This window comes from Ranitomeya variabilis, chromosome 4 (genome assembly GCF_051348905.1).
Source record: "Ranitomeya variabilis isolate aRanVar5 chromosome 4, aRanVar5.hap1, whole genome shotgun sequence".
Taxonomy (NCBI): Eukaryota; Metazoa; Chordata; class Amphibia; order Anura; family Dendrobatidae; genus Ranitomeya; species Ranitomeya variabilis.
In genome coordinates this window covers 110,297,433-110,419,328 of record NC_135235.1, presented here as the reverse complement: position 1 = coordinate 110,419,328, position 121,896 = coordinate 110,297,433, and the positions used below count along the sequence as shown (strand labels likewise).

Here is a 121,896-nt window from a genome sequence, read left to right as displayed (position 1 = left end):
TAATATTACAACCTCGTCTTATCAGCCGACCTCCATATAGGTGAGGGCAGAGCAGGACACCGGCCCAATTCTTCAGACACCTGACCATGGGAAACTATATAGATGTAATGCCTAGCTCAAAAAGGGAGAGCCACGTCCCTGCTTCTACGAAGTGCAAGAAACTACAGCAAAAAATAAAAAAAATTAGCTCAAAATGTGTTTGTAGTGAAATGACTACAGTGTAAACGTGCTCCTACACATTGCATGTATACCAACTTATACTCCAGCTGACTTGATTGGTGTCGAAATGTATTTTTATGTATTTTTTTTCTTTGTTTTTTGTTTTTTAACTGCACAGTACAGACCAAAAGTTTGGACACACCTTCTCATTTAAAGATTTTTCTGTATTTTCATGACTATGAAAATTATACATTCACAGTGAAGGCATCAAAACTATGAATGAACACATGTGGAATTATATACTTAACAAAAAAGTGTGAAACAACTGAAAATATGTCTTATATTCTAGGTTCTTCAAAGTAGCCACCTTTTGCTTTGATGACTGCTTTACGCACTCTTAACTTGCGGTCCTGAATAAGGCGCACCTTACGTCAGCGGTCCCGTTCATTATCTCACTTCGGTAAGTGATTGGATTACATTTCTGGCATACTTTACAAATGGTGGAAATTGTGATGAATTTGTCAAGGTGGCTTTGCCAGACCACGGCTTTACCCATTTTGGCAAAGCTGGCCAGGACTGGAGTAAAAACGCCAAAAGTTGCTAAAACATTTGCTGCATTACGTGTTTCACGCCAGAATTCTGGTGAAAACACCTTCCTGAATTTGGCCCTTCGTGTCCCTCATATGCCCAAACTCCAATGCGCATGTCTAGATTTATTTTTTTTATTATTATTCATTAATGTTATTGAATTACACAGCACATTTCAGACCCCATTCTTGCATTTGGTTGCTTTTAAAAACTTTTTGGCCAAAAGAAATTACGTAAATTATTTCAGGGAATACTCATTTTAGCCTTCAAATTTTAGGTCCAATGCTCACTCCATGATGTCAAAAAGTCCTTGGGCCGTAGTCCAATAAATCATTACAAAATGCAGGTGGTTTTCTTCACCTGGGATCAATAGTGCCCCATTTCAGCTCCATCGTTTAAGTCTTTTCCAAAACCTGCTGAATAAACTAACCATATGCAATAAAAGGGATGGCCTGAGAACTATAAAATGAGCATCAGAACAAGGGGGCCCGTCTTCTGAGAGGGAAAATAAGGATCTAGTATATAGTGTTCCAGTCAGGTGTGTAACTGACTTGGTTCAGTGGCATCATATGTGGAAGACCGTCTCCTCCACCTTTCCCATAGCTGGCAGGTGGACAGCAATCTTTAACCAAGGATCGAGCATTGACATTCCTTCTACACCTGGATAAACTGGAAGTAGATTCTGGTCTAGCGTCATATTGGGTTTGTCTACCACGTCACCTGGTATTTTCAGAACTCACGGTCATCACCATGGGACCAAGAACTTCTTTTTAGATACATATAGTTTCATGGTTAAGAATTAAAAAAGACACCCATCCACCAAGTTCAACCAATAATCCTAATGTGCTCTTTCAAAGGAAGCCAAAATCTGAGGTAGATGGCCCATATTAGAGAACAAAAATCCTTCTCCAATTATAGCAGTCAGAATAAGGCGATGAACTTAAGTTTGCCATAATTAAAGCTTGCTTAGGAAAATACGAGAAAAAAAAAATTACCGAGACCTTGACTTACTGATACCAAAACACACTTTTGCCGAACCTCTACTCCAGTTGTAGCTATTCCAGGTCTTCCCCTTTTCCCTTTTTTTTTTTTCTTTATACTTCTGTTACCTATTGTAGTTTGGTTATGATAGCGGCACGACAATGTTATGTATAATACATGTCCTAAATAGTGTTGATAATGCCTCGACTACGTATTTCATCTGTTTCGAGTTCTCTAATTTTGATATCTTGTTTACCTATACCCATTACCCAATTACCACTCTATCCATCCCTTTCCCCTTTACCCTATTTCCCCATTATATTAAAATCAATAAATATATTTGAAAAAGAATAAGGCGATGGCTACAAGGCGACGAGTATTGTGCAACACTGAAATCACGGTAACATATTGCTACATTGGATGTATTGATTTCCAAATGGTGTCGCATGTTTCGAAATGTGTTGGATTCGCACACAACTCATTTGCCACAGAATTCAATGTAAGTCATATGCAACTTAGCAGTTTTATTTATGGCAAAGTCAGCAAGTTGCACAAATGTTTTTGATCACACAACTTATTTCACAACTTCAGTCGCATGACACAATTCGCCAACCAGCCCCAGCCTAAATCTCTGGATCAACATCCCATGTGCAGAAATCTAGTACCCATAACCTAGAATTTATTTTTCAGGAAAGGTATTCAAAGGCAACCTGTATGGAAACATATAAACTTTCCATACAAATGTGACCAAAAGTGTTTCAGCCTGCAGCATAATCTGTATATTCCTGTAATACACAATTCATAGTTGTAATCCTATATACACAGCTGTGCAGGTCTTTACACGACTTTGGTCCCAACTTGATTTCAAAAGCCTTTAATTGCAGCCATATTTCCATAGACAGAATGTATATGAAGGAATTAAGGAATATGGTCCAGTTGCAAAACTACTTCAATTTCTGTAGAGAATTTGTAGGCCTTAAAAGGTTTTAATTCTGACCAGAATTAATTTGTTGTAGGCCATTTTGGTTGTTGGGTTTATTTTTTTTTTTATTTATTTTACTATGCTAAAGTTGAATATTTAATTATTTAATAATGAGTTGGACTGGTTCCTTCTCCCATGGAGCAAAACATTGTAACGCTCTTCTTACAACATTAGAGACATATAATTTATCACCCTTTATGGGCATTCCTTGTCCACGCTGCAGCTTCTTACTATGGCAGTAAGGTATCTCGAATACTGTCCCAAATACTTAGAAAGAGAAGAAAAGGTCATAAAGTCAACAAGTTTTGGCAATATATAATTGTCTATGATTATTATATTGATAGCCTATCCTTAGAATAGGTTATCAATATCTGATTGGTGGGTGTGCCAGGTGTTGCAACCCTGCCAATCAGTTGTTTCTGCTTCCAGCAGTGACTAGATGCAATTAAGGCCCCGTCACACATAGCGATTTACCAACGATCACGACCAGCGATACGACCTGGCCGTGATCGTTGGTAAGTCGCTGTGTGGTCGCTGGAGAGCTGTCACACAGACAGCTCTCTTCAGTGACCAACGATCAGGGGAACGACTTCGGCATCGTTGAAACTGTCTTCAACTATGCCGAAGTCCCCCTGCAGCACCCGGGTAACCAGGGTAAACATCGGGTTACTAAGCGCAGGGCCGCGCTTAGTAACCCGATGTTTACCCTGGTTACCAAAAAAAACAAACAGTACATACTCACCATCTGATGTCCGTCAGGTCCCCTGCCGTCTGCTTCCCGCTCTGACTGAGTGCCGCCGTACAGTGAGAGCAGAGCGCAGCGGTGACGTCACTGCTGTGCTGTACTTTCACTTTCACTTTGCGGCGCTCAGTCAGTGTGGGAAGCAGACGGCAAGGGACCTGACGGACATCAGATGGTGAGTATGTACTGTTTATTTTTTTTTTACATTTACGCTGGTAACCAGGGTAAACATCGGGTTACTAAGCGCGGCCCTGCGCTTAGTAACCCGATGTTTACCCTGGTTACCAGTGAAGACATCGCTGGATCGGTGTCACACACACCGATTCAGCGATGTCAGCGGGACCTCAACGACCAAAAAACGGCCCAGGCCATTCCGACACGACCAGCGATCTCACAGCAGGGGCCCGGTCGCTGGTACGTGTCACACATAGCGAGATCGCTACTGAGGTCGCTGTTGCGTCACAAAACTTGTGACTCAGCAGCGATCTCGCTAGCGATCTCACTATGTGAGACGGGGCCTTTAGTTGCAGAGCACAGCTCTGTCACCAATACAGTGGCCACAGCTGGGTACAACACATCACATCTCACCATGGGAAACAATAAGGGGCAGATCTGCTGTTCACTGAGTTGTGTAGTTCCACTCTGCAACTGAGCACATGCAACCAGCACTAGGAACAGTTGATCGGCAGAAGTGTCGGGTATAGCACTCAAACCAATCAGATATTGATGATGAATCCTAAGGATGGGCTATCAATATAAAAGTCATGGACAACCACTTTAAGCACAAACTTTAGTGACTTGCCTTTCTATAAGGCTAGGTTCACATTGCGTTAGTGCAGTCCGTTCAACTAATACGTTAAACGGACTGCGCTAACGCAAGTGTCAACTTTGGCACAGCGCTAGCGCAGATGGAGCATCTGCTAGCTCCATCTGCGCTAGCAGTGACGGACCCGGAAACGCTGCAGCCCGCGTCTCGGGTCCATCACTCAATGACTGCACATCGCTAGCGCACGCCCATTGTGGGCGTGTGCTAGCGATGCGTCCAACATTGCATTCAATGGTGGCGTTAACGGACTACGTTACACCGCGTTATGCCGCGGTGTAACGTAGTCCGTTTAACGGAGTCACTGAACGCAATGTGAACCTAGCCTAAGTTATGGCCTGGAAAAATTGTTGGCATCTTTCCAAAATAGTGAATAAACAACTTTGTTTTAAGCATGTGATGCTCATTCAAACTCAAAATCGCACCTGAAAACAGATAAAAAGGGTAGAAGTTGACTCAATATTTGCATTGTTTGCCTGTGTCTGCCACACTAAGCATTGATAACAGAAAGAGAAGACCGAGGTTACAAGTCCTTCTCCAGAGATCTTGACGTTCCTTTGTTCATGGTGCCAAACATAATCAAAAAGTTTACAACCAATGGCACTGTAGCTAACCTCCCTGGATGCGAATGACAGAAAAAATATGATGAAAGGTTGCAACGTAGTATAGACCGGATGGTGGATAAGCAGCCCCAATCAAGTTCCAAAGAAATTCAAGCTTTCCTGCAGACTCAGGGTGCATCAGTATCAGAGCGAACTATCTGTTAACATTTGAATGAAATGAAACGCTATAGCAGGAGACTCAGGAGGACCCCACTGCTGACACAGAGACCTAAAAAGGCCAGACTGCAGTTTGCCGAAATGTACATGAGTAAGTCAAAATGTTTCTGGGAAAGCGTTTTGTGGGCAGATGAGAATAAGATAGAGCTTTTTGGTAAAGCACATCATTCTGTTTACCGAAAACGGAACGAAGCCTACATAGAAAATAACACAGTCCCTACAGTCAAATACGGTGGAGGTTCAAAGATGTTTTAGGGTTGCTTTGCTGCCTCTGGCACTGGATGTCTGGACTGTGTGCAAGGCATCATGAAATCTGAATATTACCAAAGGATGTTGGGTTGCAATATAGTGCCCAGTGTCAGAAAACTGGATTTGCCTCCTAGGTCATTGGTTTTCCAGCAGAACAATGACCCCAAGCATACTTCAAGAAGCACCTAGAATTGGATGGAAATAAAGCGCTAGAGAGTTCTGAAGTGGCCAGCAATGAGTCCAAAACTTAATCCCATTGAACACCTATGAAAAGATCTAGAAATTATTGTTGGGAAAAGACACCCTTCAGCCTTCAAATCTGATAGATATGGAGCAGTTTCCAAAGAAAGAGTGGTCCAAAATTTGTTGAGAGGTGTAAAAAACTTGTTAATAGTTGTAGGAAGCGTCTGTAGTTATTTATTCCAGAGGGTGTGCAACCAACTATTAAGTTGAGGGTGCCAACAATCTTGTACTACCCATTTTTGTTTTTTTGTGAAATTATGTCCAATTTTTGCAATTTTTTCCTCTGTTTTTTTTTTTTAGTTGTTTCAATGCACACAAAGGAAATAAACGTGTAGCAAAACATGTGCAATTGCAATAATTTTCTCTGAGAAATACTTCATTTTCTGGAACAATTTGAAGGGTAAAAACACTTTCATCCATGACTGTATATACATATATCCAAGAAGTATTGTTTCTCCTTGTGGAGATTGACATGCTAAGCATGTCGAGATAAGGAGACTTAAAGCTGCAATGCTATTCTGGGAAATATGCTAATTATGCACATTGTATCTTTAGAGAGGAAGAGAACTAGAACTCTAGTGCCACCTATTGGAAGGTACCAATCCCACAAGTTGGACATCGCTCACACAGCCAAAGTAGATCCCCACTTTGCACTGACATGTGGCAGTACCCCGAAACAGTGTCTGCAAATTGAGATTATGGTTTGGCTATTATCCTAAATCATGTGACAAGGCTCATAAAAGGGTCGACATTGACTTGTAGGATTGCTACCTTCCAATAGGTGGCACGAGCGTTCTAGTTCTCTTCCTCTCTGAAGAGACAATTTGTATAATTTGTATATACATATATAACATTCATTATCACTGAATACTTTCTAAAATGCAAATACTTTGGTATTGGTGGGTTTCCATTGTCATTTATAAGATGCACAGATACATTCTGCGAGATATTCTCTGTACACCGAAGGCCATCTTTAATATTTATGGCATATTACGTGTACTATAATGATAATTGAAAATTCCATAACTTTTGGTTTTAAATTCTTCTATGAAAGTATATGGATAGCTACTATTCTAGGCATATAGGAAGAAAGAATGAAAAGCATGTGACTTAGGGCAGGACTAACAGAAGGGCTGACTTCAGCTGATGACCTGTCTCCTGAGTGCCTTTCCTCAGGGTTCTCTTGGGGGTAACAATGCATCATTTTGAGAATTCCAGTATGTGAAGACAATGGGAGGATGAGACATCCGGATCAATTAGTAAAAATATCCTTGTTTACAAGGCAGATCTCTGCTGGAAGGGTCAGAGGTTTGGCTCATTTCATCCTCTTCCTTCTGATAATGTGTCCACTGAAAATGATAAGGTAGAGGTCATAGTGATAAATAAAGGAAAACAAGATCCTCTGTTCCTCAGAGGCAGAGAAGGCAGAGATCATTTGACAAGGCTCCTTACCTTACTAAGGGCACCAAGTCTAGTTCTCAGGTTTATACTTGGATTTTAAAAATGCTTTTTTACATGATCCTCTGTTTCTACCTTAATGAAGTCACCCCATTGGGTAAGTTGCAATAATTTTATAAAACAAAAGGAATACTGCATATGTTTCCAATGCCAAATTGTACATTCTGGAGTACAATTATACAACTCATTGTATGGCTCCAAAACCATATATGCTTGTATGTAATACAGAAAGCTTATTACATTGCATTGTATACATACACTCAACACTGTTTTTAAGTCTTTTGGAAGTTACTGGATGCAAAATATATATGTATGTTTACGCGAGTGTATGTATGTATGTGTGTATATGTGTGTGCGTGTGTATATATATATATATATATATATGTGTGTGTGTGTATATATATATATATAATATATATATATATATAATATATATATATATATATATATATATATATATATATATATATATATATAATTTTTTATTTTTTTTTAATTTAATGTGGCTTTAATTGCCTTAATGTGTTAGCATTTTTGCCATTCTCAGGGCACAGTATGTCATATTTTTTCCATTAGTTGTTTCAACAAAACTTTAACTTAGGAGAAAAAAAACCCTTCCAGAAAATGTAAAAAAAAGTGTGAACCAAAAAAGGCTTATAAATATTAAATTCATGGATGGCACAAAAAGGTATGCAATGTGTTTGTGAAGGGCGGCCTAATAAGTACAACATAGGTGCTTCAAAAATGTATTAATTGAGGAGAGGCAGATCATAATGCACAATATTTAATAGGTACCAAACAACATTTTTGGATTTAGCTAAAATAGGAAGATGTTGATGATTAAATTGCATGCATTGCCAAACTAAACTGCAAATTCCACCCTGCACCTTATTCTTGGACTGGATGCATTGTGAGCCATTTCTGCTGGGTTTGTGTATGTAGAGTTGTGTATGTCCAGTGTGCCACAGCATTATGGTATAAGCCAACATTAAGGGTATGTGTACATCTTGAGTAACCTTTCTGTACCATTTCTGCATCTCTTGGCAGGAAAGATGCAGCTGCAAAAACGCTTGTTTTTGCAGAATTTTTTCCCTGCGTTTTTGATTGATTTGAGTGAAGTCAATGGTGAAAAACGCCGGCAAAAATGCACCGAGAATTGACTTGCTGTAGATTATTTTCTGCACCAAATCTAAAAAGTGAAAAATTCTCAATGTGTGCATGACACTTCAGGTGTTCTCATTCTCTTCTGGCATCAGGATTGCTTCAGGTTTTGTCACAAACCTGTGCAGAAAATAACAACAAAAACACACCAAATCTGCAACGTGTGCACACAGCCTAAATGTGAGACATGCAAAAATTCTAATAACTGCACTGGACACATTAATTGACTTCCAATTAACATTTGTAATGTGAACCTAATGACATGTTAGTTTCACTTTCAGCAAATGACTTAAATACTGAACACATTAGATTTTTAACAAAAGAAGACCTCGCTCATCACAGTAATCGAACATTTAGTCCTCATTGATATTAGGATAAAGCAGAGGCAAGAGATACGTTATTCTTTTTTTTTAGACTGTTTTCATGTTTATACCAAATATTTTGAGAACCCATTCCTATCATAGTCATTGCATTACCAGGGGTCCTGTGACTTTCTATAATACTGTGTGTTACAATTCTTTATCATTACCACGATTTCTGCTTGGTTTCAGTGGAGGAAAATCCAGAGGCTAACAACAATACATACCTAGTTCTGCTGTCAGCTACAATCTTGTCCAGTCTAGATAATCTTCTCTGAAGCTCAGTACATCAGTAGCAGTTGTCCAGATCATTTCCAGGTCAGGACTAGGTCGATATCTTGAAAATAGTGAGTCATTGAAATATACAAGAGCAGATTTATTGATACTGTTTAGACCACATAGAAGTAGACTAGATATTCCAAATTGTTCAAATTAACTGTCTCTTTACGAAAAAATTATTGGTTTATATTTAGATACTTTTTTTTTTACTTTATGCCACCACTTGATTTCGCAGAAGCTATACAGTAGAAGCTGCGCTCTTACACTCCGCAACTGACCACATCTGACTGGTGCCCCACTGATCTGATATTGATGACCTATCCTAAGAATAGGCCATCAATATAAACTACTGGACAACGCATTTAAACCAGTATGTGCGATTGTAGCTTTACTCTTTAAGTTCAGACATAGTAAGTAAATGGTGTTCTTTGAAATAGGACTGTCCTCAAACCTCAGTGTAGTATCACAACACGCATTGTGGCCTCAAAGAACTGTATGATAAATTCAGGTCTGCACATTTTTTTCCTTTATTCTTTCCATAACACAGAAATTTGTGTATATCTGTGTACGTAGTTCACAACTGACCTCATACAGTAGACACTTCTTAACATCTTATATTATGAATCTCTTCTCTACTTCAAGCCTTGGATCCATGTTCTGCTTATATAAGTCTGAATGAGCCTTGGAGAAACACAGACCACTTACTTAATGAATCAGAAGACAAACCGATGTGCGACAACCATCTGAGTGGCGAGTGGTATCGGTTCACAGGCATGGCTGGAGATGCTATGCCAACATTTTGTATCCCTGAAAACCACTGTGGCACACATGCCCCAATCTGGCTCAATGGGAGCCACCCAAGTGAACCAGAGGGCATTGTGCAAAGACAAGCCTGTGCCAGTTTCAGTAACAACTGCTGCCAATGGAATACAACTGTGGAAATCAAAGCCTGCCCAGGAGGGTATTATGTGTATCGATTAACAAAGCCAAATGTTTGCTTCCATGTCTATTGTGGTCGTAAGTACTCAATGTTTTTTTCTTTTCAGTTATAAATTAAGTTTAACTCTAAAAATGTATGGCACAATATGAGATCAAGGTTTATTTGAGGGTGGGGAAGGCACTAACGAGGCATAACTAGAAGTTGTTGGCCCACAATGAAAAATATGTAACTGCATCATCATCATTCCCCCATCCAAGACCCTTCAACCTTGTCATTTATACTATTCGTATTGTCTTATGGGGCACAGAGGGTGTTGTGTTCCATGGGCTGTGTATGGCTACTATAACCTCTCAGCCTAACTGCTGTGTCAGCTGAGACACCACCATACCACTTACTTTCAGATCTGCTTAGATTTTTCATTTTGACCAAATATATGTTTGCAAGATAACCAGTTATTAGACCCCTACTGAGCAGAATTTTTGTCATGAGATCAGGTACATGTTTGCCTCTTAGTGATATTGGTATAATTTCAAAAAGAGCATAGGTTATACCAGTCAAATAATTATCCGTTGGGTCAGTAGAAGTATTTTGGAAAATTTGGTGTTGTGCCACTTGCCCAATACTATACTACAATATAAAAAAGAGCCTTTAGGTGAGTTCAGACTTGGCGAATTTGTTCCGCTATGGACATTACCACAATGCCTTGTTATGGTGGCCTTACTCATTTATATTGGGAAAACTGGTCAATTAACTACTATGTTTGGAGTGCACAATCTTTACCCTTATGGCAAATGTCAGGCGAAAGAATGATCTAGCAGTTTCTGTATGTCCAATCTTTTTGTACTGGGAGAAAGGTAAGTGACTTACTGTCAGTGATGTTGTTTTGGTACAGTTTTTTTGAGCCAGAGCTAGGAGTAGATTTAAAATAAATGGGAAAATAAGAGAAGGGCATCAATCTTTTATTTTTGTTGTATCTACTAATGGTTTTAGTTCCAAAAACTACCACTTATGCTTTCCAACATAGCCGCCTGTAACAAACTGCAATTTCTTAAAGGTTTCAGTGCAGAATGTGACTTTAGGATTTCCAGTTGTTACAATCGGAAACCGTAATTTTTCACAATATCGGCATATAAATTATATAGATAGAATTTGTTATTTGAAGGTGGAATTCTACAGTTTTTATCTATTCTAGTAAGACATAGTGGTTTAGTTAAATCTCCTCTAATAAACTGAAAGTAGCATTCTCAATTGTGCAGGTTGGGGTTGCCGTATTCCTGTTTTCCTATAGCTTTACAACAGTAAAGAGGAAATGTTTCCAATGATATACCGTAAGACACTGCTCTGCATAGCAAAGCACTAAAAAAAAACGCTTTTCCCTATTCACTACAGCGACAAGAAGTAGTGTAAAGCCGTCACGTTAAAAACATCACAATACAGATTGTGGTTCAAAATATGATTGCTAGAGTTTTTTCTTTAATATTTTATGTGTTATTTAGACTTCTATGATATTTGCGATCTGATGGAGTGTGGAGGAACGTGTCTGGACACTGGAGATTGTATATGCAGTTCTGGGACAGTTCTAGGCCCTGATGGGCAAACATGTCTGGGTAAGATCAGCCTGTTTCTTCATATCACACTGAAGCAAAAGTTCTATAGCTTTGTAAAATACTTTGTGTTTAAAATTCTATTACTTTTGAAAGCTCTAAAAAAAATTTAAAGTGCAAAAATATATAACTTTCTAATGTACTTATATTAACAAAGCTGCATGCCAGAGAGAAAACAACGCCAGCTCTCTTCCCAGCTTTTTTTCTCCTCCATAGAAGAGAGCATCCTATGTTGGCATGTCACCACTGAGGTGTGTGAATGGGTTTGGCTCACTGCTCACTACTTTCAGTAGCTAAGCCCCAGTCTTGAGTATGTGCACACGTTAAAGATCTGGTCTGATTTCACACCAATGCACGTGTAAGCAGGTGACCGAATGCAACGCACAGAAAGGACAAGGTTGGGACAGTCAAACGATTTACTTCTTAAATGGTGGGAATGTACAGTGGTCAGGGAACAGTTAATAATATGAAACAGTGTGAACATCAGTAAACCATATGATGGTAAACATACAATGGATTTTAGAATACAATGTGAATAATGGAAAAGTCTCTCAGGGATTACACTTGTGTCCTTCCTACAAGGATAGTGCACCCATTCCTGGGGAGCTAATACGTTAGCTCTTCCTGCAGCAATGTCCCTAGTGGGGGTTACTGGGATTTCCCGCTAGGCCACAAGTCCTTCTAACAGTCTATCAAGGAACGTTGAGCTTCTTGTGTTACAGCTGGTCCCCACCCCATCTGTTGTCCTACCCCAGGCTGACCCCTTTACTTTACGTTATTGCTGAAAGTAACGGCCTGGCTCACTCATGTTGTCCTCTAGTCGATGTCTCCTCGTGGATCTTTGGTGCTTGCAGGTATATCCTAGGCCTGAGGAAGAGAGGGCTGGGTCCTGGCTCTCGATGAGCGTCGTCTGGGATCTGGGTCTCGACTGGCGTAGGTTGGGTTCTTGATCGACATAGTAGGGTCAACAGGGCGTTGTCTGGGCTCTGTCTGACAGCAGCCATCACCCTACTGGTGCACGCTCTCCACTGATGCTAGTCACACTGAATTCAGCGTTTTCTCTGGCACATGTCCACATCACTCCTCTCCTTGGCGCCAAAATCCCGATTTGGAGCAGGATTTCTATATCTGGGAACTCCATCATCCAAGGCACCTGACCGTGTCCTGCACATGAACTCGCTTCTCCAGCAACTCTTCTGATGCCGGTTGATTCCACGTGGTTTCATTCAGCCAGCAAATAGCAGTCTTTCCTCACTAATGCCACATCACGCAGGGGCTCTTCAGGAGAACCATTTCCTCCTCTTACTTTCACAGTGCACGCTATGTGACGATTCACAAATCTGCAGTCACATAGACTTGTTGTTGTGGACCAGCAATCTGTTTAAATAACTGCTGCATTTTTGTCTCGTTTCAAATCTGCAGCATGTCAATTCTTTCAGTGTTTTTGGACCGTATTTTACCTATTCTAATAAATTTAGAAAAAAGCGCATAAAAAATGCAGGATTAAAGGCATAAAAACCGTGCATATTTTATGCTGTGTTTTTCCTGCCAACACTTCAGTATTTGCAGCAGAAATGTCTGCAGCGAATACTTAACGTGTGCACATACCCTCATTGTCAAGGCTGTTAAATTAGGGAGCTGGCTTGGCTATTAAGAACGAGCCAGTAAGCCTTCCCTCTTTATACTTACACTGATAACTGCCAATCATAAAATTCACATTTCATCCCTTGATTACATTAGCGGATGATTCTGATGTCTGAGTAATTGCCAGCAACAAACAAGCATTCTATCTTTTATTGTTACATCGCTAAATTTGTTTACACTGGGCAATGAGCAAGAATTAATGTCTGTACAAATGGTTTTTAGGCAGATCTTTGGTTATATGAAATTAAAATAAAACCGAGGACCAGAGTATTAAGATAGACCATCAATATTTGATCAGCGGAGGTCAGAAGCTTAACACCCTTTTTAGATCATCAGTTTGAAGTGTCCTTTTATTTGCATCCCTCCATCCACCTACAAGGTGCTGCAACGTAATCCCCCAAAAAACTCTCTTAAATATTAATGGACACTTTATTTTGGAGTATTACCCTATACAGCTAGAGTCAATAAACCCCTACCTTACGTATGATATATAAGGCTAATCAGCAATACCATTCTATCATTACAAAATGAGCAGGCTAGAACAGAACAAGATAGGAAGGGGCGAGAATATTTTTAGCTCTCATCTGCCAAAAAAGTAAACTCTGAATATTGTCTGATTTATAGCACCCCTGACTTAATACACGATGGAAAAATCATCTGCCAGCGGCTATTACCGATCCATTCATTTATTCCTGCAGAATGATATTAGAAATATGGCAATTGTAAGAGAAATAGGACAGTGTAGAGTTATTAATATCGCTTGTAAAGGACATACTGAACAAAAAAAAATTCGGAAAGGGACAGAGGATGGAAGGAGAGATCCCACGTTCAGTAATATCAGTGATGCAGCAAACACTGCTGATTCAGTGTCCTCTTGATAGAATCCATCTAGAATAATATTCAAACTCTTAGGCTATGTGCACACGATGCGGATTTGCTGCGGATCCGCAGCGGATTTTTCCGCGCAGGAACACTGCAGATCCGCACTGTGATGTACAGTATAATGTTATTCTATGGGACAAAAAAAGCTGTGCAGAAAAATCAGTGCGGAATTGCTGCGGATTTCAAAGAAGTGCATGTCACTTCTTTTGTGCGGATCTGCAGCGTTTCTGCACCCCTCCATGTTAAAATTCCGCAGTGGCAAAAACCGCTGAAAATCCGCATCAATTCCGCACAAAATCCGCATAAAAAACGCGGCAAATCCGCGGCTGCGGATTCTGCCAGGAGATGCGGATTTTGTGCAGAAAATTCTGCACCTTTTTTCCTACGTGTGCACATACCCTTAAAACGAACAGCTGTCAATCACTAGTAGGACTGCCCACTGGACAAACCAAGGATTTCAATGAACATGCTGAGTTTTTCCCCACAAACCTATATATCATTCTGCTCAGTTTCTCCTTCTCTGTACTGTGCTGTCCACAGATCGAACTGCATGTACAATGAGACAAGTTTCAACCAACTTTATTATGTATTGCAGATGAAAATGAATGTGAGCAAGATAATGGTGGCTGTAGTGAGGTCTGCATTAATCTGAAGAACTCCCATCGCTGTGCTTGTGGGAAAGGGCGAGTACTGGCCATAGATGAGAAAACATGTGAAGGTGAATTCATTTTTATTGCCATACATATTCACTTCCTTTAAGAATAAAATTCAGGCTTCAGATTTGAATGAACATTAAAAGTTGAGAAGTTTTTCAAACTTTTTTTTCTTTGTATTTTTGGTAATCTTGAGTTGAGTTATGTCATCTATTTCTCCATTTATACACTGTACATGGCTACAATCAAATGTTCTTGGAAGCAAACCGCAGTTCTTAACTCTACCGTCAGATAAGTGCACAGCTTGCTTTTATGCCCTTACCACAGTAGCCAATATTGTCCTTTATGATACAAAGATGTTTTCATTTTTTTCATCTGGCCTCTGTGAATAATAACTTTTATATTTTTCCCATCAGTACAAAGAAATCATTTTTATGTAAAAAAAAACTATTAGCTTTTTGGAGTGACTGGAAAAAAATGCAATTTCATATTTGTGGGTTTGTTTTTTAGTGTTAGTATACAGTATAAATTTTAACTTTATTTTGTGAATCAATGTGATCAAAACCATGCTAAACTTATGCAGTCATGGCTGAAAGTGTTGACACCCTTGAATTTTCCCAGAAAATTAAGTATTTCTCGCATAAAATTATTTCAGTTACACATCTTTTGTCATACACATGTTTATTTCCTTTTGTGTGTATTGGAACAATACAAAAATACTGAGGAAAAAAGGCAAATTGGACATAATTTTACACAAAAAAACCCAAATGGGCTGGACAAAATTGTTGGCACCTTTCCAAAAATGTGGTTAAACAACTTTGTTTCAAGCACGTGATGCTCGTTCAAACTAACCTCTGGCAATTAACATATAGATATGGGCAATATGAAAATCGCACCTGAAACCAGAAAAAAAAAGTAGAAGTTGACTCAATCTTTGAATTGTGTGTCTGAGTGTTCCACACTAAGAATAGAGAACAGAAAGATGAGAAGAGAACTGTCTAAGGACTTGAGAACCAAAATCTTTGAACAATATCAACAATCTCAAAGTTACAAGTCCATCTCCAGAGAGCTTGATGTTCTATGGTCCATGGTGCGCAACATAATCAAGACGTTTATAACCCATAGCACTGTAGCTAATCTTCCTGGACGGCAGAGAAAAATTGATCAAAGGTTGCAATGCAGGATAGTCTCGATGGTAGATAAGTAGCCCCAATCAATATCCAAAGAAATTCACTGGGTGCCTTGACTGTGTACAAGGCATCACGAATCTGAAGATTACCAAAGGATTATGACTCTCAATGTAGTGCCCAGTGTTAGAAAGCCGGATTTGTGTCCTAGGTCATGGGTGTTCCAGCAGGGCAATGACCCCAAACGTACTTCAAGAAGCACACAGAAATGGATGGAATCAAAGCGCTGGAGAGTTCTGAAGTAGCCAGCAATGTATCTTGACCTAATTTCCATTGAACCTGTGAAGATATCTTAAAATTGCTGTTGGGAGATGGTGCCTTCAAATATGAGAGACCTGGAGCAGTTTGCCAAAGAAGAGTGATCCAAAATTCCAGCTGAGAGGTGTAAGATGCTTGCTGATGGTTATAGGAAGTGATTGCAGTTACTTATTCCAAAGGGTGTGCAACCAAATATTAAGTTGAGGGTGCCAATAATTTTGTCTGGCCCATTTTTGGAGTTTTGTGTGAAATTGTGTCAAATTTGCCTTTTTTCAGTGTTTTTTTTGTTGTTGTTGTTCCAGTATACACAAAGGAAATATACATGTGTATAACAAAACATGTGTAATTGCAATAATTTTCTTGAGAAATACTTCATTTTCTGGAACAATTTCAAGGGTGCCAACACTTCCGCCCATGCCTGCATAGTTTTTTTTTTTTTTTTTTTAAATCTTATAACTTTTGCTTAAATAGGTTGTCCAGACTGAAATGGACTCTGTGTGACTACAGACTGCCAATCATGATCATGGGGAAAACAATGGGAGGTATCACTTATGTGCTGCTGAGTTGAAAATCCTTAAAATCAAATAATTTATTAGAACAGGTTTAAAAGTTGACTCGTTTCGATGTCATGCAGGACCTCTTCATCAGGACAAACATGATGAAGAGGTCCTGCGTGATCTCGAAACGCGTCGACTTGTAAATCTGTTCTAATAAATGATTTGATTTTAAGGATTTCATCTCAGAAGTGCATAAATGATACCTCCCGTCTTTTTGCTCATACCAGTGGTCGTCCTCTCGACCGGTATCTGTGCAGCAACTGTTACATGCCCTTCATGTGTTGCCATTAAGAAACTCAGAAAGGTGAGTGTATCTTACTTTTTCCCCCCGACACCCTATTGTCATTGGATAAGACCCTATTGCACTTTTATTCTTCCCAGTTTTATTTGTATTGTAATCATGATAATGCAAACACAATAAAGTAGAACCCGGCACTCAACTTAGGGTAAATCTCATGGGATTTAATAAAGAAACGTTTCGGCCAATCTGGCCTTCTTCAATCAACGTATGCCTGTAAGGCTTGTAGTAAATAGGGCAATGTAAATTGCCAATGGTGATGATCATGGAATATCACTATGGGTAAGCTCGCTGTGTCCGGCTCAGGAAGGCAAGAATGGGTTAACAGTGACCTGTGAGGAGAAGCTGCCGTACATGAGCGTGTCCAGGCGACGCGGTCTCCACCGCTTGACAAGCGGTGATATTCCATGATCATCACCATTGGCAATTTACATTGCCCTATTTACTACAAGCCTTACAGGCATACGTTGATTGAAGAAGGCCAGATTGGCCGAAACGTTTCTTTATTAAATCCCCCATGAGATTTACCCTAAGTTGAGTGCCGGGTTCTACTTTATTGTTACATGGTGTGGGACCCTACCCGTGCACCTTCACTTGATAGTGCATACGGTTCTTTATTACACACGATAATGCAAACACAGTCACGATTCCCCTGTAATCCCTACGTAGATGGGCGGTCACGTGAGAAAATGTTTGCATACATGCGGTCAAGTGCTTACCACTCTCACCCCACCTCTTTCCATTCTCTTCTATTGAGAGAAGTTGGATAAGCCTAATTGAAATATGAACACAAGTATGTAAATCATCACAATTTGGCAGTCTGCAGTCAGTCAGACTTTTCATTTACAAACCCGTTAATAAATGCTAAATGGACATGGGAGGCAAAATTAAATTGGAGGCAGCTTGCTGTCCACAAGTCAGACTGCATGTACAAAGTGGCAAGTTCCCATTAAGCATTGTTTTCCATTTTCTTTTAGTCCGTATTGATTAACCTATTTCCACCCCATCAAATACAATTCTATCATGGTAAGTGGGTTGTTCCCTCAAAACCCCTTTAAAGTCCTAATGCAACCTCATTCACTTCAACAGCTGGAATAATTGGCTCCTACAAGAAAATGTTCTAAATGTTAATGGGGCTGCATATTGAAGTACAAAATAGTCTAAACCAGTGTTCCCCAACTCCAGTCCTCAAGAGCCACCAACAGATCATGTTTTTATGATTTCCTTAGTATTGCTCAGATGATTATTGCATCACCTGGAAAGGCAAGAATTTCATCACCTGTGCATTACTAAGGAAATCTTGAATACATGACCTGTTGGTGGCTCTTGAGGACTTGAGTTGGGGAACACTGGTCTAGCTATCTTACATACTAATTTTACTTTTTCTCCAGCTTTTTGTCTATTTTGATCATTGAGCTATTTTTTATATATATTCCTGAATGTTATGTCTACATTAGATATTCAGGGATGTCAGAACAACAATGGAGGCTGCAGTCATACCTGTGCTCCACTCGGTGATTCATACCAGTGTCTGTGCCCAAGGGGTCTTATCATGTCTGAGGATAACCACACTTGTCAAGGTATGGTAGAAGAAAGAAAGGTTCTATTTCCAATCATGTTGATATTTATGTGCTTCTTGCATTGGTGATACTTAGTTTTCTATCAAAACATTTTTACCAAAGGTTTTAAACTACAGTTTGTAAAACTAGTTCCTAAGGACAAGTAAGACATACAAAGATGTATAACTATGCACAAGTTTTATTAGCCTTAGCGAAAAGATACAGCCGAGTTTATGTAGTTGCTGCACTTAGTACTGCATCTTTATTGGTGCCTACAGCGCAGGTCAAGGCCCATGCTCTACCAGTTCTATATATATTTGTGTCCATTTTATAATTATTCACAAACTTCACACAATTCATGTTGGGGCTAATAGTAATTTGTGAACCAACCCATAAGAAACAGCCCATAATGGTGATTGTCTCCAAACAAGGTTTCTTCTATTGTGGAGCTTTTGGACCCATTATTACGTCAAAGTGTGAGCTCACCAGAGAATCCTGTGGCACTCTGCTGAACCTGTCTAACCCTGTTGCAGATACGCCTTACACAGTAATACTATTAGCATATATTTCTACTAACATCTGTTTACATAAAATACCATAATTTAGATCCTCATTAGACGGATCATGGATGTCAGAAGGATGGAACACCTTACAGCCTTACTAAATGACTCGGTGGTGCGCTTCCAGGCAATATGGTCCCCGTGGGATTATTATGCAGCGGGATCCGACCTGTAGTGCGGCTGAGTTCGGATTTGATTAGTCGATTTAACTGAGGTTTTTCCCTTTTTTTTTTTTTCCCCTCCCCTCCTTCTACTCCTTACTGTCTTGTCTTGTCTTTGTCATTTACGTCTTTGTAAAATTAAGGTCGTTTATAGCCTTACATCATTTATATCGTTTATTATTCATAGACACTATACAGAAACTAAATACTTGTACGACCCTGTTTTGTTATACCATGTTTAATAAAATAAAAATTTTATGGTTAAAAAAAAAAAAATACCATAATTTTAGGTGGTTGTTTAGAGCGGGCAACATTGCTGTGTATTGCTTGTAAAATGCTGGATGTTTTCTTTCCCAATGAAGACCCCCAATCCTTCACATCTTGGATTCAAACACGGACTTTGTTAAAAACACTTATTATTCTGTGTGAAAGTCATAGGAGATCATTGACCTGTGGCAGAGAGTCAATGTTCTGCTTTGTTACTTATTTCTGTGTGGGATTGAACATTTAATTCCATCACTAATAACCACTAGGGATTCTCATACTAGAGAGTGATCATCGCAAATTGCATTTTCTCACTGTGTGACCTAATTCTTTCTGTACAGAATAAAATGTTGGACTTCAGAGTGAAGGTTATAAGCTTCTCGATTATTTTCTACTATTTTTTTTTTTTTCAGTACCAGTTTTATGCAAGCCAAGTTCCATCGAGGTGTCTGTCCCTAAGGATCTGGTTGGTGGACTTGAACTGTCACTTACTAATTCCTCCTGCAAAGGTGTATCCAATGGCACCCATGTCAATATCAACTTCAATCTCAAGACTTGTGGCACCGCTATCAATGTATGTAACTGCTATAGAGAAAACTTGGTGATGCTACTATATCTATTCTTAATCTCTACATATGGCTGTGACCTTGGCTTACTTCAGATATAATGTAGTTTTTTCTGTATTTTTCCATCTCTCACTAGATACAACCTTTTACTTCTTAAAAAAAAAATGGATATAGCTTAGCCGCGAGGGATACATAGCCAAGAGCAGAGGTGTCAAACTGCATTCCTCGAGGGCACCCAACAGGTCATGTTTTCAGGATTTCCTTGTATTGCACAGGTGATAATTTAATCACCTGCACAGAATGATTCCAGCACCTTGTGGAATGCTAAGGAAATCCTGAAAACATGACCTGTTGGCGGCCCTCGAGGAATTCAGTTTGACACCTCTGGCCAAGAGCGTGCCAGCTGCATGTTTGGCCAAATTTCTTAAGAGACACAAGCCTCTTAATAAATTTGCAGCCTCTTATTCCAGTGTACCCTTAATCAAAACTGATGTGAAAAAACACCAGTCTTGATGAATTGGGGTCTACTGTATGATAGTATAAGGAGGACTGGAATCTTAACCAGAGCCTCCATTGTGAATATCACCTTCCAGTTCTGAGTTCTAATATTTGGTAACATACAGCAGTTTCTGAAACTAGAGGTTAGAGTATATCAAATTTAATTTTACATGTTAGCTTAATTTAACAAATGTGTTTACTGCGTTCCCTGACCTTTTATTGTCTCCAACTTTTGTAGGTAGTAAGTGATAAGATTATTGCTACCAACCTAGTCACTGGCATGCCCAAGCAGACCCCAGGAAGCAATGGAGACATTATAATTCGTACAAGCAAGATTTTGATTCCGATTACATGTGAGTTTCCTAGACTTTACACCATCATAGAAGGATATGTACCTAATCTTAAGAACTCACCACTGGAAATCATGGGTCGCAACAGAGGTACCTTTCCCTTCACCCTGGAAATATTTAAGGATAAGGATTTTGATGAGCCTTACAGAGAAACTTTGCCAATTCTTAAGCTCAGAGACTCGCTATATTTTGGCATTGAACCCCTGATGCGTGTCAATGGACTGGAAACCCTAGTGGAGAGTTGTTTTGCAACACCAACTTCCAAAAATGATGAAATCCTGAAATACGACCTAATTAAAGATGGGCAAGTATTAAAATGCTATATTATGATATTTAAGTAATAGATAAGTGTAATCCTTGGATGCAGCAAAGGTATCAAAGGAGCTACAAAGTTTTACAGGTAATTCACCAAAATATTATTTATCAGATTTATTGCTATTCACGTGGCTAAAATTTACTAAACAAAAAGTCCTCTGGAGTTTTGTGCAAAAATATTCCTATAAGTGAGTGTAGCAAAGTGCAAACGCAGATCTGGATTCTTTTCATCTTAGTGTCCCTAAAATAAACTCTTACAGTTAGGGACATGGATCATTCACATGTCCAATTTTTTTATGTACTAGAAAACGGTCCTAGTTTCATCAGTGATTTTGTTCAGAGCGTTAAATGTCATCCTAGTTTAGTACTAGTTTTATGTACAGGAAAGATATTTAGCCATGTTAGCCAGTAGATAGAAAAATATTTAGAATTGAGAGTCCTCGGTGGTTGATACCTTTTAATGGCTAACTGAAAAGATGGTAACAAATTGCAATCTTTCAACACTACTCAGGTCTCTTCATCAGGCACAGACTAAAGCAAATTCTGAAGAATCACATATTTATACACAACACAGCACAGAATTGTCATTATGGGAGAGGGGTCTAAGGGGTATCATTTCTCCTTATGGAGAGTGACATACCATCTCTGGCTTGTCAAGGTAAGGAGGCTTATTTGCCGTGCAATGCTCCTCTGGGAAATTAAATATGCAAATTGCCTCTTCTGAGAAAAAGAGGACTTAACTCTATAGCGCCACCTGTTGGAAGTAGCGATCCTACAAGTCACAATCAACCCTCTAACGAGTCGTGCAATATGACAACAGGTGGCGCTATAGAGTTAAGTCCTCTTTTTCTCAGAAGAGGCAATTTGCACATTATGGGAGAGTGATAAGTGATAAACAGTTGTCCATAAATATTGGAAAGTTCCTAGATTATGAGTGAATGTTTTGTTGTCCTCTGATTGGGGTCTGGTTCTGTTATGATGACCCCACATGGTCTGAAGTGCAATTCCTTAATTGATGTAAAAAGACATAAATCCATGTGACACATTCATTCCTGCACTAAGTGTGTCAAAGGGTGCCATAAATTTATACTCCCAAATTCTCCTGTCTCTCTTAGATTTGAAGTTACCCTTCAATACAAGTAATTTTATGTCCAGAATGTCATGACTGGGGAGACAAAAATGCTTGGCCACAGGAACTCCGCCCCCGCCTCCCCGGACATCACAATGGGGCAGCGGATGCGTTGTAAAACTACAAGCAAGAAAAACAAAACAAAAAAAAGCAAATTAACAAACGCAAGCATATGCGTCTCTTATCATTCCGCTAGATCCAGTGGAGGCCGCTCTATTGCTTGCGTTATCTCAAGAGGCTATAAGTGCACCATCTGGATGTCACAGGACCACTGAAACTGGTAATTGGCAGCAGTGGTCAACTGACTGGAACAGCATGTCATCAGAGAAACCAGTTCCAGCCGATTGACCGATGTAGCCATTCACAGGATTCAGCAGCCCGGTAACATTCGGACTACACAATTATCTGGAGCAGATGCCAACCCCCGGAGCAGCCTGCGCTGGATTCACAAGGGTGACAGGTGACAAGTATGCTTTCATTCATTATTTTATAATATAGTCTACCTACAGGAAAAAAAAAATACGCCAGATAACCTCTTTAAGGCCATGTACAAACGTTGAGTGTTTAGTGAATTTTTTACCTCCGTATTTGTAAGCCAAAACCAGGACAGGAACAATCAGAAGAAAAGTATAATAGAAACACGTCACCACTTCTACATTTTTCATTCACTCCTGGTTTTGGCTTACAAATGCTGAGATTAAAAAACTCACCAAATACTCAATATGTGAATGTGGCCTAATGGGCATAAGCACAAAGGAAAAACTATTTGAAGTTCTTGGTGTTTACATGCATTACGTGCCAAGACCTATGACAACACAACATGCCTAATTGGGCAAATCATTGGCTGAATCTGACAGTCTTCTAAAATTGTAATTTCTTATTTTTTCCCAGTTGTGTCTCTGATGAAGCTGTAAAACAATATACATCAAAAGATCATCTTGCCAAACACTTTCAGGTCCCAGTGTTTAAATTTGTGGGAAAAGACAATAAGGTAAATGAGTTTTCACACAAATTTCATAATTTGAATAAAAGATTATTTTCTTGCAAAAATAAGAGGTATATGAATACAATGTGAATGTATTTATCATCCATAAATATAAAGCACACATACATTCTGTATTACACTGGTGATTTAGCATATTACAAAAGTACTGAGAAGGTTATTTAGCTGTAACTTTGGTCGTAAGAGAATACATTAAGCGTGAGATATTGGGATAAAATTGTACAACCAGGTTTTGCATTATATTCCATAGATATATGAATGTGAGCCATATTAGCTAGCCGCCATGCCCTTCACTAGGACTGAGAACGGTAGGTCTCCCTTCAATCATTATAATCCTATTAAACTGGAAATAATTATAATCATTATCACATTTATAGGAATTCAGTTCCCAGGAGTAGGACAGTCATCGCTATTTCTAATTCTAGTTCATAGACTGACCTCTATATATCAGCAGGAGAACTCTTGGCTTTCAGGTCTAGTGTACGACGACCCCATTAATTTAGCATACAGAACTGGTATTTACGGCATCATTCAGTTATAAGTGGAGAAGATTCTGCATGCAAGATGATTTCACAAATTATACTTTCACATTTAGATCAGTGCATTATAAAAGAAAAGCTGTTTTATGTAACTGGCCTATAACTTGGGTAATTTCCTTCTGCCCCTGAGACAGGATGGATACTTAGCACCAGTAATATAAACAGAATCAACTGATGTTATTTTTTCTATGGAAAAAAGTCGTTTGATATTTAAAGGAAATCTGTAAGCAAGTTTTTGCTATGTAATATGAGGGCAGTATGATGTAGGGGCTGAGACATTGATTTCAGCAATATGTCACTTATTAGGCTGTTGTTTCAATACAATTAGTGTTTTATCAGCAGGAGATTATTCTTGCCAGACTAGGTGCCCTTGTTCATCCTGGTCCAATCATGCCCTCAGCACTGATTAGCAGCTTACTGTCAAAATACAATATATACAGAAAGATATGATGTGGTGCTGGCGGGGTTAGCTGTGGTATGGGCGGCGTTAGCTTTCTCAGCTCTGCTTCATGCTCTGAAACCTTTGTTTTCCAACTACTGCACCCAGTAGGCTAAGTGATACATCACTGGCATCAGGGTCTCTTTCTGTAGATTATGCTGCTCTCACAAGAGGTAGCAAAAACCTGCTGACAGATTCCCTTTATAGGGATAATGTTGTATCAGTTAACCTCTTAAAGGGAAGCTGTCAATTCTAGAAACACTATATACTTGCAAATATAAGGTTAACCTGTAAGTCTATATTGTTAAATTCATGTTGGGCTGCTTTACTGGAGCAACAGTTACAGGGAAAAAAGATCTTCCATCCTCCATCTCCAGCAGCTTGCTTCCAGTCATCAGGGCCGTGCAGGCGGTGATTAGTCACTGCTCATTATACTGTCAGCATGGCTATATTCAGTTCACAGTACTTTGATTTTTAGCCTGCATTGCCAGTGCACGCTGTAAAGCTAGTCGTCAATCAAAGGACTGGGGAGTGGTTACAGCCTTGCTCACAATATATTGAGCATTGACTGTAATAGTTCTCTGCAGAGACCCTAATGAATAGAAGCAGGGCCGGACTGGCCATCTGGCAAATGCCGGAAGGGCCTGTCTGGTCGTGGGCTGCCTTGTCTGTTACATTAAGAGAATCGGTGTTCTCAAGATACCCATACGGTTAGAATTTGTTATGGAGCACAAAGTCGCTGACTCCATCACATACCCCATCAGGCCGTAGATATCATTAGAAACATTGGTCTTGTATTAAATCTTCCTTTCCTCCATCCAGGGTAATATTAGTAATATATCCCATCTGGTTCTTGGGGACGGGAACAACATGGGCGTGTGTGATGTCAAATGCCAGGACTGAATTTCAGCCCCAGTCCGTACCTGAATAGAAGTGAGGGGGCTATAGCAAGGAGGATAGAATCATAGAATGGTAACGTTGGAAGGGACCTCCTGGGTCATCTGTTCAAAGCAGGATTCACTAAATCATCCCAGACAGATGTCTGTCCAGCCTCTGTTTGAAGACTTCCATGGAAGGAGAACTCACCACCTCTCGTGGCAGCCTGTTCTACTCATTGATAGTGTTGAGCATTCCGATGCTGCAAGTATCGGGTATCGGCCGATACTTGCTGTATCGGAATTTCCGATACCGAGATCCGATATTTTTGTAATATCGGATATCGGTATCGAAACAACATTAATGTAAAAAGGTGTAAAAGAAAGAATTAAAATAAAAAAAATCGCTATACTCACCTGTCCGACGCAGCCGGGACCTCGGCGATTGTAAGCGGCAGCGTTGTTTCTTTAAAATTCGCGCTTTTACTTGCTTACGTGAATTCCCGGCTTCTGATTGGTCAGGGCGGCCATGTTGCCGGGACTCGGACCAATCACAGCAAGCCGTGACGAAATTACGTCACGGCTTGCTGTGATTGGTCCGCGTCCCGGCAACATGGCCGCCATTAACCAATCACAAGCCGTGACGTCACGGGAGGCTGGACACGCGCTTATTTTGAAAAGCGCGCGTGTCCAGCCTCCCGTGACGTCACGGCTTGTGATTGGTCACGGCGCCATATTGCCGGGATGCGGACCAATCACAGCAAGCCGTGACGAAATTACGTCACGGCTTGCTGTGATTGGTCCGCGTCCCAGGAACATGGCCGCCATTAACCAATCACAAGCCGTGACGTCACGGGAGGCTGGACACGCGCTTATTTTGAAAAGCGCGCGTGTCCAGCCTCCCGTGACGTCACGGCTTGTGATTGGTCACGGCGCCATATTGCCGGGACGCGGACCAATCACAGCAAGCCGTGACGTAATTTCGTCACGGCTTGCTGTGATTGGTCCGAGTCCCGGCAACATGGCCGCCCTGACCAATCAGAAGCCGGGAATTCACGTAAGCAAGTAAAAGCGCGAATTTTAAAGAAACAACGCTGCCGCTTACAATCGCCGAGGTCCCGGCTGCGTCGGACAGGTGAGTATAGCGATATTTTTTATTTTAATTCTTTATTTTACACATTTATATGGTTCCCAGGGCCTGAAGGAGAGTTTCCTCTCCTTCAGACCCTGGGAACCATCAGGAATACCGTCCGATACCTGAGTCCCATTGACTTGTATTGGTATCGGGTATCGGTATCGGATTGGATCCGATATTTTGCCGGTATCGGCCGATACTTTCCGATACCGATACTTTCAAGTATCGGACGGTATCGCTCAACACTACTCATTGATCACCCTGTCAAAAAAATTTTTTCTAATATCTAATCTGTGTCTCCTCCCATTCAGTTTCATCCCATTGCTTCTAGTCTTTCCTTGTGCAAATGGGAATAAAGATGATCCTTCTACAATGTGACAGCCCTTAAGATATTTGTAGACAGCTATTAAGTCCCCTCTCAGTCTTCTTTTTTGTCAAGCTAAGCATTCCCAAATCCTGCAACTGTTCCTCATAGGACATGGTTTGCAGACCTGTCACCATTCTGGTCGCTCTTCTCTGCACTTGCTCCAGTTTGTTAATGTCTTTTTTAATATGTGGTGCCCAAAACTGGACACAGTATTCCAGATGAGGTCTGACCAAAGAGTAGAGAGCAATAATGACTTTGCATGATCTAGACTGTATGCTTCTGTTGATACATCCCAGAATTGCATTTGCCTTTTTTTGCTGCTGCATCACACTGTTGACTCATGTTCAGTTTATGATCTATGTAAGTTCATATTCTTTCTATAGCTGCTGCTCCAGTAAAGCAGCGTAACATATTTCAACACTATAAACCACATATCTGTAGTTAAATCACATTTCTGGACATAACTGGTTCCCCTTGAGGGAATATATCTCATACAGCAGAATTCCTCTTCCCTATCTAGCTGATTCCTAATGGGTGAAGCATTCACAGGGATAATGGTGTCATTAACGTGGCTCTACTCAAGTTACAGGCTCCTTCGGGGGTCACTGTTTTTTTCCCGTAGGCCGCAAGTCTTTCTAATAAAGTCAATTAAAGCTTTCTGGGCTTTTCTCACACTGTCCGTCCCATCTGCTGCACCACCCTGGATCAAACCATTTACCGTACATCAGCATTGGAAGTGACTACCTGGCTCACTCTCAATTCCCGATCACCGCAGTGTGCATCCTCTTCCGGATGGAAATCCGCACACTGTGTTCAGTGCTTGACCTGAGACATTCATCTGTTGGGTCAGGACAGATGAGGGATGGGACCTTGGGTCTTGACAGGCGTAGTTTGGGTCGGCAGCAATGTCCCTCTCTGCACACATCCTGTTGATCTCACTCATTGATGCCAAACTTCTACCCGCCTTGCTATTGTGGTGTTTTATATCGGGGAGCGGCGTCACATATGTCACCTGACCCGGTGCTCTTTTTTTAAACCGGTCCTTCCGTCAACACTTCAGCTTTCTTCTGGTTCTGCAGTGTTCCGTTAGAGCAGTAGGTGGGAGTCTCTGGTCACAAACGGTGCACAACACTGGGGAATTTCATCTTCCACTGTACACTCTCTTACATGGCTACAGTCACTGCTCACTACCCTCAGTGTTGGCTGTAAACACGCCCCAACACTTTGACTGACAGCTCGTTCTGCAGTGCACGTGTGCAGAGTGCGCGGCCAATCAAAATGCCCTGACGTACTTACAGACATCACTCACTGTGTACGGAGCAGTGACTATAACTGTTGTAAGCACACCTCTATGACTGAAAACCATCGGCTTCTGGGAGGAATAAAATTAATTTTCTCCCAATAGCCAAGCTCTCAGTAACGTGGCTGGACAGTATTGTAATGCCATTAACCTGAAGATTAACCCCTCAAACTGGTTTTATGCACATGTAGGCCTTCAAATAGAATAGACCAAAGTAGTAAAAGTATTTTTATAAAAAATAGCTTTTATTATTCTAAATAAAATAAAGATAAATGTACTGTCCGCCATTAGACCTCCTCCATATGATATAGACCAACATGTTTCAGCTAAGATCCTTAATCATGGTGTATAACAAAATAAACTAAAGAGGGTTCTGATATATCCTGCTTATTTTTTACATAGATGTAAGAGTGGATAATTAGTGATCACCTGGGAATTTAACCCTAAGGTCAAAAGCAAGCATGATGTATGAGACCCATTAAACAGACGGAAAAAATAGCTTATAAAACACAACAAATTGACAAACCACATTCAGAGAAGTAAATAAAATCAATTGATTAATTATATTGCATGAACAAATCTCGTCTCGAGTTCATACTAAAAGAGACTCTGGTTTGTAACTTAAGGCTATGTGAGCACATTGCGTATTTGCTTGCAGAAATTTCTGCAAGGTTTCTGCATCTCTTGGCATAAAAATGCAGCTCAAAATATGCGCGTTTTTTATGCGTTTTTTGGGCGGTTTTTTAGCTCCATAGAGCTAAATAAAGACATATTATTAATAAAAAAAGAGTTGTGATGTCATTTCCTTTTTCAACCTCTTCAGCCAGATACCCTCATTAATATTAAATAAAGAAACAAACACACACGCACAGTCACCAGCCTATGTAGGAGCATAACATAATTAACCTACACAAAACAGCAACTGTTAGGCTACGTCCTCACGGTCAGTAATTGGCAGCGCTTTGGATGCAGCACATGTCCGCTCCATCCAAAGCTCTGCCAGCTATTGAATGCAGGTGAATCCGAATGTTCATTGAACCATGCAGAATCACCATGCCCTATACATTGGAGGGTGATATTTTTTGTTGCAGAGACTGAGCGTCTCCGCAAGATAAATAGACATGCTGCGGTCTGGAAAGACATGCTGCGGTCTGGAAAGACATGCTGTGGTCTGAAAAGACATGCTGCAGTCTGGAAAGACATGCTGCGGTCTGGAAAGACATGCTGCGGTCTGGAAAGACATGCTGCGGTCTGGAAAGACATGCTGCGGTCTGGAAAGACATGCTGCGGTCTGGAAAGACATGCTGCGGTCTGGAAAGACATGCTGCGGTCTGGAAAGACATGCTGCGGTCTGGAAAGACATGCTGCGGTCTGGAAAGACATGCTGCGGTCTGGAAAGACATGCTGCGGTCTGGAAAGACATGCTGCGGTCTGGAAAGACACGCCACGGGTGCCAATGCACTCATAGTGGACATGGGATTTCTTGAAATCCCATCCACTATGCTGTAACATCTGGCCACTGCGGGTTGGATGCTGTGGATGTACGCAGGGTCCCACCCGCAGCATTTACTGACCGTGGGAGCAGACCCTCAGAAATCTGCGTTAAATGCAATATCTGTTTACTTTTCACAAAATTGCATGGGCTCCATTTTAATAACCAGCAGAGGGAAAGCTGAGGGCTGATGTTAATATTCTGGGAGGGAGCCAATAGCCATAAAGGTTCCCAGACTATTAATATCAGCTCACATCTGTTTGCTTAGCCTTTAGGCAGACAGCTGCAGGCTGATATTATTAGCCTGCGGAGGGGCCATGGATATTGGCACCCCTCAGGATAAAAACATCAGCTCTCAGCCGCCCCAGAAAATGGTGCATCTTATAGATGCGCCAATTCTGGCACTTGAACTCGCTGCTCCCACTTGCCCTGTAGCAGTGGCAAGTGTGGTTCATTTTTGTGGGGTTGATATCACCTTTGTATTGTCAGGTGACATCAAGCCCACAGGTTAGTATTGGAGAGGCATCTATAAGACACCTATCCATTACTAACCCCATAGTAATACACAGACACCCAGAATAAAGTCCTTTATTTGAAATAATCATACAGACTCCTTTAATGAATCTAAATTAACCATACTTACTGAACATCTAGTCCCGATGCCCTTGTCTCCTGCAAACAATAAAAAATAATAAACCAACATATAATACTATCCTGTCCGACAGTCCATTTAATACTGAGTGTCCCACGTTGATTTGATCTCATGTGTAGAACAGTCACATCAGGAGATACACTGACACTCCCGCAGTGTATCACTGAGCTGCCATGATAGGTCACCGGAGTTCATCAGCTTCGGTGCTCTCACTTTCCCATGATACACTGCAGGAGCGATTACCTCCTGTCAGTGTATCACTGGTGGCCGGGTGAGATCAATTTGGGACACTCGGTATTAAATGGGCTACGGCGGAAAGGTGAGTATATGTTGGTTTATTATTTTTGATTGTTTGCAGGAGACGCAGGTGTCGGGGATTAGGTGTTCAGTGACTATGTATTGTGTATGTGAATATGTAAATTATGTAAATGTTTTGACTGAACACAGGCAGCGGATGATGAGACTATTCTCCCATCATCGGCTCATGCTGTCTCTGTCATATGTGACCAAAGACGTAGCCGGATGGGAGTAGTAGTCCCATCAGATGATGCCTGGGTACACACAGACAGACAGACAGACACACACACACACACACACAGACACAAGCACATAATCTCCGTCCACACACAGAGACGCACACACAAAATCTCTGCCCACACAAACTTCCTCCATCTCACATCATTTCCCTTTGACAATTCGCAGTGTTTTTGGCAGCTAATCTGCAGCAAATACGCAAACCTTTTTACACTTGCTTTTTTGCTGCAGATTTGACTGACTCAATTGAAGTCAGTGAATCAAAAACGCTGCAGAACCGCAAAAAGAATTGACATGCTGCGGAAAATAAAACGCTGCAAATACGGACGGAAATGTACGCATCATGTGCACAACACTTCAGGATTGTCATTGCATTACCTTGCTTTAGTATTCCATTTTGGAGCATTTCCGCTTGTAAAAAAAATGGTTTTGTTCGTTTTTCTAATTGTAGGGTAATCCTTTAAGCTTTTATTAAGTTTGTATACTGTAGTCTAGGTAATAGCGGTTAGCTATGGGTATAAAGATCGGTCTCTAGTAGAACTGAGCACATTTTTCAAAATTCGGTTCCAATTCTGATCGCCGCTGAATATTGTTTTTTCAATATTTGCCGAACACAACTGAACGTCATTGGAGTCAATGGAAGTAGAAATGAACGTATATGTTAGGAACTGATCAAACATAAATTCTGCACAAATTTCTTACAAATATGGCACATTCAGATTTGGCGATCGTTTTCCAAACATATATTCGCTCATCTCTAGTCACAAGACAAGATAATTAGATGCATTATCATCACTAATATTTGAGGAGTATCTACATTTCTACACTGGTCATGTCGGTGCAATCAATTAAAATTGAGCCTGAATTCTGTGGCAAATGTATCTTGTGCAAATGGTGATAATTGTACTACGATGAAAGTTTGTTGTCCACTTAAACGACCTCACTTCACTGAATAAAAGGTTTCGGAGAAACTTTTTTAGTATCTCCTTTGTAGAAATGTGGAAAAAGTAATACGATTACAGGAGGCTGGTATGTCTCATCTATTTTGCTACTATATGGTGAGAGCAGATGCAGAGAAACTGGAATGTTAACAAATAATAGGGTAGAAAATTTGCCCAAAATTCATGAAACGAACCAATAGGGGAAATAAACACTAGTCCTTTCTTCTCTGGGCTGCCCATTTTGATTTTTACTTTGGACTCCTTTCTCCTATTGTGGTATGTTTACACATAGCGTTTATGCTGGGTTTTTTAACCCCTTAGTGACAGAGCCAATTTGGTACTTAATGACCAAGCCAATTTTTACAATTCTGACCACTGTCACTTTATGAGGTTATAACTCTGGAACGCTTTATCGGATCCCGCTGATTCTGAGAATGTTTTTTCGTGACATATTGTACTTCAAGTTAGTGGTAACATTTCTTCGATATTACTTGCGATTATTTATGAAAAAAACGGAAATATGGCGAAAATTTTTAAAATTTTGCAATTTTCAAACTTTGTATTTGTATGCCCTTAAATCAGAGAGATATGTCATGAAAAATAGTTAATAAATAACATTTCCCACATGTCCACTTTACATCAGCACAATTTTGGAACCAAATTTTTTTTTTGTTAGGGAGTTATAAGGGTGAAAAGTTGACCAGCAATTTCTCATTTTTACAACACCATGTTTTTTTTAGGGACCACATCACCTTTGAAGTCATTTTGAGGGGTCTATATGATAGCAAATAACCAAGTGTGACACCATTCTAAAAACTGCACCCCTCAAGCTGCTCAAAACCACATTCAAGAAGTTTATTAACCCTTTACGTACTTCACAGGAACTGAAACAATGTGGAAGAAAAAAATGAACATTTAACTTTTTTTTGCAAACATTTTACTTCAGAACCATTTTTTTTAATTTTCACAAGTGTAAAAACAGAAATTTAACCACAAATTTTGTTGTGCAATTTCTCCTGAGTACGCCGATACCCCATATGTGGAGGTAAACCACTGTTTGGGCGCACCGCAGAGCTTGGAAGTGAAGGAGCGCCGTTTGACTGTTTCAATGCAGAATTGGCTGGAATTGAGATCGGACGCCATGTCGCGTTTGGAGAGCCCCTAATGTGCCTAAACAGTGGAAACCCCCCACAAGTGACACCATTTTGGAAACTAGACCCCTTAAGGAACTTATCTAGATGTGTGGTGAGCACTTTGAACCCCAAAGTGCTTCACAGAAGTTTATAACGTAGAGCCGTGAAAATAGAAAATCGCATTTGTTTTCACAAAAATGATTTTTTCGCCCACAAATTCTTATTTTCACAAGGGTAACAGGAGAAATTAGACCACAAAAGTTGTTGTGCAATTTCTCCTGAGTACGTCGATACCCAATATGTGGGGGTAAACCACTGTTTGGGCGCACCGCAGAGCTTGGAAGAGAAGGAGTGTCGTTTTACTTTTTCAATGTAGAATTGGCTGGAATTGAGATAGGACGCCATGTCACATTTGGAGAGCCCCTGATGTGCCTAAACAGTGGAAACCCCCCACAAGTGACACCATTTTGGAAACTAGACCCCTTAAGGAACTTATCTAGATGTGTGGTGAGCACTTTAAACCCCCAGGTGCTTCACAGAAGTTTATAACGTAGAGCCGTGAAAATAAATAAATCGCATTTTTTCTACAAAAATGATCTTTTTGCCTCCAAATTTTTATTTTACCAAGGGTAACAGGAGAAAATGGACCCCAGAAGTTGTTGTACAATTTGTCCTGAGTACGCCGACACCCCATATGTGGGGGTAAACCACTGTTTGGGCGCATGGCTGAGCTCAGAAGCAAAGGAGCGCCATTTGACTGGAATTGAAATCGGACGCCATGTCGCGTTTGGAGAGCCCCTGATGTGCCTAAACAGTAGAAACCCCCAAAAGTGACCCCATTTTGGAAACTAGACCCCCCATGGAACTTATCTAGATGTGTAGTGAGAGCTTTGAATGCCCAAGTGCATCACAGAAATTTATAATGCAGAGTCGTGAAAATAAAAAAATATTTTTTTTTTTAACAAAAAAGATTTTTTAGCCCCCAAGTTTTTATTTTCACAAGGGTAACAAGAGAAATTGGACCCCAAAAGTTGTTGTCCAATTTGTTCTGAGTATGCTGGTACCCCATATGTGGGGGTAAACCACTGTTTGGGCGCATGGCTGAGTTCGGAAGGGAAGGAGCGCCGTTTTGGAATGCAGACTTTGATAGAATTGTCTGCTGGCATTATGTTGCATTTGCAGACCCCTAATGTACCTAAACAGTAGAAACCCCCAACAAGTGACCCCATTTTGGAAAATAGACCCCCAAGGAATTTATCTAGATATGTGGTGAGAACTTTGAATGCCCATGTGCTTCACAGAAGTTTATAATGCAGAGTAGTGAAAATAAAAAATGTATTTTTTTCCCACAAAAAAGATTTTTTAGCCCCCAAATTTTTATTTTCACAAGGGAAACAAAAGAAATTGGACCCCAAAAGTTGTTGTCCAATTTGTCCTGAGTATGCTGGTACCCAATATGTGGGGGTAAACCACTGTTTGGGCACACGGCAGAGCTCAGAAGAGAAGGAGCGCCATTTTGGAATTCAGACTTTGATAGAATTGTCTGTGGGTGTTATGTTGCGTTTGCAGAGCCCCTGATGTACCTAAACAGTAGAAACCCCCCACAAGTGACCAAATTTTGGAAACTAGACCCCCTAAGGAACTTATCTAGATATGTGGTGAGAACTTTGAATGCTCAAGTGCTTCACAGAAGTTTATAATGCAGAGTAGTGAAAATAAAAAATATTTTTTTTCCCACATTAAAGATTTTTAGCCCCCAAGTTTTTATTTTCACAAGGGTAACAGGAGAAATTGGACCCCAAAAGTTGTTGTCCAATTTATTCCGAGTACGCTGATGACCCATATGTGGGGGTAAACCACTGTTTGGGCACACGGCAGAGCTCAGAAGGGAGGGAGCACCATTTTACTTTTTTAGCGCAAAATTGTCTGTCGTGTTTGGAGACCCCCTGATGTACCTAAACAGTGGAAACCCCCCAATTCTAACTCCAACCCTAACTCCAACACACCCCTAACCCTAATCTCAACCTGGTCCATAATCCTAATCACAACCCTAACGATAATCACAACCCTAACCCCAAAACAGCCCTAATCTCAACTCTAACCATAACCCTAATCAAAACCCTAAATCCAACACACCCCTAACCCTAATCTCAACCCTAACCTCAAACCTAACCCTAATCCCAATACACCCCTAACCCTAATCCCAACCCTAACCTTAACCCTAATCCCAACCCTAACCCTAATCCCAACCCTAATCCCAAACGTAACCCTAATACCAACCCTAATCCAAACCCTAACCCTAATCCCAACTCTATCCCTAACTTTAGCCCCAACCCTAACCCTAATTTTAGCCCCAACCCTAGCCCCAACCCTAACTTTAGCCCCAATCCTAACCCTAAATTTAACCCTAACCCTATCCCTAACTTTAGCCCCAACCCTAACCTTAAGGCTACTTTCACACTTGCGTCGTTTTGGACAAAAAACGGATCCTGAAAATGTGCCCACAGGATGCCTTTTTTGCCCATAGACTTGTATTACCGATGGATGGCCACACGTCGCGTCCATCGTGCACTGGATCCGTTGTATTTTGGCGGACCGTCGTCACAAAAAAAGTTCAATGTAACCTTTTTTTTGTACGTCGCGTCCGCCATTTCCGGTCATGCGTGGCCGTAACTCTGCCCCCTCCTCCCCAAGACATAGACTGGGCAGCGGATGCGTTGAAAAACTGCATCCACTGCCCACGTTGTGCACAATTTTCACAACGTGCGTCGGTACGTCGGGCTGACGCATTGCGACCGCCCCGTACCGATGCAAGTGTGAAAGAAGCCTAAGGCTTCTTTCAATGCGTTTTTTCAACGCATCCGCTGCCCCATTGTGAGGTGCGGGGAGGTGGGGGCGGAGTTCCGGCCGCGCATGCGTGGTCGGAAATGGCGGACACGTCGCACAAAAAAAGTTACATGTAGCGGTTTTTTGTGCCGACGGTCCGCCAAAGCACGACGCATCCGTCGCACGACGGATGCGACGTGTGGCAATCCGTCGCAATGTGTCGCTAATGCAAGTCAATGGAGAAAAAAACGCATCCTGCAAGCACTTTTGCAGGATGCGTTTTTTCTCCAATGACGCATTGCGACGGAAGCCAAAAAAACACTAGTGTGAAAGTAGCCTAACCCTAACCCTAGCCCTAACCCTAAATTTAGCCCCAACCCTAGCCCTAACCCTAGCCCTAACCCTAGCTCTAGCCCTAACCCTAGCTCTAGCCCCAACTCGTCTCTCCTGCCAGCCGGCAGATGGCAGCAGATGGCGGGCGCACTGCGCATGCGCCCGCCATTTTCTTTGCAGAGGAAGAAGCCGGCCGGCAAGAGGAGACGCAGGAGGACTCGGGGACACCGGGTGAGTATGATAGGGTCCCCGAATCCCCCTATTTCTCTGTCCTCTGATGTGCGATCACATCAGAGGACAGAGAATTACAGGTCGCTTTTTTTTTTTTTGCGGTCGCCGGTAAACAGTTAATTACCGGCGATCGCAAAGCAGGGGTCGGTAAAAACCGACCCCGATCATGTTCTTTGGGGTCTCGGCTACCCCCGGCAGCCGAGACCCCAAAGATCTTCCGGGTGCCGGGCGGCGGGCGCACTGTGCATGCGCCCGCCATTTTTTCCCGGAAAAAAGATGGCGGCGCCCATCGGGAGCCACGAGGAGCACCGGGGGAGATAGGTGAGTATTGGGGGGCTATTGGGGGCCATCGGGGACACTATTTCTCTGTCCTCCGATGTGCGATCACATCGGAGGACAGAGAAATTAAATGGCAAATCGCGTTTTTTTTGTTGTTGCGACCGCCGGTAAACGGTTAATTACCGGCGATCGCAACTCGGGGGTCGGTAAAAACCCCCCGAATCATGTTCTCTGGGGTCTCGGCTACCCTCGGCAACCGAGCCCCAGAGAAAATCCGACTCTGGGGGGCGCTATTCACTTTTTCCACAGCGCCGTTAATTAACGGCGCTGTGGTTTAAGTACCCTTAACTGCCGCCGTTAAAAGGCGTATCGGCGGTCGTTAAGGGGTTAAGCAGCACATTTGGTACGTAAAATACACAACACTGTTCAATACAAGCACATACAATACAAACGAGATTCCCGAAATCTCATGCACATGTTGTTTTTTTCATGCGTATTTAGAGCCCTGCTGCATTCTTGAGAAGCAACACAACAATTCAACGTTTTTGCAGTGATTTTCACCCATTCAAATGAGTAAGTGAAAAATGCAAGTAAAAATGCTTAAAAAAAATGACAGAAATGTGCATTTTGTAAGCAGCATTTCTCCTGCCTCAACTCTGATTTTTGGTGCAGAAAAAGATATTGCAAATATGAAATGTGTGAGCATATCTTTGATGTTATTCATCATGAATACATAACAAGTTATTTTGCCTGACAAAACAAAAGACTATATATTTATCCTTGTTCTAATTTATTTTTATATGGTGAAAACCACCATCAACTTAATAAAATCATAAATTTATGCATCCCCGTAACAAATGTCAAGCTTACCTTACTTAATGGTATAGTGTAGTAGGTATATACATCCACATTTTCTATATTTGTAGCCTGTTCACACACCTTGCTGGATACATGCATTCATACATTAAATACGTTGGGGTATTTTGTGCTTTATTGTAATTGTTTTTTTAATTACATTTAGCTGCTTTGTTGTACTAACACGCAACAGATTTACAGATAAACCCTTATACTAGCCCTTTAGTGACCGCCGATACACATCAAATTGGCGGCCTCTAAGGGTACTTATTCCCTCATCGCCGATTTAAAACAGCCATTGGAAATAAGGCTGTAGTGCCCCTCGATTGGAAATTCTCTGGGGTCTCGGCTATGGGGGGGCAGCTGAGACTCCGGAGAACATGATCAGGGCCAGATTTTCTGGTGTCCAATGACAAAAAAAAAGTGTCTGTTGTTTCGATGATTTCTCTCTCTCTTCTGACATGGTATACATGATGCAACCCCCCCCCCCCCCCCCGAGAAACCCAGGAACCTACACCATCCCTCGGTCTCTCCTGATCAGTCCCCCGCCCGGCATCATCTTCTTGGAAAAAAAATGGCGGGCGCATGCGCAGTGTGTCCGCTGAGATCTGTCGGCCAGTACCCAGCAACAATATTACATTCGTCCTACTGGTTCCTTTTGATCACTGTGATAGAACATATCACAGTGATCAAAATAAAAAAAAGTATGGTAAATCAAACGACCCTTTGTCACGCCTTAGTTAGATAATAATGCTAAAATTTTTAATGTTTTCCATTCTTTGCGGTTGGTGTTAGAAAAGTTTTTTTTATTTTTTTTTTAAAGTAAAAAAAAAATAACGATATGATGGCTAGTTCTGAGCGCAAGCACTCACTACTCGAGTTTGCATCAAGTGGTCAGGTATGCACGGAGTATCGCAGATCCCCGCATGATTTTGTTTGAGTGTCTAACAGCCGCAAAACATGTGGGGCAGGGACTCGAGCATGCTACTTGATATTTGGTGAATATCTGAGCACCCGATGCAAACTGGAGTAGCGAGCACTTATGCTCAACATTAATCACGACATATTCAATATGATAACCTACTGTTTTCAAATTCTGTGTCTTACCTGTGGATTCAAAATGCTCACTATACCCCTGGATAGATCCTTGAGGAGTGTTGTTTTCAAAATGGGGTTACTTGTGGGGGTTTTCACTGTTTAGGCACATCAGGGGCTCTCTGAATGCGACATGGCATCCGCTAATTATTCCAGCAAATTTTACTTTGAAAAAGTCAAATGGCACTCCTTCCCTTCCACGCTATGCCGTGCGCCCAAACAGTAGATTTCCCCCACAAATAAGTTGACACATTCAGGAGAAATTGTACAACAAATTTTAAATTAAATGTTAATTTTTTCCTTCCACATTGCTTCAGTTCTTGTGAAGCACCTGAAGAGTTAATAAACTTCTTGAAAGTGATTTTGAGCACCTTGAGGGGTGCAGTTTTTAGAATGGTGTCACGTTTGGGTATTTTCTGTTATATAGACCCCCTCAGAGTCAATTCAACTGTGATGTGGTCCCTAAAATATGGTTTTGTAAATTTTGTTGGAAAAATGAGAAATCACTGGTCAACTTTTAACCCTTATAACTTACTAACAAAAAAATTATGTTTCTAAAATTGTACTGATGTAAAGTAGACATGTGGAAAAATGTTACTTATTAACTATTTTCTTTGACCTGACTCTGATTTAAGGGCATAATATTTAAGTTTGAAAATTGTGAAATTTTAAAAATTTTCACCAAATTTCCATTTTTCACAAATAATCGCAAGTCATATCAAAGAAATGTTATCACTATCATAAAGGACAATCTGTAACAAAAAAAGTCTCAGAATCAGTGAGATTCATTGAAGCGTTCCAGAGTAATAATAACCTCAAAGTGAGAGTGGTCAGAATTGTAAAATTTGGCTTCGTCCTTAAGGTCAAAATTGGCTGTGTCACTAAGGGGCTAGATTCTAGACTTTTGTTCTTAATGGGTTTTATAATTTATGGTTGTTCATTTTTTTTCAGCATAAAAGTAATTTTTTTTTTATTTGAGCTTTTAAATACCATATTAATTAATTTTTAGTAAAGGTTAATACAGTATACCATGTTAAAAATGGGATCTCCACTTCTTTTCTTCAGGAGCACACTGTTTCCAGCCCCAGCTTCCTGCTTTGCAGGGACTGTGCTCTCCTGAAGGATGATAGTTCAGACCAGTGGTATGGTTGCTCCAAATTAAAAACTCTACCTGGTCTCTATCAGAGGCAGTTTTGCGACTGTAGCATTGGAGGTGAAGCTAGTCAGATCCAGCAGTCAGGCCAGCTTCAGAGCTTCACAAGCAGGATATAAAGCCTAGAGCCAACTAGCGGTAAAAGTCCTTACCTAAGTAATAGTGATGAGCGAACATGCTCGGGTGTTAACCGAGTGACTTCGGCGTGCTCGGATAATATGTGTGAGTCCCCTTCAATGCATGTCTCGCAGTCGTTTGATAGCATGCATGGATTGCTTGTTTGTTAGGCATCTCTTCATGTGTTGCAGCTGTCTAACAGCCACGAGACATGCATTCAAGGGGACTCGCACATATTATCCGAGCATGCCAGAGAGACTCGGTTAGCACCCAAGCATGCACTGATAACATCTTATCCAAACATGTTCACTCATTACTACTAAGTAATAGTGATGAGCGAGTATACTGGCCTCCGAGTATTTGTGAGTGCTCAGAAATTTAGTTTTTGTTGTTGCAGCTGCATGATTTACAGCTGCTAGACAGCTTGAATACATGTGGGGATTAATTAGCAACCAGGCAACCGCCACATGTACTCAGGCTGGCTGGCAGAAGTAAATCATGTGGCTGTATCAACAAAAACTAAATCTCCGAGCACTCAAATACTCGGAGGCCACCCGAGCATGCTTGGGAAAACCTGAGCAACGAGTATACTCGCTCATCACTAGTAAGTAACTATGCACTCAGAGGACTGCAGGGAGTCTGGAATACTTGGCAATGAGCTGTACATTCTAAAAAAATTAAAGCCACTGGAGTGATGCCACTAATCTAAGTTCCTTGCCTCTAGTAATATACGCTACTTACCAGCCACCATCTTTATCTGCTATCAGCTCTGTTCCAGTCCGTCTTCTGCAGGTTGTGACCTGCCAGAGCACTTCAGTGTTTGCTGGGTAATCTAGAAGTCACAGTTTAATATAAGTCTGAGGGCCAGAACGAAGCTCTCATAGACTTGCAATGAGAGCTTGTGACAGTTACTTCTGACTTTTGGTCAGTCAGAAATTGTGGTCACAAGATGGCAGCAAGGGACCACAGCGGCGCAGGAACAGTAGACGACAGCGGCTGGTAAGTATATTACTAGGAACAGAACTTAGATTACTAGCACTACTACGGCGCTGACATAATAAAAAAAGTTGGAGTGGTGCTTTAACATTCCTCTGTTCTTGAGAATGGAGAGGAGTTTTAAGTAAATGTTTTTGTAAGCATGTTGCAATTCTAGCTACATAAGAACTTGCGACAACCCCTTTAGTTGCAGGAGTTGATCTTTAGAAACTGTCTTACAACTAATACTTGTTTTGCATCATACAGGAGGTGTTCTTGCATTGTCAAGTTTTGGTCTGTGGAGCCACAGATGAGCGATCACGATGTGCTCAAGGTTGTCGACGCCGAATGCGTAGATCAGCAAATATTGAAGAAGAAACAAGTCACCTCTCAAACCATCTTCTCACTGGAGGTCCCATAATAATAGACATGGAAGAGTAGTTTTTCTTCCATTCATCTTGCTGTATATAATGTGCTTCTTCTATTGCTCCATATTTCCATTACTTATATTTTCTATTGTATTTATGTTTGATTGTTTTACTTCTAGCACCATGATCAGGTCTGCTATACAGTTAAATGATCAGGCTCTTGATTAAAAACCATAGTGTTGATTCACCATTTAATTTGTGCGGCCTTTTTTTCTGTAGTAAAAATAATTCTAATGGTGTTTTTTTTTTATTTGCGCCTTATTCATTTTTTAAGGTGCAGCTATTTAAAGCTAACTTTACTTGGTTTTCAAAATCAAAATTTTTGCACAGTTATACTTCATTACCCTAGTAAAGGACAAAATCTGGCAAATTCTCTTTGGTAACAGTTAAACACTAGCCTATATAACTTGACACTGTAAAGCTTATTAAAAGGATTGTGCTACTTTTTACTCAAAACAAGCACACAAAAATTTAAAAGACTGAAGAAGTAGGTATATTTGAGTTTATGCCACTTCATCAAACCTTGTGTACTCATTTAGATGAATTTGGCACAAAATCTGCTAGGTAAGAGGCCGTTCACTCTGTTGCCAACTTTGTCTACACAATATCAAGGTTTCTGAGGTAAGACGAGGCTGCTCACATTGCTGTCCTCCCTGTCTATATGAACTAATACTGGAGATATTAGAAGTGCTGAGATAAGAAGAGGCTGCTCACATTGCTGTTCTCCCTGTATGAACTAATACTGGAGATATTAGTAGTGCTGAGGTAAGAAGAGGCTGCTCACACTGCTGTGCTCCCTGTCTATATGAACTAATACTGGAGATATTAGAAGTGCTGAGGTAAGAAGAGGCTGCACACACTGCTGTCCTCCCTGTATAGCTGATCTAATACTGGAGATATTAGAAGTGCTGAGATAAGAAGAGGCTGCTCACATTGCTGTACTCCCTGTATGTACTAATACTGGAGATATCAGGGGTGCTGAGGTAAGAAGAGGCTGCTCACACTGCTGTCCTCCCTGTCTATATGAACTAATACTGGAGATATTAGAAGTGCTGAGGTAAGAAGAGGCTGCACACATTGCTGTCCTCCCTGTATAGCTGATCTAAAACTGGAGATATTAGAAGTGCTGAGATAAGAAGAGGCTGCTCACATTGCTGTTCTCCCTGTGTGAACTAATACTGGAGATATTAGTAGTGCTGAGGTAAGAAGAGGCTGCTCACACTGCTGTCCTCCATGTCTATATGAACTAATACTGGAGATATTATAAGTGCTGAGGTAAGAAGAGGCTGCTCACACTGCTGTCCTCCCTGTATAGCTGATCTAATACTGGAGATATTAGAAGTGCTGAGGTAAGAAGAGGCTGCTCACATTGCTGTCCTCCCTGACTATATGAACTAATACTGGAGATATCAGGGGTGCTGAGGTAAGAAGAGGCTGCTCACACTGCTGTCCTCCCTGTCTATATGAACGAATACTGGAGATATTAGAAGTCCTGAGATAAGAGGAGGCTGCAATTACTGTTGTCCATCATGTATATCTGATCTGATACTAGAAATATCCAGAGGGCTGAGGTAAGAAGAGGCTGCTCGCACTGCTGTCTAAGATTTTTAAATGAATATGTAGCAGCTACTGTGACCTGGAAATAACATATGCCACATGCTATCAACCACTCAGCAGTCAAAATGACATGGTGGACAGCAGTGTGAGCAGCCTCTTCTTAAATCATCACCCCAGTACTAGATCAGAATGCACAGTAAGAGCTCATCTTCTTAAACGTGCAACAGAGAAGCTTCCTACCCCACATGCTCACAGGTTATTGTCTGATTAACATTCTACGACAGGTGTTTTTCAATGTAACAAGACAGTGGTTATTTTGACATACTAGCTCCATATACATAACAAGTATGATTACCTAAATGAAGGTATTTATGAATTTATTTATAAATACATTTTTTCCTACTTTTTCATCTCTGGAGAATATCTTTAAAAGGTTGTATCGCAAAGACAAGATCTGTGCATGCCCTGTTAGAGCACATGTACGTCATAAAGCAGAGTATTCTGCTTGAATTACACATAAAGGTTCTCACTCTGGCAGACTTGAGTCATCTGTGTAATTCATGGCCTCTATAGGGAGATGTATAGCCAATGGAAATGTTTCTTGGGCAAAATCAGCTTTGTCCCTGAAAGTGTGATGAGCGAGCTAATCTCCACAACAGCTTTCATCTGAACAGCAGTTATCTCTGGTACACAACCTCTATAAACATTATATTGTGTTTGTCTAATAAAAATATAGAAGGAATATAAAAACATATTTTATAATATTTTTATTGAGTCAGCCAGGTGCGTTAAAATGAAATCAAACTGTACAATCACACTGCAAATCATAAAATAACTGAATGGATGAAGAGAGGCCATTGACCACATTTACAAGTAGGAGATGGAAGTGCCTCAGTTTCAAAAAGTCGCTGTAGCTGGTATTCATCAGCGAACATCATATGGCTGAGCTTTTTATGGGTATAAGGGGGGGGGGTCTGAGTTACAAAATATTAGCTGAAAATTACTAATCATGGTAAAACTTGCTATTATTCCTGCCTCCACTCCTTGACGAGACATTGTGTTGGGACATGAACCTGGTACTGCCTACTAGAGATCATCATGTCCCTAGCTGTCTAAATCGTACCAACTTTTTTTCTTTTTTAAATATTCTGCATAGTTCCTTGGGATATCCAGCATAAAATGTCACAATAAATAGATTTACAGAAGGAAATTAGGTAAATGGGTGTCTTGTCATGACCAGTAAGGAAAGCAGAATGGCAAATCCATTAAGCCATCCTAGAATCTGGAATTAGCTGGCCTTCAAGGTTTTCTCTTTGCAGCCTGATGACTAGATGCGACTTAACCTACAAATAAGCTGAGTAACTTCTCTTAGCGGTGGTATAATGTTCCACAGAGAATACCGACACAGAGTTGTGATGTCTCTCCTTTGTCCACAAATCCTTGAACCACGTAACCTTCTATGATTGAAGCTGCTAATGTTCTTATAGTTCTTCTCTTTCCTCCTCATTGCAGATACAGGCTGATCGTTGACTATTCATGAAAGGTCTACATCCCAAGGTCCAGACAGTGTTAAATACTGTGTCAGCCATTGACTCACAGGCTACATGGAAAAAAATACGGTTAATTTACACATACTATTGGTTATTTATTATATCCAAGCTTTTCTTGATTATTTTTGCAAATGTATTGGATAGTTCTTTGGGTGCTTTTTAGTCCTAAAACTGGATCAATAATGCAATGCAATTACAAAGTAAATCAACTTTTTGCAGGTAAATCTGTGATATATTTGTAAAATAGTGTGAATCAAGGCGCACTTGCACTGCATGATTATTACACAACTATTGACGTTTCTTTTATGGGGGTAATTTAATGAGACATTGTGCATTGTAAATGTACTTTTAAAGATGTCTACTCAAGAACGCCATTTTATTTTTTCTAAGTTCATATAAATAGGTTTAAACAAATGTTTCATTTTCTGATACAGAGCTCCAATTTCCTAGTTAACATGTTTAATGATTACAGATAGTTAAATGATGCAGTTCAAACACCAGTACCTGCTACTATGGGTTGTTTAGGCACTTACTGAATGCAGTCATAAAACAATAGAGCAAAACTATCTAAAAGTGGCTTCAAGTAGTCAAAATTCAGTATACCTGTATTCAGGGTCACCTAAAAAAATTTCTGATCCTCCTTTCTGTAGTTAGGAATGTATTCATACATTTATCCTATCCCAAGGGACACAAGCCAAGAGGAAGAAAGCACTTATGCATCTTCTAAAAACTTGTCCCCACTCTAATACCAGAATATTTTGATGATCACGTTAAAACAAACCCCTAAGCTATTTTTGTATTTCACAACACCTGGAGTGGGTCAAAGGGGTTCTGCTACTATGAACTATCTTCATGATTGGTGGGGGTCCAACATGTGGTAATCTCACTAATCAGCTGTTATCACCTCCATTGGTGACCAGACGTAAACCATGTACAGAGCAGAATACCACGGCCATGTACACTGTTCAATGCCCGCATCAGATCTTTACTTCACCTCTTATTAGGAATAAATGATCGGTGTAGAGGTGTCAGGTGTCGTATTCCCAATTATATTATATCCATGACTTTTCATAGGAAATGGTCATCAGCATAGAAGTGGTGGATAGAGATGAGCGAATTTGCTCGGGTACCCTCTTATTCGGCAAGCTGCAGAGGGAACCCGGCTGCCTGTATCGCGCTGGCCGATCAGCTGATCGGTGTCACAGCTGTGTCACAGTCACGACACATAAATGGAGAGCCCAACACACAGGTTCTCCATGTATGGCACCCCAGGAGTCCGGTTGCCAAAGTGGCATTGCCTCCCTCACAGGGGGTGATGCCATGCCTGAAAGAAAGAAGGGATTCCCTTTGCAGGTACGCTGGCATACAACACCTTTCCTGACTCCAGACCAGAAGGGGGAGCGCTAAACCCGGTTTCAGGGTAGATTCCCCATAAGTTCTGCCCTGGAGGTGGGGTTAGTGAGTTTAGTGTGAGAGTGAAGGGAGAGCCTGGGAGTCGAGCTGCGACTGAGCTCACCCCAGGATTGAGCGCAACAGAGCGGACATCAGAGTCCGTGGTTGTGGTGGAAACTATATGTCCCGCAGCCAAATCCAGAGGACAGGAGATTGCAGGTCTCCTGGCCACAACTGACACCCGAAGGCACAGCCGCATATCAGCCCAGAGTCACCATGAGGGAGTGACACCTCGAAAAGGCTCAAGCTGCCTGCCATGTGGGTAGCGTTTCACTAAGTTAACAGACAGAGAGGGACTGGAGGAGAACTACAAGCATCAGGAACCCAAAGAGTAGCACAGTAGGGAGGCTTCCAACCCCACCTGGCTAGGGGAATTCTGAACTGCTTCCAGGCTGCCCAGATCTCCAATACCACCTGTTACCTGTACTCTGGATTGCACCTGCAATTAAAGGTAAAGAAACTACAGTCCCTGTGTCCTCCAATTATTCTTGCACCCCAACATCCACAACCCCTCATAGACCGTTCTGGTAGCCCTGGTGCCTGCTCAACATGTGGGGAGTCAAACCATCTCAGCTGCAACACCACCGGCCTCAGCGGTCCTCTTACGCAGCATCGGCAATCTCTAGCCGAACACCACAGGTGGCGTCACGAATAATCCCCTACAAACATTTCCCTCATCCCTTTTATTGCGCACCAGGGGCCATGGACCGGGTCATTGCTGCCGTGACCACCCCTTTAAGAGCTGTCAGACCCAGTTCTGAGTACCCCACGGCCCTAGCGGGTGTTGCACATGCATGTGCTGTGACTGAGACACAAGCAGCTGTGGCACTGATCGGCCAGCGCGATCCAGGAAGCCGGGTTCCCTCTGCAGCTGGCCGAATAAGAGGGAACCTGAGCAAATTCTCTCATCTCTAGTGATGGACAGCTCCTTTGTAATTGAATTGTAATAGATGTATGGGATAACTAATAGGCATTAATAATATTCATGGTTGCCCAAGGTGGCTTGTTGGTTAATAAACACCCCCTAGACTAAAATCTAGACGTTAAAGAAGTTAAGATATCGGTATTAAGATTTGAGTAATACATTTAATGATTGTCAATTGTGACACATTTTATGCTGCAAACTACGGTCACACCACATATAAAGTTGCCCTTAAGGGCTTCAATTTCAGTTACCTGTAACTTGCATATGACATGTTGGCTATTCAGCTGTTTTTGCAGCCAAATTACGGTATATCTCCAGAACATTAACATGGCAGCAAGAAACTGTCAACTTTTAGGTGCGCAGCTCAACATTCCGGCTCAAGAAGTGTCTCCATCTATCTCCCCTAGCCTTAATGTTTGCAGCCAAAGTGTATTTTACCATACTTCCAGCAAAATACATCTATTTGCAGTAATTAAACAAATTGCTGCAAAAATGTTGCCATCTCAGCTGACACTCCCATGCACAGGAGCGTTCGCTGCGAAATTGGACATGTCCGATCAATACCTCTCTCGACCGTTAGACGACTGGCACCTCCATCCATATTAAACATCATCTGAACCGATCGATATCTGTGAATTCAGCCAACATTAGTCTAATGTTTATGGAGGTCTAAAGGATTTTTTTCTTATTGCTCCCAATGGTAAAGACACTCTGCATTGTAGCAATATGTGTATGCATATGTATATCTCAGCAAACCAATAGGGCAGAGTAGCGATAGTCTTGTCTTTTCATGTCATCTCTTCCCTTTCTACACCTCCATAAGCAATACAATCTAGCCATGACTTAGATTGTGTACACTCAAACACTCCCACGGGCTGTTATCAGCCAGAACAATTATACTCCTCAATATTGAAATTGCAACACCAAGAAAGAAAATTTGTGGAATTATGGAAATCATAAGATCGCTGCACATGTTAATGATATGCAAATAATGAAAACATGTAAACAAATTTTTAAAAACATTTTCATTTATCCAGTATCAAGTGTGCACTTACACACTTTGGCTGCTATCAGTGAGGTTATTAATGATTGTATGAGGAATGTTCTTGCCACGCTGAATGCACTTGGGCAAGTCATCAAGATCCACTACTGGCAGCTCCCTTTCCAGTGACATCCCTGAAGTGCTCAATGTCACATCAATGTCCGGAGATGCTGCATGGTTGCATGTCTATGCCAAGCAGGCTGCTCACAGTAGCACCGGCAACATGAGGCCTGGCATTGTGTTGAAAAATGGCTCCTGGGATGTTTTGTAGAAATGGACATACCACTGGTTCCAGAACCAAAGTAATGTACCTTGTGTGCCTTGATTTAAGATATGGAATTTATGATGAATTGATAGGGGGCATGTAACTATAAAGAACTTGGAGAACGGGGGAGCACACTGAGCGTAGGGGGTTGAGTACGCAGGAGAGTGACTGGTAATGAATTGGTGGCAAGAATACAGCTGAAAATGAATTTAATTTTTTATTGGGAGAGGGAAAAGTGGCTAATTTAGTTCAATAAGTTCATTGATGGCTTGCCAAGGAAGTGTGTGTATTTCTGCACATGGCACTCATACTGGATACTGAAAAAAATCAAGAAAATTTAGTTTCCATTTGGTCATCATTTGCATATCATTTACATGTCTATCGGTCCTGCGATTTCCATAATTCCATGACTTTTCCTTTTTGGTATTGGAATTTGAATGTTGAGTGTAATTGTAATCACCAGACTTCTATATTCTGTTATTATGGCCATTGGAAGCACAGATAATAATAGCCTGACCGTGGTTTGTTGGTGCATGATGAGTTTCTAATGGATCATTATTTAGTATTATTATTAGAAACTATTAGTATTCTTAACAAAAATGACAACTGGTTTATTATAGGAAATATGAGAGAAATTACCATTTGAGTTTAATTAACAAAACATGGTACATTTAAAATTAAAAAAACTGCTGTATGTTTAATTAAAAATGTATTGCTTGGAAATAACAAAAGTAATAAAGTAACTCTTACCTTCAACTTTGGATACAAACCCCAGACTTTTCTTCAGGTCTGAACAGATGGAGTGTAGACACCAGCGGAACTTTGCATCACAGCGGTACTTGTTTGCCCCACAGGTATCATAACAGATATCCAGCTGGTTACAGCACTTTGTCATAGCTGGGATGCCCATATCCAACTGTATAGAGCAAGAAACAGATCTTTAAAGGCCTTTCCGGCTAACATTTTTGTTGTTGTTTCAAATACCCTGTTAGGGAGTTCTAAGTTAATAAAGAATTTCCCTATCTGCTAACCAGAGTGGAGACCTGAAGGATCTGTGAGGTCCATTTGCTGGAGGAATATCCTATTTACTTTCAAGGGGCATCATGTAATGCCCAATTCACCCTGAGGTTGCGCTGCAGGAAAATAAAACTTGCTTTTGGGCTTTTTTGCAGATGGCAGGGTGGAAACCATGCTATTAGTAGATAAATTATACTGATGTAACATTATAAATACACTGATAAATATGCTGCGTTGCTCTCAGTAATATGATTTGCAATATCATTGTTGCTTGTAATCAATAAGTTAATAATGTCATTAGTGATTAATCAATTACTGGAACAAGTCTTTTTAATTATATAATCCTCTGTATTATAGGCACAGATATAGTCACCTTTACTAATGAAGTGATATCATATGACATACAAGCGAGGTAAATTCTTTTATGTCTGTTGATTTTGTGACTATTCACATTATACCATGAGTATTGCTAAGTATAACAAATGGAAAGAGGGGGGCATACTTAAAGAAGAATATAATGCTGTTTGCAGGGAATGTAGAGCAAGAATTAGAAGAGCTAAAGCCAGTAATGAAGTAAGGCTTGCAAGGGAGACCAAAAGCAGCAAAAAAGGACTTTGGGTGTATGTCAAAAGCAAACAAAAAGTCAAAGATGCTATAGGATTTTTACAGGATGAAAAGGGTGAAGTGGTAAAAATGATGTTGAGAAGACTGAACTTTTAAATTCCTATTTTGCATCTGTGTTATCTAAGAAAGCAAATGTAGCATCAACCGAACTTCACGGTGGCAGCGAAGGAATAAAAGAATCCACTCAATAAATAGCTAAGTGTTCCTTCACCATCTAATTTAAATGAATTTAAATCTCCAGATGCAGATTAATTATCTCCCAGAGTACTGAAAGAGTTAGCAGAGGAAATTGCAGAACCCTTAGCCAGAATCTTTGAAAATCCTGGAAAACAGGAGAAGTCCCAGAAGATTGGAGAAGGGCAAATGTTGTCCCTATCTTCAAAAAAGGAAAGAAGACCGAGCAAGGAAATTAGAGGCCAGTGAGCCTTACTTCTATAACAGAAAAGATATTTGAACAAATTAATAAACAGCATGTACAGTTAGGTCCATATATATTTGGACAGAGACAACATTTTTCTAATTTTGGTTATAGACATTACCACAATGAATTTTAAACAAAACAATTCAGATGCAGTTGAAGTTCAGACTTTGAGCTTTCATTTAAGGGTATCCACATTAAAATTGGATGAAGGGTTTAGGAGTTTCAGCTCCTTAACATGCGCCACCCTGTTTTTAAAGGGACCAAAAGTAATTGGACAATTGACTCCAAGGCTATTTTATGGACAGGTGTGGGCAATCCCTTCGTTATGTCATTCTCAATTAAGCAGATAAAAGGCCTGGAGTTGATTTGAGGTGTGGTGCTTGCATTTGGAAGGTTTGGCTGTGAAGTAAACATGCGGTCAAAGGAGCTCTCCATGCAGGTGAAACAAGCCATCCTTAAGCTGCAAAAACAGAAAAAACCTATCTGAGAAATTGCTACAATATTAGCAGTGGCAAAATCTACAGTTTGATACATCTTGAGAAAGAAAGAAAGCACTGGTGAACTCATCAATGCAAAAAGACCTGGGCTCCCACGGAAGACAACAGTGGTGGATGATCGCAGAATAATCTCCATGGTGAAGAGAAACCCCTTCACAACAGCCAACCAAGTGACCAACACTCTCCAGGAGGTCGGCGTATCAATATCCAAATCTACCATAAATAGAAGACTGCATGAAAGTAAATACAGAGGGTTCATTGCACGGTGCAAGCCACTCATAAGCATCAAGAATGAAAAGGCTAGACTGGACTTTGCTAAAAAAACATCTAAAAAAGCCAGCACTGTTCTGGAAGATCATTCTTTGGAGAGATGAAACCAAGTTCAACCTCTTCCAGAATGATGGAAAGAGAAAAGTATGGTGAAGGCGTGGTACAGCTCATGATCCAAAGCATACCACATCATCTGTAAAACACGGCGGAGGCAGTGTGATGGCTTGGGCATGCATGGCTGCCAGTGGCACTGGGTAACTAGTGTTTGTTGATGATGTGACACAGGACAGAAGCAGTCAAATGAATTCTGAGGTATTCAGAGCCATACTATGTGCTCAGATCCAGCCAAACGCAGCCAAACTGATTGGTCGTCGTTTCATACTACAGATGGAGAATGACCCAAAACATAAAGCCAAAGCAACCCAGGAGTTTATTAAAGCAAAGAAGTGGAATCTTTTTGAATGGCCAAGTCAGTCACCTGATCTCAACCCAATTGAGCATGCATTTCACATGTTAAAGGCTAAACTTCAGACAGAAAGGCCCACAAACAAACAGCAACTGAAAACCACTACAGTGAAGGCCTGGCAGAGCATCAAAAAGGAGGAAACACAGCGTCTGGTGATGTCCATGAGTTCAAGACTTCAGGCAGTCATTGCCAACAAAGGGTTTTCAACCAAGTACTAAAAATGAACATTTTATTTAAAATTATTGAATCTGTCCAATTACTTTTGGTCCCTTTAAAAACAGGGTGGCACATGTTAAGGAGCTGAAACTCCTAATCCCTTCATCCAATTTTAATGTGGATACCCTCAAATGAAAGCTGAAAGTCTGAACTTCAACTGCATCTGAATTGTTTTGTTTAAAATTCATTGTGGTAATGTCTATAACCAAAATTAGAAAAATGTTGTCTCTGTCCAAATATATATGGACTTAACTGTATATGAGCACTTGGATAATAATACAGTAATTCACCAGAGCCAGCATGGATTTGTAGCAAACATGTCATGCCAGACTAAGCGAATTTCCATCTATGATGGAATCACTGACTGGGTGGATCAGGGAAATGTGGTAGATCTAGTATATATTGACTTCAGCAAAGCATTTGATTAAGTATCTCAAACTATCCTTATTGAATAAAATGTATGTAAAAAGTATGGGATTGACAAGGCTATGGTTAGGTGGATTTATAACTGGCTCAAAGAGTGGTGATAAATGGTTGCTCATCCGATTGGAAAAGGGTTTTAAGTGGGGTACCACAAGGCTCTGTCTTGAACAATGGGCAGTGACTAATAGAATGGTATTTAACAGTGAGAAATGCAAGATTCTACATCTGGGCAAGAAAAACAAAACTTACATCTATAGAATGAGAGGAATAGAACTAAGCAACAGCACATGTGAAAAAGACTTGGGTATACTAATAGATTACAGACTGCACATGAGTCAACAGTGTGATGCAAGCAGCAATTAAAGCAAATGCAGTTCTAGGATGTATTAAAAGAAGCATAAAGTCTAGACCACGTGAAGTAATTATCCCCCTCCACTCCTCCTTGGTCAGGCTTCATCTGGAATACCGTATCCAGTTCTGGGCATCACATTTTAAAAAAGAAATCGAAAAACTGGAGCAAGTTCAGAGAAGAGTTACCAGGATGGTGAGCGGACTGTAATCTATTTCCTACGAGGAACGGTTAAGGATTTGGGAATCTTTAGCTTGCAAAAAAAGAAGGCTAAGAGGAGACTTAATAGCTGTCTGCAAATATCTGAAGGGATGTCACAGTGTAGAAGGATCATCATTATTCTCATTTTTACAAGAAAACATGAGAAGCAATGGAATAAAACTGAAAGGGAGAAGAATCAGATTAGATATTAGAAAAACCTTTTTGACAGTGAGGGTAATCAATGAGTGGAACAGGCTGCCACGAGAGGTGGTGAGCTCTGCTTCAATGGAAGTCTTCAAACAGAGGCTGGACAGACACCTGTTTGAGATGGTTTAGTGAATCCTGCATTGAGCAGGGGGTTGGACACGATTACCTCGGATTACCTCCCTTCCAACTCTAACATTCTATGATATATACAGTTGTGCTCAAAAGTTTACATACCCCGGCAGAATTTTTCCTTTCTTGGCCTTTTTCAGAGAATATGAATGATAACCCCAAAACTTTTTCTCCACTCATGGTTAGTGGTTGGGTTATTGTCATACTAATTACTGTGTTTTCTCTATTTAAATCAAAAACATCCAAATGACCCTGATCAAAAGTTCACATACCCTGGTGATTTGGGCCTGATAACATGCACAGAAGTTGACACAAATGGGTTTGAATGGCTACTAAAGGTAACATCTTCACCTGTGACCTGTTTGCTTGTTATCAGTTTGTGCATAAAAGCGGAGTAAGTTTCTGGGATCCAGACAGACTCTTGCATCTTTCATCCAGCCACTGACGTTTCTGGATTGTGAGTCATGGAGAAAGCAAAAGAATTGTCAATGGATCTATGGGAAAAAGTAGTTGAACTGTATAAAACAGGAAAGGGATACAAAAAGATATCCAAGAAATTGATAATGCCAGTCAGAAGCGTTCAAACTGTGATTAACAAATGGAAAATTAGGGGCTCTGTAAAAACAAAACTACGGTCAGGTAGACCAACAAAAATGTCATCTACAACTGCCAGAGAAATTGTTCGGGATGCAAAAAAAAGCCCACGAATAACATCAGCTGAAATACAGGACTCTCTGAAAACTAGCGGTGTGGCTGTTTCGAGATGCACAATAAGGAGGCACTTGAAGAAAAATGGACTGCATGGTCGAGTCGCCAGAAGAAAGCCATTATTGCACAAGTGCCACAAAGTAGCTCACCTACAAAACGCAAAACAGCACAGAGACACACCTCAAAACTTCTGGAACAAGGTAATTTGGAGCGATGAGCCCAAAATTGAACTTTTTGGCCGCAACCATAAACATTACATTTGGAGAGAGGTCAACAAGGCCTATGATGAAAGGAATACCATTCCTACTGTAAAGCACAGAGGTGGATCGCTGATGTTTTGTGGATGTGTGAGCTACAAAGGCACAGGAAACTTAGTCAAAGTTGATGGAAAAGTGAATGCAGCACATTATCAGCAAATACTGGAGGCAAATTGGCACTCATCAGCCCAGAAGCTGCGCATGGGACGTACTTGGACGTTCCAACATGACAGCGATCCAAAACACAAAGCCAAGTCAACCTGTTATTGGCTACAGCAGAACAAAGTGAATGTTCTGGAGTGGCCATCTCAGTCTCCTGACCTCAATATCATTGAGCCACTCTGGGGAGAGCTCAAGCACGCAGTTTATGCTAGACAGCCCAGGAATTTACAGGAACTGGAGGCTTTTTGTCAAGAAGAGTGGGCAGCTTTACCATCTGAGAAAATAAAGAACCTCATCCACAAATACCACAAAAGACTTCAAGCTGTCATTGATGTTAGAGGGGGCAACACACGGTATTAAGAAATGGGGTATGTAAACTTTTGATCAGGGTCATTTGGATGTTTGCGGTTGTCACTATGATTTAAAAAGAGATAACACAGTAGTTTGACAATAAATGGCTTCACCCAACCATTAACCATGAGTGGAGAAAAAGTTTTGGTGTTGTCATTCATATTCTCTGAAAAAAGGCCAGGAAAGCAAAAATTCTGCTGGGGAATGTAAACTTTTGAACACAACTGTATATATATTCACATATTCAATATTTGGTCAGTATTTTCCATGAGTATGTGTACGCCAAAACCAGGAGTGGGTGAAAAATGCAGAAGTGGTGATGTGTTTCTATTATACTTTTCCTCCGACTGTTCTAATTCTGTTTCTTCTCTTTCTTATGTGATGAACACATTAAACTATTGCTGCTTCTTTTCACACGGGGAAATCTCCTTTTGACCTTAGGTGTCAAATATGATATATTTATGACTCTATTCTTCCCATCTATTTGTTACTTTTGCCACACAAAGTGCTGTATTCGATAATTCATTCATCAGTGAAGTTTAACAGGCCTCCTATCTTAATAATGACTTATACTTTTCCCACTTCAGTCCTGCAATATTTCTGCAAAATCAATTCAAAGCTTACAGATCTTCTATCTGGGTGATGAAGCATCATTAATCAATGCTTATTTATGACCTCTTTACAGGATTCCTCTACTCATAACATCTTCAGGTGAAGAAAGGACCATACGCCATGATAAATGTTTCACAATGTAAGAGAATTGTGAAAAAAAAAAAAACGGATAAAATCTGCAACCAGCTGTTTTCTTTTTAATAAGCAGTGAAAGCATACCAAAAGGATGCTTCATTTTGACCCAATGCCTTTTAAAGCATGTAAATGGGGTTCCTACAATGCCTTTATACCCTTATAGATGCCCCTGCATAGCTGCAAAAAAGTATTTTATTCATGTCCCGTGCTGCATGAAAACTGCACCGCTCTAGTCCCTTCAAACGCTGCCTCTTCTATCTTGATGGATGTGGATGACGTCTCCTATGTCATCCACACACTGCTCATAGTTTCACACTTGCACAGTTGAATCAGAAGCCTTAGCAGGCGCACTTCACTCTAGCTTAGGGCAGAGCAAATTCATGTTATGTGCTGGTGCCAGCTTCACTTCTACGTCACCATCTCGCTGGCTGTTCAATAGGGTAGAGTGAAGAACGTTGGTTCAGGTCTCTGATTCCACTGTACAGGCTCAAGGCTTTGAGCACTGTGTGGATGACGTAGGACATGTCATCCACTTCCATCCAGATAGAATAGGCGGCTTTTGAAGGGACTGGGGCTGCACTGAGAGCAATTTGGAGACATCCATAGGACCTGCCCACGCAATATGCATGCAGCGCGGGACATGAATAAAAGACTTTTTCAGAGGTATGCAGGGGTATCTATCTGGGCATAAAGGGTTTCTAGGAACTCCATTTACATACTTTAAGAGGTGATGGTTTATACGTTATAAAACTGGTGAAAGGTTCCATTTAAAACCATGGCCTTTATTGGTTATATATATATATATATATATATATATATATATATATATATATATATATATATATATATATATATATATATATATATATATATATATATATATATATACACACACACACACACACACACACACACACACACACACACACACACACACACACACACACACACACACACACACACACACACGGACCCGTACAGCCACACAGGGGACCAAGAGGTGAGGGGACCACTACCACCTAAAAAGCTGGTAGAATTTGACATTATGGTGAGATATTTGACTGCAAAGCGCCGCTATATTGTCCTTACCCAGGGACCCTCTTCTGCCTGTCTGCTCGTCTATATAATGAGTTCGTGCCCCCCAATGCTGGAAGCACTTTCTAATGCTCAGCTTAGCTACTGTAAACATTTGCATATTAAATTAGTTTTATTAAATGATGCTGCAGAAAACACGATTCATAGCTGCTAATAAACAGTTGTGTGCTGTCAGTAGAGTGGCACAATATTGCCGGCACACTGTTTGATGTCTGGGGTGATTTGGCGTGACTAGTGATTTCAGTGTTCCCATAGCCAATATTTATGCCGCCTGACTGGTTGACCCCAGTGCACGGCGCCTTAATGGGCTGTTTCTGTTAAGCATTATGACTGTTTTTAATCAAATAAAAACGTAGAGTTCACACAGCAGAGCAGAGAGTGCTGAGGGATCTCATATTTCCATGATGAATATTCATGAGTATTTACATGCAATTTAAGAGAAAGGAATTATAATTATCTAATGCTGAGAATGCAAAGGTGACTTTGTGAAAGAGAAGCATAAATTGGGCCGTTTATTAAAAATGACAGTCTTGATGCTCCATTTTCAGATTATTTATTAATGGAACCGTACCTGCATAATTGACTGGTAACTATTGCTAAGACTGTAAGACAGAAATTATCCGCTGGCAGATCTTTTTATCATTCAGTTTTGATTATAGTCTACATTCACTCATGTAGCTAGCAACACAGTAAGAGTGCACATGATTTTCTTGCAATTTTGCTGTGATTGCTATGAAAAAAATGCATTGACAGATCATGTGTAAAAATTAGTGTATTCTCTAAATTCAACACAAAATGCCACTCTTAATGACTACTGCAGTCTCAGAGTTTTTCAACCTCTGCCTGACAAACACCTTTACAATGGTTCCCCAGTTAACTAATATTCTTTGGTTTGCATGCTGCAACCTCCTTCTTGAAATCCCCCAAAAGATTGTCTACGGGGTCTCAAGTCAAGCAACTGAGTCCCCCGCCAGGGCCGTGGGGTACTCGGTACCGGGTCCTGCTGTTCACAGGGGGGATGTCACGGTGGCTGGGACCCGGTCCGTGGCCCAGGGCGCCCATGAAAAAGGGAAAGGTCTTTAAAGGGAATAAAGTTTTATGTTTGTAACGCCACCTGTGGAATTCGGTCAGGGTGACCGACTCTGCTTTAAGGGGTCCGCTGGGGTGATGTTATGGCAGCTAGATGGTATACCTTCCCACAGGTGAAGTATATCCCCAGGGATTCCCGGTGTGTAGATGGTAGAATGGTGAGAGATGCAGTGAAGAACGAGGACACAGGATTGCAGTCTCTTTACCTTGTTTACTGTCGGTTTCAGCAGCCACAGTCCAGGGCACCAGATCACAGGGCAGGTAGGGTCCGGCCGGTTTGGAGGCAAGTCCAGAGTCCCCTTGTCCAGGTGGAAATCAATAGCCTTCCCTTGCGCTGAAGTGGTGTAGTCCCTTACTGGTAAGCCTCTCGTAAGGTCCTCACAGATGTGGTGTTTCTCTCTTTCTGGACAACTACTAGGACAAAACCCATATGACTGGTGACTTGAGCCTGTTTATAGGGTCTCTTAGATAACCTGGCTCTGTGGGGTGTCACTGTGCCTCTTGGGTGTAGGTGCGGACAGGTAACGTGCAATTAGCTGTCCTGCCGGTCTCTGAAGTAAGGCTTAGAGGTCCTTACTACCTTGGTGTTCCGGCTACCGGTTATCTGCGCCACAGAAGGAGGCAGCCTGCTTGAGGCTGGTCCCTTTCTGGTATCCTCTCCCGTGCTTTACTTTCCTGCACGCTCACTGCAATGTATTCGGCTTTCTATGTATCTCTTTCTGGCAGCTGAAGCTCTTAGGGCATGCACAGCTCTGTGAACCCTCTATCCTCCTCAGATGGCTGTCTGGAACTTTCTGCACTGATGTTATTTCCTTCTCACTTTCCTCTTGCTGCCAGGAGCTGCAGACCCCCATGTCTGCTCAGCTATTCTATCGTACCAGCTCCGCCCCAGCTGATGTTCCACGACGAGCTCACTTCTGACAATCTCTCTCTAGCACATCTTTCTGTTTCCTTCCTCTCTGTTTCTCTGACAGGAACTGAACTGACTTTCCCTACAGACTACCAGTTATATATACTGTATATGGGGAGTCACCTAGTAAATAGGATCAAAAGCTCCCCCTTGTGGCCTGGAGTGTGAATATGTTGCATGCTTGTGGTACCTGGCGAGTTATCCTTCCTTGCCTCCAAACGTAACATCACTCTCCCCGTGAGAAAAGCAACATTACTGTGACGACCAGGACCCTGGGGTGCCACACAACCTTGACGGGAACTCCAAATTCTTCTAGGACTTCAAAGGCTAAGGCCGGCATGACACTTAGCGTAGGGAAATACGGTCCGTTTTTTACAGGCGTAATACGCAGAAAAGTTCCTGAGCAGTGATCCGTAGTCAACGCGAGGATGCAAATTTTTTTTTCTCCAAAAATTACCAGTGTGTCATCCGTATGGCATCCGTACGGCGAGATTTTCTCACCGGCTTGCAAAATGGACATAGAATGGATCCATGTGCTCAAATATTCGTGAAAACATATATATACAGTATATATATATATATATATATATATATATATATATATATATATATATATATATATATATATATATATATATATATATATATATATAAATTGAAAAAGGAAGGCAGCACTCCAGTATTTGCAAAAGTGAAAAAGCTGTGACGTTTATTTCAGACCCACATCTTCATACGACGTTTCGGCTCACACTGAGCCTTTCTCAAGCCTTGAGAAAGGCTCAGTGTGAGCCGAAACGTCGTATGAAGATGTGGGTCTGAAATAAAAGTCACAGCTTTTTCACTTTTGCAAATACTGGAGTGCTGCCTTCCTTTTTCAATTTCTATGATATTTGGGTGGATGAGTGGACTGTCCTGCCTGGGAGGCCTGGCACCTGTCGGTGAGCTTGTGCTGTTTTCATCTTTTTTTTTTTTGTATATATATATATATATATATATATATATATATATATATATATATATATACACACACACATGTCAGTGAGACACACATATAGATATATTTGTATTTAAAGGGAACCTGTCACCCCCAAAATCGAAGGTGAGGTAAGCCCACTGGCCTCAGGGGGTTATCTACAGCATTCTGGAATGCTGTAGGTAAGTCTCCAATGTATCCTTAAAGATGAAAAAAGAGGTTACATTATACTCACCCAGGGGCTGTCCTGCTGCGGTCCGGATCCGATGGGTGTCGCGGTCCGGGTCCAATGGATGTCCCGGTCCGGGGCCTCCCATCTTCTTACGATGACGTCCTCTTCTTGTCTTCACACTGCAGCTCCGGCGCAGGCGTACTTTGTCTGCCCTGTTGAGGGCAGAGCAAAGTACTGCAGTGCGCAGGCGCCGGGAAAGGTCAGAGAGGCCCGGCGCCTGCACTGCAGTATTTTACATGTCTATGTCTATGTGTAGACATTTATTTTAGCTATTCTATTCTAACCTGTCAGTGTGATTTTACTGTACACCTCACTGAATTGCCGGCTTTTCCATAGAACACAGCTGCGTATTTCTCGCAAGTCACGCACATGGTCCGTGTGTAATTCTTTTTTTTTTTTTGCCCCCATAGACTTTCATTGGCGGATTTTTTTGCGCAATACACTGACAAACACAGCATGCTGCGATTTTCTCAGCCCGTAAAATACGGGTGCAATGCGTTTTTTTTGCGCCTCTCATACATCCGTAAAACTCTCTAGTGTGACCCCGGCCTAACACCAAGCTGGTGTCAGGGCGTGCATCATGTTTGCAGCAGGTAATAACCAAGAAAGGTTGTTCCACTAAGTACTAAGGATGCCTATCATAAAGGGAATGAATAATTCTGAGACTGCAGTAGTTAATAAAAGTGGCATGTTATGTTACACTAGTTGTATTTAGCAATTTAAATAGTTCTTGTTTCGTTGGTTTATTGCAAACAGCAGAAGACATGTAAATGAACCTATTTTGCAATGGGGGTGAATAGTTCTGATTTCAACTGTATTACAAGAGAATAATTGGTTTACAAAAAGTGGTACCACAGCATACTTACATACTGTAAAATAACATTTGACTAAACACTCATTTGGTCAACAACTATTTGCCCCAGATCCACCATTTTATTATTTCAATGGGAAGGTGGAGAGAAAATAGGCTGATAGCAAGCAAAAAAAAAAAAAAAAAGGCTGAGAATCTTGGATCCTGCTTTCCCCTGAAATCTACCATAGGTTTGCCCCATATGAGATACGGCCACCACCTTTCATCCCTCATATACAGCATACTAATATGTTGTGTATATGCCCCCGATCCGACCTGCAACAAAAGAAAAACATCTTTTATTATACTCACCTGGGGGGGCGGTTGGATTCGAGGGATGCCACTGATCTTGGCCCAGTGCCTCACTTCTTCTTTCAATGCCATCCTCCTTCTGTGCTTGTGTGGATGACGCGTCCCTACTTCCCCCACACAATGTTCCCCGGCATTGTGCTCCTACGCAGGCGTATTTCTCTGATCTGACCATGGCAGAGTAAAATACTGCAGTTCACATGCACCGGGGATCTTTGACCTTTGCTGGCACATACACACTGCAGGTCTTGGCTCTGCCCTCAACAGGGAAGAGAAGTACGCCTGCATAGGAGTGCGATGCTAGGGACCCTGTGGGGATGAAGGTATTTCTCTTTTATTGCAGGCCGGATCGGGGGCATATACACAGCATATTAGTATGCTGTATATCAGTGTTTCCCAAACTCCAGTCCTCCCGGACCCCAACAGGTCATGTTTTCAGGGTTTCCTTAGCATTACACAGGTGATGGAAGTATCAGGAGTTCTCCCACCTGTGCAGCACTATGGAAATCCTGAAAACATGACCTGTTGGGGTCTGGGAGGACTGGAGTTTGGGAAACACTGCTGTATATGAAAGGTAAATAGGTGGTGGCCGTATCTCATATGGGGAAAACCTGCTGACAGTCATTTGCAAGTATACCATAAAGCTAGCAATGTCCCTTTAATAAAAACCGGTCACTTGCACACAAAAATATTGAGTTAAATAACTTGTATTAATCTCCATTGATTCTGCCGCTCTTTTCTTCTTGCGCTGCCTTGCTCCATTGCAAAGATATTCACATTGATTTCTTCTGTAGCAGACTATGTGAAATCTCTGCTGGTTTTTTAGGCAAGTAATACAGTAGTTTCACTTTAAAGGGATTGTACATTATTTAGTTGGATATACTTGATCTGCAGTATCAGACTTAGCGACAGGAGTGCCACAGTTTCTGCAAAAAGCGGCCACATTTTTGTAATCATCCACAGCCGACTTAATATTTAATTATGTTAATTGTTGTTTGTGCCTAGAATACCAAAGATGTTAGTGGTACATACACTCTCTGGTACCTTGAGACCAAGGAAGTAGGAGCTGCAGCCATTGGGTTCTGAAGCCTTGTACTCTGGTCGAGGAAGCGGGGCTTTACCTTTAAGAGATTCCAAAGAAACATTGCATTAACAATGGACATTTATAATAGTATTATCTTGTTAACTTCTAACAAATGGTCTGTTAACAAGATTCTACAGAATTGTCTGACCTTTAATTTCTGTAGCTGGCCAGAGATATTTTCAAAGATGTAATCATTGGTAACGGTCTATATGTTCTAACAGGAAAAGATATGTTTGATGATAGATGAAAAAGAATGACCTTTACAGCAGAAGAGAGATGCATTGTTCATTGTTAGATCTGTCATATGTCTTTGTCAGTTTTACATTCTATTATCCGTAGACATGGCTTTCAGTTATTTTATTATGTGTTTTTGTAATTCCTCACCATTTTACTATGGAGGAAACCTAGACAAAAATGTGCCCCTTTTAGGGAACCCTTAGAAATAAAAAGAGACTACTTTTAGGCTCTTGCTGGTGCAGATATTTAGGGGACTTGTAAACTAGTAATGAGCGAACGTGCTCCCGTGCTAAGAGTATCTTCTCCGTGCTTGAAAATTATCTTGGGTTATCCCTGCATGTGTTGCAGCTGTCGAACAGCCTAGAGACATGCAGGCGCTGGGACCCCAACGTATAATTTAAGCACCCTGAAGACACTCAGCACCCGAGCGTGCTCTGAGAACACCTTATTGAAGAACGTTCATTCATCTCTATTGTAAACACCTCCCAAGGAGTCACTGGTTCAGAACATTGCAGTGTACTTTACAGAACTGAATATACAGGCTCTGGTGGATTGATATTTGTTCCAATGGTATATCCTCTATAGGTCACTAAGGGACCAAATAGCTTCCTCTGTGGTAGGCACCAACTTAAATAACTGATAGCAAAAAGTCCAACATTTTTTATGCATAACACTAGGTCTTATCACCATTTTGTTGCTGTATTCCTGTTATGACCAAAGTTAGAGCTGGAGAATCATTTATTTTTAATCACCTATAGTTATTCTGGCGGCAGCCATATAGTCTTCAAAAATTAAAATAGAATACTGTTATGATCTGGTGACCTTGGAGCCGCATGAAACTTTCTCTGGAGTCGGTGGAACCTGTACTGACCGCAAATCCTGAACTAACACCGCAACTAGAAGTAGCCGTGGGGTGTGCCTAACATACCCTAGACACCTCGACACAGCCGGAGGACTAAATACCCCTATAGATGGAAATAGGAATGCTACCTTGCCTCAGAGCAGACCCCCAAAGGATAGGCAGCCCCCCACGAATAATGACTGTGAGTAGGAGAAGAATAGACACACGCAGGTAGAAAACAGGATTTAGCAAAAGAGGCCACTCTAGCTAAATAGGAAAGGATAGGACAGATTACTAGGCGGTCAGTATTAAAACCCTTCCAAAAATATCCACAGCAGATAATACAAAAAGTTCCACAATCTAACTAAAGACATGGAATGTATATCTGCCACTCCAGAGAATCCAACAAGACTGAGAAAATACTGACACAATCTAAGCTGGACAAGAAAACACAAAGAATAGCACTGAATTGTGAAGCACATAGCATGTGTGCCACAGGAAAAAAAAAACAGACACTTATCTTTGCTGATTTGGCAGAAAGGCAGGAGGAACCAAGCAGAGGTCCAACACCTCCCAACAACAATTGAGAACTGGCAAGGACTAATGAATCCTGCACGCCTAAATACCCCAGTCAGAACTGCAATCAGCAGATACACCTGAGCAGGACTGCAACTCAGGGGCAACTGCATTACCACCTACAACCACCGGAGGGAGCCCAAAAGCAGAATTCACAACAGTACCCCCCCCCTTGAGGAGGGGTCACCGAACCCTCACCAGAGCCCCCAGGCCGATCAGGACGAGCCACATGAAAAGCATGAACCAAATCAGCAGCATGGACATCAGAAGCAAAAACCCAAGGATTATCCTCCTGGCCATAACCCTTCCATTTGACAAGGTACTGAAGCCTCCGCCTCGAAAAACGAGAATCCAAAATCTTCTCAACCACATACTTCAACTCCCCATCAACCAAAACAGGGGCCGGAGGATCAACAGAGGGAACAACGGGCACCACATATTTCCGCAATAAAGATCTATGGAAGACATTATGGATAGCAAAAGAGGCCGGAAGCGCCAATCGAAAAGACACCAGATTAACAATCTCAGAAATCCTATAAGGACCAATAAACCGAGGCTTAAACTTAGGGGAAGAGACCTTCATAGGAACATGACGGGAAGACAACCAAACCAAATCCCCAACCCGAAACCGGGAACCAACACACCGACGACGGTTAGCAAAACGTTGAGCCTCCTCCTGAGACAACACCAAATTGTCCACCACATGAGCCCAAATCTGCTGCAACCTGTCACAGAATCCACACCAGGACAGTCAGAAGGCTCAACCTGCCCAGAAGAAAAACGAGGATGAAAACCAAAATTACAAAAAAAAAGGCGAAACCAAAGTAGCCGAACTAGCCCGATTATTAAGGGCGAACTCGGCCAATGGCAAAAAGGCCCACCCAATCATCCTGATCGGCAGACACAAAGCATCTCAAATAAGTCTCCAAAGTCTGATTAGTTCGCTCGGTCTGGCCATTTGTCTGAGGATGAAATGCAGAAGAAAAAGACAAATCAATGCCCAGCCTAGCACAAAAGGCCTGCCAAAACCTAGAAACAAACTGGGAACCTCTGTCGGACACAATATTCTCCGGAATACCATGCAAACGAACCACATGCTGAAAAAACAACGGAACCAACTCTGAAGAGGAAGGCAATTTAGGCAAAGGCACCAAATGAACTATCTTAGAAAACCGGTCACAAACAACCCAGATAACCGACATCCTCTGGGAAACGGGAAGATCAGAAATAAAATCCATAGAAATATGCGTCCAGGGCCTCTCAGGGACCGGCAATAGCAAAAGTAACCCACTAGCACGGGAACAACAAGGCTTGGCCCGCGCACAAGTCCCACAGGACTGCACAAAAGAACGCACATCACGTGACAACAAAGGCCACCAAAAGGACCCACCAACTAAATCTCTGGTACCAAAAATACCAGGATGACCAGCCAACACAGAACAGTGAACCTCAGATATCACTCTACTAGTCCATCTGTCAGGAACAAACAATTTCCCCACAGGACAGCGTTCAGGTCTATCAGCCTGAAATTCCTGAAGAACCCGCCGTAAATCAGGGGAAATGGCAGAAAGGACCACCCCTTCTTTAAGAATGCCGACCAGTTCAAGGACCTCAGGAGAATCAGGCAAAAAACCCCTAGAAAGGGCATCAGCCTTAATATTCTTAGAACCCGGAAGATACGAAACCACGAAATCAAAACGGGAAAAAAACAAGGACCATCGAGCCTGTCTAGGACTCAGCCGTTTGGCAGACTCGAGGTAAATCAAATTCTTATGATCGGTCAGGACCACAATACAGTGCTTAGCTCCCTCAAGCCAATGTCGCCACTCCTCAAACGCCCACTTCATAGCCAACAACTCCCAATTGCCGACATCATAATTGCGTTCAGCAGGTGAAAACTTGCGGGAGAAGAAGGCACACGGTTTCATCAAAGAACCAACAGAATCCCTCTGAGACAAAATGGCCCCTGCCCCAATCTCAGAAGCATCAATCTCAACCTGAAACGGAAGAGAAACATCTGGTTGGCGCAACACCGGAGCAGAAGTAAATCGGCGTTTAAGCTCCTGAAAGGCAGAGACAGCCGCAGAGGACCAATTCGCCACATCAGCGCCTTTTTTCGTCAAATCAGTCAAGGGTTTAACCACGCTGGAGAAGTTGGCAATGAAACGGCGATAAAAATTTGCAAAACCCAAAAATTTCAGAAGGCTCTTCACGGATGTGGGTTGAATCCAATCAAGAATGGCCTGAACCTTAACCGGATCCATTTCCATAGATGAGGGAGAAAAAATAAAGCCCAAAAAAGAAACCTTCTGCACCCAAAAGAGACACTTAGACCCCTTCACAAACAAGGCATTGTCACGAAGGATCTGAAATACCATCCTGACCTGTTCCACATGAGACTTCCAATCATCGGAAAAAGTCAAAATATCGTCCAAATATACAATCAAGAATTTATCAATATAAGTCCGGAAGATATCATGCATGAAGGATTGAAAAACAGATGGAGCGTTAGTAAGCCCGAATGGCATCACAAGGTATTCAAAATGGCCTTCGGGCGTATTAAACGCAGTTTTCCATTCATCACCCTGCTTAATACGAACAAGATTATATGCCCCCCGAAGGTCAATCTTCGTAAACCAACTAGCCCCCTTAATCCTAGCAAACAAATCGGAAAGCAAAGGTAAAGGGTATTGAAACTTGACCGTGATCTTATTCAAGAGGCGATAATCAATACAAGGTCTCAAGGAGCCATACTTCTTAGCAACAAAAAAACCTGCTCCCAACGGTGAAGAAGATGGCCGAATATGCCCTTTTTCCAAAGACTCCTTAACATAACTCCGCATGGTGGTATGTTCAGGCACAGACAGGTTGAAAAGTCGGCCCTTAGGAAACTTACTGCCTGGAATCAAGTCAATCGCACAATCACAGTCCCTATGCGGTGGAAGGGAACTGGACTTGGGTTCATCGAATACATCCTGAAAATCAGACAAAAACTCTGGAATTTCAGAAGAGGAAGAAGAGGAGATTGACATCAAAGGAACATCATTATGAACCCCCTGACAACCCCAACTAGTCACAGACATAGATTTCCAATCCAATACAGGATTATGTACCTGCAACCACGGGAAACCCAGCACGATAACATCATGCAAAGTATGCAACACCAGAAATCGACAATCTTCCTGATGGGCTGGCGCCATGTGCATGGTCACCTGTGTCCAAAACTGGGGCTTATTTTTAGCCAAAGGTGTAGCATCAATCCCCCTTAAAGGAATAGGGTTCTGCAAAGGCTGCAAGGGAAAACCACAACGCCTGGCAAACTCAAAATCCATTAAGTTCAAGGCGGCGCCTGAATCCACAAATGCCATGACAGAAAATGATGACAATGAGCAGATCAAGGACACCGATAACAGAAATTTAGGTTGTACAGTACTGATAGTAAATGAACTAACGATCCTTTTTGTCCGCTTAGGGCAGACTGAAATGACATGAGAAGCGTCGCCACAATGACTTTGCTCTAAGGACGACGCCACAGCGCGCACAGTTTGACGCTCCCGCAAGCGCCGATCAATCTGAATGGCCAGAGACATAGAATCACTCAGACCGGAAGGCGTGGGAAACCCCACCATAACATCTTTAACGGATTCAGAAAGACCCTTTCTGAAAATTGCCGCCAAAGCATCATCATTCCATTTAGTCAACACAGACCATTTTCTAAATTTCTGACAATACAATTCTGCCGCCTCTTGACCCTGAGACAGGGCCAACAAGGTTTTCTCCGCTTGATCCACAGAATTCGGTTCATCATATAATAATCCTAAAGCCTGAAAAAAGGAATCTACATTAAGCAAGGCCGGATTCCCAGATTCCAGGGAAAATGCCCAATCCTGTGGATCGCCACGCAGCAGGGAGATGACAATTTTAACCTGCTGAATGGAAACACCGGAGGATCGCTGTCTCAGAGCAAAAAACAGTTTACAATTGTTTTTAAAACCCAAAAATTTGGACCTATCACCAAAAAACAAATCAGGAGTAGGAATCTTCGGCTCTAAAGCAGGATTCTGAACAATATAATCAGAAATACCCTGTACCCTAGCAGCAAGCTGGTCTACACGAGAAGCTAATTCCTGGACATCCATGCTGGCACAAGACTCCTCAGCCACCCATAAATAAAGAGGGAAGAAAAGACAAAACAGACTACAGAAAAAAAATGGCTCAACACCTTTCTTCCCTTCTTCTGAGATGCATTTAACTCATTATGGGCCAGTTGTACTGTTATGATCTGGTGACCTTGGAGCCGCATGAAACTTTCTCTGGAGTCGGTGGAACCTGTACTGACCGCAAATCCTGAACTAACACCGCAACTAGAAGTAGCCGTGGGGTGTGCCTAACATACCCTAGACACCTCGACACAGCCGGAGGACTAAATACCCCTATAGATGGAAATAGGAATGCTACCTTGCCTCAGAGCAGACCCCCAGAGGATAGGCAGCCCCCCACGAATAATGACTGTGAGTAGGAGAAGAATAGACACACGCAGGTAGAAAACAGGATTTAGCAAAAGAGGCCACTCTAGCTAAATAGGAAAGGATAGGACAGATTACTAGGTGGTCAGTATTAAAACCCTTCCAAAAATATCCACAGCAGATAATACAAAAAGTTCCACAATCTAACTAAAGACATGGAATGTATATCTGCCACTCCAGAGAATCCAACAAGACTGAGAAAATACTGACACAATCTAAGCTGGACAAGAAAACACAAAGAATATCACTGAATTGTGAAGCACATAGCATGTGTGCCACAGGAAAAAAAACCAGACACTTATCTTTGCTGATTTGGCAGAAAGGCAGGAGGAACCAGGCAGAGGTCCAACACTTCCCAACAACAATTGACAACTGGCAAGGACTAATGAATCCTGCATGCCTAAATACCCCAGTCAGAACTGCAATCAGCAGATACACCTGACCAGGACTGCAACTCAGGGGCAACTGCATTACCACCTACAACCACCGGAGGGAGCCCAAAAGCAGAATTCACAACAGAATACATTTAAAGGGATTCTGTTAGAAGCATAAACACTCCAAAGCCATCTATATGGGCACACAGGTCATAGAAAGTTGATTACAATGAAACCTCAATAACTTCAATTCGATCTTTTATTTCAGAGGAATCCACATTTTCTTAATAAAAACAAATGAACTATTATGATCTGTGGGCTGGACATAGATCTATCCAAGAATCTGCCTACAGAGCTTATTTTACATAAAAGGGGGCGTTACCAGTGTGAGACATGTAATGACTGAGAGTTTACTTTCCTGATCTCACTGCAGAGTTGTGTGTAATTATAATGAACACAGTACAGGAGAGCTGAACTTCGTCTCATTACAAAGTAATGCTGTTGGATCATAATAACATAGTTAGCAAGGCCGAAAAAAAGACATTTGTCCATCCAGTTCAGCCTATATTCCGTCAGAATAAATCCCCAGATCTACGTCCTCTTTAAGAACCTAATAACTGTAAGATACAATATTGTTACGCTCCAGGAAGACATCCAGGCCTCTCTTGAACCCCTCGACTGAGTTCGCCATCACCACCTCCTCAGGCAAGGAATTCCAGATTCTCACTGCCCTAACAGTAAAGAATCCTCTTCTTTGTTGGTGGAAAAACCTTCTCTCCTCCAGACGCAGAGAATGCCCCTTTGTGACTGCCACCTTCTTAGGTATATCAGATCCGTGGAGAGATATTTGTATTGTCCCCTTATATACTTATACATGATTATTAGATCGCCCCTCAGTCATCTTTTTTTCAAGACTAAATAATTCTAATTTTGCTAATCTCTCTGGGTATTGTAGTTCCCATCCCCTTTATTAATTTTGTTGCCCTCCTTTGTACTCGCTCTAGTTCCATTATATCCTCCTTGAGCACCGGTGCCCACAACTGTACACAATACTCCATGTGTGGACTAACCAGGGATTTGTACAGAGGCAGTATAATGCTCTCATCATGTGTATCCAGACCTCTTTCAATGCACCCCATGATCTTGGTTGCCTTGGCAGCCGCTGCTTGGCACTGGCTGCTCCAAGTAATTTTATCATTAACTAGGATCCCCAAGTCCTTCTCCTTGTCAGATTTACCCAGTGGTTTCCCGTTCAGTGCGTAATGGTGATATTGATTCCTTCTTCCCATATATATAACCTTACATTTATCATTGTGAAACCGCATCTGCCAACTCTCGGCCCAAGTTTCCAACTCATCCAGATCCATCTGTAGCAGAATACTATCTTCTCTTGTATTGACTGTTTTACATAGTTTTGTATCATCTGTAGTGTTGAGCATTCCGATACCGCAAGTTTTGGGTATCGGCCGATACTTAGCGGTATCGGAATTCCGATACCGAGATCCGATACTTGCCGCCTATCGGATACCGGAATCGGAAGTTCCCAGATTCAAACTGCATGAATTCAGCCAATGAGAATGATTCCAAGTGTGGGCACATCCTGTTCAGCATGGAGGGCATGAAACTACTGGCATGGCTGTGATTGGCTGCTGAAATGATGTCATGATGCAGTTTAAAAGTCGCTGGCGCCATTTTGCGCTCACTCTGCTGTGAATTCAGTTAGTGACAGGACGCTGTTTGCTGACTGAGGGCCAGTTTAGAGATAGCGATTTGCTTCTTTGTGCTTTTCAAAGGCTAATTTAGCAACCGCTGTGTTCACCTACTAATCACCTTGCTTTTGCCTTGTAGCGCTGTTTTCACAGCGATCTGCAAGGTCTGTGTGTGTGTGTGTGTGTGTGTGTGTGTGTGTGTGTGTGTGAGTGCAGCCCACTCTCTAGTCTGAGTGCAGCCATAGGCCATCCATAGCTGGTTGTATTCAGTTCAGGGAGGGTGGTTCATTGCCTCATACTGTTTTTTTTTTTTTTTTTCAAGTAGTGTAGTCTGCTGCTCATTTTTTCAAAAAAATCCTATTAGTGTCTTTCCACCCGTCTCCAGCTAACTTGTGGAAAAACACTACATAGGATAACGTAGAGGAGGGTTTTTGGGCCTTGCAGCGCCGTTTACGGCTGTCTGCACGGTCTCCGTGTGACTGCAGCTCGCCCTGTAGTCTGTGAGCAGCCATAGCCTGGTTGTCTCCAGCTCAGGGTTCTTCACTGCGTCATACCGTCAAATCAATTTTCCTTTTGTTTTAAGTAGTGCAGGCTGCTGCACATTTTTTCAAAAAATTCCTATTAGTGTCTTTCCACCCGTCTCCAGCTAACTTGTGGAAAAACACTACATAGGATAACGTAGAGGAGGGTTTTTGGGCCTTGCAGCGCCGTTTACGGCTGTCTGCACGGTCTCCGTGTGACTGCAGCTCGCCCTGTAGTCTGTGAGCAGCCATAGCCTGGTTGTCTCCAGCTCAGGGTTCTTCACTGCGTCATACCGTCAAATCAATTTTCCTTTTGTTTTAAGTAGTGCAGGCTGCTGCACATTTTTTCAAAGAATTCCTATTAGTGTCTTTCCACCCGTCTCCAGCTAACTTGTGGAAAAACACTACATAGGATTAACGTAGAGAAGGGTTTTTGGGCCTTGCAGCGCCGTTTACGGCTGTCTGCACGGTCTCCGTGTGACTGCAGCTCGCCCTGTAGTCTGTGAGCAGCCATAGCCTGGTTGTCTCCAGCTCAGGGTTCTTCACTGCGTCATACCGTCAAATCAATTTTCCTTTTGTTTTAAGTAGTGCAGGCTGCTGCACATTTTTTCAAAAAATTCCTATTAGTGTCTTTCCACCTGTCTCCAGCTAACTTGTGGAAAAACACTACATAGGATAACGTAGAGGAGGGTTTTTTGGCCTTGCAGCGCCGTTTACGGCTGTCTGCACGGTCTCCGTGTGACTGCAGCTCTCTCTGTTGTCAGTTCAGCCCCCAAAAAATAAATAAATAATAAAGTTCACCAAACACACCAGTGACACCACTTTACATTTGTGTAGGCCACATTAGCTCATATTAAAGTCTAGTCCACACTTTAGAAAATTAGTGTTTCTTAGGCTAGGTTCACATTGCGTTAGTGGGTGATCGCTAACGGACAGCGTTGCACGGCGAAAATGTTGCAATTAACGCCGTGCAACGGGTCCGTTAGCGCACCCATTGACAGCAATGTAAATTTCGCCTGCTGCGCATCACTAGCGCGTGCCTTTTTCGGCTCGCGCTAGTGATGTGCCGTTCTTCTGTGACGCGCCTCGGACGCTGCTTGCAGCGTCCGCGGCGCGCCCGAGGTCCGTTCCCCGCTCTCGCAGATCGGGGATCTGCGAGAGCGGGGACGTTAACGCGACCCCTGAATGCGGCCCCTAAATAAACATTGCGTTAGCGCAATCCGCTAGCGCTAAACGGATTGCCCTAACGCAATGTGAACCTAGCCTTATACCTGTTAGGAGTTGTTCAGGAATAAGCACACAAAGCCGTTAGTACTTTTCTGCTTATCTTTATCAGTCAACCAAGATGAAGAAGGCAGTGAGTAAGGCACATGGGCGTGGGCACGGAGCAGGGAGAGGACGTGGGGATTCTGTGCCTGCTGCGGGCACCGGTGACTCATCAGCACCCACTTTCACCAGGGAACAGTCCTTCATGCGCAGCTTTGTCGCAGAGCGCCGTACACCGCTGCTGCGTGAAGAACAAATTGAAGCCGTTGTCGGATGGATGGCAGCTAATGCATCAACTTCAATTAGTGCCACATCCTCTCAGACACAGAGCACTGGAGAGCAGCCATCTGTCTCTTCACCACCTGCCAAATTGCCCAGGCAGACAGAGATCCCAGGACAGGAGCCGTCTCTACTTCTGTTCTCTGAATCTCTTGGCTTGGAAACAGGGGGCCAGCCAAGCAGCATTGGAGAAATGGAAGAAGAGGCAGGGTGCAGTGATGCCCAACCGCTTTTTCTCTCTTCCTCTGAAGAGGCGGGTGGGCCAGTGCCTCCGGTCACCACATCGCAGGATGCATCCGCTGATGACACTCAGGTGCCACTTTCTGGTGCGTGCTCTGCTGCTGAGACTACCCAGGAGGAGCAGTTGGGGGCAGAGGGTAGTGTAGATGATGAGGTCCTTGACCCATCTTGGTGTGAGGGACAGGAAGGTGGTGGGAGCAGCTCTGAGGAAGAGATTCCCCGTACGGCCCAAAGAGGGAGAGGGAGGGGGAAGACTGCAGATCCTGCAGCCTCCGCTTTGGCACCCGTTAGGAGCATGTCTCTTCCAAAAGCCAAAAAGGGCGCTCCCAAGACTTGCAGTGCCTGGTCCTTTTTTGACACAGTTGCAGATGACATTTGCTATGTCAAATGCAAGGTGTGTCATCACAAAGTCAAAAGAGGTCGAAATGTCAGCAACCTCAATACCTCCAACATGTGGAAACATGTGTGCACCAGGCACGCGGCGGAGTTAGAAAGACACACTGAAGAGCTAGGCCAACCAACAGCGGCAGCTACCACCACTTCAGCTCGTGTTGCCTCTTCCTCCAGCTCACATGCAGCTGGTTCGGCTTCCTCCCAGGATCGCCGTGGAAGAACCTCTGGCCCTGTTGTCCAGAGACCCGCTGTAATTCCACCCGCAGCACCACTTTCCCAGTCATCCACACACTCCCAGCCCAGTGTACAGCCATCTGTAGTACAGGCATGGGAGAAAAGGCGGCCTTTCTCGTCAAACCACCCACGGGCACAGGCTCTGACTGCAGGCATTGCCAAACTTCTGTCACTGGAAATGCTGTCATTCAGGCTGGTGGAGACTGACAGCTTCCGTGACTTGATGTCATTGGCAGTCCCACAGTACAATGTGCCCAGCCGCTTTTACTTCAGCAGGCAAGCCGTCCCTGCCCTGCACAAGCATGTGGAGGGACACATAAAACACGCGCTACTGAATGCCGTCAGTAGCAAGGTCCACCTCACCACCGATGCGTGGACCAGTCAACATGGACAGGGGCGATACCTTTCCCTCACTGCCCATTGGGTTAATGTCGTTGAGCCGGGTACAGATCGTGTGAGTGGCGCAGGACGTGTCCTGCCCACTCCAAGGATTGCAGGAATCCATTCTGTACGCATTGACTCCTCCTCTTACACCAGTTCCTCAGAATCATCGCTGCAGGAGCCGTCACAGTCCACCTCCACATGGACCCGTGATGAACGTTTACCTGTTATGACCGACATGAGCACAGCCGTGGCCAAACGTCAACAGGCCGTCTTGAAATTAATTTCTTTGGGGAATCGAAGCCACACAGCGCAGGAGCTCTGGAATGCCATCAAGCAGGAGAGCGATGTGTGGTTTGTGCCAGCGAATCTCCAGCCAGGCATGGTAGTGTGTGATAATGGCCGAAATCTGGTGGCAGCTCTGGGCCTCGGCAACCTCACTCACATCCCATGTCTGGCACATGTGCTCAATTTGGTCGTGCAGAGTTTTTTGAGGGACTATCCGGATCTTGATGCACTGCTGCACAAGGTCCGCCTAGAGTGTGCTCACTTGCGGCGTTCCAGCACGGCAAAAGCGCGCATTGCGGCTCTGCAGCGCCGACACCGCCTGCCGGAACATCGCATCATATGTGACCTACCTACCAGGTGGAATTCCACGTTACATATGTTGGAGCGGTTGTGTGAGCAGTAGCAAGCTGTAATGGAGTACCAGCTGCATCAGGCGCAAAGAAGTCGCACTCAGCGCCGTTCAGACTTCACAACCACAGAGTGGGCCACTATGAATGACGTCTGCCAGGTTTTGCGTCCCTTCGATTATTCCACGCGGATGGCGAGTGAAGATGATGCACTAGTCAGCATGACTGTCCCCCTTATCTGCCTGCTTGAAAAATCACTGCAAGCGCTAAGGGATGATGTTGTGGAAGAGGTGGAGGATGAGGATTCACCATTTCCATCATCTTCTGGACAGTCAGCGCCACGTGGTTCCTCACAAACGCGTAGGCAGGGGACAGTTTGTGAGGAGGATGAGGAGGAGTCAATGAAGGAGGAAGACATCCGTCCAGAGGAGGGAGTTACACAATTGTCCAGTAGTCAGTGTGTACAGCGAGGGTGGGGTGATGACGAGCGGGCAGAGATCACGCCTCCAGCAGGGGACAGCGTTTCTTGGGCAGTTGGCAGTCTGCAGCACATGGTGGATTACATGCTGCAGTGCCTGAGAAACGACCGCCACATCGCCCACATTCTCAACATGTCTGATTATTGGGTGTTCACCCTCCTCGATCCTCGCTACCGGGACAACGTAGAAAGCCTCATCACACCGTTGAACCGGGAGCGAAAAATGCGGGAGTACCAAGACACACTGGTGAATTCCATCATCTTCTCCAGTCCAACTGAGAGAAGTGCTGCTAGTGCATTACAAAGCAGCTCAGTGCGTCCAGGCAGTGGTGGAGGCTCTGCACAAAGAGGGAGCAGAAGCAGTGCCTCTGCCCAAGGCAAGACCAGTATGGCCCAACTGTGGCACAGTTTTCTGTGCCCGCCACAAAAGTCTACACCATCACAGACGGCTCCAGTCAGCAGGAGGCAACGGTTCCGTCAGATAGTGACAGACTACATGTCTTGCCCTCTTGCTGTACTCCCAGACGGCTCTTCACCTTTCAAGTTTTGGGTCTCAAAGCTGGATACATGGCCAGAGCTAAGCCAGTATGCATTGGAGGTGCTGGCTTGCCCTGCGGCTAGTGTATTATCGGAACGCGTCTTTAGTGCTGCAGGTGGTGTACTAACTGACCGTCGCATGCGACTATCCTCCGATAACGTTGACCGGCTTACTTTCCTGAAAATGAACAAGGCCTGGATCTCGCAGGAATTTGCCACTCCTCTTCCTGATTAAATAATTAGGTGACTGTCTACGTTATCCAGGTCTCCTGTTGGGTTCATCTTTCTACCACCTGAACTTAAATTCCTGGGCTCCAACACCGCCAGTTGAGGCTCTGAAGTGCCGTCTGCACAGTCAAAACATACGACCCAGTGTTATTGGGTTTCAGTAACATCAGCTGATCCCCAGCTGTGTAGCCGGCAATGTGTCCTGCGACCGCCACGCTGACACAACAACTGAAATGTAAGGGAACCTGTCCCCCTCCCCCCCCCCTAAGGCGTTTGTTACTGAAAGAGCCACCTTGTGCAGCAGTAATGCTGCACAAGGAAAAGGTAGCTATTTTTGTTTAGCTCCTTGCACACGCAGAACTTAACACTTATAAAATGTGTCCACTGATACCGTAAAACCGTCCCGGAGGTGGGACTTTCCTTCGTAATATGACGCAGCACAGCTGTCATTCCTACCCCCTTGGCACCGTGCCCCGGCTCCTCAGCGTTGTTTGATTCCGTCCCGGAGCCTGCACTGTTATGTTATCCCTTGGCCAGGCACACTTAGCGCTGCCCATCTTCTGACATCATTTGATGTCAGGCTGGCTGCGCCTGTACGGCCGCGCTGGCCGAGAGCCCGCCTCGCATTGTCTTCTGATTTAATCCCACTGGGGGCCTGAGATCCATGGACATGCGCAGTGCATATCTGAACCTCCGCCTCTCACTCATCTCCCTACGCCTTCTTCAGACTGTGCGCCGTCAGCTGATCCCTAATAGCATGCCACGGCCGTGACGCCGCACAGTCTGAAGAAGCCGTAGGGAGGGGAGTGAGAGGCGAGGATATGCACTGCGCATGGCCACGGATCCCAGGCCCGAGGTGGGATTACATTAGACGACACTGGGAGGCGGGATCTCGGCCAGCGCGGCCACACAGGCGCAGCCAGCCTGACACCAAATGATGTCAGAAGATGGGCAGCGCTAAGTGTGCCTGGCCAAGGGATAACATAACAGCGCAGGCTCCAGGACAGATTCAAACAACGCTGAGGAGCCGGGGCACGGTGCCAAAGGGGTAGGAATGACAGCTGTGCTGCGTCATATTACGAAGGAAAGTCCCACCTCCGGGACGGTCTCACGGTTTCAGGGGACACATTTTATAAGTGTTTAGTTCTGTGTTTGCAAGGAGCATAATGAAAAGAGCCACCTTTTCCTTTTGCATCTTTTGTGCTGCACAAGCTGGCTCTTTCAGCTACAAACGCCTTGGGGGGGGGGGGGGTTAAAGGTTCCCTTTCGACTTTCTACAATCAGGCTTCAGCCTACATTGTGTTCCTCTGTTTCTCCTGCTGTCCCTGGGCTCCAACACCGCTAGTTGTTGCCTGGTAGTGCTGTACGCACAGTCAACAGTCGCTCCTCTGTTCTTGGGGTTCAGTAACGTCAGCTGTTCCCCTGCTGTGTGTGTGGCATTCCCTCCTATCTCCTCCACCTCCTCCTCCTCCTGTCCCTGGGCTCCAACACCGCTAGTTGCCGTCCAGAAGTGCTGTCCGCACAGTCCCAACAGTCCCTCCTCTGTTATTGGGGTTCAGTAACGTCAGCTGTTCCCCTGCTGTGTGTGTGGCAATCCCTCCTATCTCCTCCACCTCCTCCTCCTCCTGTCCCTGGGCTCCAACACCGCTAGTTGCCGTCCAGAAGTGCTGTCCGCACAGTCCCAACAGTCCCTCCTCTGTTATTGGGGTTCAGTAACGTCAGCTGTTCCCCTGCTGTGTGTGTGGCAATCCCTCCTATCTCCTCCACCTCCTCCTCCTCCTGTCCCTGGGCTCCAACACCGCTAGTTGCCATCCAGAAGTGCTGTCCGCACAGTCCCAACAGTCCCTCCTCTGTTATTGGGGTTCAGTAACGTCAGCTGTTCCCCTGCTGTGTGTGTGGCAATCCCTCCTATCTCCTCCACCTCCTCCTCCTCCTGTCCCTGGGCTCCAACACCGCTAGTTGCCGTCCAGAAGTGCTGTCCGCACAGTCCCAACAGTCCCTCCTCTGTTATTGGGGTTCAGTAACGTCAGCTGTTCCCCTGCTGTGTGTGTGGCAATCCCTCCTATCTCCTCCACCTCCTCCTCCTGCTGTCCCTGGGCTCCAACACCGCTAGTTGCTGTCCAGAAGTGCTGTCCGCACAGAGCCAAACACCTCGCCAATGTGTTAGTGGAGTTCAGTAATGCCTGCTGCTCCCCTGCTGTGTATACGGCAACGTGTCCTGCGACCGCCACGCAGGCACAACAAGTTAAATTTAAGGGAACCTGTCCCCCCCCCCAGGCGTTTGTTACTGAAGGAGACACCTTGTGCAGCAGTAATGATGCAAAGGGAAAAAGTGCCTCTTTTCGTGGTGCTCCTTGCACATGCTGAACCTAACACTTATGAAATGTGTCCCCTCACACGGTTAAACCGTCCGGTCGGTGGAACTTTCCTTTGTCATGTGACGCAGCACAGCCGTCATTCTTACCCCCTTGTCGCCGTGCGCCTCCTCCTCAGCGTTGTTTGAATCTGTCCTGGAGTCTGTGCTGTTATGTTATCCCTTGGCCAGGCACACTTAGCGCTGCCCGTCTTCTGACATCATTTGGTGTCAGGATGGCTGCGCCTGTGCGGCCGCGCTGGACGAGATCCCGCCTCGTAGTGTCTTCTGATTTAATCCCACTGCGGACCTGTGATCCATGGACATGAGCAGTGCATATCTTAACCTTCGCCTCTCACTCATCTCCCTACGCCTTCTTCAGACTGTGCGCTGTCAGCTGATCCCTAATAGCATGCCACGGCCGTGACGCCGCACAGTCTGAAGAAGCCGTAGGGAGGGGAGTGAGAGGCGAGGATATGCACTGCTCATGCCCATGGATCACAGGTCCGCAGAGTGATTACATTAGATGACACAGCGAGGCGGGATCTTGCCCAGCGCGGCCGCACAGGCGCAGCCAGCCTGACACCAAATGATGTCAGAAGACGGGCAGCGCTAAGTGTGCCTGGCCAAGGGATAACATAACAGCGCAGACTCCGGGACAGATTCAAACAACGCTGAGGAGGAGGCGCACGGCGACAAGGGGGTAAGAATGATGGCTGTGCTGCGTCACATGACAAAGGAAAGTTCCACCGACCAGACGGTTTAACCGTGTGAGGGGACACATTTCAAAAGTGTTAGGTTCAGCATGTGCAAGGACCATAATTAAAAGAGCTAAGTTTACCTTTTCCAGCATTAGTGCTGTACAAGATGGCTCTTTCAGCTACAAACGCCTGGGGGGGGGGGGGGGGGTGTGTTAAAGTTTCCCTTTCAACTTGCTCCAGTGCAGGCTGCGGCCTACACTCTGCTCCACCTGCAGAGCCCGGGCTCCAACACCGCTAGTTGCTGTCCGGAAGTGCTGGCTGCACAGAGCCAAACACCTCGCCAATGTGTCAGTGGGGTTCAGCACCGCCAGCTGTTCCCCTGCTGTGTAGCCGGCAACGTGTCCTGCAACAGCCACGCAGACACAACAGACCCAAAGCTGCCGCCAGTGCAGGCTTCGGCCTACACTCCGCTCCCCCTGCTCCTCCTGCTGACCCTGGGCTCTAACACCGCCAGTTGGGACCCAGATGTGCTAGCTGCACAGAGAAAAACACCAGCCAATGTGTCAGTGGGGTTCAGCACCGCCAGCTGTTCCCCTGCTGTGTAGCCGGCAACGTGTCCTGCAACAGCCACGCAGACACAAGAACTGAAATTGAAGGGAACCTGTCCCCCCTCCCCCAGGCGTTTGTATGTTTTACAGCCACCTTGTACAGCGGTAATGCTGCATGTGTGCAAGGTGGCTCATAAACTTATTCTCCTCGCACATGTGGAACTGAACACGTCAAAAATGTGTCCTCTGTGACCATTTAACCGTCCCGGAGGTGTGACTTTCCTTTGTAATGACACGCTGCAACCCCCTTGGTAGCGCTGCCCGTCTTCTGGCATCATTGTTTGGCTGGCTGCGCCTCTGCGGCCGCCCTGGCCCACACAACGCCCCTCGGTGTCTTATTTATTTAGACTGCGAGGGTGTGATTGATGGGCATCAGCAGTGCATATGTTCGCCTGTCCTTCATCTCCTTCCGCCTTCTTCAGACTGTGCGGCTTCATGGCCGTGGCGTGCGACAAGGGATCAGCTGACGCCGCACAGTCTGAAGCAGGTGTAAGGACCCGAGTGTGAGAGGCGAACATATGTACTGCGCCAGGCCAGGAATCCCAGCCCCGCAGTGTTTTAACTATGTAAAGACACTGCGGGGCTGGGATTCATGGTCAACGTGAACCGCACCGCCCGACATGAAATGATGTCAGAAGACGGGCAGCGCTAACAGCGCAAGGCCAAGGGATAACACGACAGCACAAGACTCCTGTACAGCAAATAACGACGCTCAGGAGGCCGCGCCAAGCACCAAGGTGGGATTTTTGCCAGCTGTGCTGCGTCTCATTACGAAGGGAACTCACGCCTCCAAAACAGTTTGACTGCTTAAGGGCCTAAATGTTAGACGTGTTTCTTTCTGCGTGTGCAAGGAGCTAAATTAAAAGAGCAACCTTAGACTTGTGCAGCATTACTGCTGCCCAAGCTGTGGCTCTTGTAGTTTGTAACCCCTGAGGGGGGGTTAAAGGTTACCTTTGAAATCGGTTCAATTAGGCTTCGGCCAACACTCTGCTCCACCTGCAGAGCCCGGGCTCCAACACCGCTAGTTGCTGTCTGGAAGTGCTGGCTGCACAGACAAACACCTCGCCAATGTGTCAGTGGGGTTCAGCACCGCCAGCTGTTCCCCTGCTGTGTAGCCGGCAACGTGTCCTGCAACAGCCACGCAGACACAAAGCTGCCGCCAGTGCAGGCTTCGGCCTACACTCTGCTCCCCCTGCTGACCCTTTGCTCCAACACTGCTAGTTGGGGCTCTAGGAAGACAAGCTTGAATAGGTCCCCATCCTGTTTCCAGCACCGTCAGCTGGTTCCGGGCAGAGCCTTTGGCTTAGGTGCCTCCCTCTGGGTATCCGAGTTCCACCAACGTCAGGTGGTCCTTGGTAGTGCTTTCAGGCACGGGTACCTCCTGCTTAGTAACCGGGTTCCAGTAACGTCAGCTGGTCCTCGGTAGTTCCATTGGCTCTTGGACCTTCGGCTACCCATCCGGGTTCCAGTACCATCAGCTGGTTCTCGGCAGTGTCTTTTGCTCTTGTACCTTCTGCTCCCCATCCTGGTTCCAGTACCGTCAGCTGGTTCCGGGCAGAGCATTTGGCTTAGGTGCCTCCCTCTGGGTATCCGAGTTCCACCAACGTCAGGTGGTCCTTGGTAGTGCTTTCAGGCACGGGTACCTCCTGCTTAGTAACCGGGTTCCAGTAACGTCAGCTGGTCCTCGGTAGTTCCATTGGCTCTTGGACCTTCGGGTAGCCATCCGAGTTCCAGTTCCATCAGCTGTTTCTCGGCATTTTCTCAGCCTTCTTGTACCTTCTGCTACATTTCCAAGTTCAAGAGACTAAAGACTATGACCCGGAAGACCACCCCTAAGATGACGACGACACCAGAGACGACAACCCTGGAGACGACGACGAACTGGAAGACCGAGAAGCAGAAGAACAAGAGGCTGCAGAACAAAGAGCAGAAGAACATTAAGCATAAGACTAAATATCAGAGCAAAAGATATTATCTAAATTATAAGCAGAAGAAGACTAAGCAGTGTATGGGGGTGAGTCCGTTCCTCCTCGTGGTGCCCCTGGATAAAGCCTGATGCTGCAGGCCAAACTGAACGCGGACAAATGTAACTCTTTTGTGACAGGCAGAACGGAAGGTGTAATCTTCAAACTTTTATAGATAACAACTACGGGAATGCCTGTCACAAATAAGAATATGATGAAGAAGTTGAATATGAAGAAGATAATAGTAAAATAAAAAGAATATGAACAATGTAACAAAAAAAATAATAGGTAGAAGATGAAGAAGAAGATGAATAAGGTGAAGAAGTTGATGTCAAAGAAGCTGATGATGAGGATAATGAAGAAGAAAGTGTGGGAGAAGTAAAAAAGAAGGTGAAGGGCGTGGAAGTAGTGAAACATCAATATCTGACAAAATAAAAAAAAATTAACATAGTCAAAATCTTTCTAATGCCGAACGTCATAAAAAAAAATAAAATTCCTGCTATTCTATTTGATTGGGCTAAACCTCTGTGACTTTCATGTCTCCGCCACGTCCCCCAATACATCCTACATTATTCTTAGTTGTTTTCCTTCATGTAGAATGAACCTACAAGGAAAGAAAGGGTTTATCTTAATTCCGATATTTTCGTCCCATTGACTTGCATTGGGATCGGGTATCGGTATCGGATTAGATCCGATACTTTGACGGTATCGGCCGATACTTTCCGATACCGATACTTTCCGATATCGGAAGGTATCGCTCAACACTAATCATCTGCAAATATTGATATTTTACTGTGTAAACCTTCTACCAGATCGTTAATAAATATGTTGAAGAGAATAGGTTCCAACACTGACCCCTGCGGTACCCCACTGGTCACAGCGACCCAGTTATAGAATATACCATTTATAACCACCCTCTGCTTTCTATCACTAAGCCAGTTACTTACCCATTTACACATATTTTCCTCTAGACCCAGCATTCTCATTTTGTGTACCAACCTCTTGTGTGGCACGGTATCAAATGCTTTGGAAAAATCAAGATATACCACGTCCAATGACTCACCGTGGTCCAGTCTATAGCTTACCTCTTCATAAAAGCTGAAATGATGATATGGAGTTACACAGTTATTCTCATTGAGATAATACAGAATAACATCCCTCAGAAACCCTTCAAATATTTTACCAACAATAGAGGTTAGACTTACTTGCCTATAATTTCCAGGTTCACTTTTAGAGCCCTTTTTGAATATTGGTACCACATTTGCTATGCGCCAGTCCTGTGGAACAGACCCTGTCGCTATAGAGTCCCTAAAAAGATGATCGCAGCTATCAAGTTATCAGTTTATTCCATTTTCTAAGACCTACATGCCCATATAGACAGTTTAGGAAGGTTGATCCTACTGATAGATCTGCAGCGCCCCAGAGTCCTGGTCGTTGCAGTAATGTCGCTCTTCCACAAGGGGGAGTGATGTTACGTCTGATGGCACTAAAGGAGTTCACCACCAGGTATCACAGTCACACACTACACTTCACAATCCAACCACCAGGGGGAGCAAAGGGTTCTATGTATTAGGCCACTCCTCACACTCGGGTAAAACTGGGAGTTGGATAGGAAGTTAGAGGAGAACGCTACTGGGTGAGACCCAGGAAAGACCTGTCAGGCAGACAGGGGAAGAAGGAGGAACATCTGAGCTGCAGACAGAGGTCCCTGTCAGGGGTGGGATCCTGGCAGAGACTTAGCAAGAGATAGAACGTTACGGAGCTGCGCCTGCATCCCATTGCAGCAGCATCCTAAGAAAGGACAAGAAGTGGAGTATATTGTGGAGAAGTGAGAAACGAGATCACAGCACAAGTAGATAATACCGGGAGGAGTTCTGCCTTAAGATCAGCAACATCCTTCTGAGGCGCGTAGCCGGTGGCCGGAACACCGAGGGTGTAATAGGCTCTACGCATTACTTCAAACTACGGTCGGACAGTTAATTCCAAGTTGGCTGCCCAACCTTAATATCTAATGAAGACAACGGAGGCAAATTGTGGGAGAGGGGCGTCTCTAGGGTCCCTATAAAATAGCTCCAGGCCTACCCTGTCATACGGGTCGTCCGATCCATACCATCTGGGGGACGGAGAGAGAGAATATAGAAACATACACGACAGTTGTGAGGACTATCCCGTGGTGCTCAGCAGGGAGGTACTACAACACACAGGTGCAAGTAGGAAGGCTACTGATTTCCACCTGCAAAGGGAACTCTGGATGTGCCTTCGGACCGGCCGGACTTAGCCAGCCCTGTTAGCAGTGCTCTGGATTGTGGATGCTGAAGTCTTCAGTAAAAGTTAAAGAGACTGCAACCCTGTGTCCTCATTATTTACTGCGACCTACACCATCATCATCTACCTTACTGGGAAGCCCTGGGGACATACTTCATCTGTGGGAAGGTATACCATCTAGCTGCCATTCCATCACCCCAGTGGACCCCTGGCAGCGTCGGTCACCCTGACCGAATACCACAGGTGGCGTCACGAACATCGTACAAACAACTAACTACACCTTTAATTGGGCGCCCCTTAGCAGGGCCACAGACCAGGTCGGGCCACCGTGACATTCCCAGAACCAAGACAGAAGGGACCCGGTACCGAGTACCCCACTGCCCTGTGCCTGGGGGCAATCCAACTTCCCTGTAAAGAGGATCTATTACCAGATTCCAGAAGACAAAATGGACTAAATACTTCTCGCTAATGGATCCCCTGTTATCCTGCTGAGGCATGTTTCCTTATGCAGATGACCTGTTACCTTCATGATAGAGCAGGCTTGGAGGACACACATATAAATTACTCCTTATTAAAGAAAAAAATGGTATGGTTTTTATTTTTTCCCTGGTGTCTAGTGTTGAGCGATACCGTCCGATACTTGAAAGTATCGGTATCGGAAAGTATCGGCCGATACCGGCAAAGTATCGGATCTAATCCGATACCGATACCCGATACCAATACAAGTCAATGGGACTCAAGTATCGGACGGTATCCCTGATGGTTCCCAGGGTCTGAAGGAGAGGAAACTCTCCTTCAGGCCCTGGGAACCATATTAATGTGTAAAATATATTAAAATAAAAAATAAAATAAAAAATATTGCTATACTCACCTCACCGAGGGAACCGGCAGCGTTGTTTGCTTAAAATGCGCGCTTTTCCTTCCTTCCGTGACGTCACGGCTTCTGATTGGTCGCGTGCCGCCCATGTGGCCGCGACGCGACCAATCACAGCAAGCCGTGACGTAATTTTCAGGTCCTTCTAGGCATTCAGTATTTTAAAATTACGTTCCGGCTTTGTGATTGGTCGCGTCGCGGTCACATGGGCGACGCGACCAATCACAAGCCGTGACGTCACGGGAGGCAGGAGACGCGCGCATTTTAAAATGCGTGCGTGTCCAGCCTCCCGTGACGTCACGGCTTGTGATTGGTCGCGTCGCCCATGTGGCCGCGACGCAACCAATCACAGCAAGCCGTGACGTAATTTCAGGTCCTTCAGGATTTTAAAATTACGTTCTGGCTTGTGATTGGTCGCGTCGCGGTCACATGGGCGACGCGACCAATCACAAGCCGTGACGTCACGGGAGGCTGGACACGCGCGCATTTTAAAATGCGCGCGTCTCCTGCCTCCCGTGACGTCACGGCTTGTGATTGGTCGCGTCGCCCATGTGACCGCGACGCGACCAATCACAAGGCCGGGACGTAATTTTAAAATACTGAATGCCTAGAAGGACCTGAAAATTACGTCACGGCTTGCTGTGATTGGTCGCGTCGCGGCCACATGGGCGGCACGCGACCAATCAGAAGCCGTGACGTCACGGAAGGAAGGAAAAGCGCGCATTTTAAGCAAACAACGCTGCCGGTTCCCTCGGTGAGGTCCAGGCTGCGTCGGAGAGGTGAGTATAGCAATATTTTTTATTTTAATTCTTTCTTTTACACATTAATGTTGTTTCGATACCGATACCCGATACCACAAAAGTATCGGATCTCGGTATCGGAATTCCGATACAGCAAATATCGGCCGATACCCGATACTTGCGGTATCGGAATGCTCAACACTACTGGTGTCACAATTTGAGGGTCACAAAATACTATAGTGAATAGAAACATAATGAAAATAAATCTCCATGAAATGGAACTTGTTTAGCACAGGAAAGGGTGTTCAGAAATCAGGACTCTGAACAGCAGCCCAGTGTCTGCAACCTTTGGATCTCTCTCACCACAGACAACCTAATTACAGCCTCTTGCATCAGACTGTTGTTCAGGCTTACATGTTCAATACAATCAGACTTTTTTTGCCTTACACAACTGGGTTTAAGTGTTCTCCTTCCCTTTAAAAGTCTTTTCATAAAATGAAACCGTTCAGCAGAAAATGTCCCATTTTTGCCCTGTATATCCATCCTTTTTCTCAAACACTTTAGGTCAGTCCCACAGAAAAAAAATAATTCAGATAATAACATTATGGTGGGGAATTACCATGAACACAATTGCCTAATAGCATTCTTTAACGCAGGTTGAAGGTGAACCTACTTAAGTCTAAGGAAAAGACAAATGTCTCAGCAAATACCAATCATTTATTAACTTTCTTGAACTGGTGACTCGGTGAGTATTCCCTTCAAATACCTCTGTCTTTTGTAGATCCATGTTTGATAGCTAGATACTGCAACTCGTACAACTTTACCTATTACAGTATGCTCATGATTTACATTTTTGTTTCATTAAAATGATGCTATTAATGCCATGGTGCCTGGATTGGCCATTAGACGCTCATCCAATGAGCTCCATGTAACACAGAATATACACTCACCGGCCACTTTATTAGGTACACCTGTCCAACTTCTTGTTAACACTTAATTTCTAATCAGCCAATCACATGGCGGCAACTCAGTGCATTTAGGCATGTAGACATGGTCAAGACAATCTCCTGCAGTTCAAACCGAGCATCAGTATGGGGAAGAAAGGTGATTTGAGTGCCTTTGAACGTGGCATGGTTGTTGGTGCCAGAAGGGCTGGTCTGAGTATTTCAGAAACTGCTGATCTACTGGGATTTTCACGCACAACCATCTCTAGGGTTTACAGAGAATGGTCTGAAAAAGAAAAAAAATCCAGTGAGCGGCAGTTCTGTGGGCGGAAATGCCTTGTTGATGCCAGAGGTCAGAGGAGAATGGGCAGACTGGTTCGAGCTGATAGAAAGGCAACAGTGACTCAAATCGCCACCTGTTACAACCAAGGTAGGCCTAAGAGCATCTCTGAATGCACAGTGCGTCGAACTTTGAGGCAGATGGGCTACAGCAGCAGAAGACCACACCGGGTACCACTCCTTTCAGCTAAGAACAGGAAACTGAGGCTACAATTTGTACAAGCTCATCGAAATTGGACAGTAGAAGATTGGAAAAACGTTGCTTGGTCTGATGAGTCTCGATTTCTGCTGCGACATTCGGATGGTAGGGTCAGAATTTGGCGTAAACAACATGAAAGCATGGATCCATCCTGCCTTGTATGGAGCATCTTTGGGATGTGCAGCCGACAAATCTGCGGCAACTGTGTGATGCCATCATGTCAATATGGACCAAAATCTCTGAGGAATGCTTCCAGCACCTTGTTGAATCTATGCCACGAAGAATTGAGGCAGTTCTGAAGGCAAAAGGGGGTCCAACCCGTTACTAGCATGGTGTACCTAATAAAGTGGCCGGTGAGTGTATGTTCTGGCAGCTTACAACGCTTTCTGAAGTGAAATGAATGATTTGTCATTTTTTGGGGATTAAGCTCCTGATTGTTGAAAGTTTTTCAAACCCGCTGATTTTAGCAGACCTGGTAGACGATCTTATGTGTGATGGTCCTCCCAATTCTCTCGAAGCAGATGATGTTTGAAGAAAGAAGGATCAGCTAGATGGAACTTCAACGCTTGATGTATTAATTTTTAAGGAAAATAAGCCACTGCCAGAGGTGTCTGGGAGCAGCTATCTTCACCCTGACCATCGAAAACATGTGAGCACTCATGTGCACAGGAAAGTCGGGAGAGACAGATGTTAGGCCGACAGTTAGAGTTCATACCGCCTGTGTGTGAAATCATAAAATAATGGGTGGTAATGACCCTTCTACAATTCTCTTCTGCCATCTTGAACCTTTGATGGACACCTGGGGATAAACCATTGACTTTTCAGCAACAACAAAAAAATATCATACACTGTGGTCAATAACTCTCATAATCCCTGGGCCCATGTGGGAGTATAGTATAAGAAAATTATTGTCTAGCCTTCCTTTTGATTTTCCACATATTTAGTGGTCCCTCAGAGGAAGTAGATAATATACCAGGACAACTCAAGTGAAATACATAATATTTATTCCCATATATTATTTCCTTTTTAAATGAGTCTTGTTCATTTACTATAGGAGACACTGTGACTAGTAATAGTTGGGAAAGATTTGACAGGTTTGCCCAGTTTGTGGGTCACCCAGTAACACCTGTACTGCCTTGATGGCACTGAAAGCAGAATTATTTTATGCAAGTGGATTTGCATATTGTATTGCTGACAGATCAGCATTACATCCATCAATATAATAAGCAATTAATACATGGAGCATTAACCTAATTATAAAGTTTAAAGACTTCTTCAAAAAATGTGATTTTAAAAAGTGATATAAATTATATTACAATATAAATAATCCCCAACCCATTACATAATGTGCAATAAGCATGTTCTGTTTTGTTCTAGAGACAGGCCACACTTCGTTTCTACAGATTGTAGGGATTAGGTAATTTGTAATAAACAGTAAACAAAGCTAATTTTATTGGTGATCCACAGTGAATTCATTTTTAAGGACCATTACATACCTCAAGTGATACATTTACTGGGATTTAGGTCATCTTTGAGTCCTTAAACAGAAGCTCATAACAAAACATGTTTTCCAATTTCATTACAAGAGCTTGTCTATTTTAGATAATGCCTTATTGTTAATTAATAAGCTAATCACAGGAAGCCAGCTGTAATCTGTAGCGCCACCACAGGAGAAATGATGCATTGCATGATGCCAAATAAACTTGTTATTATAATTATTATTATTTTTTATTTTAGCGCATCGCTGATTCCATGGTGCTTTACATGTGAAAAGAGGTTACATACAAAATATAAATTACAATGATCAAACTAATAATGACAGACAGGTACAGGAAGGAGAGGACCCTGCCTTTGTGGGTTTAGTCTACGGGATCACGGGAAAAGGGACAGTGGGTTGGGGGATTTTGTCAGCTCCGGTGGTGGTGAGGTGGCAGGGAGTCACTGCAGGCTGTAACCTTTCTTTAAGAGATGGGTTTTCAAGTTCCATATGAAGGTTCTGAATGTGGTAGATAATCGGACATGTTGGGCATGTAATTCCAGAGAATGGGGAATACTTGGGATATGTTTTGGAGGTGATTGGGTGAGGAACGTAAATGTGTGGAGCAGAGAAGGTGGTCTTGGGAGGATCGGAGATTACGTGTGGGAAGATATCGGGAGATTAGTTAGGAGATATGCGGAGGAGACAGATTATGGACAGCTTTGTAGGTTAATGTTAGTAGTTTGAACTGGATACGTTGGGGATCAACTGCTGTATGTGTACCACAAAGCCATGTCAGGTCCTTCATAGAGTGAGCTGTTAGGAGCAGCTCAAATCTAGTGCATGGTAAGAAAAGGTATTTAAAATAGTTGTAAATTAGACACCCCATTTAAAGTGTTCTGGTGCCCTATTCTGATTCCTAGGTGGTGTTTAAGTAGCCTAAATATAGCTAATTGATGTCAAAAGATGCCTTTTAGTTATTTACCTAGGGACTCTTATAGAACACATGGTAATGCACAGATAAAATAATGCCACAAACCCGCTATCTGACACGTTTTATTGACTATCCTTTGAGTATGGGCACCTCCTGACTTTCCCTCAATAAATGAGGTTCTGGGAAAGAAGGATCAGACATGTTGAATTTTAGTTCCTAATTCTTCTGTGTTTCCTATAGATAAATGCCAGATGTGTCTAAAAATCGTATTACCAACTCACCCCATTGATAACACAAGCATGTATGTGGTGATAGAGGTAATAGGAGTGGCTGAATGGCAACCTCAACAGGGTTGAAAGTTGTCTGTTGACCCTTGATGCTGAGTTTATAAAAATAGCTATACACTTGAGATTTAATCCACCTCCTCCATAAACATGCACAGTCAAATCAGGAGAGTATGCATATTCATTTCACTAGAGAGAGGGGAATAACTTGCTGTCTTTCACCTACAATATGTCAGCTTGTCTTCTAGGGAAGATAAAATTGTTGTTGACATATGTTGGATTTCAACATGCTGTTGTGCTGCCTGTGAGATAGAGCTACCTGAGTGGGTTGGGGGACACTCGCTTGGCAACGGGATTAAAGCATTCAGGCCTGTTTTCTCACAAAAACAGTCTATCCAGTTTATTAAACATCATAAACCGCATCGCGAACAGTTCATTATTTACATCAACGGAACATCCTAAGCACTGCCCGTAACCCCCTTTATCTGGAGTTACCTTACAGGAGCTCCTACTCCACACACTGACTCCAGTCAGACTTGGTTCCCAGGGAAGCTGCCAAACTGGGATCACTGTCCTTGTGACCAGGGCACTTCAGATAGTCCAGACCCGCAGACGGAACTGTAGCTTCCCCAACACAGTAGCCATGCGCTATTCAGGAAGTCCATTCCCAAGCACTTCCAACACACAGGTCTTCAGTCCATAGCCTCACCACGTGCTTCCAGGAATCCAGTCCACTCCAGGACATTCCAACACACAGACTATCAGTCCATGGCCTCACCATGTGCTTCCAGGAATCCAGTCCACTCCAGGACATTCCAACAAACAGTTCATTCACAGGACCTCACACACTGACCATTCAGGTCCATACACTCTGAACGATGTGACCAGACTCTGGTCACATTATGTAGCTGTAACCACCCCCATAGGTGGGAGGTGCGTGTGGTTAGCCAGTCCCGCCCAGCTCTCCGACTAACCCTGCAAGCCTCTCTTTTAACTATACAAATACTTGTGGGACTACAGGTCCCAGAACAACAATACTACAGGCTTACAGCACAGACTCCCTCTGCGACACATACCGGACATTTACAATCATGCCGGACACTGTTTCATTGTCACCATTATAGATACGCCTCCATGCGTATCCTGAGGAGCACATACAGTGCCCCCTGGCTGTAACATAGGTCACTGCATCACATACCCCATACCCCACACACATTAGATCACGTGCCCATGCCCAATTCAAAATGTGCATGCCCAGTTTAAAGGTGCTGTTCAGGGCTGACACAATAATGACTAATCCAGGGGTATATGGCCTGCAGCCCAGAGGCCACATGCGGCATCAAATACCATTTTGTGCAGCCCCCAACCATATAGACTGAAAAATACTTGACTACTGGATTGAATATATTTGGACAGCCAGACACTGAAGAGTAATGGCGTACAGCTGAGGAGCAAGGACTGGCAACTACTAATGGTACATTGTGTAAACAACTCTGGAGTAGGGTTGAGCGAAACGGATCGGTCATTTTCAGAAATCGCCGACTTTTAGGTAAAGTCGGGTTTCATGAAATCCGAACCGATCCTAGTGTGGGATCGGCCATGCGGTACACGATCAGAGCGCCAAAGTCGCGTTTCTTATGACGCTGTTACCGCCGTTTTTCATCCAATGAAGGAGGACGCAGAGTGTGGGCAGCGTGATGACATAGGTCTCTGTCCCCACCATCTTAGACAAGGGCATGGCAGTGATTGGCTTGCTGTCTGCGGCGTCACAGGAGCTATAAAGGGGCGTGCATGCCGACCGCCATCTTACTTCTGCCGATCTGAGCATAGGGAGAGTTTGCTGTTAGTCAGAAGCAGGGACAGAGTTAGGGAGGAAATATAAACCCCCAAACCGCTTGTGCTGGAGCGATTTTCACTGTCCCACACCACCTTTTTGTGCAGGGACAGTGGAGGTCATATTTTGGTGCAGCAGCTGCATAGCTGTGTGCACGGTGCTGTGCAAACCAACTGCTTTTTTCAAAGCAAAAATCCTGTTGCTCCTTTCTGCACAGTTACCTGTCTTGTTTATTTGTCTACCAATTTTTTTGTTTAGCAGTCCTTTTTATTGCTGCCAAACTTGCCCTGAGATCATTGTAGGAAGCTTGTTATTGCATTTTTTTTTTTTTTTTTTTTTAATAATAATTACAGCCACTTTCTGCCACATTCATAGTGTTGTGTTATACCACTGGGCCAGAGTTGGGTTCAGTGTCTCCCCCCAAAAGTGAGATAGTATTTCTCACACAGTTTATATTCTGCTGTACTGCTAGTGCGTCATATATCAGGCAGCCACTTTCTGCCACGTTCATAGTGTTGTGTTATACCACTGGGACAGTGTTGTGGTTCAGTGTCTCCCCCCAAAAGTGAGATAGTATTTCTCACACAGTTTATATTCTGCTGTACTGCTAGTGTGTCATATATCAGGCAGCCACTTTCTGCCACGTTCATAGTGTTGTGTTATACCACTGGGCCAGAGTTGTGGTTCAGTGTCTCCCCCAAAAGTGAGATAGTAATTCTCACACAGTTTATATTCTGCTGTACTGCTAGTGTGTCATATTATTCAGGCAGCCACTTTCTGCCACGTTCATAGTGTTGTGTTATACCACTGGGCCAGAGTTGTGGTTCAGTGTCTCCCCACCAAAAATGAGGAAGTCTGGTGGAAGAGGCCGTGGGCGGGGGTTGCCAGCTAGTACTGATGGTGGTGGTGGTGCTGCATCTGGTGGTAGTGGCAAAAGCACAGTAGCACCTAAGGCTGGAGGTGTTGAGCCTGCGTCATCGTCTGGCTACACAAGGCCTCGAAGGCTCCCTTACCTGGGAGTAGGAAAACAGATTTTAAAGCCGGAGCAGCAGGAAAAAGTTTTGTCTTTCCTTGCTGACTCAGCCTCTAGCTCGTTCGCCTCCTCTTCCCAAAGTTCAAAATCTAAGAGCAGCCAGTCATCAGTGGATGCTTCCGGTCTGGAAAAAGACGTTTCCTTGTGTCCTTCTCCCAAACCAAAAGTGAAGCATGCGTCAGGCGACACTACAGGTTACTCCATGGAGCTCTTTACCCATACCGTGCCAGGGTTAGAAAGGGAAATTGTACACTGCCCAGTACAAGAAGAATCGGACATGGAGTGCACTGATGCACAGCCACAGCTAGATTATGATGCTGTTCCATTGACTCAGATCACTACATTGACCTCGCAGTTTCCTGAGCCAGAATCTGACCCTGATGAGACTATGGTGCCCTGTCCCGAACGCTATAGCACCGGCTTACACGGTGACACTGAGGAAGGTGCACATGACATTGTGGAGGAGGAGGTGATAGATGACCCAGTTCTTGACCCAGATTGGCAGCCATTGGGGGAAGAGGGTGCCGCTGGCACTAGCTCACAAGCGGAGGAGGGTTATCCGCAGCAACACCAATCTACATCGCAACAGCTGTCATCAGCCAGGCCCGTATCAGGCGCAAAACGTGTGACAAAAACAGTTTTAGGACAGCGTGGCCAACCGCTGAAAGTTGCACAGCGTGCAATGCCTGAAAAGGAATTCCATAGTAGGAAGAGTGCAGTGTGGCATTTTTTTGACCAAGATCCCAATGATCAGTCTAAAGTGATCTGTAAGAAATGCTCAAAGACCTTTAGCAGAGGGAAGATTCTTCAAAATTTAAATACAACGTGCATGCGTAGACATTTAAACAGCATGCACTTGCAAGCCTGGACTAATTACCAAACGTCCTGTACCGTTGGTGCACCTGGTCAGAATGAAAGTAGTCAGCAACACTACATTGCTTCCTTTACTGTAAGCCCACCGGTTCGGACACCACCAGCAGCAAAGGTGGAGGGATCGTCGCAAGGCCAAAGCAGGCAGGGAATCAGAAGGTTATTTGTAGGAAGCACTGTATGTAGGCCAACATCACCAACTGTCTCTTAATCCGCCATGTCCACCCCTGCCACCACCGCTAGTTCCACCATCTGCAGGTCTCCTGTCCAGCTGACCCTAGAAGAGACTCTCGTGAGGAAAAGAAAGTACTCATCCTCTCATCCGCGTACACAGGGTTTGAACGCCCACATTGCCAGATTAATCTCGTTAGAGATGATGCCCTACCGGTTGGTCGAAAGCAAAGCTTTCAAAGACCTGATGGCCTACGCAGTACCACGCTATGACCTACCCAGTCGCCACTTCTTTGTGAGAAAAGCCATCCCAGCCCTCCACCAGCATGTCAAAGACCGCATTGTCCATGCACTGAGGCAGTCTGTCAGTGGAAAGGTGCACCTCACCACAGATGCATGGACCAGTAGGCATGGCCAGGGACGTTACGTGTCCATCACGGCGCACTGGGTTAATGTGGTGGATGCAGGGTCCACAGGGGACAGCCATAGTAGGACAGTTCTGCCTAGCCCACGGTCTAGGAAACAGTTGGCAGTAGGCGTTCGACACCCCTCCTCCTCCTCCTCCTCCAGAAGCGACAGCTCGTCCACAGTGCGCAGTCGCCTGGCAACTCCATCCGCAGCTGCCAGTGTTGCACACGAGGTGTCTCATTATGGAACAGCTAGTGGTAAGCGTCAGCAGGCTGTGTTGGAAATGAAGTGTTTGGGCGACAACAGACACACTGCAGAAGTACTGGCCGAGTTCTTGCGGCAAGAAAGTGAGTCATGGCTGGGCAGTGTACATCTTGAGGCAGGCAAGGTAGTCAGTGATAACGGAAGGAATTTTATGGCTGCCATAGCCCTTTCACAACTTAAACACATACTTTGCTTGGCTCACACTTTGAACCTGGTGGTGCAGTGCTTCCTGAAAAATTATCCTGAGTTACCAGCCCTGCTCCTGAAGGTGCGAAAACTTTGTTTGCACATCCGCCGGTCGCCCGTACACTCCAGCCGTATGCTGAACCATCAGCGATCGCAAAATCTTCCCCAGCAACGCCTAATTATAGATGTTCCAACAAGGTGGAACTCCACACTGCACATGGTTCAGAGGCTGTGTGAACAGAGGCGTGCTGTCATTTATTTGTGGGAGGATACGCATACACGGGCAGGCAGTTGGATGGCAGACATGGAGTTGTCTGGTGTGCAGTGGTCGAAGCTACAAGACCTCTGTCAAGTCCTTCAGTGTTTTGAGGAATGCACACGGCTGGTAAGTGCAGACAACGCCATCATAAGCATGAGCATCCCACTTATGCGTCTGCTGATGCAAAGTTTGACGCACATTAAGGAGCAGGCGTCTGCAGCCAAGGAGGAGGGAAGCCTTGATGACAGTCAGCCATTGTCTGGTCAGGGAACTGTCCAGGACGAGGTGGCGGACGAAGAGGATGAGGATGATGGGGATGAATATGTATGGGAGGAGGGAGCTTCTCAGGGGGCAATAGAAACTGGTGCCGTTGCAAGGTCTGGTACAGGTTTCTTGCGGGACACTTGTGATGTAGATTTGCAAGATTGACACCTGGAACATTGGACCACATGGCTGAGTATGCCTTGCGTATCCTAAAAAGGGACCCCCGCATTGTCAAAATGATGACCGATGACGATTACTGGTTGGCCTGCCTACTGGATCCACGCTACAAAGGGAAATTGCTAAATATCATGCCACATGAGAACCTAGAGCAAATATTGGCTACCAAACAAGCAACTCTTGTAGACCGTTTGGTTCTGGCATTCCCAGCACACAGCGGCGGTGATGGTTCTCACACGAGCCGTAGGGGGCAACATGGCAGAGGTGCTAGCGGTGCAGAAATCCGAAGTGGCGTTGGACAGAGGCGTTTTATGACAAGGTTGTGGAGTGATTTTTCAATGACCGCTGACACGATAGGGACAGCTGCATAGATTCAAAGTGACAGGAGACAGCATTTGTCCTGTATGGTTACAAACTACTTTTCCTCCCTTATCGATGTTCTCCCTCACAGGTCATTCCCCTTTCATTACTGGGCATCTAAACTAGACACCTGGCCTGAATTGGCAGAATATGCATTACAGGAGCTCGCTTGCCCTGCTGCCAGTGTGCTATCAGAAAGAGTCTTCAGTGCTGCTGGTTCAATACTGACTGAAAAAAGGACACATCTGGCTACCCAAAATGTTGATGATCTAACCTTCATTAAAATGAACCAATCATGGATTTCAAATTCTTTTGCCCCACCTTCCCCTGCTGACACGTAGCTTTCCTTTAAAAAGGTCTTGCTTTTGGACTCCTCTTACTGACTGCTCCAATTCCTCCATTTGCTGCTGATGAATGTCCACCATAGGCCATTTTTAATACCTCCCTAAGTGGGCTGACTCCCCCCACGGACCCGTGGTCACCACTTGGCGCAAGCACCTGTGCGAGTGTCATTTGCCTGGACAGGTGGGTGTGCCCACTTTTGGCCGACGGCACTGGCACAGGGTCCCTCATAGTACAATTAAGTGTCTCTGGCGGTGGGGGTGCACACCCAACGTCAGACACACCATCGTAATATGAGGGGCCCTGGGCCAGTACCGCCGCCAACGAGAGAGTGTTCCCCCCCCAAGCTCAAACAGTGCTCCACCGCTGTTTAGTCGGTGCTGTTAAATCCTTCAATGGCACTGGCAATACAAATTGAGAGATGATAGTAAGTATATGCAGGGACCATGCCCTCCATTTTGACCTGTGAATACTGTGCGCGAACTACCACTATCTGGTAGTCAGCAGAGGAACCCACCCCTGAACGTTGCTTTGCCACCTGTTTATTTACAAACATTTTTTTGCAGACATTTAGCCCGCTTTACTATTTCGGCCAATGTACTGTGTCAGCCACTTATTCCAGTTGTCCTCCACCGAACAAAGCAGTGCCACCAGTTTACTCCTGTTACCAGTTTCGAACTGCATTGAGCCAACTTTTTTATTTTAGGCCTAGTAAGTCTGTCTGCGCCACTCCTACTAATCGTCCTCCGCTGACCAAAACAATGCTGCCTGTGTACCCATTACCCATTTTGAACTGCATTGAGCCAACTTTTTTATTTTAGGCCTAGTAAGTCTGTCTGCGCCACTCCTAGCAATCGTCCTCCGCTGACCAAACCAGTGCTGCCTGTGTACCCCTGTTACCCATTTTAAACTGCACTGAGCCAACTTTTTTATTTTAGGCCTAGTAAGTCTGTCTGTGCCACTCCTACTAATCGTCCTCCGCTGACCAAAACAATGCTGCCTGTGTACCCATTACCCATTTTGAACTGCATTGAGCCAACTTTTTTATTTTAGGCCTAGTAAGTCTGTCTGCGCCACTCCTAGCAATCGTCCTCCGCTGACCAAACCAGTGCTGCCTGTGTACCCCTGTTACCCATTTTAAACTGCATTGAGCCAACTTTTTTATTTTAGGCCTAGTAAGTCTGTCTGCGCCACTCCTACTAATCGTCCTCCGCTGACCAAAACAATGCTGCCTGTGTACCCGTTATCCATTTTGAACTGCATTGAGCCAACTTTTTATTTTAGGCCTAGTAAGTCTGTCTGCGCCACTCCTACTAATCGTCCTCCGCTGACCAAAACAATGCTGCCTGTGTACCCGTTATCCATTTTGAACTGCATTGAGCCAACTTTTTTATTTTAGGCCTAGTAAGTCTGTCTGTGCCACTCCTAGCAATCGTCCTCCGCTGACCAGACCAGTGCTGCCTGTGTACCCCTGTTACCCATTTTAAACTGCATTGAGCCAACTTTTTTATTTTAGGCCTAGTAATTCTGTCTGCGCCACTCCTACTAATCGTCCTCTGCTGACCAAAACAATGCTGCCTGTGTACCCGTTACCCATTTTGAACTGCATTGAGCCAACTTTTTTATTTTAGGCCTAGTAAGTCTGTCTGCGCCACTCCTAGCAATCGTCCTCCGCTGACCAAACCAGTGCTGCCTGTGTACCCCTGTTACCCATTTTAAACTGCATTGAGCCAACTTTTTTATTTTAGGCCTAGTAATTCTGTCTGAGCCACTCCTACTAATCGTCCTCCGCTGACCAAAACAATGCTGTCTGTGTACCCGTTACCCATTTTGAACTGCATTGAGCCAACTTTTTTATTTTAGGCCTAGTAAGTTTGTCTGCGCCACTCCTAGCAATCGTCCTACGCTGACCAAACCAGTGCTGCCTGTGTACCCCTGTTACCCATTTTAAACTGCATTGAGCCAACTTTTTTATTTTAGGCCTAGTAAGTCTGTCTGCACCACTTCTAATAATCGTCCTCCGCTGACCAAAACAATGCTGCCTGTGTACCCGTTACCCATTTTGAACTGCATTGAGCCAACTTTTTTATTTTAGGCCTAGTAAGTCTGTCTGCGCCACTCCTAGCAATCGTCCTCCGCTGACCAAACCAGTGCTGCCTGTGTACCCCTGTTACCCATTTTAAACTGCATTAATCCAACTTTTTTATTTTAGGCCTAGTAAGTCTGTCTGCGCCACTCCTACTAATCGTCCGCTGACCAAAACAATGCTGCCTGTGTACCTGTTACCCATTTTGAACTGCATTGAGCCAACTTTTTTATTTTAGGCCTAGTAAGTCTGTCTGCGCCACTCCTAGCAATCGTCCTCCGCCTAACAAAACAATGCTGCCTGTGTACCCCTGTTACCCATTTTTAACTGCATTTCGCCTACTTTTTTATTTTAGGCCTACTAAGTCTGTCTGGGCCACTCCAGTCCTGACAATCGTCCTCCGCTTAACAAAGCTCTGCCGCCTGTGTACCCCTGTAACCAATTTTAAACTGCATTGAGCCAACTTTTTTATTTTAGGCCTAGTAATTCTGTCTGCGCCACTCCTACTAATCGTCCTCCGCTGACCAAAACAATGCTGTCTGTGTACCCGTTACCCATTTTGAACTGCATTGAGCCAACTTTTTTATTTTAGGCCTAGTAAGTTTGTCTGCGCCACTCCTAGCAATCGTCCTCCGCTGACCAAACCAGTGCTGCCTGTGTACCCCTGTTACCCATTTTAAACTGCATTGAGCCAACTTTTTTATTTTAGGCCTAGTAAGTCTGTCTGCACCACTCCTACTAATCGTCCTCCGCTGACCAAAACAATGCTGCCTGTGTACCCGTTACCCATTTTGAACTGCATTGAGCCAACTTTTTTATTTTAGGCCTAGTAAGTCTGTCTGCGCCACTCCTAGCAATCGTCCTCCGCTGACCAAACCAATGCTGCCTGTGTACCCCTGTTACCCATTTTAAACTGCATTAAGCCAACTTTTTTATTTTAGGCCTAGTAAGTCTGTCTGCACCACTCCTACTAATAGTCCTCCGCTGACCAAAACAATGCTGCCTGTGTACCTGTTACCCATTTTGAACTGCATTGAGCCAACTTTTTTATTTTAGGCCTAGTAAGTCTGTCTGCGCCATTCCTAGAAATCGTCCTCCGCTGACCAAACCAGTGCTGCCTGTGTACCCCTGTTACCCATTTTAAACTGCATTGAGCCAACTTTTTTATTTTAGGCCTAGTAATTCTGTCTGCGCCACTCCTACTAATCGTCCTCCGCTGACCAAAACAATGCTGCCTGTGTACCCGTTACCCATTTTGAACTGCATTGAGCCAACTTTTTTATTTTAGGCCTAGTAAGTCTGTCTGCGCCACTCCTAGCAATCGTCCTCCGCCTAACAAAACAATGCTGCCTGTGTACCCCTGTTACCAATTTTTAACTGCATTTCGCCTACTTTTTTATTTTAGGCCTACTAAGTCTGTCTGGGCCACTCCAGTCCTGACAATCGTCCTCCGCTTAACAAAGCTCTGCCGCCTGTGTACCCCTGTAACCAATTTTAAACTGCATTGAGCCAACTTTTTTAATTTAGGCCTACTACCTATGTCTGTCTGTGCCACTCAATACAGCTGTCCTTCACTGCACAAAGCAGAGCCTCATTTTGCAGCCCATATCACATATTAAAGTGTATTTGGCCTACTAGTTTGGTTGGGCCTACTAACGGTGTCTGCCGCTCCTTGGTATTCTCCTGTGTTTTTCTCCTGAGCTTCAATCTTCAGGCTTTCGGCCTATAGGAATTTTAAAACTGCATTTGGCCTACTGGTTTGGTTGGGCCTACTAACGGTGTCTGCCGCTCCTTGCTGTTCTCCACTGAACAAAACAGTGCTGCCTGTTTACTCCTGTTACCAATTTTGAACTGAATTTAGCCTACTTTATTCTTTGGGCCTATATCTGTGTTTCCTCCTCATCCTGCCCATTGCCCAGCCACTGCTAGATGAGTCTGCCGGTACATTGACCCAGACCACTACATTCCCCTTGCACTCTACATAGCCAGTATCTGACCCTGCAGAAAGTCTGGTTCCCCTTCACGCATACTATACCACCTTACACGGGGACAAAGAGGAAGGTGCAGATGAAAGTGCAGGTTCCTTCAACAGGTGGGGCATACTCGTTGGCGACGTCACAGGCACAGGGCCCCTCAGAGAACGCAAAAGTGTCGCTGCCGGTGGGAGGCGCCCCCGCCGTGCAAACACACCGCCGTACTTTGAGGGGCCCTGTGCCAGTGCCAATACGAACGAGTGGGCCCCCCCTGCCTGCTCAGGATCACAGCACTTGCAAAGTTGAAATACTGACCTCTCACTGCTCCACCGCCGTGACGTAGTCCACGTTTCCTGGGCCCACTAAAAACTTGAGCCAGCCCTACTACCCCCACAACTGTTGCCAAATGACCCCCAAATTTTCAATGGCTAACTATTATTATAAGGTAAATTAAGATTGACAAGCTTAAGTAACAATAATTGATGTTTTTTGGCATTAAAATGGGCTCTGTTGGTGTTTTCCTGTCCTCCACTCACTGCCGACTTTGATTCTCCATTGACTTGCATTGGGTTTCGTATTTCGGTCGGATCCCCGACTTTTCTCAATAATCGGCCGATTTCACCCGACCCGACTTTTGATAAAGTCGGGTTTCACAAAACCCGACACGATCCTGAAAAAGTAAAAGTCGCTCAACCCTACTCTGGAGGCCTCATACATCAGGAAAATGGAGTGGCTTTCTGCTAAATGCATTATGTGAAGTAGACCAGTGGCCTTCCGTATCTTTTGCTTGCTTTATTGTTGTTTATGGGAGTTCTGAAACATTAGACATTAATTGAAAACAACTTGATTTTTTTTTAGAGCCATGTGCATGCTTCACCTCTTCTTTTTATGGCCTATTCACACAGGTTTTTGTTTACAAGGATCTAGAAGCAGATTTTACTGAAAATCCACATAAAAATGCTTCAAATACTCTTTGGATAAGATTCCTATTACTTTTACTGGGAAATATTAAAAATAATGTAAAAAAAACAGTACTTTGTGGACAGGAGCTTTTCTCATACTAATCAGTAGGAAACTTATTCAAGGAACATTTGATGCTGTTTTAGATGAGGATTTAGAAGCAGAATCTATTTCTAATTCCTCATCAAAAAGCTCTATGTGAAAATATCATGAAGCTACATTCCCATATTGAGTTTTTGGTATGTGTTTGATGGTGTATTTCTGCATCTATTAAGTAAATTAAGTAAATTTTATCGCCCAATATCGCTGCTCCCATTCGCTTCCAAGCTCCTGGGGCAGCACGTCCACGCTGAACTTTCCTCCCACCTCTCATCTAACTTGTTGTTCGACAATCTACAATCTGGTTTCCGCCCCCATCACTCAACCGAGACTGCCCTGACCAAAATCACTAACGACCTACTTACCGCCAAAGCTACTGGACAATACTCTGTACTCCTCCTTCTAGACCTGTCCTCTGCTTTTGACACAGTTTACCACTGCCTCCTACTACAGATCCTCTCCTCCTTTGGCATCAAAGACCTCGCCCTATCCTGGATCTCCTCGTACCTTTCCAACCGCACTTTCAGCGTCTCCCACTCCCACACTACCTCCTCATCCCACCCTCTCTCTGTTGGAGTCCCCCAAGGCTCTGTTCTAGGACCCCTACTCTTCTCAATCTATACACTTGGCTTGAGACAACTCATAAAGTCCCATGGATTCCAGTACCACCTCTATGCTGATGACACTCAGATCTACCTCTCTGGCCCAGACGTCACCGCTCTGCTGTCCAGAATTCCAGAGTGCCTATCAGCCATATCCTCCTTCTTCTCCTCTCGCTTCCTCAGACTCAATGTAGACAAATCTGAACTCATCATCTTTCCTCCATCCCACAGATCTTCCTTACCTGACCTATCTATCGCAATCAATGACATCATGCTTTCCCCCATACCGGAAGTCCGCTGCCTCGGAGTAACCTTCGACTCTGCCCTGTCCTTCAAACCACACATCCATGCTCTTTCCACCTCCTGTCGCCTCCAGCTCAAAAATATCTCCAGAATCCATCCTTTCCTCAACCTTCAATCTACTAAAATGCTTGTGCATGCCCTCATCATCTCCCGCCTTGACTACTGCAACATCCTTTTCTGTGACCTCCCTGCTAACACCCTTGCACCTCTCTAGTCCATCCTTAACTCTGCTGCCCGACTAATCCATCTCTCTCCTCGCTACTCCTCCGCTTCCCCCCTCTGCAAATCTCTTCACTGGCTCCCATTCCCTCAGCGTATCCAGTTCAAATTACTAATACTGACCTACAAGGCCATCCATAACCTGTCTCCTCCTTATATCTCTGAACTAATCTCCATATATCTTCCCTCACGTAATCTCCGGTCCTCCCAAGACCTCCTTCTCTCCTCCACACTTATTTGCTCCTCATCCAATCGCCTCCGAGACTTCTCCCGAATATCCCCCATCCTCTGGAATTCTCTGCCCCAACACGTCCGGTTATCCACCACATTCGGATCCTTCAAACACATCTCTTCAGGAAAGCCTACAGCCTGCACTGACCCCGCTGCCTCCTCATCACTACTGAAGCTACCGCTCACCAACACCGGAGCTCCTGCAACCCCCAACCTACTGTCTCCTTCCCCATAATCCTGCAGAATGTAAGCCCGCAAGGGCAGGGTCCTCGCCCCTCTGTATCAGACTGTCATTGTAAGTTTGTCTACTGTAAGTGATATCTGTAACTTGTATGTAACCCCTTCTCATGTACAGCACCATGGAATCAATGGTGCTATATAAATAAAATTTTTGAATGCTTTTTTTTATTGTGTTTTTGATGCTTTGTTTTTTGTCTTTTTGGTGTGTCAGTGCTTTGCTTTGTTTTTTTATACAGTACGTCCTGGTATTTGTCTTTGATAAAACTTTATCAAAGTGCAGATTACATGTATTTTTTACCTGCAGATTTTCTGCATACGTATAATGCAGTTGGGAAAATCTGCACATAAAACTCAGTGTACTTGAAAGAGAAATTAATGATGCGAATTTCAGACACGCAGCTCGCATGAAATTTCTATAAATTCCATCCATTTACTGGATCTATAAGAAGCTGCGTTTTTTAACGCAGTGAAAATACACAGCTTAAAAAAAAATCAACAAAATGTAATTGTTGGGACAAATGGATTATCGGCGACAGGTGAGAAATATGGTGTTTCATTATTTCTTATTTTACAATAGTAAATAGGTAAAGGGGTGAGGAGTATTTATTTCAAATAAACGAGTTTGTGTGCTTATTTTAATTAAAGGGCTTTACTTGGTCTCTGTCTTTATTACATTTGACTATGGGGTTAGTAATGGAGGTGTCTTATAGATGCCTCTCTATTACTAACCCATAGGCTTAATGTCAGCTTCCATAAAACAGCTGACATCAACCCCACAATTATTACCCCACTTGCCACCGCACCAGAGCAAGTTGGAAGAGCGAGGCATGGCGCCAAATCCATGGCCCCTTCCAAAGCTATTAATATCAGCCCACAGCTGTCTGTTTAGCCTTTGCTGGTAAATATAGGAGGAATCTACGTCTTTTTTTATGGAGTCCCCTGTAATCTAACCAGTAAAGGCTAACCAAACAGCTGTGACCTGTTATTAATAGCCTGGGAACATTTAGAACTAATGGCGCCTTTCCTAGATTATTAATATCAGCCCTCTGCCATGGGCTTTCCCTCAGCTAGTTATGAAAATTACACTGGACCCCACGCTGTTTTTCATTTATTTACTTATACGGGTCTCTATAGCAGGTGAAGGTACAAATTAAAATGCACATACTGTGCCTCGATCATTTAAAAAAATTAGACTTACCATAACGGCACTTGTATTGGCAAACTCCATTTCTTCCACCCAGGAGTTCCAAGAAGGAATCAAAATAGCCATTGACTGCTTCAAATCCATCCCTTATTGTTCCAATACCCCAGTCTGATGAGGAATCTTCAGAGGGAATCTGAGTGGCACTAGTCTGCGTTACATCATCTGTACTTGTTACTATACCAAGTGCCAGGCATAGCACAGCGGCTTTAATAGTCGTCCTCATGCTGTCTTAAAAAGTCAGAAGTATAGAGAAAATGTTCTGTTATGTGAGCGTTTGTCTGAAAATGGACTTTATACACTGAAGTGGCAGCTCAGATGAGGTCACTGCAATAATCACAATATAGACAACATGCAGTTCAAAGGTTGGCCTCGGTGTAAGTCAGACCGGGAACTGATTAGTCAGAATCTGAACTGGTTTATCCCAACATGCCTAGAATTAGAGATATAGTCCCTTAATTTCTAAAATAGGTGTATTTTATCAGGGATAATATTATTACAAAAATTCAAATAGTGTGTATAGTGAAAATAAGTCACATCAGGCTTAATTTATGACGGACATTTAAAGGGTTGTCTGGCCTTAGGCTGCAAGTCTGCAGTCACTCTATATGACTGCACACTTGTGAATCCTCACATTGCATGCACTGCGCACTTTGAGGATTTATAGGTGCTGGCGCCAGGAGATGTATGTGATTTGCATGTATGCAGTCACATTCACGTACATGGCCTAATTTAATGCAAGTGCACTGAGTGAGGCCAGACACATCTAGTCGGAATGTGGTTGGAAGTATACAAATTGCATTATGAGGCGGAAACCGCCAGGGGTTGATATACTGCTATTTATATACAAGAATAACTTTTAAACAGTTAGGAGATATGCAGTTTAACAGTATAGGGAATCATAACAGGTTTAGCATGAGGAAGAAAGTCTTTTACTACTTAACTTTAGCGGTGCGCCCAGTCTTGGGAGTCACCACATGAGTTCTCACTCAAAGCTCTGGCTCTAGCGGGGGTCACTGGGTTTTCCTGCTAGGCCGCAAGTCTCTTCCTTATGTAGTTTATTAAAGCTCATTGAGCCTCCCACACTCCAACTGGCCCGCTCCCAACCTGTAATCCTAGTCCCAGCCGACCCCAGTACCATAGGTGATAGCTGGAAATGATGGCCCTGCTCACTCACACTGTTCCTTCTCTATCGCAAGCATGCCTCTCCTTCTTAGCTTGAAAATCTCTTAGGCTCGGGGCAGAGAGGTCTGGGCCTCAGCTGTCGACAGGCATAGTCGGGCCTTGGAGGCTTGGCCAGCACAGAGCGCAGATTGCGGCTCTGAACAGTGGGATATCCATAACTCCCAACTGTCTCAGATCCAGCGAGACAGTCCTGATTTTGACAGTCAGCCCCGCGATCCCGGTCGGGACATTAGTTGTCCCGCAGTGGTTGGGAGGTGTGCTGCAATATCAGGCGGTCAGCCTCATCCCTGCACCCGCAAAGCTGCCTGAGCACAGCACACAACATATTGGCTGCTTCGTGGCCACAGGACCTGAGATGAGGTCACAGGGGGGAGGAGTCAGGGGTCACATGATCGGAACCTCCGTGGATTGCAGGACTCGGCTGTGCTGGTTGCCAACTTGCCATGGTGCTGGATGAGGTAAGCTGCCGTGTGTGGGGTCAGGAGGTGTTTACAGTGTGGATGTAGCGGAGCCGTGTGTGTATGAGGTGTACGGAGCGGAGCCGTGTGTGTATGAGGTGTATGGAGCGGAGCCGTGTGTGTACGAGGTGTACGGAGCGGAGCTACGTGTGTACGAGGTGTATGGAGCAGAGCCGTGTGTGTATGAGGTGTACGGAGCGGAGCTGAATGTGTACAAGGTGTATGGATCGGAGCCGTGTGTGTACGAGGTGTATGGAGCAGAGCCGTGTGTGTACGAGGTGTATGGAGCGGAGTGCGTGTGTGTACGAGGTGTACGGAACGGAGCCGTGTGTGTATGAGGTGTACGGAGCGGAGCCGTGTGTGTATGAGGTGTACGGAGCGGAGCTAAATGTGTACGAGGTGTACGGAGCGGAGCTAAATGTGTACGAGGTGTACGGAGCGGAGCGCGTGTGTACGGAGCTCGGCCGCATGTGTAGGAGTAGCTATGTGTGGCCATTATACGGTACGAAGTATCATGTGCGGCCAATATACAGTATGGAGCATCATGTGTGGTCATTATACAGTATGGACCATCATGTGTGACCATTATACAGTATGGAGCATCATGTGTGGCCATTATACAGTATGGAGCATCATGTGCAGTCATACAGTATGGAGCATCATGTGCGGCCATTATACAGTATTGAGCATCATGTGTGGCCATTATACAGTATGGAGCATCATGTGGGGCCATTATACAATATGGAGCACTGTGTGGCCATTATACAGTATGGAGCATCATGTGGGGCCATTAAACAGTATTGAGCATCATGTGTGGCCATTATACAGTATGGAGCATCATGTGCAGCCAATATACAGTATGGAGTATCATGTGGGGCCATTATACAGTATTGAGCATCATGTGTGTCCATTATACTGTATGGAGCATCATGTGGGGTCATTATACAATATGGAGCACTGTGTGGCCATTATACAGTATGGAGCATCATGTGGGGCCATTATACAGTATTGAGCATGATGTGTGGTCATACAGTATGGAGCATCATGTGGGGTCATTATACAATATGGAGCACTGTGTGGCCATTATACAGTATGGAGCATCATGTGGGGCCATTATACAGTATTGAGCATGATGTGTGGCCATTATACAGTATGGAGCATCATGTGCAGCCAATATACAGTATGGAGCATCATGTGGGGCCATTATACAGTATGGAGCATCATGTGCAGCCAATATACAGTATGGAGTATCATGTGGGGCCATTATACAGTATTGAGCATCATGTGTGGCCATTATACTGTATGGAGCATCATGTGGGGTCATTATACAATATGGAGCACTGTGTGGCCATTATACAGTATGGAGCATCATGTGGGGCCATTATACAGTATTGAGCATGATGTGTGGCCATTATACAGTATGGAGCATCATGTGGGGTCATTATACAATATGGAGCACTGTGTGGCCATTATACAGTATGGAGCATCATGTGGGGCCATTATACAGTATTGAGCATGATGTGTGGCCATTATACAGTATGGAGCATCATGTGCAGCCAATATACAGTATGGAGCATCATGTGGGGCCATTATACAGTATTGAACATCATGTGCGGCCATTATACAGTATGGAGCATCATGTGCAGCCAATATACAGTATGGAGCATCATGTGGGGCCATTGTACAGTATGGAGCATCATGTGGGGTCATTATACAGTATGGAGCATCATGTGGGGCCATTATACAGTATGGAGCATCATGTGGGGCCATTATACAGTATGGAGCATCATGTGGGGCCATTATACAGTATGGAGCATCATGTGGGGCCATTGTACAGTATGGAGCATCATGTGTGGCCATTATACAGTATGGAGCATCATGTGTGGCCATTATACAATATGGAGCATCATGTGTGGCCATTATACAGTATTGAGCATCATGTGGGGCCATTATACAGTATGGAGCATCATGTGGGGCCATTATACAGTATGGAGCATCATGTGGGGCCATTATACAGTATGGAGCATCATGTGGGGCCATTATACAGTATGGAGCATCATGTGTGGCCATTATATTATTTTATAATTATTCTTTATGAAAGTGTGATCAGCAGTGCTAAATGGGTGTGGTTGGGACGTGGATATGGGTGTGGCTAGTTATGAATGGGTGTGGTCAGAGGTGTGGCCTAAAAATTGCCACGGTGCGCGTTGCGCGACGCAAACTTTGTCCCTCTTTGCCATCTTCAAAAGTTGGGAGGTATGGATATCTTCCAGGGAATCCAGACCTTGCCAGGTGGTGATCGGCACCTGGGTAGCACAGACTTCCTGCTGAGGCCTGCAACGTTGGTCTCAGCAGTGTCTCTGGAGCACATCTGCCTCACTCTTTTCCCTGGCCAAATCTCCTCATGGTTGGGTGTGCAGGGCTCTTATATCAGGGAAGTCCTTGCTGCGGGTCACCTGATCTGGTCCAGCACACAAGGTCTTTTCCCCTGCAAATCTTCCAGCACACTTTGGTTCCGCTTGATTTCGGCTGGCCAGCAGATGGCAGTCTATCCTCATTAATGGCACATCCTGCACTAATTTTCCAGAGGTCTCATGGCTTTTTGTTACACTCACGATTGCCTGTTCCTATTGCCGCGATTGGAGAATCCTCGCAGTGCGCAGTGTGTGCAATATGGGGATTCACAAGTCTGCAGTCACATAAAGTCACTGCTGATATGTAGCCTCAGGCCGGACCTCTTTAAGTTGAAATGGGTGGTTATATCAAAGTCACAGTTGTGAGGTAAGTTATTATATCAGCAACAACAAGGTTGAACAAATACATAACAGGGTCTTATAAAAGGACAAAAATAAATCCTAACTGACCCTGAAAGCTACTCCATATAAGAGCATATGATAATATGATATACAAAAGAGAACAATTGGAGTCTAAAATGCTTCAAATATAACAATGACGCCTTAAATAAACACATATATAAAAATCAGACACTAATAAAAATTGATCAAGGACAGTGAACAAAGCTGACACATGCAATTGCTACATACACATTAATCTGAAGCCTATATAGATATCAATGTAGACACAATAGCCACTACATGCGTCCATGTGTGGCACCTCGGGAGTCCGGTTGCCACAGTGGCATTGCCTCCCTCAGAGGGGGTGATGACATTCTGGAAGCAAGAAGGGATTCCCTTAGCAGGTACGCTGGCATACAACACCTTTCCTGACTCAAGACCAGAAGGGGGTAGCTCTAACCCAGTTTTCAGGGTAGCTTCCTTATAAGTTCTGGCCTGGAGGCGGGGTTAGTGAGTTCAGTATGAGACAGTGAAGGGAGAGGAAGCATGTGAGGAGAAGCCTTGGTGTGGAGCTGCGAATGAGCTCACTCCAGGATTGAGCACAACAGAGTGGACACCGGAGTCCGTGGTTGTGTGGGAGCTACAGGCCCCACAGCCAAATCCCGAGGACAGTAGATTGCAGGTCTCCTGGCCACAACTGACACCCGAAGGCACAGCCGCACACCAGAGCTCGGAGTCACCACAAGGGAGTGGCACCTGGAAAAGGCTCAAGCCGCCTGCCATGCGGGTAGCGTTTCACTAAGTGGACAGACAGAGAGGGACTTGAGGAAAACTACAAGCATCAGGAACCCAGAGAGCAGCGCATTAGGGAGGCTTCCAACCCCACCTGGCTAGGGGAAATCTGAAGTGCTTCCAGGCTGCCCAGATCTCTAATACCACCTGTTACCTGTGCTCTGGACTGCACCTACAATTAAAGGTAAATAAACTACAGTCCCTGTGTTCTCCAATTATTCTTGCACCCCAACGTCCACAACCCCTCATAGACCGTTCTGGTAGCCCTGGGGCCCCCACTCCACCTGTGGGGAGTCAAACCATCTCAGCTGCAACACCACCAGCCCCAGCGGTTCCCTTAAGCAGCGTCGGCCATCTCTAGCCAAACACCACTGGTGGCGTCACGAATAATCCCCTTCAAACATTTCCCTCATCCCTTTTATTGCACACCCAGGGCCACTGACCGGGTCACTGCTGCTGTGACCACTCCTTTAAAGGGAACCTATCACCCCGTTTTTTTCGGTATGAGATAAAAATACTGTTAAATAGGGCCTGAGCTGTGCATTACAATAGTGTAGTTTGTGGACCCCGATTCCCCACCTATGCTGCCGAAATACGTTACCAAAGTAGTCATTTTCGCCTGTCAATCAGGCTGGTCAGGTCGGATGGGCGTGGCTTCTTCCCCCAGATATTGCGTAGTTTTCCGTTGGTGGCGTAGTGGTGTGCGCATGTCCAACGTCCCCAATCCTGCACGGGGGGGTGAAAATAGCAGCGATGTCCGTTATTCCATTGGTGGTCGGTGGGCGCGGCCATCTTCCTTTGGCCGCGCGTGCGCAGAAGCGGCGCTCTGCTGGCCGCGGCTTCAGGAAAATGGCCGCGGGATGCCGCGCGTGCGCAGATGGAGATCGCGGCGGCCATTTTCCTGAAGCCGCGGCCAGCAGAGCGCCGCTTCTGCGCACGCGCGGCCAAAGGAAGATGGCCGCGCCCACCGACCACCAATGGAATAACGGACATCGCTGCTATTTTCACCCCCCCGTGCAGGATTGGGGACGTTGGACATGCGCACACCACTACGCCACCAACGGAAAACTACGCAATATCTGGGGGAAGAAGCCACGCCCATCCGACCTGACCAGCCTGATTGACAGGCGAAAATGACTACTTTGGTAACGTATTTCGGCAGCATAGGTGGGGAATCGGGGTCCACAAACTACACTATTGTAATGCACAGCTCAGGCCATATTTAACAGTATTTTTATCTCATACCGAAAAAAACGGGGTGATAGGTTCCCTTTAAGAGCCGTCCGACCCGGTTCCGAGTACCCCACGGCCCTAGCGGGTGTCGCACATGCATGAGTAAGGCCTCTTTCACACTTCCATCTTTCATTCTCTGTCATAATGCATCATTTTTTGAAAAAAAATGGATCCTGCAAATTTGCCCGCAGGATGCGTTTTTTTCTCATATACTTGTATTAGCGATGTTTCGTCCGTCGTGCACTGGATCCGTCGGAATTTGGAAAAAACATACAATGAAACGTTTTTGTCTGCGTCGGAAAAACGTGCCTCGATGGATCCTGTGACATGCGTCGTTGGCTAGAATGGAAGATTATGGATGCAGGATCCGTCGTGGTATGTCACATGATGGAATCCAGCTCTGGATTCTGTTTTTTTACACTGAGCATGCTCCAAATCAGTATTTAGTAGCCAATTGACCAGACAGCTCCAAATCTATATAAACCTGCCATGTGGCTTCATTCCTCAATGTGCCAGCAAGAAGCATACAAGCAAGAAGCCTGCCAGCAACTTGCCTGATGGACAGATGCATAGATGGTCACAATATTTGCTAGAACTCCTTCCATTTCTGCCACTTGCTCTAAACCCTTTCAAAGATGGGGTGTTAAAACACTCAATATATAGGTTTCCATTATTTTCCAGTAGTCAATCACATTTGGGAGCCTCCCATTTGGAGTTATGGAAAACGGATCCGTAAAAAAAACGGATGAAAAAAACAGATAAATAAGGCTACTTTCACACTAGCATCGGGCACTGCACGTTGCAATGCGTCGTTGTGGAGAAAAAACGCATCCTGCAAAGTTGCCCGCAGGATGCGTTTTTTTCTCCATAGACTTTTATTAGCGACGCATTGCGATGCAGTGCCACACGTCGCAACCGTACATGTAACTTTTTTGGAGCGTCGAGACCGCCATTTTCGACCGCGCATGCGCTGCCAAAACTCCGCCCCCTCCTCCCCGGACCTTGCAATGGGGCAGCGGAAGCGTCCTAAGACTGCTTCCGCTGCCCACGTCGGGCATTTTTTCACAGTATGCATCGACGCAGCGCGACGGCCCCGTACCGACGCTAGTGTGAAAGCAGCCTAAGACGGATGTAACGGATCCAGTTTTTCAACTGAACCATCTAGCGGATCCGTCAAAAGACTGGATCCGTTGCATCCGTTTTACACAATTTTTGACGCATCCGTCGATACGTCGCGCCGACGGATTGTGACTGCCGCCAGACGACAGAAGTGTGAAAGAGGCCTAAATCAGACTTCTTGAATGAATAATACTAATGGCAATCCCACATGGAAACAATCTATAGGGAACATAACCAATAGAATGCAATACTTCACTTAAAATCAGAATGAAAACAATGGATGATTCAGGGGGTCTTTGTTTCTGGGCTGCCCTTACCCTTGGCATTTTATTTTCGGTATGTTCCTCCTGTTTCCATTCTGAATAACGTGCACTGCACTTTATTTGTTATGTTCGCTATACATTGTTACCATGTGGGATTGCCATTAGTATTATTCATTCAAAAAGTCTGATCTAGTCTGATTTACAGAAAAAGAAGTAATCAGGCTCCTTGCATCGTCTCGCCCAACCACTTGCACCAGTGACCCCATTCTGTCACGTCTCCTCCAGTCCCTTTCCCCGGCTGTCACCTCTCACCTAACAAAAATATTCAACCTTTCTCTCACTTCCGGTATTTTTCCATCCTCATTTAAGCAGGCCATCATACATCCATTACTTAAAAAACTATCCTTCGATCATAACTGTGCTGCTAATTATAGACCTGTCTCTAATCTTCCTTTCATCTCTAAACTCCTCGAACGCCTGGTCCACAGCCGTCTTACCCGCTATCTCTCAGATAACTCTCTTCTCGACCCTCTTCAATCTGGCTTCCGCTCTTTACACTCTACTGAAACTGCCCTCACTAAAGTCTCTAATGACCTACTAACAGCTAAATCTAATGGTCACTACTCCATGCTAATTCTCTTGGATCTCTCCGCAGCATTCGACACTGTGGATCATCAGCTCCTCCTCACTATGCTCCGCTCCATCGGCCTCAAGGACACCGTTCCCTCCTGGTTCTCCTATCTCTCTGACCGATACTTCACTGTATGTTTTGCTGGTTCCTCCTCCTCTCACCTTCCCCTTACTGTTGGGGTTCCTCAAGGATCAGTCCTTGGCCCCCTCCTCTTCTCTTTGTATACTGCCCCTATTTGACAAACAATCAGTAGATTTGGTTTCCAGTACCATCTCTATGCTGACGACACCCAATTATACACTTCTTCTCCTGTTATCACGCCGACCTTTTTAGAAAACACCAGTGATTGTCTTACCGCTGTCTCTAACATCATGTCCTCCCTCTATCTGAAACTGAACCTGTCAAAAACTGAACTCCTCGTGTTCTCTCCCTCTACTAACCTACCTTTGCCTGACATTGCCATCTCCGTGTGTGGTTCCAACATTACTCCAAAGCAACATGCCCGCTGCCTTGGGGTCATACTTGATTCCGAGCTTTCATTCACCCCCCACATCCGATCACTGGCTCGCTCTTCTTATCTGCATCTCAAAAACATTTCTAGAATTCGCCCTTTTCTTACTTTTGACTCTGCAAAAACTCTTACTGTTTCACGTATTCATTCTCGTCTGGACTATTGTAACTCTCTACTAAGGCTACGTTCACATTAGCGTTCGGTGACGCAGCATCGCCGCATGCGTCATGCGCCCCTATATTTAACATGGGGGCGCATGGACATGCGTTGCACTTGCGTTTTGTGACGCATGCGTCACTGTGGTGCATGCGTCAGGGCGCAGAGGACGCAGCAAGTTGCAGTTTTTTCTGCTCCCAAAACCATGCAAAAATGGACGCATGCGTCACAAAACGCTGTGTTGTGCATGCGTTTACATTTGCGTTGTGCATTGCGTCGCCGACGCTGCGGCGCACAACGCAAATGTGAACGTAGCCTAATCGGCCTCCCTCTTACCAAACTCTCCCCGCTCCAATCTGTCCTGAATGCTGCAGCCAGGATCATATTCCTCACCAACCGTTACACCGATGCCTCTACCTTGTGCCAGTCATTACACTGGCTACCCATCCACTCCAGAATCCAGTACAAAACTACTACCCTCATCCACAAAGCACTCCATGGCTCAGCACCACCCTACATTTCCTCTCTGGTCTCAGTCTACCAACTTACCCGTGCCCTCCGCTCCGCAAATGACCTCAGGTTAGCATCCTCAATAATCAGAACCTCCCACTCCTGTCTCCAAGACTTTACACGTGCTGTGCCGATTCTTTGGAATGCACTACCCGGGTTAATACGATTAATCCCCAATCCCCACAGTTTTAAGCGTGCCCTAAAAACTCATTTGTTCAGATTGGCCTACCGCCTCAACGCATTAACCTAGCTATCCCTGTGTGGCCCATTCAAAAAAAAAAAAAATCAGGTTTCTCGCATCATGTTCTCATACATTTTATGCAGTTAATAGCTCTCTGTGTCTGTACTGCTACATACTTAGGCAGTTAACTGGTTCATGCAGCTTTACATGAACACCCGAGCCTTAAGGTACCTTCACACGAAACGACTTTACAATGAGAACGACAACGATCCGTGACGTTGCAGCGTCCTGGATAGCGATATCGTTGTGTTTGACACGCAGCCTCGATCTGGATCCCGCTGTGATATCGCTGGTCGTTGATTAAAGTTCAGAACTTTATTTGGTCGTCAGATCGGCGTGTATCGTCGTGTTTGAAAGCAAAAGCAACGATGCCAGCAATGTTAAACATGGAGCTAACGACCTGTGAGAACGATAAGTGCGTCACCGCTACGTCACAGGATCGCTCCTGCGTCGTTCTGGAGCTGCTGTGTTTGACATCTCTACAGCGATGTAAACAGCGACGCTGCAGCGATCGGATCGTTGTCGTTCTCGTTGTAAAGTCGTTTCGTGTGAAGGTACCTTTACACTATGGCTGGTCCGAATAACTAAAGCAATTGTTACCATCAACCTCTCATGTCTCCCCTTTTCCTCATAGTTTGTAAGCTTGCGAGCAGGGCCCTCATTCCTCCTGGTATCTGTTTTGAACTGTGATTTCTGTTATGCTGTAATGTCTATTGTCTGTACAAATCCCCTCTATAATTTGTAAAGCGCTGCGGAATATGTTGGCGCTATATAAATAAAATTATTATTATTATTATTATTATCTCTAGCAATGCATGGAAGCACATAGTGACTATTGTGCCTATTGATATCTATATAGGCTTCAGACTGATTTATGTGAATTTACGAATTGCATGTGTCAGTTCTTCACATTGTCTTTCATCAATTTTTATTAGTGGCTATGTGTTTAATAAAGGATTAATTCTTATATTTGAAGCATTTTAGACTCCAATTGTTCTCTTTTGTATATCAATTGTGAGGTAAGATTGCAAAATCTCTTTCACAAACATTCTGGGCAGTTTACTTTATTTAGTCTCCAAGGAGAGTCGCAGACAACACTTCAGTATGTAGCATGTGTAAGCAGGTGACTGAATACAACACACAGAAGGCACGAGGCGGGAACAGTTGATTATTTATTTCCTTCCGATATGGCGGAAATTTACAGTGGCTGAGGAACAGTTACCGGTAATAATATGAACTAGTGTTCATAGCTATAAAGCATACGATAGTAAACATATACTGGATTTTAGAATACAATTTAAATAACAGAAAAAGTCTTTTAGGGATTATACTCATGTCTTTTCTACAAGGGTAGTATACCTGTTCCTGGGGGGAGCTTACCATGTTAGCTCTTGCTGCACCAATGGTCCTAACGGGGGTCATCAGATTTTCCCACTAGGCCGAAAGTCCTAACAAAGTCTATCAAGGAACATTGAGCTTCTTGTGTTCCAACTGGCCCCCACCCCACCTGTTGTCCTAAGCCAGGCCGACCCCTGTAGCATACGTTATTGCTGGAAGTGACAGCCTGGTTCACTCGTGTCATTCTTCTGCACCCGCAGGCGTCCTCCACTGGTCGAAGTCTCCTCTCGGATCTTCAATGCTTGACAGACTGCGGGTATCTCCTATTTCTGAAGGAGAGATGTCTGGGACCTGGCTCTCGACAGGCATCTTCTGGGCACTGGTTTTGTCCAGCCAGCAGATGGAAGTCTTTCCTCAGTGATGCCACATCACGCAGGGGCTCTTCAGGGTATCCCTCTCACCACTAATCTGACTTCGAAAGTAGATAGTCTTCACACCCGCTTACCTCCCTGACAATACTGTAGTGGTACCAAGCTCTCCTTCATTAGAACAACAAAACCTTCTGTTTTAAAATTCTATGTAACTTTACCATTAATCTTGGCAACTAGGGTTGGACCTCCTCAACACCTTGGTGGTTGGCCAAGGCTATTGCACTTGAACAACCACTAAGACATTACAAACAAACAATCCACGTGTGATCTCGGCACATACACAGCACATGAAATAAGGAACAGCATATGATACTCCCACAGTGTTATACTGTATAGTACAGAAACATTTCTTACTTAAGCAAAAGCAATCTCTTCTCACATATGGAAACCGTGTAAATGCAGTTCCCATACACCAAACTGTAATTAACTGAGAACTAGAGGAGACGTCTCACAATTTTAAGATGTGTAGCACTCCTAAGGTGGATTAGTATTCAAACACATTTAGTGTGGTCCACCACAACACCAAAGGGCCCATTGGTGGACTCAGGTTCTGATATTATAGTGGGCCCCAAAAGTCTATCAGAAGACATCAAGACAAGTTGAAAAGGGGTAAATATTCTTAAAGAGACCACCAACCTGATGCAGGGAGACTTACAGACCATTCAACATTACCTGAAAAATAAAATATGCAAATAGATTCTTCATTGAGGTATCACATTCCAGATAAGTGGAGAAGTCTTATACAAGGCAGTGGGAAGTTTGTATTATGGAGGATGTATGTCTTAAATCATTGGCAGAATAAGGGCACGGATAGAATGGTAGACAGAGAAGATGTCGGATGGTGCAGCACTGTGGAGAGATTTGTGACAGAGTGTAATAGATTTACATTGAGTTGTTTGAAATGATGTACAACTTGCCTTTTTTAAATTTGTTTTTTTGTGTTATTTCAATACACGAAAAGGAAATAAATGTGTATAACAAATATGTGTGATTGCTATAATTTTATGGGACAAATACTACATTTTCTGGAACAATTTCAAGGGTGCCAACATTTTAGGCCATTACTGTATGTTAAGACATCAAGCCAAAAAAAGCAATAGTTCCGGTAACATGTGGCATAGCACAAGAGAAGTGTCCAGTGATGATGGTTAAAATATTCTTCTTCAGGCATTGAGCAATATGTTCTTCGTGATGATCTATTTGTGGAACACTTAGGTTTTGTAAAAGCAATTATATCACAGGACAAAGTACTACAGAGAAAGATAGTGAAATCTACTGATTAAATTAGCCTCTAGGTAGCTAGGTAGATCAGATTGTAATACTATCAGGACGTGTGTCACAGCTACCTTTTTATTGCACTATATGTAGGATTAAAGGTTGTGTCACTTTGCTAATAACAGCTTGTCCTCAGTTTACTAGCTTCAAACCTATAATTGGAATATAAATGCATGCTGTATATATGATATAGTGCTGGTCCGCTGTGCTGGGCTTAATTGGAATGCAGAAATGGAGAGAATGACAGCCCCCAATAGAGTTGGGGTTAGGCAAATATGGCAGCATCAAGCGAGATAGTCTATGGGTAAATATACCGATTGGTGGTAAATAGCATATTTATGGAGGCAGACCATGCTTAACAATGCGCCCTGAGCAATCGGCAATAGATCATTCATTGCGCATAAGCTAAATGAAAGAGCATTTTGTTCGCTCATCAGCAGCATAGAGTAGTGTTCAAAATAATAGCAGTCCAATATAACAAGCCAGATTAATCACTGTTTTTGGTAATAATTATATTAAGACATGTCAAACAATTTACCAGTTGGTGCAGTAGATTCTAAGAAAACCACCAGACTCCGCATTCATGATCTGCAGGTTTTTGAGTCCGTGTATTTGAGTAATTAATTGAAAGGGAGTGTGTTCAAAATAATAGCAGTGTGGAGTTCAATTAGTGAGGTCAATCATTCTGTGAAGAATCAGGTGTGACTCAGGTGGCCCTTATTTAAGGGTGAAGCCAGGACATGTTGTACATGCAGTTGTCCTTGAAAGCCTGAGAAATATGAGTCAATCGAGACATTGTTCAGAAAAACAGCGTATGTTGATTAAAAAGTTGATTGGAGAGGGTGAAACTTATAAAGAAGTGCAGACAATGACAGATTGTTCAGATAAAATGATCTCCAATGCTTTACAATGGTAAACCAAACCAGAGAGACGTGGAAGAAAATGGAAGACGAACATTCGAATGGATGGAAGAATAACCAGAATGGCAAAGACCATAATCAGCTCCAGGATGATCAAAGACAGTCTCAAGTTACCTGCGAGGACTGTGACAGTTAGAAGACGCCTGTGTGACACTAATCTCTTAGCAAGAAATCCCCGCAAAGTCCAACTGTTAAAATAAAAAAAGACATTCTGAAGTGGATACAATTTGCCAAAGAACCCAACAACTGGCCTAATGAGAAATAGAGAAACATTTTGTGGACAGATGAAAGTAAAATTGATCTTTTGAGTCCAAGGGCTGCAGACAGTTTAACAGACGACCCCCAAACTCTGCATTCAGGCCACAGTACACTCTGAGGACAGTGAAGCATGGTGGTGCAAGCATTGTGATATGGGCATGTTTATCTTACTATGGTGCCGGACCTATTTACTGTATACCAGGGATTATGGACCAGTGTGAATAAATTAATATACTTGAAGAGGTCACGTTGCATTACGATGAAGAGGATATGCCCTTGAAATGGGTGTGCCAATAACACAACGACCCTAAACACATGAGCCAAATTTTGGTTCCAGTGCAACAAACTTGAGGTCATGGGGTGGCCAGCCCAATCCCCAGACCTTAATCCGATAGAACATTTGTGGGGTGACATACAAAATTCTGTTTCTGGGGAAAAGCCAACAAATGCCAAAAAATTGTGGGATGTAGTCAAAGCATGACAGGTGACATAAGTTGGTTGACTCTATGTAACTGTGGGTGTATAACTAGATATTAGGTTAGTGATTCACAGGAATGATAAATTCACAAAAAATGTACATATTGTGAGTTTGTAAAGACAAATGCAGACACAGCTATTTTTTGGAACAGCCCAGTGATAATTTTTTGTTGTTTTTTGTAAAGTAATTAACAATTATATACATTTATCTTCATGTTTTGAATTAGAAAACAGTGTGCAATGTTCCCAATGATGGAAATAAAAACTACTATAAAGATTTTGTGATTAACTCATGTTTTAGAACACACTCGTATTTTGAACACTACTGTATTTAGACTGCAATGTTATGATAAAAGAAGCGTTCACAGGATAATCTTGCAGTGTAAGTGGATTAGGACTTTGGCTATCATTTGCAATGAAAGAGAACAATATAATTTCACTGCAAAGAGCTAATGTCAAGACCTCATTTAAATGCCATGGTCAGACATTGTCAGCTGCATTTAACCCTTTCACGACATGCACCATACATGTACAGCTCAAATCAGAGGTGGATGTATGGTGCAGGCTTCCCATAATGGGAAGGTGATGACTGTGTGTTACATAGCAAATAGATAATGGCTGCACTCAAGTTTACTGTGCTAAAGCAAGGAAATGTGCAATAAATGAAATGTGAGCAGCATAATGGCTTGTGAAATTTATGAAAAAACACATGAGATTTTTAGCACAAAATTTGGCCAAATGTTGTGAGCCCATTCACCAAACGTCAAGGTAATCTCAGATCGAATGGGTAACTAACCTGTCTGCCTAGTGTGAACACTTACCTATGGCTAATAAAATGGTAAAGCCTGTATTTATAGAGGAGGTTAGAACCAACTGTGTTTGGATGGAATTGGCCAAATTTTGTGCTAAAAATCTCATGTGTTTTTTCATAAATTTCACAAGCCATTATGCTGTTCACATTTCATGTATCACACATTTCCTTGCTTTAGCACAGTAAACTTGAGTGCAGCCATTATCTATTTGCTATGTAAGACTTTTTGGTTATGCACCAGTTCAGACTAGATGGCTGTTCAGTCAGTTTTTCTATATTTACTATGTATTGCTTTTTCTGACTTGAACGCCCCGCCCTTCACCATGCTGTGATTTTAATTACATCCAAACACAGTTGGTTCTAACCTCCTCTATAAATACAGGCTTTACCATTTTATTAGCCATAGGTAAGTGTTCACACTAGGCAGACAGGTTAGTTACCCATTCGATCTGAGATTACCTTGACGTTTGGTGAATGGGCTCACAACATTTGGCCAAATTTTGTGCTAAAAATCTCATGTGTTTTTTCATAAATTTCACAAGCCATTATGCTGTTCACATTTCATGTATTGCACATTTCCTTGCTTTAGCACAGTAAACTTGAGTGCAGCCATTATCTATTTGCTATGTAAGACTTTTTGGTTATGCACCAGTTCAGACTAGATGGCTGTTCAGTCAGTTTTTCTATATTGACTGTGTGTTACAGCCAGGACTTGCCTCTAACAACCGCCAGCATGAGTGTGCATCATTCTATGCACCCATGGGCGTGCCTGTGACGTGATCACGGGTCTCAGATGGGTTGCTATGACAGTCTGATGTCTGCTAAAGACTCCCATGCTTGTCATTGCGGAGCTCCTATGAAACTCTGCATGCAGCCGGGCTTCAAAGGAGACCGTGATTTTTTGCTATACGCAACAATATTATAGCATTGCTGTATATAGCACAAAAGACCAGACAATTGCAGGTTCAAGTCCCCTATGGGGACTAACAAACAGTGAAAAGTTAAAAAAATACATATATATATTAATAGTTCAAATCACCTACATTAAAAATAAAGATGTTAAAAAAAAAATACACATGCGGAGTGGCTGCATTCAGAAAAGAGTGTATACGAAAAAAGTCTAAATTGTCAAAATTATGTTTTTTGTCTCTAAAAGTCCACAAAAATGTTGTAACAATCGATAAAAAAAATCACATCTATCCCAAATCATATCAATAAAATCTTAGTAAAAAAATCACACAGATCCGTGACTGAAAATAAAAAATGGCAACAACCCAAAATAAATTTTTATTTTTGCAAATTAATTTGCTAAATTAATTTAAAAAAACTAGACATGATTGGTATCTCCGTATTCGTACTGATGAGCAGAATCATATTGAGAGGTCATTTTTCCAGCAAAATGTACACTGTAAAAACACAACTCCTAAACCCCCCACCCCCCAAAAAAAAAATAAAAAAATTCACAACTGCTCCTGTAAATAGCAAATTCCGGGAGGTAGAAGGTAGTTCTCAGAGCTTCCATTTAGTGACTACTGATTGCTGAGTGGCTGATAGACCGGGTCCTGTGAATTCGATTCGTACCAACTCTTAAGACCTGCCTTTTAAAAGCTAATAGTTTTCAGCATGTACACTTTTACCTGTGAGATTGTACATGTGCGCGTCACAATCAGATGGTTAAAAAAGGGAACTGGAGTTGTAGAGAAGATGAGCACTATGTAAGTGACAAGTATTCTGAAGAAATGTTATAGATCGCACAATGATAGAAATGTATCATGCTCCCTGATGAGTATCACGTTGGTCAGGTAGAAATGGCTATAAAATCAGACAGAGGTGAACAATTCGATGTGTGGTGCTCTAGTCCGGGGTCGAGTCCTCCATGGCTGGTCTACATTTCCGCACCTGTCATCCTCAGTGCCTCTTGCCCTTAATAGGACCTTTGACATTATGATATTCAATTCCACAAATGTGAGGCTTAGTCCCTGGTCCTCATGTAACATCATGGTAAATGTTGAAGGGCCTAATAGCGCCAAAGACACTGCACTGCCACAGAGGACTGGACTGGGCTCTTGACCAAGGCAGTGCGAAATGAATTGCTCATCTCCACTGTTGCAATATACTATGTATAGTTTTTATGATTTTTTTTATATTAAAACAAACTTGAGATGATCTGTTCTACTAGGAACATCTGCTCACAAGGATGGCGACGGGTGATCTCTGAACAGACAATAAACATTGACTATACAGGATACCACATACTTAATGAGTCCACTGGGCTTTAGGAGTGCTAAGCATGCATTTCATCATGGTATCGGTATTTCCTAGAACTCAAGTTATCTTTTTATTTACTTATTTATTTATTTTTTAGTTTACAATCTGGCAACAATAATATATGGCATGGTGAGCAACATCCAACATGTGGCATTTGGCACTCTTAGCAACATACCGAACCACATCTGGCAGTATCAGCTTACATTATGAGTAATAACTGCAGCAATAGCTGGCACTTTTGGTGACATAAGGCAGCACCACCATGTAGTATTTGACCAAATGCTAACAAAAGCTGGTAACATCTAATGTGGTGAAAGTGTAACTGTGGTTTCAAGAGAACTTGCAGCAGAATGTCTGTCTCTAGCTCCTCCTTTTCCTCCATAGAGCCTAATGAGCAGCAACGGCCATCTCTTATCTCAGTAATGGAAAAGTCTGTATTCAATGAAGACATACTGTATCTTGCAAGTGAATTGAGAATATAGGGAATGAAATTTCAGATTTCATTTATAAGATATATTACAAATTTTCTTATTTTAATGTGTACAATTAATTTATGGTGATGGAGAGCGGAATTAAAATGAAGGTTACAATTTAACATTTACTGGGCACAGCTGTTAAAGGTTGTTAAATACTCTTGAATGTCCAATTTAATTATTTATAGGGTGATTGTTATACATCTTGCAAAAATTAAATATTACTGTAACATGAGGCCGATTTGCAGATCAGTGTTGTTGCATGTGTAGGTAAATTGCAATCCAGCATTACCAAGAACTGAATTAACTTAAAGACAACCAAAGTTTCATTGAAACAACTTGAGGAGCACATAGAAATTGTTTCTTGACCCTGTGGGACGCCCCCGTTTAAGTTTGGGAAAAGGAAGCTAAGGATGATTGGATCTCCTGACACACCATTCCTTTAACCTGTTCCATCAGAGAGCGTTGTTCATCTCTGATGATTTTCTCCGTACACGACTTGCATAGAGCTTTTTGTGGGTAGATGGAAGTTTATTACAAAAATGGCACATTTGTGACTTGTAGCTTTCTCTTTGGACTTTGGGGCAGGATCTTCATCTCCCAAAAAGAAAAAGGGGGTGTCATTAGGAAGGATCCTGCCACAAAGAGGACCTACCCTCATCAGATATACTCACTGAGCCAGGGTTTGCGCTGGGATCTGCAGATGCAGCTCTAAGGGAAGACACGCTCTCCATTATTAGAACCTCAGTCCTGCCTTATAGTATCTTTAGTCAGGATACCGTGACACAGCACTCTTCTCATCCAATGGAATGAGATTTGCCTTCCTCCAATGCCGGGTTCTGTTCATTTGGGCTCCTTGTCCAAATTCAAATTCGCCCAAGAGCCCGGCGGTGAGCGTCACTTCCTATGCTTGATCTAGCACGCCGGAGACAGTGGAAAGGACAGGACAATGTCGTGCCGGGTTGGGGAGCTATGGGACTCCCCCAGCCCACCACTATTGAGCATTGCCCAGGGTGCTAGAAGATGGTGCAATCCCGCTCTCCGGAGTGGGAGCAGTGTAAGGAAGGAAGGGCTATCACAGGTTGCCCGGCTTAGAAAGGTAACAGTAGAGTGACTACTCGCTGGCCACAGCACTCCAGGAAAACCTCTTCATCCCTAGGGACTGGAAAAACACTGAGGATAGAGGGAGGGCTATTTAAACCTCTTGTGTTTCCTGTCCTTAAT

The 121,896-nt window shown here is 43.7% G+C and overlaps 2 protein-coding genes across 4 annotated transcripts; one reads left to right on the top strand and one right to left on the bottom strand.

The window, feature by feature from the left end:
• The first annotated feature begins 506 nt into the window (after positions 1-506).
• On the top strand, positions 507-41,123 carry OIT3 (oncoprotein induced transcript 3). Of its 2 annotated transcripts, none has more exons than XM_077259116.1 (9): positions 507-619; positions 9,446-9,820; positions 11,240-11,350; positions 14,469-14,591; positions 18,284-18,406; positions 19,784-19,944; positions 20,673-21,088; positions 23,120-23,219; positions 40,770-41,123. In XM_077259116.1, the coding sequence occupies exons 2-9, from the start codon at positions 9,532-9,534 to the stop codon at positions 40,941-40,943; spliced, it is 1,497 nt and encodes a 498-aa protein (XP_077115231.1). In that variant the 5' UTR covers positions 507-619; positions 9,446-9,531; the 3' UTR covers positions 40,944-41,123. The 2 variants fall into 2 exon arrangements, with proteins under 2 accessions (XP_077115231.1, XP_077115230.1); XM_077259115.1 differs by lacking the exon at positions 507-619 and adding an exon at positions 6,746-7,101.
• Positions 41,124-43,241: 2,118 nt separating this feature from the next.
• Positions 43,242-102,923, bottom strand: PLA2G12B (phospholipase A2 group XIIB). 2 transcript variants are annotated; one of them, XM_077259114.1, is made up of 4 exons: positions 102,525-102,923; positions 61,269-61,345; positions 48,472-48,637; positions 43,242-44,087 (listed from the first exon to the last, which is right to left on the bottom strand). In XM_077259114.1, exons 1-4 carry the CDS (start codon positions 102,751-102,753, stop codon positions 43,969-43,971), a joined length of 591 nt encoding a protein of 196 aa, XP_077115229.1. In that variant the 5' UTR covers positions 102,754-102,923; the 3' UTR covers positions 43,242-43,968. The 2 variants fall into 2 exon arrangements, with proteins under 2 accessions (XP_077115229.1, XP_077115228.1); XM_077259113.1 differs by having other exon boundaries at positions 61,257-61,345; positions 102,525-102,811.
• Positions 102,924-121,896: the final 18,973 nt, after the last annotated feature.

Excerpts from the sequence above, each read along its gene's own strand:
- OIT3 (XM_077259115.1), top strand. The coding sequence starts at position 7,050 with ATGCTTTTTTACATGATCCTCTGTTTCTACCTTAATGAAGTCACCCCA. Across the intron at positions 19,945-20,672 it reads CTTGTGGCACCGCTATCAAT|GTAGTAAGTGATAAGATTAT; the intron begins GTATGTAACTGC and ends CAACTTTTGTAG. Across the intron at positions 23,220-40,769 it reads TTGTGGGAAAAGACAATAAG|GAGGTGTTCTTGCATTGTCA; the intron begins GTAAATGAGTTT and ends TGCATCATACAG.
- PLA2G12B (XM_077259113.1), bottom strand. The coding sequence starts at position 102,753 with ATGAGGACGACTATTAAAGCCGCTGTGCTATGCCTGGCACTTGGTATA. Across the intron at positions 48,638-61,256 it reads GTCTCAAGGTACCAGAGAGT|TTGGATATGGGCATCCCAGC; the intron begins GTATGTACCACT and ends TGCTCTATACAG. Across the intron at positions 44,088-48,471 it reads GTTTGTATCCAAAGTTGAAG|CCTGTGAGTCAATGGCTGAC; the intron begins GTAAGAGTTACT and ends TTTTCCATGTAG.